The sequence below is a fragment of the Bradysia coprophila genome (assembly GCF_014529535.1).
Source record: "Bradysia coprophila strain Holo2 chromosome IV unlocalized genomic scaffold, BU_Bcop_v1 contig_81, whole genome shotgun sequence".
Taxonomy (NCBI): domain Eukaryota; kingdom Metazoa; phylum Arthropoda; class Insecta; order Diptera; family Sciaridae; genus Bradysia; species Bradysia coprophila.
The window spans coordinates 5,724,936-5,869,114 of NW_023503375.1; the positions used below are offsets into that span (position 1 = coordinate 5,724,936).

General features: G+C 37.0%; 11 protein-coding genes and 1 long non-coding RNA gene across 20 annotated transcripts in view; 4 read left to right on the forward strand and 8 right to left on the reverse strand.

Annotated features, from left to right (window-relative positions):
* Positions 1–1,178, reverse strand: part of LOC119072330 — a 2,845-nt gene extending 1,667 nt beyond the window's left edge. Inside the window, exons 1-2 of the mRNA XM_037177517.1 lie at positions 912–1,178; positions 1–179 (exon numbers count right to left, since the gene is read on the reverse strand). The exon at positions 1–179 is cut by the window's left edge and continues 848 nt beyond it. Of these exons, the coding sequence (XP_037033412.1) occupies positions 1–179; positions 912–1,140 (408 nt within the window). The 5' untranslated portion in view covers positions 1,141–1,178. The remainder of the gene's footprint in view (positions 180–911) is intronic.
* Positions 1,179–2,213: 1,035 nt separating this feature from the next.
* LOC119072331 (PRKR-interacting protein 1 homolog) lies at positions 2,214–3,372 on the forward strand. Its single transcript, XM_037177518.1, has 3 exons — positions 2,214–2,479; positions 2,544–2,726; positions 2,794–3,372. The coding sequence occupies exons 1-3, from the start codon at positions 2,363–2,365 to the stop codon at positions 3,208–3,210; spliced, it is 717 nt and encodes a 238-aa protein (XP_037033413.1). The 5' UTR covers positions 2,214–2,362; the 3' UTR covers positions 3,211–3,372.
* A 29,246-nt stretch (positions 3,373–32,618) lies between these two features.
* Positions 32,619–35,524, forward strand: LOC119072301 (vitellogenin-3-like). The gene is made up of 5 exons (XM_037177485.1): positions 32,619–32,997; positions 34,324–34,592; positions 34,669–34,805; positions 34,873–35,106; positions 35,170–35,524. The coding sequence occupies exons 1-5, from the start codon at positions 32,736–32,738 to the stop codon at positions 35,471–35,473; spliced, it is 1,206 nt and encodes a 401-aa protein (XP_037033380.1). The 5' UTR covers positions 32,619–32,735; the 3' UTR covers positions 35,474–35,524.
* Positions 35,525–42,139: 6,615 nt separating this feature from the next.
* Positions 42,140–53,456, reverse strand: LOC119072299 (lissencephaly-1 homolog). 7 transcript variants are annotated; one of them, XM_037177484.1, is made up of 10 exons: positions 53,406–53,451; positions 53,287–53,331; positions 47,448–47,583; positions 45,747–46,047; positions 45,512–45,668; positions 45,252–45,429; positions 45,053–45,188; positions 44,829–44,984; positions 44,568–44,763; positions 42,140–42,566 (listed from the first exon to the last, which is right to left on the reverse strand). In XM_037177484.1, exons 3-10 carry the CDS (start codon positions 47,483–47,485, stop codon positions 42,493–42,495), a joined length of 1,236 nt encoding a protein of 411 aa, XP_037033379.1. In that variant the 5' UTR covers positions 47,486–47,583; positions 53,287–53,331; positions 53,406–53,451; the 3' UTR covers positions 42,140–42,492. The 7 variants fall into 7 exon arrangements, with proteins under 7 accessions (XP_037033379.1, XP_037033378.1, XP_037033377.1 ...); XM_037177483.1 differs by having other exon boundaries at positions 53,287–53,456; XM_037177482.1 differs by lacking the exon at positions 53,287–53,331 and having other exon boundaries at positions 53,406–53,448.
* Positions 53,457–55,290: 1,834 nt separating this feature from the next.
* On the forward strand, positions 55,291–60,513 carry LOC119072303 (transmembrane protein 64). The gene is made up of 5 exons (XM_037177489.1): positions 55,291–55,572; positions 56,605–57,076; positions 57,139–57,262; positions 59,757–59,918; positions 59,999–60,513. The coding sequence occupies exons 2-5, from the start codon at positions 56,640–56,642 to the stop codon at positions 60,113–60,115; spliced, it is 840 nt and encodes a 279-aa protein (XP_037033384.1). The 5' UTR covers positions 55,291–55,572; positions 56,605–56,639; the 3' UTR covers positions 60,116–60,513.
* Positions 60,514–61,914: 1,401 nt separating this feature from the next.
* Positions 61,915–66,960, reverse strand: LOC119072302 (alanine--glyoxylate aminotransferase 2, mitochondrial). 2 transcript variants are annotated; one of them, XM_037177486.1, is made up of 11 exons: positions 66,852–66,960; positions 63,980–64,074; positions 63,594–63,778; positions 63,411–63,534; positions 63,244–63,353; positions 63,107–63,188; positions 62,873–63,035; positions 62,660–62,787; positions 62,381–62,602; positions 62,213–62,326; positions 61,915–62,149 (listed from the first exon to the last, which is right to left on the reverse strand). In XM_037177486.1, exons 1-11 carry the CDS (start codon positions 66,865–66,867, stop codon positions 61,922–61,924), a joined length of 1,467 nt encoding a protein of 488 aa, XP_037033381.1. In that variant the 5' UTR covers positions 66,868–66,960; the 3' UTR covers positions 61,915–61,921. The 2 variants fall into 2 exon arrangements, with proteins under 2 accessions (XP_037033381.1, XP_037033383.1); XM_037177488.1 differs by lacking the exon at positions 66,852–66,960 and adding an exon at positions 66,599–66,679.
* Positions 66,961–71,598: 4,638 nt separating this feature from the next.
* LOC119072306 lies at positions 71,599–73,207 on the reverse strand. Of its 2 annotated transcripts, none has more exons than XM_037177493.1 (4): positions 73,074–73,207; positions 72,347–72,502; positions 72,085–72,279; positions 71,599–71,821 (listed from the first exon to the last, which is right to left on the reverse strand). In XM_037177493.1, exons 1-4 carry the CDS (start codon positions 73,200–73,202, stop codon positions 71,672–71,674), a joined length of 630 nt encoding a protein of 209 aa, XP_037033388.1. In that variant the 5' UTR covers positions 73,203–73,207; the 3' UTR covers positions 71,599–71,671. The 2 variants fall into 2 exon arrangements, with proteins under 2 accessions (XP_037033388.1, XP_037033387.1); XM_037177492.1 differs by having other exon boundaries at positions 72,347–72,514; positions 73,074–73,184.
* Positions 73,208–75,579: 2,372 nt separating this feature from the next.
* On the forward strand, positions 75,580–78,701 carry LOC119072304 (SET domain-containing protein SmydA-8-like). The gene is made up of 7 exons (XM_037177490.1): positions 75,580–75,923; positions 76,825–77,201; positions 77,266–77,372; positions 77,428–77,625; positions 77,696–78,142; positions 78,265–78,449; positions 78,513–78,701. Exons 1-7 carry the CDS (start codon positions 75,786–75,788, stop codon positions 78,630–78,632), a joined length of 1,572 nt encoding a protein of 523 aa, XP_037033385.1. The 5' UTR covers positions 75,580–75,785; the 3' UTR covers positions 78,633–78,701.
* Positions 78,702–79,998: 1,297 nt separating this feature from the next.
* On the reverse strand, positions 79,999–80,880 carry LOC119072307 (transmembrane protein 138). The gene is made up of 3 exons (XM_037177494.1): positions 80,569–80,880; positions 80,257–80,504; positions 79,999–80,194 (listed from the first exon to the last, which is right to left on the reverse strand). The coding sequence occupies exons 1-3, from the start codon at positions 80,697–80,699 to the stop codon at positions 80,088–80,090; spliced, it is 486 nt and encodes a 161-aa protein (XP_037033389.1). The 5' UTR covers positions 80,700–80,880; the 3' UTR covers positions 79,999–80,087.
* Positions 80,881–82,737: 1,857 nt separating this feature from the next.
* Positions 82,738–84,474, reverse strand: LOC119072305 (L-dopachrome tautomerase yellow-f-like). The gene is made up of 5 exons (XM_037177491.1): positions 84,315–84,474; positions 84,006–84,217; positions 83,721–83,823; positions 83,437–83,647; positions 82,738–83,379 (listed from the first exon to the last, which is right to left on the reverse strand). The coding sequence occupies exons 1-5, from the start codon at positions 84,433–84,435 to the stop codon at positions 82,998–83,000; spliced, it is 1,029 nt and encodes a 342-aa protein (XP_037033386.1). The 5' UTR covers positions 84,436–84,474; the 3' UTR covers positions 82,738–82,997.
* Positions 84,475–86,355: 1,881 nt separating this feature from the next.
* LOC119072146 (putative gustatory receptor 28b) lies at positions 86,356–93,245 on the reverse strand. Its single transcript, XM_037177290.1, has 8 exons — positions 93,229–93,245; positions 92,932–93,156; positions 92,640–92,861; positions 89,910–90,521; positions 86,872–86,998; positions 86,722–86,790; positions 86,566–86,655; positions 86,356–86,503 (listed from the first exon to the last, which is right to left on the reverse strand). Exons 1-8 carry the CDS (start codon positions 93,243–93,245, stop codon positions 86,414–86,416), a joined length of 1,452 nt encoding a protein of 483 aa, XP_037033185.1. The 3' UTR covers positions 86,356–86,413.
* Positions 93,246–98,682: 5,437 nt separating this feature from the next.
* Positions 98,683–107,311, reverse strand: LOC119072309. The gene is made up of 3 exons (XR_005086836.1): positions 107,301–107,311; positions 101,235–101,241; positions 98,683–98,810 (listed from the first exon to the last, which is right to left on the reverse strand). It is a non-coding gene; the product is annotated as an uncharacterized LOC119072309 (long non-coding RNA).
* Positions 107,312–144,179: the final 36,868 nt, after the last annotated feature.

The following is a 144,179-nucleotide window of genomic DNA, read 5'->3' on the forward strand; positions in this document are numbered from 1 at the left end:
ATCGAACGATGAGAATCGCGGTGAACGTTTGATGCGGATTTTTTCACTGGCACTCGAGTTGGATGGGATTTTTGGCCGGACACCGGACATTTGATTATGTTGCTCGCTGGTTACGTCTTGCTTTAAGAAATGTTTTAACGAAAATAGGTTCTCTTCCCGTCGGGTTTGCTCTGTTGTGCCTGTAATTGCAGGAGAAATTATTCGCATTAGACTTTTGATTTTAATGTCAAAGGAACATTGTGGCAGAGAAGGCAAGTTACATTTCGGTAATGAATGTTGTAACCGAGGTTTATACCTATCTGTATTAGTCCCGGTCACCCTTACTTTCCGCAGCAGTTTCTTCAAAAGATTAAAGAAGTGATTGGGTCATGGTGGTTGTGCGGGTGTGGAGAGTCAATCGGACACTATGTGTTCTGAGTCTTCTGAACTTTAGGAGATGATTTTTTCAACTCATAACCGACTGACGGACTGACAATCACCCCGATCAATGTTTATTCAAATCAGTTGCCAGTGGACCGACGGTAGCAAGGACCATTGAAGATATGGTGGATGCTCAGGCACTAATTGTAATCCAACACCAAAGCACTGTGGCACCATCACTGAGCATTACGAAAGTTTTCAATTCGTTGTCTGTGGTGCTATGGCCGAAATGACGACAATATCATGGATCGAAGATCCTCTGGGAAAAAGTTAATCTTTTGACTTTACGACGTAAATAGAAAAGCTGGAGTGCAGTCAGACACGGATACAGCAAATTTTCGGCCTCTTTACAAATTCTTTAAAATCGAGTTGGTGTGTCGCACCAGACGTTAGCCAATCTACGCATTATGACTTAGAGTTACGTGCCACAATTTGTTTGGATTTTGTTGTCACACACACAAAAACCAGAAACATTTTCAGGGCAGACTAACCATCGTTATTGTTACTGCTGCTGCTGATTTCACCTGTAGAAGCACCACTTTCAGCCGACTCATTTGGTCGGCTATCACATTCAAATTCATCGTCTTTCATTGACGGATCGAAACTTTTGTTATTGTTGTGTTCGTTAGACATGACCGTCGTAAATGAACTTTCAATCCGAAAATTTTTTAATGCAAAAAACGATAAACTGGTGCGAGGAGTCGTACCAAAATTTTGCATCCATCAAAAAATACACTGTGCGATGGATACGAAAGTGACGTTTTCGTACTGTCAAAAATGGAAACGTCGGAAAATTTCAATTCAAGCGTTTCGTTGGTGTTGCGGGGCTGGGTGCCAAAAGCGAAAAAAAAACTGTTATGACGGGGAATATGTTTTGACGGAAACACACCACTGGCGGGAGCTGTCAAAACACATTAGTTATTTGTGTATCTGTTTTGGACGATTGTTTTTAGGCAATTTCGCTTGTTGTAGCCCGAACGAACCGTCAAGGCATAAAATATATTTATTCGTTCAACAAGGTAACAAAAGTTGGAACTTTCTCGAGTGTTGTTTGAGACCACAAGTTTCCTATCCTGAGAACTTTCAACTTGTTTTCCGAGGTAAACACAACGTTTTTATACAAGCGTTGTCTTATTTTCTCCCATCAATAGACAATGAGAAAATTTTGTTTTCTTGACAACTGATCGGATGACATTCCTAGTAAGAAAAGTGTAGTACTTTCTTTTATCTCACGTTGGGAGAATATAGAACTTTTCTCATTCGAATTGTCACTTTGTTTTCGAAAATGGTATGGTGAATGAAGTATTGTGTTTCGTGGAGAAAAACGGCCAACCACAACATGCACGCATGAGAAACGTTGTGCTCAACTCTGGGAGAAATAGGAACATCCAACTCAAAGTTCTGGCCGCAAACATCGTTGCTGTTTGCTGTTGGAATTTCCTATTTTCTCCTCTCGGCAGAGAAATGATAAGTTGGTACTCCACTGGCGAGATAGAAGTAAGGAACATTGGAATGACAGTTATCTTCTATGGGAGAGAATGTGAGAGAGTTACATACAAATTCTATCACCTTCTCTCCCATTGAAGCCAACTGTCATTCCAATGTTCCTTATATCTCGCCACAGACGTACCAACTTATTATTTCTCTGCCTCTCGGTAAACAAATAACTATTCTCCTTCATTTGACACTTCCAGCAATTTGAAATTCTTTTGTTTAAGTGTTTTGACAGCTTTCGCTAGTTCTTTGTTCAAATCAATTTCCCCTTCGAAAGATTTCCCCGTCACAAAAGTGCGAATAGTACACACAGACTGGCGAACATCAGCACCCCTTGTGTTTTGTTTTCTGTTGGTTGACATTTCTCGTTACAGTGTTTCAGAAGTTTATTTACCGTTCAGGTGGTTCCACTCGTTTTTCTTTCGTACTCAAAAGCAATCCCAGGAAGATGATAGACGAAGAGAAATTTGAATCGAAAAAAGGCGACAAAGTGAAGACGAAATTTGTCGCCCGAACGATCCAGGAGGCACACCGAATCAAACTCGAAAAGCTGATGAGTGATCCGGTTAGTATTGACTGCCGTCCAAGTATACCAGCGGAATTGGTGATAATTGTTAATTATTCCACAGACAAAACCTGTAATCATCCCAACAACCAAGCAAAAAAAGGACTTCTCCAATGCCATTCCATCATTCATCCGAAATGTTATGGGATCAAGTGCTGGGGCTGGAAGTGGGGAGTTTCATGTTTACCGACATTTGCGGCGTAAGGAATATGCGCGGCAGAAGCATATTCAACAGAAGAGCAAACAGGTAGAACTAATGTGGACATTGTGTCAGCATGAGATGTTATAACGATGAACTTCTTTCGGTGTTTTAGGAGACCCTTGACGAAGAATACGAACAGCGGTTGGCTAACAATCGACTGCAATCGGAAGAAAAAACTGCCAAAAAGAGAGCCAAGCGATTGAGAAAGAAGAAAAATGCCAAAAATAAAGCAAAAGTGCCGAGAATCGATGAGCCAGCTGAAAAGTCAGGAAGTGAATCGGATGATGACGAGGACGAGAATGATGAGGCTGAGGATGGAAAACAAACCGATGGAAATGAAGCCATCGAAACGAAACCCTCGACGGATGATATTCCATTGGATGATGTTGCATCGAATGAAGTTCCAACGGTTGATGTAGAGACAGAAAAGCAATCGGAATCCGAAGAAAAGAGCGCTCCACAAGAAACCAAGTCAGAGGAAAAGGTTGATGGTCTCAGCGGCGATAAGGAAGGCAGCGTTAACGAATGATGTTTGAAGCGAAACGTAATATTAGTTTGGAGTTAAATTAACGAAGCATAAAAACGTTGTATCACTCGCATTACAGGTCCAGTTACTGTACTTATGATGTAAGTAAATGAATAATGGTTCTTTATAACAATAAAGTTAGGAGGACACCTTGAAATGAATCAATTTTCGGTTGTTTAAATATCACGTAACGTCCGATAATCCGTCGAATTCCCTATTGTATTTGATGAGAAGGAACATAAGTTTTGGGTACAGTGCAGGTTTGCTTCATTGTTCATGGTAACACTTACGATGACAATCGAATATTTTAGAGTTTAAATCGAGGGGGGAAACAGCTCCGGAAAGTCGTGGCCAGGAAGTCACACCGTCAAGAAGTCAGGTAACCTCACTAAAGTCATGAAAGATCACAACAAGTAACGAATAAGTGACGTCACGCACAGTCACGGAAAAGTTACGAAGTCCTGAAAATTTGGCGATATCCGCAAAATCCCGGATCTATTTTTCGAATACTTTTCCAACAATAGTCTTCTTGAATTCACCGAAAACTTGGATTCCGTATTATTTGTGATACGCTGAAGATTACATACTTTGTGTATGGTCTACAGAGCATCGAAAGTTCATCGATTAATTGATTTTTAGCGATAATATCGTTTTCGAGAAAATAATGCTTTCCGGAAAGCGATGTCGTCTTCCAGCCAGTAATATCCAGAGAAATGTTAAGTTGGTACGCAAGTGGCGAGATAGATTGCGCATAAGGATGACAGCTGGGCGCTATGGGAGAGGCAGGCCCCAATGATGTATGAAATTCTCTTACATTCTCTCCCATACAATTCAGCGCATTCTATCTCGCCACAGGCGTACCAACTTATCATTTCTCTGGTTTCTTGAAGACGATAACTTCGTTTTGAACTACAAATTTTCGTCTTCTGAGCGATATTATTGTCCTTTGGGTCGTTACAAGGTCACAATGATATCGTCAAGTTTGGACAATCCAAGAGATTTGAAAAATTTGAAGTGGCCTTAAATGGACTATGCCCATCAGAGATACACCGCATCGAAATGATACCCAATTTGACCGGTTTGCATCCAGACTATTCCATTCTTTACGATAGGCAAAACATTACTCGACTGCCGCATATCGAGAAATTATGCTTACTAAACCGCTGTACGACTCTCCGAAAAGCTTCAGAGATTATGCGAAAAATCGATTATCTGTTTCCGAATTTGAGGGAACTACGCATCAACGGTCAAAATGCATGGCTTTTACAATTTAGATACAAAAGTTGTTTCAAGCAGTTCGTGGACTCCATTTTGTGCGGTTCGCAGACATTTAAAAATCTTCAACAATTTCACTACGAAACCGATGAATACGTCGAACTTTCTTGGGACGATGTCGTTGAGATAAATTTGATTCGTTCAAAATGAGCGAATCCATTCAAAATTACTTTCTACTTGGACCCCGAACACTTGCATAAATTCGACCAAAATGTCGTCGAACTTCCATTCATTGAGGTTAAGCCGTGGGTTCATGGAGGGTGTCAGATTTGCTCACAAGTAGATGAGTCAGAGTAGAATTTGATATCAGCGATCATAACGGTAGAAGAGGCAGCTCTTTCTGCCGTGGTTTTAAAGCGCGAAACACACTATAACACTACGTTTGCTCATCTATAACAATGGAAAGATAGAACAGCTTTCATGAGTATTTTGAAGACGGTGAGTGAGCGCAATAAATATACATACCAGGTATGGACGATTCTTCAAAATCTGTCGATTTAACTTAACAAAATATATGAAAATGGGTGCGTTAGAATCCGTTTTAAAAATCGTTGTTTCCTCCGAGGTGACATTAGACCATACCTGGGTGGTTTATATTCATTGAGTAAACGGAACGATTCACGCTTAATAAATGAGTGTTACTCAGGCGCGCCGAGTTCTGTACGGCGAGTGGGGCAAATGCCCCATACGACGAAATTCGTATAGGGCAATGCCCCATACGAAAAAAATGATATTTGATTATTATTACGTCATGAAGAAAATTTCATAATTATAGAAAGTTCGTTAAAAATATTCGCCTGCGGCGCATTAAAATTCGCGAATTACCATGTATTCAATATAAGTACACCTAACACTATTTATCTTGGTAGATGATTGTAGGGTTACAATTACCAGAATTTCATAAACCATCGACATATTCTTCTGAAAAGTCTAAAGGATTGTGTTTAAAAGCTATAACGGACATAACCATCTCGATCTCTGAACATCTTTCTACATTTAGAAAAGCTCACCACATCATTACAACGATGATGTCATCAGAGCAGATGAATTTTTTTAAATAATATACAGCTGACCTCCCTATATGGTACCTTTCAGAGCAAAGTCCTGACTTCTGACCCTGAGTTCAAAGAAATGAAAAATATGCTTCGTTTGCGACTATATCTGATAACTTTTTACTGAGAAGTTTTTGGGGTTACAATCTGACTACAGTCAAAGGCAGTCAATTTTCAGCATAAATTAGCTTCAGCTGTTTTTCAGCTGATCCATAAAAACAATCACAACCGTTTATACGTCTTTATACGGTTTTACCACTATCATGCGCGTGCGTGTAGCAGCTTCAACCGTATGAACAAGGAAAACCAGTTTTGATTGTATGTGTGGATCAGCTGAAAAACAGCTGAAGCAAATTTATGCTGAAAATTGACTGCCTTTGACTGTACCAAATTTCATTTTTTTCATTCTCTAACGACGATTAGAATTGAGTATTTATCAGCGGAAGCCTTTATTAGTCTCGGAAGTCCTTATAAGCTGGACTTATCGGGACCAAGAACTTACAGGGAAGAATTTATCGATAAGTCTTCATCAGTGGTATTTTTTTTGCGGGAAGAATTATCAGCGGTATTCAACTATCAACAGCGTCAACGCGTACATGTATTGGTGTAAAATCATATGAAATGTGTATCTTATCTTATACAAGTTGATGTTGGGACCACATTTCGTTATACAAATTTCCTCTCTCGGTATAATTACTCTTAGGATCCGATATAATTTTACTTTTCGACTTAAATTTTATCATATGGTAAATTACACTTTTTATGAAAAGATCCAAGTTTCTCTGGTTGGAAGGTTGACTTTCTGCATGACCACCTTTTCTTGGCTTCTGTGTATGTAATTCATTTACTCAATAAATATATATCAAATTAAAGACGTGATTATCCATAAACAAAATTAGTGAGACACTTCTTCGTAGCAATATGTTAAAAATTTGCGCATTTCTTACTTAAGTTAATTCTAAGGTCTCAGCAACAGAATTTATATTTTATAAGTTAGTTGATGTTTTAATTTGTAAGTTAACTTTGCCCCATACGACCAAAATGAAACTCGGCGCGTCTGGTGTTACTCTAAATAGATTACTGAAAGTAGACAGTGCATCAAACAACAATTGGGGCTTTAAAAAAACGTGTAAAAATTTTGCATGCAAAACCTGCCATTCGAAGCACATAAGTTTGATGTGCCTTGTTTTTTTTTTTATAATAGAAAAATCGACCAGATCTGTTGCTGTCTACGTGTGTATTTAAAAAATAAATTTTGTAACTCTTTTATAACCTATTTTATTCCTAAAATCGAAATTTCCAGACTAAAATTTTTCCAAGAGAGAAAGCCTGCAATTGGTAATGGTCATTTGCATAATGTAGTTACTAACATGGCTAAAAATAGAAACCAATACCGTATCTGATTGAAACGGTGAACTGCCCGACATATCTCACCAATACCGTCCGCTTCTACTAAAAAAAACCCTACAAGCGTCGAATGTAATTTTTCTTTCAAAAACATTTTCTGTACACGTTTTTTACGCCCTTTTGTGCCTCACGCGTCAAAAGCACTTTTTTCACAAACATTTTCACGCGTTACAAAAACAATTCCACGTTTTGGAAACGCATCCAAGACGCAAACAAGCAAAGAAAATTCGTGCGTCAAATGTAATTTGGCATAGCGAAGTATTGTGACATACAATGGCACAGCAGCATAGCTGCACAGCAATGCATAGCAATGCACAGCAATGCATAGCTGCATAGCAATGCATAGCGGCATGGGAACGTAGCAAGGCGCATCTGTACTACTTAATATGTTGTTAAAAATTAAAAGAAGCGTAAAGTCAATTTCGATGAATATTGATTATTTATGAACCGTAGCTCCGCACTGCATTGCACGGACATATTTTATATAGTACATGATAAATAACACGATGTGATCAGGATAGTCATTTTTGAGTATGTTATATATGTACCGAGAAGAATACAATATATATTTTGCACCTGTTGCCAACAGGCCTATTTTCGATAATTTATATTCTCGAAATTATCGAAAAATTATCAAATTCTTCAAAAGTAAATGTGAGAATTTCGATAATTTTTGGAGAATTTATAGAATTTTACTTTAATTTCGAGAATTTAAATGATCGAAAATAGGCCCTGGTTGCCAAGGTTGGTATTTTGACGTGGAGGACATTATTGCCCTAGCCGAACGAGTGATGTCTACACGTCAAAATAACAGTCTGGCCATAGGTGCATATCATATTTTGTCTGTCGAGAACAGATGTAGAGGGATAAGCTCGAGATTATCGTTGAGATTATCGCGGACTCGTGTGGTTGCATACTTCGCCTTCGGCTCAGCATACAAACTACACACTCTTCAAAACAACGATTTTCCGCAAAATTATGTAGTTTATTTTACCTCTTAAGTGCGGCGAAAGTGAATTTTTCTTTTGCGGGACCCCTGCGAAAAATGAATTTTCGTAGCACATAGGAGGTAAAGGAAATTTACCTAACATGTCCAAGTTAAATATAGAACATCTTCAAGTTACGGTACTTTCAAACGTAACCTCAGATAATTTTGGTTGTGTTTTATTTAACCCAAAATTTTATGTCAAAAAGAAGCTGCCATTTGAGTATACTAAATTTAAAATCCCGTGTAAAAAAGAGAACGAACAATAGGCGGCGGTTCAAAATCTTTCGTTCAAATGACATTATTTTTAACGTGGATAGCATTTCAAACGGCCTTGAAGATGATCTATAGCCTGAGATCGCATGCTTTTCATGCGAACTTGATTATCAAAGCTGCAGGTAGAAGACTGCAAAGTTTACAAATGTAGAAAAGGAAATGTATAATTTGAAGTTATTTATTGGCATAGCACGTTGTAGAATAAACAAAAACGAACCATTCTTGTTCAAAATTATTGATACCCGCTCATACAATACCTGATTACTGCATGATAAGTTCGTGAACAAAAATTATTGAATTTTGGAGCATTGCCCAAATTTTTAATAAAATCGGGATATTTTAGAGACATACAATTGCTAAATGTTTCTTATGTGCAGATTGAGCACCAGCTGAATATCACCAGCTGGTGTACAAACAAAAACACTTTGTATTGTATACAATTCAAAGACAACCTACACACAGTGCATTTCTACGTAAAAAATATCGTCCAGTCAGCTTATCAAAAACTACTTTTTTGAAAAGGTCAGTATTTTAAGTTCACGGATTATAATTTTTAAGTATAACCCTTTTATACACTTCCATAGGGTCAATGGTTATAAAACCTGATTTTCGCTTAAAAACAGTTTTATGCCTATTCGTTAATTACCTTCTTTGTAAGTATTTCTACTTTCTTTTAAACACCTGAAGGAACGCATTGGCGGCTGCCTGTCTGATCACTTTTATTTATTGTACCTTCTGACAAATGATGTATACTTCAATATTTGTGATTTGGGTTTTTAGTGGGGATGTTGACATTGGGTTAGTAAAACTTTTAGTTATCTTGAGACCTTCGCTGAAGTAACAAGTGTTTATTTTCGATCAAAGTTTAAATTTTTTAAAAAGACTTGAAAATGGACCTATTACAAGGGGAAGAACTATCAATTTCCAACTTTGACGAACTAATGGTGAGTTAAATTATAACACATTTTTATCAGAATGGCGCCCGTTCTTATTTTTAAAATTTTATGCTAAAAAAGTGTGAATAAAAGGGAAAAGTTACATTTTCGTGCGCTTATTGATATCAATTTCGGCTCGGACCAACAAAATTTACAAAAGAAACATGATTTTTCATTTTTGTTTCTTAAAACCGCAAACCGCGAAATTCATTCTTACGCAACGGAGTCATTTTCATACAAAGAAGTGTTCAAATTTATTTTTCCGGTTCATTCTTTGTCGACTTTATACTAGGCATGTTCACTGAAAAATATCATCAATCGATGATAAAATTTCCAAATAATCGATACTATGTGGGAACTGAGTAGTTGGCACAGGTCAATTAACTATTCGAATGCAGATATCCTTTTGTTAACTAGAACAGTTGTTGACATGAAAGAGTATGATTGTTAATCAGTTTCAGGCGAACCGTAGATGAAGAAAGATTTAAATAAAATTTGATTCGTTTACGTTGAGAAAAGTCGGATGTTTTATTAGGCTACGGCCTTGCCTGATCCTATATGGAGGCTCAACCGCTTTTGGACCTTTAAGGGATGTAAATTGTGAGAAAAATTAAAAGACAATTGAGAAAATCCATTTAAAGTTTGCAAAGTGAATTGTGTAAAGACGATTTTGAACAATAGAAAACCGAAAGTAAATGAAAAGAAGCACGTGGAGAAAAGAATCACAAAGAGTCCGGGTGAATGCTGAGTAGATTTATGCCGAACAAATCGCAAAGAGTCCGGGTGAATGCTGAGTGGATTTACGCCAAACTAATCGCGAAGAGCCTGGGTGAATGCTGAGTGGATTTACGCCGAACAAATCGCAAAGAGTCCGGGTGAATGCTGAGTGGATTTACGCCGAACAAATCGCAAAGAGTCCGGGTGAATGCTGAGTGAATTTACGCCGAACAAATCGCAAAGAGTCCGGGTGAATGCTGAGTGGATTTACGCCGAACAAATCGCAAAGAGTCCGGGTGAATGCTGAGTGAATTTACGCCGAACAAATCGAAATGAAGATAACAAACAACTGCTAAGAAGTAAAGAATGAGATGGGACGAAAAGAAGCTGGAAAGAAAACGAACACGCAACGCGACGAAAAAGTAATTTTAAAGTTGGCATACGAACTTTAAAAGTTCCAGAAACATCGAATCGACAGCAACGTGGTGTATACAATTCGAAACAATAAGCAGGTTGGCGAGACAACAACAAAAAACAGATCGAACAGTGACTTGCAGTACAATTGTCGCTTATATGTTGAACTTCGATTTGGTTGGTAAATCGGAATCGTGCGGCAAGGCTGGTTGTATAATTTTCGGATCATACGATGCGACGACTTGGATAATTTTGAGTTTCGAATATACGAGGAATGTGGACGATTTTGATGTGAACATGAAACGTTGCAATGGCGATGAATATGGCAAAAGTGTTAGGATTTATCATTCGTTACATTTGTGAATTTACCATTCGTTATATTTGTAAAGAGGGTTGTGTGGTTGAACACATTTGAGGTCAAATGTTTTGTTAAGAGGGGGTTGTGTGGGAACTGAGTAGTTGGCACAGGTCAATTAACTATTCGAATGCAGATATCCTTTTGTTAACTAGAACAGTTGTTGACATGAAAGAGTATGATTGTTAATCAGTTTCAGGCGAACCGTAGATGAAGAAAGATTTAAATAAAATTTGATTCGTTTACGTTGAGAAAAGTCGGATGTTTTATTAGGCTACGGCCTTGCCTGAATATCAATCGAATGTTTTATCGATAATCGATAAATATCGACTGATAATCAACAAATATCCACTGAATATCCAATCGAATTATCAGGATTATCAGTCTATATTTGCCGATTATCAGTCGATATTTATCGATTTTCAGTCGATATTTATCGATTATCGATAAAACATTCGATTGATATTGATTTTCTGAAAATATCGATAATCGATTCCAGGGAAATAATCGATATTTTATCAATCGAATGAATTATCGAACATGCCTACTTTATACTTGAAATTCAAATTTAAAGCACACGAACGACGTGAAATAAAATAATCTGAGAAAAGTTCTCTCGATCTATATCAAATTTTTCTAATTTTCGTGAATCGAAATCAAGAAAATTTGGTAAAACCCTAAGAGTAATTATACCTAGAGAGGAAATTTCGAACAAAATTACGTAAAATATGTGGTCCCAACATGAAATACGAAATGATTATTGGTATGTGTGTTTGCCCTCTTAATATAATTAAGAGGGCAAATTGAACTAACAAAAGCAAATAGCGTCAACGCATACATGAATTGGTGTAAAATTATACCAAATGTGTATATTATACAAACTGATATTGGGACCACATTTCGTCGTACAAATTTCATCTCTAGGTATAATTACTATAGGATAAAACCATCCACTTTTTCTGGATTTTCTCGGTTTCTTAGAATTTCCTTGAACTTTAGTTGATTTTCTGGAATTTCATCAATTTTTCTCGAAAAATTTTCTGGATAGACGCGTTTATGTGATCAAATCTAGCCACTTACAATGCTTTCAAAGTAATTCTTAAATTAGCTGTAATAGTAATTCACGTATCTGTTTTGGACACGGTAGATTTTAGGAAATTTCGCAAATTGTAGCCCGAACGGAGTGAGCAATGTGATTGATCAAATTTTAATAGTTATTGTTTTCAATGAAAATTGTATATTTTTTTGCTTTTGCCTATTTCAATTCTCGGTTGGCAGAAAATATCATGAGCAATTCGTTTTGAGATGTTGATTTTTTCAGTTTGGGCAGGTGCTGAAAAAAAAACAACATCCGAAATTCCCACAAGAGCGATTGTTTGTGCAATTTAGTTCAACTCGCTAAATTACACAAACAATTTTCTAGAGAAGAACACAGCGTTTTTCACATGTAATTTACCGTTTTTCTACACGAAACGGAACCTAACCATTTTTGAAACATAAACAAAGTGACCGTAAAGTTCTACTTTCTCGTCACATGACAGAAAGTGCTGCACACTTCTCACTAGAAACCCAGAAATTTTTAACGGAAACCCAGAAATAAAGGTATAGCCATTTTATACAGAACTTTACAACCTGCCCCATGCGAAAGTTGACCATTTGACCATGGCAATTTGTCCGCTGCTAAAATGATGAAACAATTTTCAGCTCATTTCTTAATTTTCCTATTTGGAAACCAACTTTCGCATGGAGTAGGTAGCAAACTAGTATCTTATATATCTTACTCGCTGCTCATGATCCAAACGCTGTGGTAAACTCAAAGGGAGATACATCCGAAGCAGCTAAAGCTGCTTAACCATCCTCCTAGGTTTTCTTTATGGGACAGATAAATTGCTTGTAAAAACTTTTATATAGACTACAGAACTGCAGTCTGTGTAATCTGTTGGAATCAAAGATTGCGTTTGAACATTAATTCAAAATTAATCCTCCAATATAATCTAATTTTTTATAGCAAAATAATTTGAATTAGAATGAACAATAATTGTTATTAGATGTGGTCAGATCTTTCTTCGCAAGAAGGTTTACACTAATAGTCTAAGCGCATCGGCACTACCTGAGATTAGCCTTTTATTTAAATTTACAATGAATTACGGTATTTGGTAATCATTTATTTAAGATCCGTTCGAAAGTCGCAAAAGATTCTTAAAGGCGTAAATTAAATAAAATCGGTGAAACCGTGTCACTGTAACAATTTGTAAAAGGATGAATTCACTTGAACCAAAGAAAATGTTTCACTGTAGCATTTCTTAAATGGAAAAACGATTGCGCAAACAAAATCGAATCAAATCATCGCAACAATCCCACGACATCGATGTTCAGCAAATTACCGAAAAAATTTGATATTTTTTACATATGAAAGTTACTTCAGTACAACAGTTGTTACTGCAACTTAAATTTATTGATTCAATGACAAAATAGAACCTTTGCATGTGAAGTTACGAACATGAACTTTTAAAAATTTTAGCGCTCATAAAAAGCGTACCATTTTTGACACCTTTTGATCTAGTACGTTTAGCACTACCATTTTGACGTACATCAATCAGAAACATTGTTGATGTTTACAAACCACAAAATGGTTCTTTGATGCAAATGGAGTTTTGTAAAAGTTGAATCGAAACTCAAATATTTTAATATGAAATGTTTAGTGTTTGATGACCAAATGTTGTATAGTCGATAGGCCTTATCTTTTCGCAGGTAATTTAATTCATAAACACGCACTGATCCAAATTTTTATTTTCGAAAAATTGTTTTAGGAAAATGATCCAGCATCAACCGCTTACATTAGATTAGATTATTGCCGGTCCGAGCTTAAGAAAACAGATTCTTTTTCTTCGACTCCGATGCGTTATATTGTCTACGTAAACACGAAATTCAAGCGATACAAAGACCTCAACTTTAAAATGACATTTTGAAACCGCACCTTGAGGCTCTTGGAACATCGAGTGACCAAAAATCTCAAATCGGTCCACTGACCTCGGACATAAAAATTTTGTTCTAGGACCCCCCTCAACTTTAATTTTTGAACATTTCTCCTGAAGAGACCAAAGCTCTACGACGCCATCTTGTGGCCGTACCAGCATCAAAGTTGGTACCCTGAATTGACACATTTTGCATCTTTTGTCGAAAACGCTTCCGCCGATTTTTTTAATATATACCTCAATCGATAGGTATTTTCAGCGGCTATCAACCATGGAAATTGCACAAAATTTCTATGTACTGTTTTTGAGAAAATTGAGAAAAACTACCCAAAAACCTACTTTTTTGCAATTTGCTGCGGCTCACAGGTGTGTGGCCGCTCTCAAATGTTTTTATTTGGAAGCGCCGACCTCGAAAACCCTTTAGACACATATTTCACGCCAATCCATTAATTTTACGCGAAATGGCAGCCATTTTTCGTTTCAAAAATTCCGACTTTGAAGCCACCTAGCGGCCAAGCGACGCATAAAAAAAATTTTGACCTACATTTCCTGAATCAGCATCAAAAACTCTACCGAAATCAACCGTAAAATCGTTAGGTCCGAGGGACGGCCTCAGTCCTAACCTAGGTCCGAACTCGACTTTTTCCCATCTCGCCACCCCAAAAAACACTCCTATCTACTTTTTAGATTTTTAGAAAGTACGATGCCCTGCGGGCATCGTGTAATAGATGCCGGGACAGTCCTGTATTAAGGCGCAGCGCTGCGCGCTGCGCTTGCAACCAGGTTACATTGGATGCTGCTAAGTAACTCCATTACTTCGAAAAAAAACTTTGTGATACTCGTAAACCGAGGGGTAACCGACTCGGGAAATTGACTACACACCCTCAAAGGAATTGCCGGAGTATCCGGTAAATAATTGGAATTGATGGAATTGACCGGAATTGATCGGAATTGATCGGAATTGGCAGGAATTGATCGGAATTGATCGGAATTGATAGGAATTGACTGGAAATATGTGGAATTGTAAGGAATTGAAAGTAAATGAGAGTAAATGCTGATAAGTGTGATTATCGGAAAGAAGGACCAGCGAATGCAAAACCACATTATTTCCTTTTTGTTTTAATTTTAAAAGCTCCCGCACAATAAATAACAGTGTACAGTGTTGATCAGTTCCATTTTAGAACAGGTCCAACGTCCTTTTATGTTCAAAATATGCACACTGAAGGATTCTTCTTCGGACGATTCTTGTTAGTCAGATACAGAAGAGTTTGAGCCGCAACAAACAAGTGAATATTCGTCGGGGGAATGTTAGGCTGGGGCATTGCCTTTGCGAAATGCTCCAGTTTCAAACCAAATTTACAAAAAAAAATGCATCAGCGACAATATCATCTATTCCATCAACTTTTCAAAAGCCTAAAATCTTACGATGTCGATCACTTGAGCGAAACAAAAAATTGAGTGCTTTTGCCTTTGCTGACGTGTGCTGAAGTGCTGAACAAATCCATTTCCTGTCGAGGTACGAACAACGTTTTGTGCATCGGACAACTAAAATAGACAAAACACAGCAACTTTCTTGAAAACATACACACTTCACATTCACCATAAACCATAAATCGTAAAGAAATGAAGTTTTTTTCATGTACTGGTCATAAATTACGGAATTTTTCTCGTAACTTAGGCCCTCAGCATGAAACGTTGTATAGGCATCTGTTGTGGACGGTTTATTTTAGGCACTTTCGCTTGTCGCCCTCACTTCGTTCGCGCTACAATCCGCGAAATTGCCTAAAATATACCGTCCACAACATATTTATACGTAAATAACTATTCCTGCACGATATATAGTTCGGGAAAAACTGACATTTCTTAATGAAAAATCATGGCAAAATATGTCGTATTTCAGTTGTCGGCACAAAAGTTTTTCGTCATTTCCTGACTTGGTACGAAAAATACTATTTATCTAAAATAAACAATGATCTGCGATGTGAAATCATTTTAAACAAAACTGCAGTCAATTGGACGGTTCAATCTAAATTGAAATTGAAAAATCTCTTCTAAAAGTACAGTGAACGACATCTCAAATGTCTCACTGTCAAATTTTTCTGAGAATTTTATTGTGTCATTGCAAATTCACAATGACATTCTCTGAAAAAAATGACAGTGAGACATTTGAGATGTCGTTCACTGTATGAGTGAAAATTAAAGATTCTAACAAAATGAGTCACAAATGTCGGACAACATAGTTGTTCCAAATTTTTTCTTGATATAGTCTGACGATTCTTTTTCCAAAATGCTTAAGGGTTTAACTTTGACTTTAAGTTTATATCTATTTGAAAATATCGAGCAATTATTTCGAAAATTCGTGGAATTGAAGGAATTGATTGGAATTATAGGAATCGAAGGGCGAATCCGGCAAGTAGTGGTGTTAATCCGTTAATTAAAGAAATGAAAGGAATTAAGAGCAATTAAAAGGAATTGACAGGAAGTACCTTTAGAAATTGAAAGGGTATTGAAAGGAAATTGAAAGGGAATTGAAAGGAATTGAACGGAATTGAACGGAATTGAACGGAATTGAAAGGAATTGAAGGAAATAGAGCGAATCCGGCAATTAGACGAGTTGGTCCGGTAATTGAGGTAATTAAACGGAATTGACAGGAATTAGAAATTGATTTGCCACCATTTTGGCCAGTCGGTTACCCCTCGTCGTAAACTCGCAACTGTTTTTTTTCAACAAGTGTAGAGTTTGTGTATTTGAGCCGAAGCTTGTTGCTCAAAAACACACTTGTGAGTTTGCCACTAAATTATCACCTCGCAGCATCCAATGTAACCTATCTTTGGTACCATCACGAACTCTGGATGGATATATCTTTACGAGATATTTTCAGTTCTAGATACATAATATTTTATAAACAAAAGGAAAACAGTCCATTAAAACGTTGTACATTTTCATTTAGATGGACCGAAGCGAGCACGGACGGCGTACTCAGTGGAACAAATTTCAGAACTGGAGAAGACTCCCAAACAGAGCGCGTACATCACAAGAATCGTCCGCCTGCAGCTTTCGGAGCAAATGGGCTTGCCGGAAGCGACAATAAAGATATGGTTTCAGAATCGGCACATGAAAGACAAATTGGAAAAGCGGACGCAACGCAGGCGAATTTCATCAACTTCATCCACACCATCAACATCAACTTCATCAACACCTTCAACATCGATTCCGAACACACCTGTCTATGGTAACAGCCTTTACGATGATAGCATGGACAGTTACTTAGGATTCGACCTCGGCAACACTAATGACAATGTGCTCTCAAATTTATGGCAATAAAAATAGAATACACCAAAGACGATACGGCTATTCATCGATAACAGATAATGACGACAAAAATAATGACAAGCTCTGGGTAATACGGTCCATTATATAGCAAAATGCATGTTAAAAATTTAAGTACAAGATTTGAAATCAACAAATTAAAATACTTTGATCGATGGAAGTAATAGACCCGATAATAATACTCGTCATATGATTAATTGATCTATTCATTAGAACTTTTGTTAGAAAACTAATCCTTTATCCATTTAACATCCTAACATCCATCCTAACATTTACATTTTTATAGATAAACAAAAGAAACAAAAGATCTAGTTTTATTCAAGAGTCAACTACGAAATCACGGCAGGCCTTATTTTACTCCCCAATTTTGCTCCCGAAAAGTGAGGTTCTCCAATTTTAATTCGTCGAGTTAATCTCGAAAAATTTTGTTACAATTAATTTATAATGGTTGGTCCGACGAATGTTGAATTTTTTTTATTCCAACGCAAAAATTGAAACGTCTTACCGTTTACATTTTTAATGAAACGTTTTACTGTTTACATTAAGAATAGACGAATACAAGGATAAACGATGCTGATTTCGGCGTATCACGCCTCATCAGTACACCTATGTCTTGCCATCAGGACAATATGTATATCAGCACGACACAAACTAGAGTGACATAGTCACGTCGGCATGCCACACAATTTTCGTCATCTGTTCAATACTTGTTTTTCGCTTTGCTGCTATATCTGCCGCATATAGCATTGTTGGATCTCTCATATCCAAACGATTGCGGAGTAATTCATGTGAATTTCGGTTTTTTGCTATGTCTATCACTCACAGACTTTGTTGTTGAGTCTCCACTCCCAAACAATGTGAAGTTTTGGTCAAAGTAAATAACAATATGTATACCAAAGTGTGGTTGATGGCATAGCAGTTGCTATTGTCATAGCAACTGCGGTGTTTTAGTAGATTATTCACCTCTGTTCACATGTTTATTTAGACACTTGGGGAGTTATTGCATGAGCCGAAGGCGAATGTTATAACCCCAATTGTCTGAATAAACATTTGGACAGAGGTGAATACGCTCTTTTATCTACCGACACTTTTTCACTGCTATTATTTCACCTAAACCGAAACAAGTAATTTCACATTGTTATGTTGCTGGTCTGGTAATATTAAATTACTAATATAAGCTATTGTATTGCTTTGTTCCGACCAATGTTGAATTTTTTTTATTTCAACGTAAAAAATGAAACGTTGTTAATGGTTTTGAGCACAGCACTGCTCCTAGCATGAACACTGAATTGACAAGTGTCAAATTTGGAGGCTTTAGTGATAAGAGCTACCGCTTACAATTGATTGTATTGTATGTTTTAGCTCACACATCGAAGTCATCTATCTATCCATACAAAAGAAACGCAGTGCCTACTGTGATTTCATCAGCCTCCGAATATTTTGTATGTTCATGCTAGTAGCAGGGCTGTGTTTTGAGTCAAAGCAACTAATTAAATCATTTATTTCCGAATTATTTTTAATTAACGCTTTTGGCCGAACATGAAAATCCAATTGTCGGACACTTTTTTCCGATGCTCGGACACCTCTTCTTCAATGCTCGGACGCTAACTGAATTAAATAATTTCACGGATTTTTTTCAATAAAATAAGAAAAGTCAATTGTTAATCATTCAAATACACTAAAAATGAAATGAAAACACTAACTTGAATAGATAAAACCGTTTAAATTACAATTTACAGAGCATTTTTGAGTCACACTATTTTGGTACCATTTTCGGTGTATTTAACATGGCATATGTTGAATTTGACACTTCATATGTTTTCCATATAGTCCGACTACTGAATCAAGACCAAATATCATGTTTGTATCAACCGGACACCCAAAAAATAGTAGAAATAATTGTTTATAATCGTGTTTGACTGAAAATAATATTATTTTGAACATTAATTAATCTCAAAAACAAAGCCACTGTACAATATAAGTAATTTTCAACTAGAAAAAAGATGTGTTTTGATCACCTCACAAACTATTTTTCAGGTAGAAAATTAAACTTTTCAGTATGTGGTGCCACTGTTTCAATGATTAAAATTACACAGTGTTCCTAGTGAATCCAATTTTACGACCAATCGATAGTGAAAACTACAAATTACAACTGAAGGATAGTCATCCACAATATTTTCGAGTTAGAAGTAAATTATTTTACTTTTAATGTCAAAGTGTCCGAGCATTGGGTCGTGTCCGAGGACTGGTACGCCTACCCTAATTTACCGTTTTTCTACACGAAATAAAAATTAACCATTTTTAAAACATAAACAAAGTGACCGTAAAGTTCTACTTTCTCGCCACATGACAGAAAGTGCTGCACACTTCTCACTAGAAATGTCATTCGACCAGTCGTCAACAAAACGCCATTTTATTTTCTCACGACCTATTGAGGGACCAAAAACTCTTGTAAGAATTTAATATTTTCTCGTCTCGGTTACCAAATAACTATTTATTGAAGAACTTATTATTTCTAAGCTCAGTACTTCAATCCAATCCCTATTTATGATCAATTAAGGTAAATTTTCAACGAGTACATAAATTTGAATTTCAAAGTTCAAAGTTCGAAACACTAACCAAATATGTTTTTCAGATCGCATTGATTCAATTTATTATAGATCATTTTCATGCAAAAACCAGTAAATTGAACGCAGTTACCGTCAATTTATTGAGGTTAAGGACTACTTGACGAAAAATTAAGTGGGGTTACGTTGACGAGTACCGTATAATGAAAATGATCTACATTCATAAAGTTCCGTTGATACTAGTTAGCAGCCAATAACATTGACAATTCGGACAACACAAATGTTACCGTAATAATAAATACAAAAAAAATAAAAAATGCAACGCAATTATAACGAACTTTTCTATTTTCAGCCGTCGCCGTCGTCGTCGCAGAACGGTGAGAAGCAGACACGGCAACCCAGAAATAAAGGTATAGCCATTTTATACAGAACTTTACTACCTGCCCCATGCGAAAGTTGACCATTTGACCATGGCAATTTGTCCCCTGCGAAAATGATGGACCATTTTCAGTTCATTTTTCCTATTTGGAAACCAACTTTCGCATGGAGTAGGTAGCAAATCATGTTACATTGGATGCTGCTAAGTAACTCCATTACTTCGAAAAAAAACTTTGTGATACTCGTAAACTCGCAACTGTTTTTTTTCAACAAGTGTAGAGTTTGTGTATTTGAGCCGAAGTCAGTTGCACCGAAGCTTGTTGCTCAAAAACACACTTGTGAGTTTGCCACTAAATTATCACCTCGCAGCATCCAATGTAACCTATCTTTGGTACCATCACGAACTCTGGATGGATATATCTTTACGAGATATTTTCAGTTCTAGATACATAATATTTTATAAACAAAAGGAAAACAGTCCATTAAAACGTTGTACATTTTCATTTAGATGGACCGATGCGAGCACGGACGGCGTACTCAGTGGAACAAATTTCAGAACTGGAGAAGACTCCCAAACAGAGCGCGTACATCACAAGAATCGTCCGCCTGCAGCTTTCGGAGCAAATGGGCTTGCCGGAAGCGACAATAAAGATATGGTTTCAGAATCGGCACATGAAAGACAAATTGGAAAAGCGGACGCAACGCAGGCGAATTTCATCAACTTCATCCACACCATCAACATCAACTTCATCAACACCTTCAACATCGATTCCGAACACACCTGTCTATGGTAACAGCTTTTACGATGATAGCATGGATAGTTACTTAGGATTCGACCTCGGCAACACTAATGACAATGTGCTCTCAAATTTATGGCAATAAAAATAGAATACATCTGTTATCGATAATGACGACAAAAATAATGACAAGCTCTGGGTAATACGGTCCATTATATAGCAAAATGCATGTTAAAAATTTAAGTACAAGATTTGAAATCAACAAATTAAAATACTTTGATCGATGGAAGTAATAGACCCGATAATAATACTCGTCATATGATTAATTGATCTATTCATTAGAACTTTTGTTAGAAAACTAATCCTTTATCCATTTAACATCCTAACATCCATCCTAACATTTACATTTTTATAGATAAACAAAAGAAAAAATTATTAACAAAAGAAACAAAAGATCTAGTTTTATTCAAGAGTCAACTACGAAATCACGGCAGGCCTTATTTTACTCCCCAATTTTGCTCCCGAAAAGTGAGGTTCTCCAATTTTAATTCGTCGAGTTAATCTCGAAAAATTTTGTTACAATTAATTTATAATGGTTGGTCCGACGAATGTTGAATTTTTTTTATTCCAACGCAAAAATTGAAACGTCTTACCGTTTACATTTTTAATGAAACGTTTTACTGTTTACATTAAGAATAGACGAATACAAGGATAAACGATGCTGATTTCGGCGTATCACGCCTCATCAGTACACCTATGTCTTGCCATCAGGACAATATGTATATCAGCACGACACAAACTAGAGTGACATAGTCACATCGGCATGCCACACAATTTTCGTCATCTGTTCAATACTTGTTTTTCGCTTTGCTGCTATATCTGCCACATATATCATTGTTGGATCTCTCATATCCAAACGATTGCGGAGTAATTCATGTGAATTTCGGTTTTTTGCTATGTCTATCACTCACAGACTTTCTTGTTGAGTCTCTCACTCCCAAACAATGTGAAGTTTTGGTCCAAGTAAATAACAATATGTATACCAAAGTGTGGTTGATGGCATAGCAGTTGCTATTGTCATAGCAACTGCTGTGTTTAATTTCGGCTTCGCCTCGGGTCGACAATCGATATCTAGTGCGAAAAAATACATTCATACCTACCTTGGTAGATAAATAACTATTACGTGTCTCTGTCTGTGTGTGAAAACGTACATTATATGCATCAGAGCGGAAAGGGAATTCAAGTTCATCTTTGCATCGACACATAAAATAATTATGAAACTCTGTCCAAACGCTCATTTTGACGAGTTGGATCGTGATTCGCACCTTCGGCTTAAGATTACAAACTGTCATTCGTCAAAATGAACAAATTTGGACATAGATTAATCTATATATTATTGGACAAAATTGTGATTTTGTTGGTTCCTTTTAGTTAGTTTCGGTTAAATACTTGAAAAAATTGATCGAAGCAAAGAATCGGATTATCGGCCTTAAATGGACCATGCCCGTCAGAGATACACCGCATCGAAATGATACCCAATTTGACCGGTTTGCATCCAGACTATGCTATTCTTTACGATAGGGACTACATGACTCGACTGCCTGGACGTACGTATCGAATTTCGAATTTGGTTTGTTCTAAATGTCATAAATATTTGAAATAGAACGAAAGAAATTCGATACGTACGCCGCTATTTGAAGCTATACGGCTACTTTACTCTTACGTGTTACAAAAACAATTCCACGCCTTGGAAACGCATCCACGACACAAACAGGCAAAGAAAATTCGCGCGTCAAATAACGCATAAAAGTGAAAAAAAATCGCGCGCTATTCCTAATTTTTCCTCATTAGTCGCTTTGGTGTGGAATTGATCAACTGTAATTTGGCATAGCGAAGCATTGCTTTGCATTGTGACATACAATGGCACAGCAGCATAGCTTCGGTGTGGCATAGTGGCATTGCATAGCACGGACATGACAATTTGCACAGCTGAGCGTAGCAATTGTTGGAGAGCAGCAATTCTAAATAGCCTCAATACAACGTACACACACTAGGGATGGGAGGCGTTCAAAATTATCGATAATATCAATCGAAAGAAATTATCGATAATCGATTAATCATATCGTTATCGATAATTTAATAATTATCGATAATTATCAAAATATCGAAATTCGATAATTATCAAAACATCGATATTTTGATATTTATCTGAAAATTCATGATAATATACCGATATATCGGAATATATCGATAAATATCGGATTTTCGGACCGAAATATCGATATATCGAATTATCGATATCTTGATAATTATCAAAATATCAATAATTATCAATTATCGATATTTTTTTGATAATTCTCGATAAAAAAGTCGATAATTATCGATTATCGATAATTGATAATTATCGATAATCATTTTCATTATCGCCCATGCCTAACACACACTCTTCATAACAATTGATGTAGCTGAGCGTGCATAGTCTTGCAATCTCGTAGCGTGATCAAGCATCGCATGAATCGATATGCAACGAAGGATTCATTGGATGTATAATAAATATTATGCACGTATGACAAAGCGGTCGAGGCTTGCCGAGACGGATTGTCATACGTGCATATTCTTTTTTATCGCATAAGCGAAAACGAGACAACAAGATATGCGAATGACACGTTGACAATTTACAGAAGTATAATGTTTGTTTATATATCCTTGGTAAATAATTTTTTCGGGGCGATAAATGCATAGACCCGAGAATTATTAATTCAAGTTGATTGAGGAGGAGTGTCGGAGAGATTGTTTTCACTTTTTTTTCTATATTTGTTTTGAACATACTTCTTGCTATATGAGACCTCATCAGTCAGAGCTTGTCGTTTATTCTTGCTGTCGCTGTCGATAACAGATGACAGCCGTCTGCAACATTTCAACTCTCATGCGCCGTAGAAGAATAATTAAATTTATCACAATAATAGCTTATTGCTTCGTCGTCAGTCCAATTGTTGTACTTTCCTCGTGTACTTCGTTGCGTCTATTCTCCACCCAGAATAGACGATACCAAATGTTGATTTGTTTCTCTGAGCTCAGCCGAGAACTCTTCGTAATTGAAGAACCCGTTCTCCTGAGCTCAGAGAACTAGTTAAAACAAGCTCGTTTTGATTCAACAATAACAAAAAGACTAGTTTTATTCCATTAATTCACCTGCTTTTATACAAGAATTCTTCCCTACTACTTCCATACATAAATTTCGGTTCATTAACTCTTCGACTAATAATTGTCAAATTGACAATAATAATTCATTTTAAATAATTCAACGCATTTCACTTATCATGCAGTTATTTTCTTCAATAAGTATACTTTCAAACAGAAACGCAACTTATGCATTTTTGTTTCAACTCAAAACATTCTAGATCAATATTTGTATTGGAACAGCGATCTTGCCAACCTTCAAATACTCTGTCCAATTCGGACATTCTCCCCTCTGTCGGCAGACCCTTGTAATGGCTGTCTGGTGTTAATCGGATACGTGTTAGATCGTTCTCTCCATGTTGCCAATTTCAAATGTTTTTAGATACTCATCAAAAGTGATTCCATTCAGTCTGACTTCCTTTAAAATCATCGTGAGATTTTTACTCATTCGTCTGTTGCTTGGCGAACTACGACGACATATTTCAATCCGCAGAGTTGATCCATTTTGCGGACAAAGACCCATTTTTACCAAAATTGTATTTCCATTTATTGTATCAAAGAAACTGTCGGCGTGTATTTTATCATGGATGTGTACCTACGTATTCGTTGTTGGTATCCATTGTTCGATGACAATATTGTATTACAATATTATTGTAATTAAATTATCGCGGTTCGGAATAAGCATGAGCAAACCTAGGCTGCGGGCTGCATTTCAAAATCGTCCTCAGATGCTCTGAGGAACACTCCACTATTTCGTATGCTATATCTTCGTTGGTTGTTTTTATGTTTTTTTAGTAAACATTTGTTCCATTTTGTTCCCACGAGTAAGGAGTAAATGTGCTCGGTTTAGGCAATGACTCCTGTACCTAAACAAGCCTGCACGAAATGGAGTGCGGCTGGCATCCAAGTTTCACCGTGTAGAACTAGTTAAATCCAACTAGCCATTCAGTTTTCAGCACGGTAAATACTTTACCTATGGGAAGCATTTAGCGTTACCCGGACCGCACTTGAGTTCATGGAACTCGGAAGCGCCCCCCTCTACGGTCCATCGTAATATCCGATGATGTATTTACTCTTATTGCTGCCTACCACACATTGTACATCAATTTCTAGAAACCCACTTTACATTGACGATCGTTTAGGTGATGTAGTCCGCCTGGCTCGAAATGAGCCATCACCGAAAATTTGCAAGTATTTGCTACGCGCTTAGAGCGATAGACCAAGGATAAACTCGCAACAAAACAGAATTTTTGTATCTAAACTCACGTAAGCTACTAGTATATTGTAGGCTACCAGTAATACACTTTGTGGACAATATGTTTTCATTGCGATTCCACGAAGAAGAGCGGACTTTTTATGGACTGGTCTGGCTATTGTTTTTCATCGACTTTTCTATATTTCGTCAACATTTGCCAAAAAAGACCCGGCCACCATCGCTAGCCTAGAAAAAGAGCCTAAGAACGGGTACTTACAGGTCTAGTATTGTCCTATAGATCCATAAAAGCATTCCTCTGCTGTTTTTGACAAGAACAAATCTAAGCCTCGTAACATCTCCACTCTGCGATCTGCCATCAATAATACACTCGTTGACCTCAGCTGTGCGTACTGTAGCGTAAAACACTTTTGCTCGCTGGATTAGTCTCGCAAACTAAGGGTTAACGAGCTCACGGTGAGCTTTAAAATTTTTTTATTCGACCTCTCGTGCACATGGGATATTTTTATGGGAATGTGCTCAGGGGCCTCCCAGGATGACGAAATGACCATTCCCAAAATATTTCGATGGGAAAATTTTTAATTAGATCGATTTTTCGTTTTTTTGGGACCTGCGGGAAGCTTCGAAGACTGTTTGGACCTTACTGGTGACTCGTTTGAACACAAAAATATAGTTGCTGTTTAGCCTGAGATGTAAGCTTTACAGCGATACCAATCATGACATTCATGACTACCAACAAACATCTTGTATGAGGCAATGCCTGCTCTGACTCCGGGCAATATTCTGATATAATCTTTGTTGTTAGACCTGAACAACCATCCCATTTTCTTCGTATAATGTCTCATTTTTTAGTGGAAACAACTAAAATGTTTCAGAATTAGCTTAGAATAGCTATTGGAGAAACTACATACGAAACAAAAGAAAATACAACCAAGGTTTGCTAATTTTTGACTCGAGATAGTGCAATTTGCTCATGGGTTTAAATTTAGAATTTTTTTTATTTCGAGTCAAAAACCTTCTTTCGACCTTTATTAACCCCTTAAATTATGTAAAATAAATAAACATTCTTTTTGAGACAAAATAGAAATCATCCACGTGTGATACAGCCTTTGAAATTCGCAGGCATCTAGTTGAATGACTATGCCTCATACAAGATGTGTGTTGGTAGTCATGAATGTCATGATTGGTATCGCTGTAAAGCTTACATCTCAGGCTAAACAGCAACTATATTTTTGTGTTCAAACGAGTCACCAGTAAGGTCCAAACAATCTTCGAAGCTGCCCGCAGGTCCCGAAAAACGAAAAATCGATCTAATTAAAAAATTTCCCATCGAAATATTTTGGGAATAGTCATTTTGTCATCCTGGGAGGCCCCTGAGCACATTCCCATAAAAATATCCCATGTGCACGAGAGGTCGAATAAAAAAAATTTAAAGCTCACCGTGAGCTATATCCAAGGCAAAAATGTCTGGACCACAAACCACTGGAGAGCAAACCGGCGGGCGACATGAGGCCTCAAAGTATCGAAATAATGACATAGCCGTCAAGTGGTAGTTACGACAACTAGGCAATTGCTTCTTTCATTATTAAACCATCCAGATTGGTACTTCGAAGCATCGCATCACATATCACTGCTTATTGTATATGCATGGCATGCATGCCACACATGCATTTGCTCGCACAATGTGCATCGACGCACCATACCTATGTTCCTACAAAGCAGTGTGTTTTCGCTGTAATAATCCGATTTTTTAAATGATTCCAGGGCATTGCGAAAGTACCATGAGACTAGACTGCAAACTCTTTTTTTTCTTGAAACTGAATTCAGGCGTGAACAACTGACAATCAATGATGCAATTGTTACAGTGTTGCTGCAAAGGAAAACGTTCGCCATGCATGCATTTCAAGGCAGTCCTAACATTTTACTTAAAACTTACGACAATAACATAAAATTAAGGCTGTGGTGATTCCACAATATGCATTCATCAAAGATTGCCATTGAATTGATTTACATCATGTTGCCTTTGCATTCCCTTTATATACAGAGTTCATTCGAAATACAATTCATTCCAATTCAGTTTCGGCACAGAACTGCTACAAAGGAATAGCCAATAGTTTTTGAACTCAAGTTACGGACGTAATCGTACACTTGACAACCAACAATCCTACCATCCGATTGTTCATTTAAATCAGAAATGATTTAACATTATACAAGTCTCACAAACTTGTACAAAAACCTTTGTCACCACTGAAGAAATTCTCTAAAGTGTTGCCAAACAACAAGAATCTGATATCACACAACCACCGGATCCAACATCACGATATCAGTCGAAATAAAATGTATTTTACTGCATGCCTTTTATTTCGCACATAGACGTGTCTTCTATGCAACTCAGAGCCTTGCTCAGAGCAGTACAACTTGGAAACATTTACATCTCTTTCCACAAACTAAAAAAATTCCAAAACCTACAGTGGATTCACCCTTTAAGTCAATTCACTCTAGTCAATCATCGAGGCTAAAACCTCGACGAAATTGCAGATCAGTCAAATTATATCAAAACTGTTAAACCATTTTAAACAACAACTCAAGAACAATTCGTAGACTGAACTACGCATCACTCTACACAAACTGTATTGCAAATTAATTTTCCAATAAAATCAAAATTTCAAACACCCTAAATTCTTGTCAACCTACTTTTCATCATACTGAAAACTAGATTACAAATCGACTAACATTCCAATATCTTAGTCCATTTACGTGAAGACTTTTAAATTACAGTCAACTCACTAATCAAGATTAAAATTATGTATTTTCCTAGTCTTGACAACACATCAACACTAGCTAAAAACTTAAAGGGAATATCTTTAAAATTCAAATATATTCTCTTTCAAACTTGAACTTGCTTAAAGCAACTTCTTGAGTCTGTGGGAATAAACAAATAAACATTCGTCACATGCATCGTTTTGGACCCATACGATTTGGAGCACTCAACAATCAAACCACCCTACTGCGGTGCCTGCCAGCATTAGACGTTAAGAATTCGAACTTCAAGAAAATGCTCAAATCATCCACACATTACTACGTATGGTCAGCCAATCCAAGATCAATCGTTGGAACAGTAAACGACAAAAAGCTGCTGCAACCCAATACCATGGAAAATCCTGCTCAACCCTCAAAACAAATGTTCCTGCTCACGAATGAATTGAACCAGACCATCAGAATCAAAACGGACCGTTCAAAGTTTTTCCAACGGGGGAAGTATTGTGGTGATTCCACAATATGCATTCATCAAAGATTGCCATTGAATTGATTTACATCATGTTGCCTTTGCATTCCCTTTATATACAGAGTTCATTCAAAATACAATTCATTCCATTCCCGGCTTCGGCCGAAGACACATCTAGTGTTTTATTGTAGATAGACATACAATCTCTCTCTACAAGGTTAATCATTCGCAGCAAGAGTAAGAGAGCTTAGCTCATGATTTTTGATGTAAGCTGAAATTGTTGCAAAAAAAATGTTTTTTGATAACAAAAAATTATATTTGCGATATTTAGCCTAATTAAGCATCAAATCTACATTTAGAAGGTTTAAAAGTCACATTTATTGAGACGTAGTCTATATGCATGTGGGGTATCATATTCGAAAGCTGTGGCCAGCAGCAAGTGGGAACCGTTGGGTCGGTGATATTGAATTGTTCCATTAAAGTCAGCATGAAATGCCCGATCTGGTGATACTCTGCTCATGTGCGACAATATCTGTGAGACTTGAACGGACAATAACTCCTCCGTTTGGTATGGGTCGGTGATATTGAATTGTTCCCTTAAAATCAGCATGAAATGCCCGACTTGGTGATACTCTGCTAATGTGCGACAGAGGTCGGTAACAGTTCCATTTTGCAGCTGGAAAATGTTGAAAAATATTTTTTTCTACCTTTTCCTACAAAAACTGTGACACTTGAACGGATAATAACTCCTCCGTTTGGTATGGGTCGGTGAAATTAAATTGTTCCATTAAAATCAGCATGAAATACCCGATCTGGTGATACTCTGCTCATGTGCGTCAGAGGTCGGTAACAGTTCCATTTTTCAGCTGGAAAATGTTGAAAAATATTTTTTTTTCTACTTTTTCCTACAATAACTGTGAGAATAGAACGGATAATAACTCTTCCGTTTTGTATGGGTCGGTAAATTGAATTGTCCATTAAAGTCAGCATGAAATGCCCGATCTGGTGATACTCTGCTCATGTGCGACAGAGGTCGGTAACATCTCCATTTTGCAGAAGGAAAATGTTGAAAAATATTTTTTTTTCTACTTTTTCCTACAATATCTGTGAGGCTTGAACGGACAATAACTCCTCCGTTTGGTATGGGTCGGTGATATTGAATTGTTCCCTTAAAATCAGCATGAAATGCCCGACTTGGTGATACTCTGCTAATGTGCGACAGAGGTCGGTAACAGTTCCATTTTGCAGCTGGAAAATGTTGAAAAATATTTTTTTTTCTACTTTTTCCTACAATAACTGTGAGAATAGAACGGATAATAACTCTTCCATTTTGTATGGGTCGGTAAATTGAATTGTCCATTAAAGTCAGCATGAAATGCCCGATCTGGTGATACTCTGCTCATGTGCGACAGAGGTCGGTAACAGTTCCATTTTGCAGAAGGAAAATATTGAAAAATATTTATTTTTTCAACTTTTTCCTACAATATCTGTGAGACTTGAACGGATAATAACTCCTCCGTTTGGTATGGGTCGGTGAAATTGAATTGTTCCATTAAAATCATTATGAAATGCCCAATCTGGTGATACTGTGCTCATGTGCGACAGAGGTCGGTAACAGTTCCATTTTGCAGAAGGAAAATATTGAAAAATATTTATTTTTTCAACTTTTTCCTACAATATCTGTGAGACTTGAACGGATAATAACTCCTCCGTTTGGTATGGGTCGGTGAAATTGAATTGTTCCATTAAAATCATTATGAAATGCCCAATCTGGTGATACTCTGCTCATGTGCGGCAGAGGTCGTTAACGGTTCCATTTCTTCTACAGGAGGCGGGTCCTAAATTTTGGACTTGGACTAAGTTCGGTGATATCGATCGAAGAGTTTTTTTTTCTCTGTTTTTCTATATAATTACACTAGTGGTGAAATGGATTTTCAAATATACAATGCTATGGAGGGAGCCTTGGTTCTTAGACCTAAATAAAAAAGGCTCCCGCCATAGCATGCCGAAGAAATGCTCTCAGCAGCAGGTATGTTCAAAACTAAGTTGTAAACGTTCGACAAATTGTGATCCTTAAATACTAGACTACCTTTCGTCCACTAGCGCTGAAATGGATCTACTTTTCACCACTTCTTCTGAACCATTAACCAATAAAAATTCAGACCTGACTATATTTCGAAACCCATAACACCAAAACCCAATGCTTATATCGAGCAACTCACCTCTAACCATTCGCCTTTTGATATATATGTATTATATATATAATCACAGTGAACCAATTTTTGAAGCGTATATAAATGCAGTCGACCTGATCGTTCATTAGTAATTTATGCAAATAGTTGCGAAAAGATGTAGTTTTTGTCAGTAGAAGTTATGGTATGAAGACTACATCGTGTGACAATGACTTCCACTTTCGCAACGTGTTGCATACAACACTTTCTGCAACTGCACTGCGAAAACTGAACTTTTTCATGCGTGGTTTGGGTGGCGATAGAAGGGTAGTTTTTCTCTGTTTTTGTTATTTCGATGATTTCGCTGAACCAAAATCTTTTTTTTTTTTAAGTAAAACCATTAAAGCAAGCAAAAATGTGTTGAGGGATTCTTTTGAAAAACACCCTGCCGAAATCGGACGCATTTTCTAGTGGATTTTTTGATATGTGCCTAGGTAGGTACTAGTCCCTGGATGCCAAAACCACTTTCAAAAAATTCGTCTAAGCTTGTGTGGCTAGTGACCAAAAACTGAAAACATGCACTTTTTTTATGGAAATTTCTCGTATAGGCCACGAAACCTACAAGGTCGTGTGGGGTGTCATTAGAAAGGTAATTGCATGTACTTTCGGGGCAAATTGGGTCTTGTTGGGTTTAAAATTCATCCACACTGGGTTATGAGCAGTTGAAACTATGGGGAAAAATGGATAATTTCGGCGAACTTCTAATGGTTCCCGTGCATCCGAAAAGCAACAGAAACTGGTGTACGTGAAATTTTCCATGAAAAGATATTTTTTGCAGCAATTTTAGCCGCTAGTTCACTTTTTCGAAGTTAGTGTATCTAAAAGAATGCGAAGCAACATATTTCTGCTTTAAATTATCCCTGGAATGTAAAGCTTACATCACTCGTTGGCATTTAAAACCTTAAGGTTACGTAAATTAAGTTTCAGGGCTTTTTCAAGCAGAAATACGTTGCTTTACATTCTTTGAGATACAAACACTTCGAAAAATTGAACTAGCAGCTAAAATTGCTGCAAAAAATATCTTTTCATGGAAAATTTCACGTACACGAAATTTTTTGAGTAGCAATACTGAGCATCAAATTTTCATTCCAAAACCACATTGTTCGAAACACTACCCGTGCATGTTTGGTATTATTGGAAAGCTAAGACCAGTATCAGTTGGGGAAACCAGTTTTTTTTCGTCTTTCTGTTGCTTTTCGGATGCGCGGGAACCATTAGAAGTTCGCCGAATTATCCATTTTTTACCCATAGATTCAATTACTCATAACTCAGTGTGGATGAATTTTAAACCCAACTAACCCAATCTGCCCCGAAAGGACATGCAATTACCTTTCTAATGACACCCCACACGACCTTGTAGGTTTCGTGGCCTACGAGAAATTTCCATAAAAAAAGTGCATGTTTTCAGTTTTTGGTCACCTCTCACTAGCCACACAAGCTTAGACGAATTTTTTTGAAAGTGGTTTTGGCATCCAGGGACCAGTACCTACCTAGGCACATATCAAAAAATCCACTAGAAAATGCGTCCGATTTAGGCAGGCTGTGTTTCAAAAGAATTCTTCGTTACTTTTAAAGGAAAAATTGGTTTGTGGGTGATAACTTATCCCACTTGGATAAACCTTTGCAGATTGTGTAAATCTATGTAGTCTGCACAGGTTTTTCCTAAAAAACGAATATATTTCCGCCTAAATGTAGGCTACAAATTTGAAAAGGGTCCATTGCTCTTAAGAGAGAAGTCAGCAGTAAACTGTTAACGTGTCAAAACAGTCGAGTCAAAAATGTTAATTACCTTTTCGTTTCCTTATTTTCCTGAGAAGAGGATCCAAGATCCAATAACCATTCATAATTACTTTAATCTTTATCATTTATCATTTATCCTAAAGAAATCAAAAATGGAAATGTATAGAACCTCATTGGGTATTCCATACATATCTCTGCTGTGTTTAACATGATGATTTTCATAGTTTCTACACCGAATATAAGCTACACGATGTCATGGCAATTTATTTTGGACAGCCCCGTCTGTTTCCCTCCAATTTTCTGTCCATGCAAACCATACACTCGCATTCACAGATAAAGACAATTTAACCCCACCACACATATCCAGTGTCCACTGGCTATATCCGAAAGTGCTACTAAAGAAACGATGGTCAGCGGTCCTGTTTCATCAGTCGTTCTCTGAGTGTCGTCCGATAAGGTTCATTTTATTTTTTGTGTGTTAATTAGTGCGGCCGAACTGTTCTTTTTAAACAAACTGTTCTGTTCTAAGAAAAAATGAAAAATATTTTTTTTTGTATTTGCTTCGGCTTCCTATTCCATGGAACATTGGGATATTTTGGACTAACGGGCAGCGGTACATCACCGCTGGAAAAGTTCAATCCAAATGACTTAATTGCGTCGACCAAGGATTCGTTGGGCGGAATAGTCAAACAGATTCCACAGTCAATACCGACGCCGCAAACTATTTTATCGTTTGGAAAGAATATGCTGGCTGGGGTGCCCGTTCAATTAGGATTTGAAGTTATAAATCAGGCGTGTAAGTGTTCCGTAAATTTTTCCAATAGATGGCCTTGGCTTATTACGCATATTGCTTGTGGATTTACCGTTATTTTCTTTGTGTCGAAAGTATTCACGAAAAAATAAAAGGGCATTCGGACATCGCTTCAAAGCCCATAGGGCAAGTCCGAGTGTGGCACCGTACTTTTCTAAATTTGTTCCAGAATTTAAGGTCGAAAACACAAGAGCAATTTTCCGGTGATGGCATCGACAATAAATTGTACTCCATTTTCCATTGTTTAGCACGTGGTAAATATCTGATTACGATGCAAATCGCAGCATAATTGTCGATGCAACGCAAAATTGCTCTTCAGTTTTCAGCCGTAGGACTCTTAGACAAATTTAGCCAGGCCGTATGGACATTCGAGCGATGCCCAAAGGGCCCTTTGATTTTTTGTATGAACAAAAAGCATTTTCTTTAGTCAATATCCGAAGGGACTTTGGGTTGCCAATTCGACCCTGTATCGTACCATTCATTCGAATTATTAACGGTTTCGTCATTTCCGATAAAAAATTGTCCGCTTTGACGGGCCCAAGGAAATAGGATCCAATCCACTATTAATTGCAGTGGTGTGCGGTAGAATCCTTAATTATTGTCGCTGAGGCCGGAATTGTTCTTGGATCAACATAGCGATTTCTGATGGAAACGGTTTATTTGACCCTGCGATGGATGGAAGTGTTATGCGAAAAATTCAACGTTTCAGAAACCATCCGTTAGGCCGTAACAATACGAGCAATTTTTCGGTGATGGCATCGACACTTGTGCTGCGTTTTCCATTGTTTAGCACGTGGTAAATATCGAATTGCAATCGAAAACGCAGCATAACTCTCGATCCCATCAACACAAAATTGCTCGTCTGTTTTAGGCCTAACGGATGGATAGATTGCTTTCTGAAACGTTGCGTTTTTGTAATCCAGAGTCAAATAAACCATTTTCATGAGAAACCGCTATGTTACAGCTATGCCACGAACAAGCGATAGGTCGGCCTTGGCGGTCCTCTTGCAGTAAAAGGATCCAATTTATGACGTAAACGATTTAGTTTAAGTTTACCGCAAAAATTTGTGTCTAAAGGAGCAATGGATTCGTTATTACCACTGGCGATACATGCACACACACATGCCGTCCTTGAGAGGTTATCCCGTTCCAACCGCGACATCGTGTCAATTTCTGAACCTTTGTTCATACCACTTTTTCGACCATTATTGTAGAACCGTTCGACAAGTGACCTTGCCCTAATTACCGCCCTTTGTCCGATGTATGACTAGCGAATTTAACAATGGATTTTCTTGATATCATAACCAACAGGCTCGGCTGCGATCACTCAAAAACAAGTGAAACCGAAATATTTGCCCGACGTAACCAAGATGAACTTCCAGCTGAGAACCTGCCGCGGTGAATACCTCATACCAATCCAAACACCGGAAAAATTGTTGACCCATCCGGAATTCGATTTGTCATTGAAAACCGCATTGCTAGTTACCGGTTGGTTTTCCAACATAAATTCGACAATGGAAAATGATGCGCTGGAAACCGTATGGGAAGCGTACAAGTGCAGAGGCGATACAAACTTTATTGTAAGTGTTAAACGTGAGAAATGTTCGGAATTTTGGGTCACCAGCGTTGAAAATCTTCTATTTTTGTCTTGAATAGGCATTGGACACTGCTGCCTACGTTGACTCGTTGTACACATGGTCTGCTTTCAATACGGACGAGATTGGTAAAATCGTTGCCAAAGGACTTGTTGAATTGTTGAACGCCTATCCGAAGGAACAACTCCATTTGATTGGGTAAGGTGACACTCATAGCTCTTCGCTGAAAAATCGACGATCAAAAACCTAACAATTCAAATCGCAGGCACAGTCTGGGAGCTCATATCGTCGGCGCAATTGGCCGTTATTACAATGAATTTACATCGACATTGTTGCCACGCATCACCGGTCTGGATCCAGCATCGCCGTGCTTTAACGAAGGCGAAAATTTGAACAGTTTGTCTCGTGGCGATGCTGCCGTTGTCGATATTATACACAGCAACAGTGGTGTGTTGGGAAAGAAGGAGCCTGTCGGCGACGCTGATTTCTATCCGAATGGGTAAGCTTACCGCGAAAACACCATCGGAACGAAAGGCATTCATTTCGATTGTTTCCGTTTCAGAGTCAATCCACTGCCACCGGGATGCTTGTCGATTATTTGCGCTCATGCTCGGGCCTGGGAATTTTATGCAGAATCTGTATATCCGGCCAATCAAAACGCATTTTTGGCTACGAAATGCAATTCGATCACGTCGCTGAACAGTGGAAAATGTGCGGGAAAACGGATCGCCATGGGTTATGCTTGTCCGATTGGTGCGAAAGGAAATTTCTTCTTAAATACGAGGTCGAGAAGTCCATTCGGAGAACAGGGATTAAGGGAATCGGAAATTGTTTGCTCGAAATGCACGCATGCAACGACGAAGTGATTATTTTCATGTAAAATGACCAATTGACAAAATACAATTTCGTATTCCTCCCATACAAGCGACTTGTTGTTCATTTCTAATTCACAAATCAGAGAAACACCGACCTGAAACGTTCCAGTATCCCCTGCTGATCTCTGCCTTGGATGCACACGGTGTTGGTCTGAGTTAGCAACGAAAAGGTCATTTCCTCCAAAAGGTTTTGTTTCAGTTGGTTTTGTTTGTCCCAAGCGAATCGAGTACGAAACAGTTGATAGGATGATGGTTTTGAGACTTTGAAATATTCGTCCTCAGTTCAGCTAACTACTTGCCTGCCTTTTTAATTGATTGAACGACGTAAAACTTTGACAAACGGTAAGTGCATTACCTCTCTTACTCAAGTGTTTTGGCCAACTCGAAGCCGTCGTCAGATTTGTTTTTTTTTTAATTTAATTTAGTTTTTGCTGTTAGTTATGAGGCTTTCTGACCGTTAAAAAAAATTGTTCTGGTGCCTGTTTATAGTGTGTTGGTCAAGCTCTAAGACGCGCTTAGCAATTAACGTCTGTAACAGGTTAATGTTGAGAAATATGTCAGGTTTCGGGATAACGTCAGTCGTACCGAATTGCGTGGTTTTTATTACATTATATGATTGACCCGTGATGAAATAGGTACCTAAATGAGCAATTAACTTTGATTGATAAAATTACATTAATAATTTATGGAAATTTGTGGCAGTGCTGTACTAAGTGATGACAATCTAAGCTCAGATTAATTTATTATTCAAAAAACCGTAACCACCATATTTCATTTCAATAATCACTTCACATTTAGTTTAAGATCCACCACAGGATGAAGTACGTGATAATTTTGACATTCTTCAAGTTACTACCATCGACAGTAGTTTGGAGCCAAAAAAGTCGTGAAGTGGATTTATTAATTCGATTGAATGCCTTTTTTTGCTTCGATCACAGCATATTCTTACTGGACGACTCTGTACGAGACCTCAATCAACATATTCCCGTTAGCGATATGAGTGATGGAATAACACCTCAAACAATTTTCATTTTCCATGACAAAAATATGAATATCAAGAAGGGTACAGGACGGGCACAACTCGAAGAATTGGCGAACGTAACCAGCAGAAATGCATTTCTGATTGTTGTGGCTGGTGAGCGCTTCAACTGTACAAATGAAACATCGATTTTGGATCAAGTGATAGCCATTCGACCACTTCTGAACTATGTGAAAATTGGAGTCTTTTTGGAAAAGAACATCGGATCAATGGAAGTCGTAACCGAATTATTTCAGTGGAGTTGGGGTCACGGGATTGTGAATATTTTCTGTGCATTTCACTTGAACATTGATGGCAATTCCTCGTCATTTAATGTCTTTCGATTTGATCCGTTTGGGGAAACTTTCTTGCTTAATTTAACAGGAAGTGACGCGATTCAGGATTATTTTCCTGACAAAATACCGAATTATCATCTGCATCCTCTTCGACATTGGGCATTATATGGCGTGCCAGTTTTCGATTTTGAAATGAAGTTCTGGCGTAATGTGGTTCACCTTTTTAATGCATCGATGTTGATAACGTTCACTAATGAAACGGAATACGCAGAAAACAGATTCACCACGGTAGATGCAGATGTAACTTTATTTCGAGCCGTTTTTATTACAGAAGGTGTAATGGTGTATCCACAGGAGAGGCAACAGTTTTGGTTGCTAGTCCCACATTCACGGCCATATGCAAACATTATTGCGAAGTTAAAGGATTCGGCGTGGGAAGTTGTGATTGTTTACACTTTCGTTGTGATTGCGGCTACGTCAATTGTATTAGCCATTTCTGGTTATTTACAGACCAACAAAACAAATTTATTCATTAAATGTGTAGTCGATGTCGTCAATCTTTTAGTTAATGACAACACAGCGATCCGATATGGACAGCTTCGTCGGGCAGACATTTTTATCATCGTACCGTTAACGTTCACCGGACTAATTGTGGCTAACGGTATTTTGTCCGCATTTAAGAGTTATCTTACTGTACCAACTTATGAGCATCAGATCAAAACAATCGACGATCTATACAAATCACAGCTACCGATCTTGTCCCGTGAGGTTTTATGGGCAAATGCGACAATTGAATTACTAGAGAATCTATCGGGACACAGTGGATGGCGCGAAAAAGTGCATCCGATAAACTATTTGCGTCATTTAGATGAACTGTACGCATTCAACAATTCTGTAGCATATGCTGTGTTTGAAGACTACGTGCGCTGGTGTTTAAGTGTACAGAAGCGTTTAAACTTCAATGCTTTTTATTTGATAACCGAAAACAATTTGCAACAGTATCTTGCAACGTTTGACGTAAATCCCAATTTTCCATTCTGCGATACAGTCAATGGGATATATCATCGATTGCAAAGTACTGGTATAACTCAAAAGTGGCTTCAAGAAGATGACGAAACTGGAATCAAGGAGTTAACGAAAGCCAACCTTGGTCGCCAATTTCCGAGTAACACAGTCGACTCAGATGTTTTTGGTAGTACGACTGTTATTTGGTGTGGATGGATTGTCGGTGTGGTGGTATTCATTTGCGAATTAATTTGGAACAGAATTCAGCCGCAAATTGATAAATTGAAGCAATCATTTTGGAGGTACTAAAAATTTGTCGAGATGTTGTCCATTTTGCTAATAGGTTGGGCTGAATAAACATACAGAATATGTAAAAGTAAACCGATTTTCTATTTAAAACATAAGCTACTGCCGACCCGTACGAAACACTAAAATAAGGATTTTTCCGCGCGGAGCCTATGCGTGATTGGGCACTATTTTAGGGGCACTAATTTTTGAAGTCATTATGATCATCGCTTCATTTGATTGAGTGACGCGAGCGTAGCAAGCGAGATTTTTTTTTGATTCGACGCTACTGTTGACAATACTAATACTAACTGGAACACCTTCAGTGAAGTCAAGGCATTTATTTTAAAACGCGAGCAGAGCGAGCGATATTTTTTTAATTCATTTAATGATTTTACTAAGAGAAATTGTGGCTTAGAATCCTAGCGAATGAGAAAACTTTCAAATGTAAGCAACTTTGAAGTGTTCAGTGTCCCAATGCCATAACTTTTAACTTTGTTTCTGTTGATATTACAAATATTTATTCTTTAACTTATTAATTACATTAATGTTCGAGCAGGCACTTAAGGTACGCTGGAAAGTAGTAAAGACGCCGGGGAATACCTCCAAATATTTTCTAAAATTCAAAAGTTAAACTTTAAATTTTAAGAAAATTATTTGGAGGTATTATTTGACTTGTTCAATGTGTTAAAGTTTATAAGTAATATGAGAGTGGTCCTATATGAACCGTGAGTTGTCCTATTTCATACAAGTTCAATGAACCGTTACTTCGTCAACTTTCCATTAGGACACTTCACGGTTACTTACCATATAAAGAAATTGTAAGGGAAGAAGAAGCGCCGCAGGCAGATTTTTGTAACAAATTAGTATACACCTGCAGAAATTTTACATTTCACTATGTGCGACAGTAATAATAAACGACAAGCTCCGATTATTTAGGTCTTATACGGGGGAACCGTCCATGTAGCTCAAAAGGTAGAGCGATGGACTCACGCCCTATATGTCACAGTTTCGACTCCTGTAGTTCATAGGGTTTTTCCTATTCGTAAATGATTAGTTTATGCTGTTAGTTACTACTGACTGTAATAGGTCTCTAAGAAAACAAAAAAAAATGCTGAACTCAGTTCTCATACGTGGCATGCGTAAGTCACAATCGTGATTCTAAAAATGTCTACCACTAGCGACACCTATGTTCTAATAGAAAATTATATGATTCACAATTGTAAAATCTATCGAAAATATGGGTAATTCAGAGCAGGCTCATTGGTGGCTTAGGTGCTTGGAAAGCATCAGCTTTCCTGCCCATCTTATCCTATCCTAGGTCTTATATAGCCAATAGCATGGTCAAAGCAAATGAAGTAAAAGATTTCTGAAATCAATCTATGAAAATCTTCAATCAAATGAAGTAATATAGATAAAATAATTGATCAAAGACATTTTAGTGATGTGTGCTCTGAGGAGAAGGAAAAGGGGGGATTAGGGCATGCCCAAAAATCTTGCCAAAGTCCTCCCGTTCAATGTTCTCATGGAAGTTCGTTGGAGAATGTTTTGGTTACTCAAGTAAAGCCAAGTCAATATTTTATAAGCATCATGAATCGAAGCGATATTGGAGGTTTGTGACGCTAGTTCGACTTCCCTAAAAAATAAAAAAGAACAACCAACGGGAGAACTAAGGAACCTATATATGGGCGAACATTTCAACTTTTCTATATTGAACGGTATCAAAAAAAATTATGTTCAAACGAAAGTACTCTTCAGTACTAGTTCAAGGAGCTATAGATCATTACAAACGGGGAAACTACATCCGGAGAAAACAGTACTTCAAATTGTGGCATCTTCACACATTTTCAATTATTTCACCATATTCGAGTTTATAGAAATGTTTCATGTGGGTTTGATGTGTGTTTAGGGTTAAGATGTCCAACAAAATGGCGGACAGCCACCATCTTGGAAATTATATTAACTTTTTGTATTTATTGTATTTAGGCCTATATGGCACGGCACATGCATAGTTAACGTAAATTGCTAATCATTGTAGTTTCCTTGGGGAAAAACTTTTTTTTCGATATTTCAAGAAAATGACGGCCATCTTGAAATTTCGTATTTCTAAGATACTTTCGGTTTTACGGCATGTAGAGAGTTGAGATAAAGTGTCACTTGCAGAGCTTGCTTAACTCTAAGCATTACCCAAAACTTTCATAACAACTGATATCCCACAAAAACCTCAAAAGAGGAAGAGGTGACGCTAATACTGTAAAAGTTAAACTTTCAATACAAATATTGATATCAGTAAACAAGACAATATGTCGACGAGAATTTTACCGATAATCTCATCAAACTACAACGAAACTTTTCCAAAAAAAATTGCATTATTTACAAGTGGCAGATAATTATTGTCTTATGAGGGATTTCCTGCCTCCTGTGCCACGCATTTTTTTTTTTTAAGTTTCGTTATTAAATCTCATCGGTAAAGTTCTCGTTGACATATTGTCTTGTTAACTGATATCAATATTTGTTTTGAAAGTTTAACTTTTACAGTATTAGCGTCACCTCTTCCTCTTTTGAGGTTTTCGTTTACAAATGAATTATCAATTTGGGCTTATCCATATCCTCATTCCTGGTCGTAAGTTTCTGAATGTCGGGATGCGTGCAGGAAGACTCAGGAATAGTCATATAGTTGCAGATCATTCAAAGACATGGTCTTGTGATTTTTAGAGCAAAAATAGTGGAAATCCTTTGAAGCTTAAGTCAATTCTGTCATTTTTCTGAAGAAAAAATGTTTGAGGAAAGTACAGATGTTTCCTAGAGCTGAGGCTTCTGACCGTTTTAAAAAGGCCAGAGATCGGCCAGCTATCGTTGATATTCATAGGGATTGAGATCAGCTTTCCAAAACGCCTCCAATCGTCCAATTTAATTAAGAATTAATTAAGAAATCAGTCTGAAAGTTATCGGATTTTTAGGACACTTTTTCGGGAAATGTACATAGCCTGGACTGTTTCAGATAAAAGCGTTGTTCTATGAGTTTGAGTTATTGAACCAGCTTTCGTCCGTTGCTATCATCAAAAAATATTCAAATTTGACAATGTCATCATGACATAGTAGCCGGAACTATCAGCGGCGCACACCTCTAGCTCTGAAATGAAAATGAAACACACGGCGTTCGATTTAATTTTATAAAGCAATTTATTTTTTAGTTTTTCTTTCTTTCTCTTTTGTTTTCTTTTTCTTTCTGGGTTTGTTTTATTTTAAATGTAATTTTTTGTAATAATTTAATTTACTTTTTCATTAAACAGTTTTCTTACGTGGTAATGTCTTATGCCATTAGATGTTCATAATTCATTTTAAAAATTTAATTTTTTTTCTCTCTCTTCTTCATCTTTCATTTGTTTCTCGTTTGTTTGTTTTCTTTTCTTTTTAATTAAATTTAAATTTAATTTTTTGTTTCTCTATTAATGAAGATTTTGGTTTGTTCGCAAGAACAATGTTAAGCTTCAAGTTCAATATTTTTGTTTTCTTTTAAAATGTATGTGTGGGTGTGTGTGTAGTGTGGGTGTGTTGTGTTAAACATTTGTCTATTCATTTGAGTTTAATAAATTACGCATATTACACCTTATAGGAATACGATATTTTTGTGTGAGTTTGACAAAGAAATTATTGCATTTGATGATGATAAAATGCCCGAAAAAATTTAATTAAAATTGCAACATTGAATGGGTTTTGCTTTTCGGACATCAAGGCGTACGTAGTTTAACCGTTAAAAAATTTAATCGTGCGTTCTCATCATCGTGTCCATTTCCATTCAGATCGTTTGACTTCAACTTTTAATTGAAAAAAAAAAATTAATCGAAAAATGGATCACAACGATCGACTGGATTGAAATTAATACAATTCGTCAACAACAATAATTCAGATGACAGCGGACAAAAGGCTGGAAAAATAATTTTTGTTTTTTTATTCTCAATTCCGGATCCACCCCACATTACAATATCTATATATAACAAGCGCGGACACACTGATTTGTCGGATAAATTTTATTTTTTTACTTTTTTCCACTTTCAATATTCTTCGGATCTAACCTCCGTTTCATTTCTTCATCCTCCTTTTTTTCTAGAATTTAATTTTTCTATAAAAACAATTACAAGAATATAATATAATAATCCGTTCCATCAATATTACGCCCGGTGTGTCCCGTTTTTGAGAGAAGCTCAATCACATCGCAATATAAATCAAACAAAAAAAAGAATATTCCGAAATTTGATTGGCAAGTTTTGTGTTTTGTTCCACAATTTTTAGCAAAGGAAAAATTGGATTAAAAAAAAGAAAAAAAAATCTTTGCAAACAATCTACGTCTCTAAAACTTGTGTTCTTGATGTTGTTTTTTTCCTTTTCCTCGGTTCTATTGCCCCTTAACGACACTCCCAAACTTTTACTGTTAGATCGACACTGCCAGATATCACATAAGGAAGATTCCGATGAAAATCTGTGGAAAATCGCTTTGGTTAGTTCGTTCGTACTCTCGTCAACAGCTAAACAAAAACTGATTTTATGCTTCTTCTAAGGAAAGAAAAGCTGACAGCAATGTGGGAAGGCTAAGAGTTTACATGTAGAGGCAGACAGCGGTTCGTTAGGCCACGATTTGAAATCTACGCTGCATTATTCTCAGAAGACAAATGGATGTTCTTCAGTTTTTGTTTTTGAGCATTAGTCGTGACGTCAGGTCGTATTTTCGTGAAATTCATTCTTAAAGGTCAAGATTCTTGAAAATTCTTGAAATCCTGAAAATTCCCAAAATTCTTGAAAATCTTGAACTCTTCAAAAATTCTTGAAAGTCTCGAAAATTTTTGAAATTCTTTGAATTGGAGCATAAATTTAAGCGTTAGGGTTAGGACATCGTGAAAGTGATTCTTGAATGCTTGGAAACTTTCGAAAATTTTCGTTTTGAGCATTGGTTGAGACTTGACGTTAGGACACATTTTCATGAAATCGATTCTTGATAGTCTCAAAATTCGTAAAAATTGTCGAAATTCGTTACAATTCTTTAAATTTGTTAAATGTCTCGAAATTCTTGCAAAATTCACAAAATCTTCAAAATTCTCGAAAATTCGAAATCAACGAAGATTCTTAAGAGTCAATTTGTCAAAACTTCGAACCAGTTGTATGAAACAGGACAACAATCCATCGGCGATCTTTGGAGGGCGCACAGTAATTGAATCAGGAGACCGACAATACGTAAATATGCAACAAAAACTATTTTGGTCACCCTAGTGCAGACCATTTTTTCATGATTTCTGACGTGAAAACATAATTATTTCGAGAATTTTCTTTTGTTGCAAATGACTCAGGAGGGTCCCCTGATTCAATTACTGTACACCCTCCAAAAATCGCCGATGTCTTGTTTTTAAGTTGTTCAAAATTTTGGCAAATTGACTCTTAAAATTCTCAATAACTCTCGACAATTTCAAAATTCATAAAAATTCTTCAAATTCTTGAATATCTCGAAATTATTAAAAATTCCAGAAATTCTTAAAAGTCTCAAAATCTTCGAAAATTCTTGAAAGTTTCAAAACTCTTGGATTTTATTAAAAGTGATATAAAGTGGGAAAAATGATGCTTAGAGAGTTTCTGTTAACATGGAAATAATGTGTTAAGTGTGAGGGGTTTCAGGGATTCCATTTTTGGACATCTATATATACCTATATACAGCTATATTGAGCTATATACAGGCATATAGAGCTATATAATAGCATATTCCTCTGTGAAATGTTTATTTCCAGTGAAATATAGGTAAATATAGCGGTATATAGCTGTTTAAATAGGAATTTATGAAATTTGACTTCGTACGGGGCTGTCTATATTGCCTCCGGCAATTTAATTGTATATGATAACAAGGCAAAGAGTGGATAATGTAAGTGATTTAAAAGGAAGAATAGTTTTTCAGCAGAGAAGAAAATGAAGTAAGAGAAATGAAGAGTTTCACATTAAAGGCTTTTGATAAGAATAGGTGTTTCGTACGGGTCGGCGTTAGCTATGTTTCTTCTAAGGAAGACTTGAAATCGACCTTATGAAGTGCTGCAGGTTGCTACGAATCTCGCGGCTGGGCGTATGACGAGTGATTATTCGATTTATATAGCAAAAAATGGAATTTCGCACCAGCGTTTTGACATTTTGTTCAAGGAAAATTTTACTTTGTGAATCACACCGACCGCGAAACCGTGCCTCACTCGACTGACAAACAAAAGAAGTAACAGATTTGATATCCGAGCGGTAACCGACCAAATCAATTGAAAATCTCTGAAGATCTGTAAATCCACTAACAACAAGAGATGGAACCTTCATTCATTCACCGAAGCTTGACAAAGGGTTTTTGTTACAGATTGGTGGCGTTGAAACTATACAGTACGCGATATTTTCCCTGCCCTTCCCACTTGTCCTTCCTTCGATAAAACGAAAAAATTTCAAAAAATCAATTTTCCCCACTCACCGATAGACGTGCAAAAGTGTTGATGAGCGTACAACGTCTTCATACATCGTTTGTTATGCAAGTCCCATACTCGAATTGTCTTATCATCACTGGCCGATATCATGTATTTACCACCTGGATGGAAGGCGATGCCTCGCACCCAATTGTCATGGCCCGTTAATGTGATTAAACACACGCCAACACTCACGTCCCATATCTGTGGGATGAATGAATTCCGTTGGTCATCCGCTGGATTATATTCGTGCATTGTCCGGTACTTACGCGAATGGTTTTATCCCTTGAGCCAGATGCCAAAAACGGTCCTTGATGTGCTCCCTTTTTGTTGTCGACACCAGCCGCTTCGTTGATCGACGCTGATGCTGAGTCTGGTGCCCAGGCTATACATTCGACCGTGTGATCGTGATCTCTTAGTTCGACCTGAACGGGAGATTGGTGAGAAAAATTGATTATTTTTTTGTCGATGGCTGTGGGTTCGCCGCACTCACCTTGCACTCCTTAGAATTAATATACCAAACTCTAATCGAATGGTCATTTGAGCCTGTTGCAAACATACTGCCATCCGGATGCACTCGTACCATTCGGACCCAATCCCTGTGACCGGTGTATGTTTTAACGCAGTAACTGTTACACAATGGAAAACGGTTAAATCGGCTGCCAGTGATTCGGATTTTAAGTGACACTCACCCAGTAGCAACTTCCCAAACTTTGATAGTTTTGTCTCGCGAAGCTGTTAGCAGGAAATCTCCAGCAGGTACGAATGCTAAAGATGATACGTTATGATCGTGGCCATGCATTGTTTTGAAACATTCAAAAGTCTGTTGAAAGTCCCACAACTTAATAGATAAGTCTGCACTGCATGATGCTACAGTCGATGTGGGGGAAACGGCAAGATTAGTTTTCGGGGTTGTGTGTGCGTGAAATTCAAGCAACTGGCCGATGTTTACCTAGCACTTTTCCTTGAGCATCGAAAGCTATATCTTGAACAGAATCTGTGTGTCCCTTTAGTGTTCGTTCGTATTCTCCTGTTTCAAAGTCCCACACCTTAATTGTACCATCCTCGGATGACGAAACCATTAAACTAAACACAGGATGAAAGACGACCTGTACGACGAGAGAGGGAGAGAAATGTTTACATGGACGCTCTCTAATCGACAAACAAAAGCATTGAATTCAACTAACTCGTGTAATAGTCGCTCGATGACCGCTTAACGAATACTTTTCGGGTGGACGAGGAATCCATTCAGCGGGGCTACGTTTTGTTTTTGTTGGAGCACCGTCAATCACCTCTTTCTCCACCTCCGACAATTTTGTCTCCAATTCCATCACTTTCTTCTGTAAACGAATGACCGACGTCCATTTCTTTTCCAGCAATCCACCGAACTTCTTTTCGATTTCCGTTGACAAATCAGCTTCTTTGCGAAACGCCTCCAATGCTTCTGAGTAATTATTTGTACTCAAATAATCAGCAATCGCTTGGTTGCTAAATGAGAGAAATTGATTTCAAATGACATTGTAATCGTTCGGTGGGCAGTCACTGGAGGGGTTCAAGAGACAAGTCTGATAATCTTAGTTTTTGGACGAAATTGAATGAAATTTCCACGAAAATTTTTCAAGTTATCGAAGGTCCACTAAGAGAATGAAAAACTAGAAAAGAGAGGCAGGGTTTCTGGAAAATATAACAAATAGATCGGGTAGCTCAAGTTATCGAAGGTCCACTAAGAGAATGAAAAACTAGAAAAGAGAGACAGGGTTTCTGGAAAATATAACAAATAGATCGGGTAGCTCGTCAGAAGCGTTCGTTTTATAAAAGTTGAAACAACTTTAGGCATAAGGCATTCAGTGCAAACAAATGGCTTGGTACAAAGGGTCACACTAGCCAATAGTTCAAGCTACCTTTGGCCTCTGACGTGGGACTCTGTTGTGCAACATATCGAACGCTTTTCGTCGTAGGTTGTTTGACGTCTAGACTCGAGAATCCAATTTTTTAGACATTTCTTCTGAATTTCAATGATTGGGATGGACTGTTTGTCTGGATGGATGGACTGGATGGACAAATGCAGTCGGTTCAACGTGGCTTCCCAACCACGCCTCAAAGTATGAGGGAAAGTTGTGTGCGAGTCGTTATCTCGCCTAAATGTAGGCTAGACATACGCACACAATATCATCGTATTTGGGTTAGGTCATACGAGTCATTCAGTGTACATCGTTGCAGCCACCAAACACACTGCAACTACACAAATTATAAAGCTTGAGTGAACTTCAGGAAACAAACCCACATAATTTTAGGACGTTGTCAAAGCGATTTAATCGCAAGAAAAATTCCATGCGGAATTGTCTGACACAGGATTCGAGCCCGAATCATTTTGGTGGACGGCTAGTACGTAACCACTAAGCTATCCCGTAGAGTAGGACAGATAAGGTATAAGAGCCGACAAGTCGTCGGAAAAGACTGACGAAATCTACATGGCTAAATCACTTATTTAAACAAAATTTAAATGGAATTAGCATTAACAAGAGTCATAAAAGAAAGATGATGACGCCGAGAATTACTCGTTCCTATAAGACACGGCACTTTGAGGCCACGGCTTGAAACCTATGACAAATTGCTTTATTACCAGACACGAAAAACATGTGTTCTACGACTTCTGTTATCTAGAGCTAGAAGGGCTAGAACGAGAGTAGGAAATCCAAATTGCGGTCAAAATGAAAGCACTCGAGCCGAATAAAATGAATGAAATTTTTAAAAATAGTCATTGGTGGATGTGGTGTGCCAAGCCAAGTTTTCGAATTTTCAACTTGTCATAGGTTTCGAGCCGTGGCCTTATAAAGTACTCAAAGTGTCGTGCGGCACTGGCCTATCAAATATTTTGTGATACTTACAGTTCCTCGCGTTGCCGCTGAGATAATACCATTTTCATGTTCTTTTATTAAAACAGTTGAATAGTAAATTGGTTGTTTTTCCCGAAGAAAATGCACAAATACTCTCGTCTCGCAGATGTCAATGTAGTATATTCATCTGAAAAAATAAAAGGAAAACAAAAATCGATTAATTGGGTGACAACAAAAACAATTAATTTAAAGAGTAAAAAAAATGAATTGCGCATTCAGCAAAACGTCCACACAAAAAGGACACTCATGTCACCTATACGTCCCATCCCATCCCAATAATAAAGTTCGCCTGTCAAAATTTGTTTGAAAAAATCGAAATCGAGAGACCAGATGAGGCAAAGACGTCACACAACGTTCAGAATTCCAGAAAAAACAAATCGGGCTGATGATCCATAAATGACATCCTCATTTCAGTGTTGCCATACTTGTGTTAAATCGTTGATAAGTCCATTTTGGGGTGTCGAATATATGACCGATCCTCCCAAATACTACATCTAAGTAGGGAACTTCCCAAAACACATACTTTTCGAGTTCTAACTATGTCTGTCAACACTGAATTGTGGACGTCCTTTATGCATGTAACAGAAGAAACTTTATTTCGACTCTGGTGTGCTTGTTGATTCACCAAACTGCAACACAAGCAACACAAAATTTAGTAGTTGCTTATGCCGACAACAACACAGACTACACATTTGTAACAATCCATCATCTAGCCGCGGTTTGAAGTCAATGCCATATTGTTACTAAGCAATAAGAAGACCTGAGGACTAGGTATACCTTAGTTTTCTATGTAGAATTGATGAGGAAGGAAGGTATGAGGAAGGTATTGATGCCAAATAAGAAATAAATTTTTTGTTGAGAAACGAAAGGCGTGACAGCTTGTCAGTCAATTAAAATGTTATTGTTTTGTACAAAAATTTAGGCCAACTGAGATATAGCATTGTAAGCCTTACAATCCTGCCCTACCAACGCATAAAGCTTACTACAAAAGAGACAAGATTTTGAGAGAAATTCTCCCACGAAATCGTGCATCTCTTTTGCACAAAGTTTGTGTATGTTGCATGGCCGTATCGTTAGGACCTGTCCAAAAGAAAATTTTCCAGTAGACCAAACTGGCAACCATATGTTTCGATCTGTATATGACGGACTGATGCATGCGAAATATTTTAAGCCAGGGTTGGACTGGCTCGAAAAAGCTCCTAGGAAACCACAGGCAACACATTTCGAAAACGGCTATAACATAAAGGCCCTTCGTCAATCGCCCGCATTCACCTGTTTTAAGTCTAAATTTATTATTTGTGAATGTCGCAATCACGCCTGATTGGATGTGGTGGGATGGGATGAATTAACACAAAACATTTTCCACATTCAACCTTAATGGCCCAGTAAGTGTCTCAACGGGAGATGGATGCCGAGACATTGCATTGTACGTCACGGCCACCATTGTCGCTTTATATTGTATTTTCAGTGGGAGTGCGGGGTGTAGACTGTCACGGACATATTTTCATTAATTTTTTTTCCACTCGGCTCTACGAATCGGAAAAGCAAAATGTGGATTCATTTAATATGCACCGCCCGTCCATTATAATTCAAGTGGAGATACGAATTTCGACTTAATTAAACTAACATTCTAATGTATATGCAACCGCGAACATCTAAATGTAACAGATGTTCCATTCGAAAGTTAATTAAATATCAACACGACCAACCAAACACAATCCATTCCATATACCACACAACAATCGATTAGAGCGTCGCTAATGGCAAAACGTTTACCGTATAAACATCATAAATAAAACGGAAAGATAAAAATTGAACGCCATTCGTTTAACGTCTATTTTTACTACCCTTCACAACCGTTCACCACCATTTTTCACGAACGTCACATCATCGACTTCATAAAACAGAAAATCAAAAACAGGTAAACTGTCTGCACGAAACACGAAACGCAATTTGGCACACAAATCGGAATAAAATTTTCGATCAAAAGCCAGCACGAGAATGTCAAGTCCTTCAGCCGAAATATATCTGTCCACCCAAAAGAAGAAAAGTTTGTTGTACACAGAAGACGAAGAAGAAAAAAAAATCGATACCGAAACGGCATGAGCACTGTAAAGACACCTACAACATACAATTCGTACGTAGGTCACGAACAGTGAATGCACACAGTAGACACACGACACACAATTCGTTTTTTCTCTTTGATGAAGTGACGACAAACCGCAATGAATTGAACAATAATGTTAGAAGAGCAATTAGATACGAAGCTCTGGCTACGAAGCTCAAGCAATGCTTTGAGAAAAACTTATAGAAAATGAAGAAGAAAAAAACCTTTGAAATCACACAACACACAACGTACTCAGTCACCACACTTACCGACGTAATACAACACCGAAAACAAGTTCTTTTTTGTCTTCGGATTAATCGGTCAGAGTTTCAATGATTTAATTCGATTTGAATGTGTAAATTCCGTTGAAATCTAATGAGATTTTCGGTGTATAAAACACTACGACGGGTCTTCGATTATTTTTCTTTCTTTCGGTAATTGAATCACTCGAAGTGCGAATACTTTTCGAATAGATAAACCCCGATGAAACAAGTGCGTTTGGCTAAGCTTTCACAAAAATTCGTTTTTTAGTTTGCTGCTGGCTCTGTTCGTTCAATAAATTGATATTTCTTCAAATGGTTGATTGCGAATGAAAAGCTCGCGACGACACGGTGAAAATGGCATTTATGAGCTCATCGAAACGAAATATTCCATTCCGGGCGCATGCCCGGTGAACATGTTTTATGATGAATTTATGGAGGAATTTGGTTGGAAAAATCAATACGATTAGAGCACAGGGGTAGCGATAGATGTATTAAAGGCGAACCGTTCTATTGAGGGTTTCATTTCATTTGAAATAATCGTGTGTACGTGCGTCGGACTAGAAATATGTTCTTTGCAGCTCGTTGCATTAACAATCAATTTGATTCTTAGTGAAGACATTGCTGCGAATCGGATTAGTCAGAATTAATGCAAATTTCGTTCGGAGAAGCGTTCCTTTAAGAAAAACAAATTTTTGATGACTAAAGTTCCGAGGTTTTTTATTTTAAACAGAAACCTGTGTTAATTGGCATAAATATATCAGTAGCGGCATTTAAGTGTTGCTACACGCCACCGAGGTGTTCTAATTGATAGCGACCGAATGTCTGTTCAATGTCGTATTCAAAGATAACAAAACGAAATATTCAATTAATTCTTCGAGTTTGAGGCTAAAATTAATGAGACGTCGGACTTATCGCAATAGAATGGAAATTAAGCTTTTCAACTTTCATTGTGTTCCATAAATGGTATTTAGGGCAATCAAATTTCAGTCTAAGTTTGCTTCAGCTGGTTCACTAGTCCAAACAATAATGAGAGTGCTTTTATACAGATTTAACAGTATACGAGTGGTAGTGGTAGAACCGTATAAACCTGAATATCCGCTGAAGCAAATTTCGGCTGATATTTGATTGCCCTTTCCAGTATTATAAATCGGATTGGAGTCCTCGAAAAGGTTGCACAAAATTTGTTGACTTTCCATCGCACCTCACACCATTTGGTGCAGTGGAATCCACTACACATACGGCGACAGATTGAGTAGTCGGGGAAATGATTTGGATTGCAATCGGTAGTGGTTCAAATACTGATAGCAATGGTACAAAAAAAAAATGATTCCATGGATGCAAGTGGACCTGGTGGAGACTCAGCGACGTTCAGAAATGACTATTTTGGAAAGTCGTCAACGTCGGGTGTCCTGCGAAATACATTTTCTAATTAGTCCAGGAGACTGAAGACCATGTCTGCGACGAATTACAAAAGTGGATTTTTTTAGAACGATGTTCAAAGAATGCATGCAATTCAACTGCACTTTATTATCATGACTCTCTATCTGTAAGACCAATAAGAATATATATTTCGCATGATTCCCGACGTAAAGATCTTCCGAAAATAAAAATCTCTGAACTTCAACGAGTCGCCACCAGCTTCCCTTGCATCCATGGAACCATTTGTTTTGTAATATTGTAATTAGAATTTCAACCACTGCCGATTGTAACCCGATTCACTTCTACATCACTCTCTGCAGCCGTAGGTGCCGCGGATTCCGCTGAATCAAATGGTGCGGTTGAAAATCTAAAAATTTTTGTGTAACCTTGTCCACCTGATTGATTTCAAACATTTCGAGAATGCATCCATATGTTTGATTAAGGTTCGTTGCGTGCACCTTGCGCAACCGTCATAGCTTGGTTTTATTGTGAGTCTGTAGTGGGCATTCTTACTTTCCTCTGTAAAAAGGGTTTTGTGGTCCGATAGGCTGAACAACACTTCTTGCGAAGCTAATGCCATTGGGCATTAAAGCATACTTTACATGTCTGTGAGACATCATCAACGAATTTGTGTGACAACGCAGACTTCGGATAAGCTGTGCGTTGTTGGAATTGACAATGATGCTGCGTTTGCCATTGTAATCCGATAATCACCACAGACTGAACAATGGAAAATCCAAAATATTGTCGTTCCCATCAACGCATAATTGCTCGTGTGTTTTCGGCCTAATGAACAGTTCATGGAAAATGACATGCATTCACCGATAAAATTTAGTTTCGAACTAGGCTAGGCAATTAGCATAGAATTTGACTGTTGAATGTACGTAATATATGATCGGAATTAAAGTCCCACTCAATGGTTCAAAGTTAGCTCGGGAATAAATCACTCAAAGGAATCTTTCATTCAAGCAACGTTGATTCAAGACAATGAATTTCGAATTACTTTGATACTGAATTCCGACCATAATTTCTCAGTCCTGCAATTGATCTTTGTTTTCATTTTCATTTAGCATTAAAGTTCAATCGTCTGAGATTATTTACCTCACATGTCGTGTTTAGGCTTTTAATAAAGTTCAAAGATTATCACAACACGAAATGAGAATTTTTTTTGTTTTGTTTTAATTGTTCAATGAGAATCTCTCACAGACTCATGCCACTCTATTATGCATTTATTGTGTGTCGACATACCAACGTACGTAAGCCAACAGTTTTGGTTCGTTTGCTTGCTGTAAAACTAAATCTCATTTACGGATTAGCTATGACTAATTCCAATCATTCGTAATCGCATACTTCGTAATATATGTGATCATACTGTCTAAACAAAACACACGAAATTTATGCAGTGAATTTCGAGTTTCGACTGTTTGACAGGTTACGAAGTGGTTTTTTTTTAATAGAATTTATGATTTTACAACAAAAATCTCAAGAGGATAATAACTTACAGATACACTCACGAAAATGTATGGTATACAACAGAGTAAATAAACTGATTTTGTAACCATCAGTGTCTATTCTTGGACTATTATTCAAATCACGGTAGACAAAAAAAAACGTACATCACAGACCAACCATCATATTGTATAACAACAATGAACCACAGACAAATCAATATTAGGTGAGAAAAAAAATGGAAAAGCGCGACAAATCCACTGATCTTTTAGCGACACTTCTAGGAAAAATGCGAATGCGAAAATTCGTAAATTCACAGTCATTTAGTTGGAATAGTTAGAATAGAACGCCAGACATGCATTGCACTTGAATTATAGATTTATAGATAACCCACAGCAATCAAAATATTCAAACCAAAAAAAGCTTTCTCTCCGAGTTAGATTTTTTTTTTGTTACGGCCATCTTTTCAATTTTTGATTGGCATTTCACACAGAATTTTTCTTTCGAAAAACATTTCTTTCCATTCGTACACAATTCACATGTAACAATAAACGAAATGTACAGCTGCTGGCTGCTCGTTGGTTGTACTTACAACAAAATTATTTCTTCTTTTTGATTTAATTCACAATTAAGTTGCCTTTTTTAATTGATTAGAAAAAAAAATATTAGCAAAATATACACTTCGATTCTTTTCGCTCACACACAACTCACAGGTCCGTTTCCAGTTGTTTCTTGTCGTGCAGAACTCTCGATCAACACTGTGTGTTACACAAAAAAAAAATTGAACGTTGGCAAATTTGAAATTTGTTTGTCCCAGCCGAAATTGTTTCGTTTTTAAAGAAAATCGTTTTATGAAAAAAGTTCAACTGAAACATATACAAAAAATTCACCACATCAACAAAAATGACGAGAATCATCAGAGTAGGTGAATTTTTGTATGAAATCGGCCATTTTATCATCAACTGTGGTGTGTAACCCGCGTATCTGTACTGCGTGACCTCCCCAAAGTATACAGCCTTGATCCATAGAACCATGACCACAAAAATATTCTTTGTTATTTTGACAATTAAGGTAACTTATCTGGGTCCGTGCTATCAAAAAATGATCTTGGTTCGCTTATGGGAATTTTCATGCAAAAAATTTGATAGCACGAAGTTTGATTCGATGTATCTAGTTTCGTGCTATGACTTTTGTATGGTAGCACGAAGTAAGATTCATACAAAAGCACGAACCGCGATCAGCATAGCACGAAGCTGCATCATCAATAGAATATAAGTTGCTCTTAATTATTAAATCTTTTTCATGAAATTATTGATTTAATCGTTAATTAATTAAACATACTTCAAGTTGACACTCAGTCTAAGCCAATTCCAACAACACTTTCCACGTTATCAATGCTCAAATAGCACGAACTACGATAAATTACCTTACATTGTTAATAGTGTTCAGGTTATGGCTATATGGATGACGGTTTGACATTTCATTTCACCCTGGAAGAAACCTAAAGATCGATTAAACGAGCGAGTTTTGAACATGTTCTTTCGCTGTTCAGATGCATTGTTATTCTTTTTCATTGTTTGTTTGTTTGAAAACCGTGTCTAAACGGAGTGAAGTGCGTTTCGTGTTTAAACTATGAGCAAGGACATTTGAAAGAACTGTTATTGGCAATTGGAAATTTTGACATATCAACCATCAAGATCAGTTAAATTAGCTGCTCTCTTACACTATTATGATGAAAGAGGAGGAAATATAATTATTTCAACTTGCCTTGATGGATGTGCCAAAAATTGTGAGTAAAAATGCAAGTATCCCAAGACAAGTTATAATTAACTGATCTTTGGTTCTCACGTTCTAATCATAACAGTCTATACAGTGTTTAAGCAGAGAGTTTTTTGACCAATTAAGTGTAAGTGATCTCGGTGTATAGCTGTCAAAACAGGAGGCAAAATTTGAATTTGTTTTGTATTTTGCAAACAAAATTAAATTAAAATTTGGGAAAGACAAATTCAACCGAATGAAAGATTATAGTTTACTATTTAATTGTTTTGAAGTCAAACACACTACATCTACATGCAATTAAAACGAAGAAAACTTAAAATTGTTTTGACATGAAAACATACTGCCATGCAAATTCAAATTTTCAGCTCACTTTATTGTGACAGCTATACCCCGAGATCAGTTATATTTCCTCTACTTAACCACCGTATAGTTTGTTGTGATCAGAGCGAGAAAACCAAAGACATTTGCCTTGAGGTACTTGTCATTGAATTTTTTAAAAGAGCGTAAAAACAGGGAAAAAACCAGTTAATTTAACTGATTTCGATGGGTGATATGTTAAAATTTGTATGTAAAAAGGGGAAAAAGCCAGTTGATTCAACTGATCTCGATGGGTAATATGTCAAAATTTCGACTCTCTTTTATCGCTGTATATATTTTGACATATTCCTCAAGACAAGTTAAAATCTCTCTACATAACACTGTTAAAAACCCCCCGCGCTTGTTTTTCATACCGTCAAATTGACAGCTGCCCACCCTGTACACCAGCTGAAAAATTGAATTTATCAGCTGGGTAACGTCAAAAGTATCTTTGTGTGACTGTGTGCGTGCGATGATGATGGAAATAACAAGATGATTATTTTGACACGGTTTTTTTGTAATAAATTCTAGTAGTAAGTAAATCAACAGTAGGTATACAGTGCAAAAAAGAATTATGTATTTCGAACGAAAATGTCCAAACAAAATGCAGTGAAGTTAATTGAATTAAATTGAAAACGTGTCGATATACCAACGTATCCGAAATGTTTTAATAAAAAATTAAGAGTCGAATGTAGGTTTTGGCTTTTTAATTTTTGCGAGGAAATTCAAAACCACTTGAAAGGTAATTGACTCTTCTTCTTTTTTGGATAACACGAAAATTATTTAAGAATTCCGCATTAGAATCTATGTACACACCAGTGTGTGCAGGTATTTCTCTCTTATTGAATACGAATTACCATTTAGCATGTTTGTGTGAATGGAGTTTTTCCGCATATCGGTAATTCTATATACATGAATGGACAATTCGTAAATTAGGCGAAAACATTTTCATGCTTCGGGGCCGAAAATGAGGGCAATTTTTCGAATTTTCTCGGGTTTCCGGCCCTCTGCATGAAAACTCACATGTGCACCTGTTTGGGACGGTTGATTTAAGGCACTTTCGCTTGTAAGCCTCACTTCGTTCGGCCTACAATCCGCGAAATTGCCTAAAATCAATCGTCCAAAACAGGTACACAAATGACTATTACGTATGAGACGAAAAGGGTAAACACGGAATTGTATTCGCTCAATTTTGATCGTCAATTTGTTATTGAGGCAATAAAGTGTTCCGCAAATCGATCGTTCAAACGTGACGTAAAATTGTAATTGAATCAACACCGAAATCAGCACACATCTGCTCCGAAGATGTGAAACATTTTTAACGTTAAATTACTTGACGACCGGAAAATTTAAAATTAAATTTCGTGCGAGATGTGCGAGAGGTTCCATTTTCAACCTATATTCAGCACAACATCGGTTGAGTCGACAACGAAGACTGCAAAAACAATGAATAAATGAAGTAGCAGACCTAATCTATGCGTCCCGATATTCTTGCCATCTCTCAGTAATTAACCAAAAATGTCTTTGCATGAAACTTTAGGTCCGGTTTCTATTTTTGAAGAAACGTGACCTGAACCTGAATTTCTGTCAGGTTTCAGGTCAGGTCTAACCTGATCACCATATTCAGGTTTCAGATCAATTCAGGTTCAGGTCATAACAGGCTTTAGGTAAATCCAGGTCACGTTCAGGTAAACCTGACCTGTTCCGAGCCCTAAAGGCAACTAATTACCCGATCCACTGACGACCGATTTTATTTTCTTTTTTTACTTTTCAGCTCTTCCAACACACTGCCCGCGCATATAATACACAATGACATCACTCGAAAGTGGTCCATTCATTTCAACACCGAAATCGCCGTGCATTTGTAGCTGCTTCCGTTTCACCAGCAAACTAACAACAAAATATCCGGTCATTCGCCAGCCACCGTGCCCCAAACTGCTCATACCAATAGTTGCGTTGACAATCATCCTCGGATTGTATTACCTGAGCAAGGGCTATTTACGGTCACTGCTGTCATGGATCGAAGTCCAAAATCCATGGCTGATATTCGTTTGCTTCATATTTCTGTTTACGATCGTCAGTTTCCCGCCACCGTTTCCGATCGGCTATTTGATATTGATCATAACCAGTGGCTACCTGTTCGGCTTTGCCAAAGGTTTGTTGACCGTTGTTTTGGGTGCGAATCTCGGCGCTGGTATAGCGCATGTGACAATTAAGAGTATGCAGAGTAAATTGCCGTTGCAGAAGTGAGTGAAATTCGGAGTTGTCCAATGATCGATTTTAATGTTCTTTTTGTTTCTTTTGGCAGACTACTTAAGAATGACACTGGCAAGGCAATTTTGAGAGTGATAGGCGGACCTAGAGCATTCAAAATTGTTCTGTTAGCGAGACTGACACCGATTCCATTTGGACTACAAAATACAATCTTTGGGGTAAGTGCAAGTGTTGATTCCAGGGAAGGCAATACTGGTACTAGTACCGCTAGTAGCCGGATCATCAGATTCGGTTGTTGCATAGTGGTTGTTTGGTTTTGGTAATTTTCTATGCTCTGGTATGGAACAACATTGCTGGTAGCAATTCTGAAAAGTCGTAAGACTCAGAAAAAAAGAAAAGTCAAAAAAAATCCTTTAGAATCCGTTAAAGCCCTTGGAAAGCAATCAGAAAACCCTTTCTGCACGTCTTGTAGAACGTCTATCTAAACTAATTCACATTGCGCCATGGCTGCAATATCTGAAAATTGACCTAATGCATCTCCAATTGAATTTTTGTTCCTTCTGCGGAGAGGCAAACTGGTTGTCTTACGCATGTATGAATGAACTAATCACTATGTGCAGCTCGTGCTCAACCAACTGTTGGATCAGTTGAGAGCAAAAAGCTGTAATTGGCTGGATGAGGAATCTCAAACACCTGATTCATTTTCATAGCTCTTGTTAGTTTTCGTTGCCGTAGACTTCTAAAACCGGGAGGTGCGGGAAAACAGGTGAAGTAGGAAAATTCGCTTTGTCGCCTATAACTACTTACCGACCAACTCGATTTTTCCAAATTTAGATATTCATCTCGTCAATACCTTTCATTTGACATATCACACACCATTTTTGAGCGAAAACAACCAGAGAAATGCTTGTTTTGCCTGCTGTTCACTAGTTTTTCATATCGGGGTGTTTTCGCTCAAAAATTGTGTGCGATATGTCAAATGAAAGATATTGACGAGACAAAGATTTCGTCAGTAAAAAACGTCTGAAGAAGCCCTTTTCTGGACCTCCTCTCCATAAACACTATCTGGTTAGTTGTACACCTGACATATGACCTTCCGTTCACATACAGTCAGATGTTACCTCATCCAACTAACCAGCCTTCGAAATCAATCGGAATTGTCGTGACGAAACAAAATATTTTGTTTAATCGAGTTTTTCCAGCGAAAAAGCAATCAAAACTGTATATTTTCGTACTTTTCCTGTTTTCCCGCATCTCACCATGGTTTTTCGTTCCGTTGTTTCATGAGTCATATTTGCATAAATTGTCAAGACATTGTTATAATAATTGATGAAACAGGTCTGGTTAGGCTTTCGATTTTCATGCTTACGTCACGTCATATCACATCAGGTCAAAATCTATCAGATCAGGGTCAGGTCCAATCAGGTTTCATGTCCTAAGCTCATGTTTCAGACTTGACCTGTTACGTGCCTTAGGGGAAATCGGCGTGGGGTAATTTAGCACACGGATTTTTCAACTACGTAAAAGGTGAACTCGCATAAGAGATTTTTCGCTGCCAAAATTTTGTAAAAGGAGTCATTAAGTCGATGACAAGCATTTACAGCAATAAACGTGCGTGTGAGAGTTCACATTTTACGTAGTTTAAAAGTGCATTCTTTTGGCACCGTGTTTTGATTCCCCGATACCTGGAAATAACACCAAAATTCACGACTAATCGCAACTGAGCCAAAGTTTTGCTCGATTCTATCGGGATGCTATCACTAAACATTCGACGATATGACATGAGTTTTAATGAATTTCTGTAAAGAAATGACGAGGAGTCGACGTTTCTACGGGAAGTCCGAGAGGGAACTTACTGTGAAATAATCCCAAAATCCAAATGAGCCCTGGAAGTCGATGGACCCTCGGGGAAGTCGTCGTTTCGTCTCTGCCATTCTTCAACTCTTTAATCTTTTTTCGGAAGTAGATTTCTTTCTAAAATGTTAACTTTCCTAAGAAACATTTCTCCAGAAACACATCACCGCTTACTTCAGTCAGAACCTATTTACAATTTGGAGAATTTTCGAGACTTCGCAATAATTTCATGAATTTAAATTCTCGAAAATTCTTTAAAATTCTTTAAAATTCTTTAATTTTACAATTTTGAGAATTTTCAAGAATTTGGAGAAAAGACACATGAGGTAATGCAAATCCTCAACGATTCAGAGAAATTACGGATCCCGACTTTTAGGTGAATTCAATTTTGTAATGTTACCATTGCCATATTTTCTGATGACTAAGGTTGTTGCACCTGTTAAGTTTGTATTGAATCAAATTCACCTCACAACTAGCTGCAACTTGACGCAAAAACGAATGCAATATGTGTGCAACATATCGAGACTAAATTCGCATTGACCGCACATTTGCATTAACTTCAGTGTTGGTTCCAAGTGGCTCCAAATGATAAGACCTAAATTACGACTTTTAACGCCCAGTGCCATAAGTATCGCCAAGAAGATGATAAAATTACCAAGAAGATGATAATATCGTCTACAAAATTGTGTCTGATAATTTATGGGCAATTCATTCGCCCAGATAGTGATACTATCGTTTTCTGGGCGATATTGAATTTCCCTGCTGACAATTGGGAATGCAGAAAATACCTGCACCAACTAAACACTGAATGACTCCCAACATTCATTAAATTAAATTTTTCCTTTCTCAATCAACCAGGTGAGTAATGTTCATCCGAAGGACTACTATTCGGCCACATTGATCGGTCTATTTCCTGCTCAAGCGATTAACGTTTACATTGGTTCGTCATTGCGATCCATGCACGATGTATTAAACAATCACAGTACAGCCATGACCAGTTATGCAATTTTTGCCGTTCAGGTAATGATTTGATTTCAATTTTAATAGAAACATTAATGTCTAACCCTTTGCGTCCTCATAATATACTTATACGTGGATAGGTTTGCATTGGTTTGATTTTGATGGTGTGGGTGGTACACAAGGCGAGAAAAGAGCTTTCCGATGCTCTGCTGGTGGAAATTGATAATAATTTTAAAGTTATTGTCGAGGTGCAATAAATTTAATAATTTTTTGTTTGGTTCAAAGTTTAAAACGAAGAAGAAGAAGAAGAAGAAAATTGGGAAAAACAAACGGGGTAAAATGTGTGCGTATCATTATAAATGTAAGGGGGAGGGGTTCAAATGAAATCTGATAGCAATTAAGTGTTAGATTGAGCAATGTATTTTGTAAATAATTTTTGATTTTTTTTGTTCTTGTTGCATTTAACAAACGAATTCTCGAATGAATACTTCCAAACAAACAACTGATATTTTGTCTACCGATATTTATTAAGATAAGCGTAAGAATTGGAATTATTTTACAAAAAAAAGAAAAAAAATTATTTATTTTAGGAGAAGAAATTAACAAAACTTTTAACAATTTTATTGTTGTTCAATAAAAGATTACAGCAAAAAAACAATTAATCATTTACTAACGTCGTCGGAGTTTTCTTTTCTGAGTTCATGACCGTCATAGACCATCAACTATTTTCGGGAAAATATTTTCCCAAATTTTATCATGTTTTTCCGAATTGTGCAAAAGGACAATGTTTTCCCATAAACATTCCCTGTCCACGGAGCTTTTGAATGTATTTGAATCAATCAACATTGTAGACGCAAACACACTTTCGATATCAGCTTTATTTTTAATTGGACCATTTGGTGCCGTGGAATCCACGGCACCTTGGGCTACCGAGAGAATGGTGTTAAAGAAACAGCGAATTCCTAAAGAAATTAAGAAATCACGAATAGTCCATATTTCTTCGGGAAGTCGCCGTTTCTTTTCCACGATTCTTCGCCTCTTAAAGCTTTTATAGAAGGAAATGTCTTGAAATGTAAAGAAACGATAACTCCCCGAAGAAACGTCAACTACTCGCCATTTCTCCAGAAACACACCGCTTCTTGAGATACTTCAGTCAGGACCAATTTTCAATTTGTGGATGATTCATAAATTACTTAACGGCTTTTCCAGTGCTGTCATCAAAATTAAATTCTAAACAACTCAAGAAAAACGCGGCCTGCTAATTTAAAACTATGTTCCATCAACCAATATATTACCCTAAATGGAGGGATAGAACATAGTGTTAGCTTCACAGAGGCCTTTGTCGAGTTATTTAGGATTTAATTTTGATGGCAGCACTGAAAAAGCGTCAATGATCCCTTGGAAAATTTCGGGAATTTTTGAATTTAGAAAATTTTCAAGAACCAATTTCACGAAAATAAACTTCAGGCGCACCTTCGGTACCTGTGGAACCAATTAGAAAATGTATTTTGCATGATTCCAGACGTGGAATACCTTCAAAAAATCGTAATTTCTGCACTTCAGCGAGTCTCGACTAGCTTCCCTTATAAGTATAGCACCAATTTCTTTTAAGTCATTGCTGTCAGAATTGGAACCCCAACTGATTGCAATCCGAATCAGTTCTCCTACACTCTCTCTGTAGTGGAAGGTGCCTTGGATTACATCAAATGGTGCGGTTGAAAATCCAAAAATTTAAAATTTTGTGGAAGCTTGTTCAGGGCTCCACACTGATTGATAATTTGTTTAATATGTCCATTCAACCGCACCGTGTGTCGTAGACAGAAAACCTATGCGCCTCATTATCAGATCCAAGCTAGATATAGTTGGGGATGATACTAATGACACTATACTACCCAGCCCAAAAAGCATTTGTTTCACGACATTTCACGACAGACTCGATAATTAGATACTGATGATATGCTTGCCTTCTATGAAAATCAAACAGCAAAGGAACTAAGTCACTTATCTTCACCGAATGTCTCTCACTTCCATCAATGTATGTAAAACACGATCGCAATGACGGTTTAAATGTGCGCTTTAATTGATCTTTCCAGCACATCCAGAGCTAAGTCAACATCACTCTTATTGATGCACATAGGTGGCTTAATTCTTAACACATTCCCATAAAATCCACCTTGGCCGAACAATACACCCAAATCTTTACACTCTTCCCAGATCTTGCCGAAATGTTCTTTGCTTAATGGCTGGCGTGTATCCTTGTTCGACACGAATTCAACTCCAATCATCAGACCCTAACGGACGAAAATATTCTTTTAGCAAACGACAAAGATAAATTTTGTTTTTTCGTTTCTAACCTGTCCTCTAACGTCTCCAATGATGTTAAACTTTGATCGGAGTTCGGCGAGACCTTTGAGGAAATAGTTGCCAACTTTTAATGAATTTTCTTGGAGTTTCTCTTCCTCGATTACCTGGAGAACCAAATGGATGATTCAAGAAGCTGTGAACGTAAATACCATTTCTACCTCTAAAACTGCCAGTCCAACAGCAGAGGCCATAGGATTACCACCGAAAGTGTTAAAATGCAATGCTTGCGTAAGACTCTCAGCGATTTGCGAAGTTGTCACAACTGCTGCCAATGGAAATCCGTTTCCGATTCCTTTTGCCATAGTTACAATGTCGGGTATAATGTCGTGCGATTCGAAACCCCAGAAGTGGGAGCCTGTCCTACCGAAACCGGTCTGCACCTACGGAAGTATTTCAAATTTTCATCCTTTGTCTTCACGTGTGAAATGTTACAGCACCTCGTCGGAAACGAAAACGCCACCATTCTTGCGTACTAGCTCGGCAGCCTGCTTTAGGTAACCTTTCGTAAACTGCACCGTACCACCCACTCCTTGAATGGATTCAGCAAACATTCCGGCACATTTGCCTAAAATCATTTTTGGGAAAAGTTTGATTCGTTCAATGATTGCGTTGAGTGTCACTGGAGAATGTGTATTCCTCGGAGGACTCACCAACTGGTATCGAATATCGGAACAGTTCTTCCAAGTCTTGAAAGTAATTTTGTGTTGCCTCACAATTGTTTGGCGAACAAGCACAATCCCTTGTCGTTTGTACCGATGATTCTCGACAGTTTTTACCACCCCAACGTCCACGGTATGGATCTGGATTGAGCACCTGTTTCCGATGTAAAACCGAAATTGTATTCATTCGAGTCTGTTTGGGGTGTTTTAATCATTAGAAATTACGTGCTGAATGCCACTATTGACACCGGGTAGGCTATACCGCCAACTCGACTGAGCTGTAAGTCCCATGGTATATGGTGACGTTCTAATTAAATGGAAATCGTTCAGTCCAAGACATACGAAAACAATTTTAAATTTACCCGTGGTAGGCATTGCGGAAGGTCAGTATATCGAAATTCTTAGTATGAAGTCGTGCCAGTAACATTGCCAAATCGTTTGCTTCACTTCCCGAGTTGACAAAATACACCGTCTGTGATGCAGTGGATATAAACTGATGTCCTAATGTAATTTAAAGAATCAGTCAAACCTTTAGATCCCCAGGCATTTTTGACGCCAATTTCTCCGCAAATTCGTGAATCTTCGGATGCAAGTAGATATTGGTGGTGTGCCACAAAGTCTCAACTTGGTTTTTGAGAGCAGCGTTGACTTTCCTACAAAACACAAACTCTAGTGGGTGCACATTCCCCATTCTCTTACATTTACTACCTACGGATGACAATGCCCAACCGAAACCGTCACAATGCCACCGAACATATCCAAATATTTTTTGCCATTGCTGTCGAACAGCCATTGCATTTTGCCATTGTGTATCAGCACGGGAGTCTTAAAGTGACACTTCAACGTCGGCCCTAAATTTTTCTGCCGTATGGCAACAACGTCTTCAAACGACGGACCCTGGTAATGCATTAACAAATTTATTTTCATAATCGGCACTGTGAAGCAGGGACTGTTATTGATAAGACGCTTTCCCATACTTTCTCAAGTTTATTTTCCCCAAATTTTAATTTTTGGAAAAACTTGGTGAAATGTCGAGGAAAATTTGCGAAACAGTTCTATCAGTAACAGTTCTTGCTGGGAAGCCGGCGAATTTATTACATTGTAGTCTGGAGTGATTGATGATGTTGCTGCTGTTGCCAGGCGGCGATTTAATGTGACTCTTGATAGCGTTGATTGCCATATTGGTCTTAAGCCTAAAACAGACACTTTTTACCATCTGAACGTTCAATGAGAATTGTCATATTGAAGTGGGCTTATGAAACGAACCAAACCACTGAGCCTCGAGTTTTCTTAACATAAATAACCGAGCCCCTAAACGAGACCTTTTTTCCGTAGCCCGAACCCGAACCAAAGGATTTTTCCGTCGAAAAGCCGAAGAGGGATTCTTTTAAAAAAAAACCTGGCAGTCGGATGCATTTTACAGTGGACTTTTTCAATGTGCCTAGATAGTGCGGGTCCATAGCATAAAAATAGTGCAAATTATATAGAATGGTGTGCTTTGGACCAGTGATTAATGTTGAAACGTAGATTTTAAAAACAGTTACTAGCCCTTAAAAAACCCACCCTTAACGCCTCCACCCATTTTCAAAGTTTTCTGTGCAGAGGCAAATTTAATGAATTATTGTGAACTGATTTCTTCACCTATCGTAGTGATATATAGCTCAAATGAAAGATGAAAGTCCAAGCTTTTTTTCAGGATTCTAAAATTTTCCAAAATTTTCCGATTTTACACAGATTTTCCAATTTTTCTTCAGAGGTAGTTTTTAATTATAAGGTTAAATTAAAATATCTTCAAAATTTGGTTCTGAAAATGAAAATTTCTTTTTGGAGTATTGTTTAGTATTTAATTCGCCACCACTTTCCCAAAGAAACCACTCTTAGATTTTTCCAAACGTACGGGCCAGCAGGCCAGCTGCCCTTTTCGTGTCAAATTTTGAGCCATTTTGAATTAAATTTTTTTGGTCAAAAAACTTTTTTTATATTTTGTTAAGCAGATTATTTGTTAAAACTGCTACAAATAACTAAAACGTAGGAAAAAAGATGGTTTTTCAATTTTGGAACAGGTTTATGGTAGCACATTTGTGTTTATTATGCAAATTTGTCACCCTTTGTGAACTTTTACCAACCCTGTAACTCTAACAATCGGCATTAACAGAAAATAGTTTACATCATCAAAAAGCTGCAGATCCCAGCTTTACAAAGATACCAAACACTCCTTATTGAAATGAAAATGTGATTAACTTTCGACGCGTTAGGTGTTACGGGTCACTTCTACTCGCTAAAATTAATGGCATGAAACTCTTCTGAAAATTTACATATAGAACCCACCACAGTAGCCATACAAGACATTTTCGTTCAAATTTTGAAACGGATACACAATATTGAACAGAAATTCGTTCTTATTCCCTTGACTCTTACACCGCGAAAAATGTGGGTAACAAAAGAAGTTCACTGTGATTGAAAATATATGAAAAACGTTAATGTGGGTAACAATTTTTCGTCGAGGACACGATAACTTGAGTAATTTTCAACCAATTGGTTTCTTTGGGAAAGTGGTGGCGAATTAAATACTAAACAATACTACAAGAAGAAATTTTCATTTTCAGAACAAAATTTTGAAGATATTTAAATTTAACCTTCAAATTAAAAACTACAACTGAAGAAAAATTGGAAAATCTGTGTAAAATCGGAAAATTTTGGAAAATTTTAGTATCCTAAAAAAAAGCTTTGACTTTCCTTTTTCATTTGAGCTGTATATCACTACGATAGGCGAAGAAATCAGTTCACAATAATTCATTAAAGTTGCCTCTGCACTGAAAACTTTGAAAAGGTAGGGGTTAAGGGTGGGTTTTTTAAGGGCTAGTAATTGTTTTTAAAATCTACGTTTCAACATTAATCACTGGTCCAAAGCACACCATTCTACTATAATTTGCACTATTTTTATGTCTTTACAAAGACATGGACCCGCGCTACACTAACACTGGAAAATTCGTCCGATTAGGCTGTTCTGGAAAAGAATCCCTCGAACCAACCATTTTTAAAAGCAGATATTTCCGAATGATTTTTACAAAAAGATTTGAGAACCTTTTTTTACTAAAGACAACTCGTACCAACGCACTTCAAGTATGAGTGGTTCTCTAAATAGGGTACTGAACTTGACAACTGAAAAACCATTTTATACAAAACAGTATGGCAGCTGTACTGATAAATAAAAGATCGTCAACATACGTCCAGTATGTATGAAATGGCTGGCAGACAGCTTCATTTCTGCCTCACTTCGGATATGTATATTCCAACGTCTGACATGTATATCGTACATGTCCGACATATAATCATACGTACTGTTCGTGTATATAGTCACTCGTACTATATACATGTCAGACGTTGGAATATACATATCCGAAGTGAGGCAGAAATGAAGCTGTCTGCCAGCCATTTCATACATACTGGACGTATGTTGACGACTTTTTTTATAAGTGATGTCGATTATGATCACTTTTCCTTGAAGTGCGCTGCTCGTATGTACTCATAATCCGCAAACATTAAATTTCTGTTAAATGAAATTGTGTTTAAATTGAAGACATGCACATTCAGCTGTTGGTCTTAATTCAACTTCATTTATGCACAAAAACGAATCACACACAAGTAAACAAAACACCACACAATTGTGAGCATAAATTGATAACAACCGGAATTGTGGACGATCTAATTACGCACTTTCGACTTTCATTGCGATTCACTTAAAGGTGTACAGATAATGGTGAAGCATTTCGAGCATACAATTGCAATCTATGACCCAACCCACACACGTTTAACGATAACAACATTCAAGGTTGCTAAACGCAAAAATAAACCATAAAACGCCAATCAAACTCCTTATTGTTGATATTAAATAAAAACTCATTAGATAAAGACGAGATGATTACAGCCACCAGTTTGAACACTCAAGATAACCAAACGAATGTTATACCTGACGAGAATTTCATGTTGTTGTTAGCGGACTGACTACAATTTACGTGGTTCTCGAACCGAAGCTAAATTTGTACTGTTAGCAATGGATTTTGAATTTTATCGTTTGAATGAAAACTTGAAGAGTCGGCTGACTCTACATTTAAATGGAAAGTGCTATTCACTCGCAAGTATTGTATGAGATATTAGCCCTCACTTAGTAGATGGAAAGCGAAGAGTTTGTTGCCATTAGAACATGTTCGTAATTATGTTGCGCAGAGATATGTTTCTTAACCGAATGATAACGAACCGTGAACTATGAACAACTATGAAGACTATGAGCTGGGCGACGACATATACCAGAAGTTGGGCACCAATGGTTTTTTTATTCTTTAAAAAGTTTATCAATGAAAGAACAATAGGTGTCCGACTACTGGCGCATGTCCGGAGTCTGGTGCGACTTGTGCACAACCCTACATTACTACAGATCGCCGTTGTCTTCAAGTGTTACCAAAGTCGTTTTGCTGCATTTCCTACAGGCGAATACTAAATTCTGTTTTGAAGAACACTAGAGGCGAATATAGTCTCCATGTCTACTTAACGCATGCACATATCCGGGGTATTTTAAAAACTGTGCAGCATTTGTAAGTTGATGTTGTTAACTCGATGCCAGTGTAATTTGTATACGAATTTGGCGTACGTGTAACTACTTGACTTCACCCGTATAAAGACGTGTAAGCACTTGTATGAACGGACCAGCTGAAAAACAGCTGAAGCAAATTTATGTCTAAAATTCACTGACGTCGACGGTATTATCAAACTAATAAAATTGATCGAGACATCGTGAGCAATTGGTTGAGATTTATCATTGGATCATTTCAGGCAAGAGAAATTCATAAAATAGTGGTAAAACGAAGAAGTGCAATTCGACACTTAAATCCATCGGTCAGTGGAATATATTGAACTCAAATGGTTGTGGCGGCAACTACTAAATTCACACAGAAAACTCATGCCAGTTATACAATAGGGGTAAACCATAATCCTTTGCAAAATTCGTAAGTATCGGTCAATTTCACAAATTTTTGACATAAAATATATCGGCGAAATGTCAAAGATTTAAGAAATTGACTTACTTACTAACTTTACGAAGCATAATGGTTTAACCCCAACGTATGTATACAACATGTCGCTTTTACTTATGAAATATATACGACCGAACGACAGCACGTGGACATGTAAATTTTATCAATTTAAAGTTTTTTTTTTGTATGCGATAAGAGGTCACTATCGATGGTTGAACCTGAATAAAAAAAAAATATTTCTTTTTAATGTGTATGCGTCTACGACTTCTTCCCTAACTGGCTGCAAGTTAGACAATGATGGAAGATGATTAGTAACGAAATGATATGAAAAATAATCTCATTTAACCTTTCACAGATGTATTGGCGTATCACAAACAAGAGTAAATATCAAATCTATTTCTTATGATGATCGTAAGCATTTTGAAGATATTGAGCCAAAATTCTTTTACTTCATCAGTAGTAACGTGCAATCTCTACAATATAAAACACAAAGACGGTGCACCTCATCTCACCTCGGTGCACCACGCTTCACCTCGGTGCACCACGCTTCAACTCGGTGCACTACGGCTCACCTCGGTGCACCAAGGACTACCCGATGAATCAGTGAATCAGTGTCTTTCTAAAACGACGGGTCAGCGAAAAAGTTCTTCTAATGCGCCCCAAGATACGGTGTGGCAGACTTCACAGTGGTACCTCGGCCTCCGATTGGTCAGTGGGCCACACCTCCGAGAATGTCTTTCAAAAACAACACAGCCGTCGAACAGTAAGGAGCCGTCCACGCCAAAGACAAAAAATTGTTTACTCACAAGTCTTGCTTCATCTAAGTAAAACGAAGCTTAACTTACGTATTTGAAACTTCACAGTGGAGTAATAGATATTCCAAGCGATTTTCTGATATTGTATCAATCGAATTGTACAGTTAAAGTCACTCATACCTCTTCAATTTGCTTGAGTTGTTTTTTGGGTACTCGTACCAATATCATACGTGTCCACAAAAAACTAACCACGGGTTAATAAATATCGGACTTACCTTAGCTTATCTATCATGTAGCCGACCCAAACTTCTCAGACGTAAATTTGCACAGATGACATTGCATTAGAAAAATCAAAGTATGTTGTTAAATATTATTAGTTTTAAGATTTACTTTAGTGAATTCAAAAAGTATTCCTTAGAAATCTGACTCCCGATGTTTATTATGTTTAAATCACGATTGTTATATTCAATGCAATGGGATGTAATATCGAAGAACATATCAAACCTAACGTCACCTTGCGAGTTCAAACTTATATAAAATCATATCTTTGGTAAAAGCTACAAGATACATATGAAAAGTCCTTATTTAGATTGAGAATATTTTTCACATACTACCTATGATAATGCCTTTTTTATTGATAGACTAGACAATCAGGCAGTAGAGGTCAAAAGAAGGATTGGTCTTGGATGGGCAACGTTCGGAAAACTTAAGATGATTTTTAAAAGCAAAATGAACAATAGTGGTGAACACGAAAATTGTTGATTCGTGTGTCCTACCGACGCTGACGTATAGAGCAGAAACGTTAACACTAACGAAAGCATCCGAAAAGCACAAAGCGCAATGGAATATAGTATGCTTGGGATTTCCCTTAGAGATAAAATCGCGAATCAGTCGATTCGGCAACAAATGAAAGTCGTAGATGTGATGGAATGGACAGCATCACTGAAGTGGAATTGGGCAGGACACATTGCGAGAATGACAGCTGACCGTTGGACCAAAACCATAATGAATTGGAGACCACCAATGACACAACCAATATGCAGGCCACGAGAAAGATGGACGAACTCCGATCAAGCTAATGGTGGGGACAAACTGGCAGTAAATGGTAATGGATCGTTCAGAATGGAAAACAAAAAAGGGAGCCAACATTCAGCAGTGAATATCAACGTGATGATTAAGAAGAAAACGAAAACGAACTTATTCGCAAATCATGTCAGAGGCCTTAGAAGGAAAATCTATCAAATTCTATCTATATAAAAAGGCATTATCATAGTTAGTATGTGAAAAATATTCTAAATGAGGACTTTTAATATGTATTTTGTAGCTCTTACCAAAGAGATTATTTTATATAAGTTTGAACTCGCAAGGTGACGTAAGGTGTGAGTTAGTTGTGACCGTTATTAAATAAAATTAAAATTAATATTATCAGTACAGCCCGGCCGAAGGCCGGGAATCAGTGCTAGTACTATCATAAAACTACATTAAGACAACGTTTAGGAGGTGACGATTCCAATTCGAAGTTATTGCTTAAGTAATCTACTAGTTGCAAGTAACTGCATTTATTAGGCTGGTAAAGCAAAACTATTATGTAGTAAAACAAAAGAAGTACAAGATTTTGATCGAAAGAAGTTGTGGAGTTGTGGAATTGTGTTCCATTTACATGCAACATAATTCCTAAAAAGTCGTTGGATCGGAGGTCTTCTTTAGTTTCGAAAAATCATTTTTAACAGTTTCAGGGTTCAGCAACCACTATATCCTAGTGGAATGAAAAAGAAGAGAATTGATTCCCAAAGTGCTGTGGCATCACTCACAGACTTATTATATCATATGTTTCCGACATTTTATATTTGACACTTCGTCAACCATTTTGTGCTTATATCATTTTGTATTCATATATAAGAGATTGTTATACGTCAAATAAAACAGAATATTTTCTGCTCTCAACGAGAACACATCTTTCTCTTCAGCAGCATTCTGACTTGTGGAACAGTGAAACATCATTATGTTTCACTTAAATCCCCACAGGGCAGTTTGGATTTTTACATGAACATTTTTGATATTTGGGCGTTTTACAAATGAATTGTATGTGTATGTAGCCCTAAAGCCAGTTCGGTACTGCTCATGCCACCTGAAATTGAAGTTAATAGCTAAAGAGTCTAGTTTCGAAATAGCAATAGCCGTCTTCACATACGACGTCGTCACTCGGGCAAGGTAGCTCCGTGTCATGACTTTTCCATGCCATGACTTCTTTTCCATACCATGACTGTTCGATCACAAATTTAAACTTTTTCTACATGTGACACTGGACAGGTGCAGAATTCAGAGGACATTTCTTAGGGCTCTACATGAAATTCGTAATCGAACAAGCAGAGATTGACATCCAACGGAAAGACGCTTTAACGGAAAGAGTTACTAACACTCATATTTTGTGAATATACTGACTTGCCAGTAGCGCTGTACCAAAATGCGGCCAAGTATTGAACAAATTCCACAATCTGTTGATATAACGAGATTTCACTAATCCAAACTTATAGAACGAATTCTGAAAATGATTTGTCGGAAGCTCTTGCACCCATTGCCGTCTAGAAGTCATTGGATTCGGATTCACCAAGTTAAGAAAATAGGGAATTCCAACAAGAGCGTTGTTTGGACATTGATTTGTTTCACCATTTTTCAAAACCAACACAAAGAAGCAGTTGCAAATAGAAATAACTCTTTGTCACCCCATAAGATAAACAAGAGTTGAGAAAATAAAAAAATTCTCACCTGAACCTGTCATCACGAAGACTGTTAACGAAACGCAATTTTATTACCTCATTTGAGTGGAGAAAATAGAGTTATTCACCCCGCACGGATGAAAACATTTTAAATTTCACTAAAAACCAAAATTTTCTGTATTTTAGTTGATAACAATCAATTGCTAACATCGTTGTCTTAAACAGTTTTACATCTTTGCCTGAAACATGATTTTATTTTGCACAGATACAAACGAAAGTAATATGAATTTACGTTACAAGTTGGGTGCTAAAAATACCACTGACAATTTCATCTTTATTTTTCTCATAAAGGTAGAGCTCCTCACGATACCTACCTTCTTTCATTTTAGTAGGAAAAATTGACGGACTGATTGAATAGTTTCTAAAGTAGTAATGTCCCTGCAAATGGATTTGAAACAAAAATTTAATTTTATGTTAGCTTAAGTTTACTGGTTAGCCTTTTGCAGACGGCAAGCAAATCAGCAGTTCAACTACTTCATTTGATCTAAGTATTTTCAAGAGATTCTTTTACTTCATTTCTTTGAACATTCTCTATGATAGCGCATTAGTCACAGCTTGTGTCGTTTATTTCTAAAGTGGTTATCGATGAGAGATGATTGCCGTCCATAACAGATTAACAGTCCCAACCAAGTCAACTATACCTTTGGCATTAGATTGCATAAATCGACATTTTTGTCCTTCGAATACGGTGCATTGGAATACTGTTTAGCATCTTCCATTAATGAATGCCTGTAAACGTTGTTAAGTACATCACATATGGGTTGCCTGTAAATCCTATACGGTAGCAAGCGATACAAATCATTGCCCGCAGAACTGTACGAAATTCGAAATTCCATCTGTGTTGTAAAGCAAAATTGAAATTTTAAATGAAAATTATGATGAGTGCGGTCGTTGCAATGTTACTTCGTATTTGTCTATATCGTCGACCAGGTCTCCCTCCCAAAACACTTTCGGATCCGTAGTTCTTGTGCGCTTCAATTGAATGGTTTGATTGCAGAACGGAGCCACGGATGTTTCGTTCAACAGTTTGAGTGACTCGATGGAGTAGTCTGTGAAACACTTTACTTCAAACTATTAGCGGTGAAACTCTGAATGTATTGAATCTTAGATTTAGGTTTTTCCATTCGAATAGAGAACAGATTACGAACTTCGCTTGAAGCTTTTATTAATTGGGGTGGCACAGCAAATTTATCTGGGTGTTCAGTTCCAAAGAGCTTTCAGATTTTTTTTATATGAAGGAAGAGCGTTTTACAAAGCTGAAGAAAATTGCCTGCTCGAGACCGTCCAACTTAGACTATTCGTCTTAGGTTTTTAACAATTCGGAAGAAGCACAAAATTTTATGAAGTATTTTTTGTACTACATTCGAGCAGAAGCAACAGGCGCCCATTCAAATTGTACCACCAAAAATAAGAATGACGTGGACGTGGCGTTAAATTTATGGTGCAATTTGAATTGGTTAAAAAAATATTAAGAAACTGGACGTATCGACATATTCCCAATTCTCCGTTTTTTTAAAATACAAATTTGAACTTACGTACGTACTGTGCTTTACGTGATTAGGCAATGTAAATGCATATTTCATATGAGCGAAACGCTATTTACATTGCCGTAACACGTAAATATAGTTACCGTTGTCCTTCGAAACGTAGCGCACAGCCACAGAATAAATGGTAACAATCGGATATTGGTAATCATAGCCATGAGTATGCTGTCTTCTCTAACCAGCAGCAATAATAACTGAATTGTAAAAATGTTCATATTCATTGCAACACGGACAATTTCATGTGCGCTTTCGCATGCAGTAAATGTGAAATGATTACAATCAAAGTTGTTGTTTGTTTTTATTTGATTATCTTATCAAATTTTAATTAGAGATGGGTGGTCCCATCCGCCCGGTGTAGAGATGCAACTAAGTTTTAGAGCTTCTATGTAAAAGTAAGGTAAAACGAGAATGGAGATTGGAGCAGACACTGGAACGTTACCAGCAAGGAATGCACCAGGAAAAGAATTACACTCACGGAATTTTGAAAACCGACAAATGTTTTGTTTTGTGGTTTACTGGTTTTTTGTGAATTTTGCATGTATTTTTATATGTCAAAACCAATCGAAAATGTGTCGGTTTTCAAAATTCCGTGAGTGTAATTCTTTTTCAATTTCAAAATTGACATTTCTTCACTTTCAGCTCTCATATGAAGCATGAAATAGTGATTTGTGTACCTGATTTGCACGATTGATTTTAGGCAATTTTGCGAGTTGTAGGCCGAACGGAGTGAGGCTTACAAGTGAAAGTGCCTAAAATCAATAATAAGTTTTCATGCAAAGGGCCGAAAACTCGAGAAAAAAATCAAAAAATTGCCCTCATTTTCGGCCCGAAGGATGAAAAACTTACGTCAAGCGAAAATGAAATGTCCTTGTGACGAAATAGCATTTTATTTAACTAGGGATAAGAAGATGAAAAGTAGAGCTTTCGAGTGAATTTTGTCGATCCGAGGCGAAGCCGAGGTCAATAAACACACGAAAACAAGACTTTTCATTTTTATCCCGAGTTACGTAATGGATTTTACATGCTGAGAGCGTCGAAAAAAGTGCTTGAAAAACATGAAAAGTATGGTTTTCGACGCATGTAACATGTAAATAACTTATTCAGCTTTGAAATTAATTTTTCGCAATGTTCGACTGTAAAATGAAACTAAATATAAACATAGCCAAACTAACCGCGGTCCAGGTATGCAGAAGCTTCGTTTTTGTGATTTTGAATTAGCTACCGAACGTTTACTTATAGATCATCTTCAATACCCGTCTGAAATGCCATCCACGTTAAAATGTCAAACAAATGAATGAATGAACGAAACATTTAACGAAACTCAAACGAGGTTACGTCTGAAAGTACCGTATCTTGATGATGATCTATAGCCACTGAACGTCTACTCCCAATGCTAGAAAGAACATTGCTACCCCACTTCGCTGTTTTGAAAAATCACGAAATTAACTCCGACGTGGTACCTTTTTGTAACGCTTTTCACCCACGAATGGAGTACCCTGCATATAAGCTATTTTGCTTACTAGATGTGAGTTTGACGATACGATACGAGCGAAGCTACTGCTAGTGAAAATATTCATAATTTTCATCAAAATTACATCAACCCGTAACTAACACAGAATCCTACTTCACATGATTGTGGTAGGATTCTGTCAATTGCGTGCAGAAATAAACTTTGAGAAATTTCAATAATTTTCTCATATAAATTTTTTCATATAAAATAGTACTCTATTTGACAGCTGTCATTAATAGCACTTTTGCTTGAAGTGCGTTGGCTAATTTCAACAAAAGATGCAACAGATTTAACGAGAGAGAAAGAAATTTTTTCTCGTATTAAGTATGGTTTCCACCAGGGTTTCCACTCAACAGAAAGTATTCCGTGAGAGAGCCGTCAGAGGGCGAGCTGTCAACTTGACTTGACTTGAAAAAAATCAACGTGTGTTTCACACGGAGTACTTTTTTAAGTGAAAATCAAGCCTTATTCGTTCGCCAAGTGAGTCATCACCGGTCAGCAATGGTTTTTGATTTTTAGAAGTTGGCATACATGCATTGAATCATCTTGCCCCTCTGAAAACGCGTGCTTCCACCTACGTAATAAACGCACATACAAAGCTAGCTAACCTTAATCTATTGCGGGCGTAATCAACATCAACACACTCCAAGAACAGGCAGAGGAACCGATTGTATTAATTTGGACTTTTATTTAGTATGGAACGTCTGTAACACGTCTGTACCAACATAAAAAACTGAATTTATATAAAATTTTGGAATACCGCGTCCCAAACCCTTATTTAAATTTTATTTTTTTTTGCCTGTTCTTGGATAGTGGGTGTTGACGGAATCAATTGAAAACAATTAAATGAGACGGAAAATTCCCATCTTACTGAAAAATCCCAAAGAAAAACTGTGAATCAAAGCCGAAACTAAAAAAATCTCTTAGATCCACAACTCTAGTTCAATTCACACATTAAAATTCAATATACGAAAATCTATAGCAAATTCTAAATATAAAACATTTTCCACGGTACGGCTATAACACAGCCGCGCATCCGATTCCGAACGAAGAAAACCAATTTATTATAAAACTGACTTGCATACACGCAGCATAAAATACACATAATTCGGTTTACAACACAGCATAACCATTAAATAATCTGTTGCGAAAATAAATTTTCATTCAGCAAATCGCCAAAACCGTTTAGTCAATCAAGACCAACCGAACAATTAATATGAATTTTGCATTAACACCGACATTGAATTTAAAATTAAAAACGAAATTTTCATTGTAAAATTTAACTGAAATGAGTCAGATTTGTGTAGTATGTGGTGTATCGGCCGCTCTGAAATGTGGTGGTTGTAAAATGGTCGTTTACTGTGGCAAAGAACATCAGAAATCTGATTGGAAAAGTGGTCATAAAAATCGGTGCAAGTGCTTTGAGGTAATTAATGGATACAACAGATTACGATGGTTACAAAAGGACAGAATAATTTGTCATTTGTCTCACTTTACAAGTGTAATTGTCATTGTCACTAAATAACATTTTAACAGAAAATAAATCGTAAATTCACTTGACACGGTAAAAGCCAAGCCGACAGTTCGATCTGTGATTTATTGCTATTGGAAAGTGCGACCGAATTTAAAATAGATTTCAAGTGGAGAAAAAATCCATTGAATGATGTTTAGAGAACAACAATATCACTGTAACTATCACGTATAATATTTTGAATTGTCATGGACGGCAGTCACCACCAATATTTGCATCGAATCTGTTACTTATCGCGTTCGAATTCGAAATATACTTTCGAACGAATCTTTTACTTCATTTGTTTTAACGAACAATTTGTTAGATAAGCTGACGCTGGCCGCGGCTCATCTTATATTTTTTTAGTGACTGTCGATAACAGACTGATGACATAGGTGTCTGCTATCTGCAGATATTTTAGAAAATTTCCTCCTATCACCAGTTTCTGAGTTCGGTTCTCGTGTCAGACAATATAGATCCTAATGCTATAACGTCCTAAAACTCACTCTTCATAGTTTGGGTAGTTGCCATGTGTTTAGTGGTTGTAGCCCAAATACGATTAATTTGTGTGTCGAGCCTACATTTAGGCGAAATATACTTTTAAACGAATCTTTTACTTCATCTGTTTTGACGAACAATTTTTTTAAATAAGGTGACGCTGGCCAAGGCTTATTTCTCATTTCTTCAGTGACTGTCGATAACAGATGACATAGGTGTCTGCTATCTTCGCTTTCAAAAAATTTCCTACGCTTCCGATCCCCCATTTCTTAGTACACCGCACTACTCTAGACAGATCCCCGATTAATTTCTCCTACAGATCGCCACCAATAACCAAATCGGTCGTCACTGTATCGCTGCTCGTGACATAAAACAAAATGAGATAATTCTTCGAGAGCAGCCGCTTGTGCTCGGTCCCAAACTGGCCAGTCCTGCCATATGTCTCGGCTGTAACCAAAACTTGGAGCTGAAGAGAAACGCAACGAATTTTTACAAATGCTCAAAATGCAAGTGGCCGCTGTGTGGTCAATCCTGTGAAAAATCGAAGCTACACACCGCTGAATGCAGCCGACTGCAGACAACGAGCTTTAAATGTCCGATAGATTATGTTGCGGCGGATCGGAATAAAAAGGAGTCGGCCTATTGCACGATTGTGCCTTTACGCTGTTTGTTGCTGAAAAAGGAGAATCCGTCCGGGTAAATTTTGAGTTTCAGTTTTATTGACATCAGTTCGTCATTTATGTGATGAGGAACCTTGCAGATTCAAGGCTTTGATGAACTTAGAGGACCACTTGGACGAGCGAATGAAAACCCCCGTTTACAATGTTCTACGGGCGAATTTGGTTCCATTCATTAGGAATGTGTTAGGTACGTCCGATGCTTTTATAAAAGGCAATCAATGTTTGTTGAACTACCCTTTAAGGACTCACGGAATTCGACGAGAAAACTATAATGAAAACAGCTGCAATTTTTGACACAAACAGCTTCGAAATACGCCCGTTTAAGCAACAGAGCAAAATCAGAGCCGTCTACCCACAATCATCAATGTTTTCGCATGACTGTGTTCCAAATACCAGACATGTGTTCACAGAGAACAATGAAATTTTAATGATTGCAACAGGTAGCATTCCCCACTATCCCTTCCCGTTTGCAAAATGAGAAAAATTAAAATTATTTTTCACCTTCGTCAGTGGACATTCCGAAAGGATCTGTAATCAATGTGACGTACACACAAGCGCTGAAGAACACCATGGACCGTCGAGAACATTTGCAGCAAGCCAAATGTTTCGACTGCAGATGCATGCGGTGTTCCGATCCGACCGAATTGCAGACGTATTTCGGTGCGGTGAATTGTTCTCAATGTAAAATCGGAAAAGTAACGTCCACCGATACGTTGGATGTATCATCCGTTTGGCGATGCGACCATTGTGGTCATGAGATTTCTGCCAAGCAAATCAAATGTGGGAATGCTGCGCTTCAAAATGAAATCGCCAAACTGAGTAGGAATGATCCGAGGGAATTTGAACAGTTTTTGATAAAATATGCCGAGACACTTCATCCGCTCAACAGTCATGTGATGCAAATTAAATACGCATTGACCCAGCTGTATGGAAATGTTCCTGGGTTTACGTTGGGTGGTAAGTCGTACGATTCTTTGAGTGTTATTCATTTTACCGCTAGTGCTTTTCAGTACATTATTTGGGGTCCTAGCGAGCAATGTCCGAGTCTCTTCTTTTAATTTCTTTTTTAATTTTCAAAGAAATGACGGATGCTGCCATTCAACGTAAAATCGATCTCTGTGAGGAATTGTTAAAAATTGCTGCTGTACTTGAACCGGGAGCTGGTCGATTCCGTGGTTTACTGTTACTCGATCTACAAGAGTGTTTGACGGTACAAGCCCAGCGAAGATTCAATGAGAATTCACTGACGAAGGAAGGTGTAGAAGTAAGAATAGAATTTTTTGTTGCCTTTTGAATTTCACATTATCGAGATGAATTGTCCCTACAGGAACGGCTTATGGAATCGATGAATTATCTCCAGGAAGCTGTATCAATACTGAAAATAGAACCAGGAATGGAAAAGATGCTGGAAGAACGAGTTAAAACGTTAGCGATTGAATTAGAATGAAAAACATTTGTAGCTGCAAAATGACTGAACTTTTGAATAATCCCACTGCTCACATGGTGGTTCCTAGATTCTGAGACACAATGTGATTTCTCTGACAGTTCTCTACTTCTATGAGGTTTTTTGATGGATTCGAGTTAATTCCGAAAAAAACAACCTGCTCCCAAGGTGGTTCCTAGACTCTGGGATTCGAGGTGATTTCTCTGGCCATCAGGTTTTTCAATGGATTCGAGTTAATTCCGAAAAAAACAACCTGCTCCCAAGGTGATTCCTACGTTCTGGGATTCAAGGTGATTTCTCTGGCACTACTCAACTTCCATCAGGTTTTTTGATGAATTGAAATTGTTTCCAACATGGTGGTTCAGATTTTCGAAATCGAGGAGATAAAAAGACGCATTCGAGTGGAGGTTCCTCAAATCTGGGATTCAGTAATAACCAACAATTCAATACTTTCGGAATGTACAGAAGTCGTAGGATACTGAGATTCTCGGTGGCCTCAGTCACGGCAGAGTAAAATAGACCAGGCAGGAGCGGTTCATTTTCGAAACGTCAAATAAGGGACCTAATACACTGTATTAAAATGAACTCAAATGAACACTGACATAAATTGGAAAATTTTGTTCGCAAAAAATGTAGGCCTACTAGATCAATCAGGTCCCTTGTCAAATCAGCGCTCCTGCCTGGTTAACTTTACTCTGTCGTGCCTTAGTACGAAACACGAATCCGCTAGTCAATATCTAAGTTTCTGTAGTCGCTTCTAAAAAAAATGTATTAAGTAATGGGAAAGAGACAGTTATTAGTGCAGCAGGTATCTAGAATGCCGCGAGACATTGTACTAAAAAATTCTTTGCACCCCCGATACCTGCCCCTTTCCCATAACTTTTTGATATTTCTTGTGAAGCGACGACCACTAGAGATGCAGCGACAGCAAGTTCAGTTCGTCTACTGCTACTAAGTGTAGACTAAGTTATGAAGGGATTTTTTAGTCGCTTAAGTAAGTGTTGTCAATCTTTTACAGACTGTGGCCAATAGCATAGGTAGGTAGGAATCGAGTCTATTAATTCATTTGTTAAAAATGTCTTCGCATCTTTAACCATTACTTCTATTAGCGTTACCATAATTTTGCTATACAAAAAACTTACTACTTATTCGTGTGGTAACCATAGCAGCTCTGCAGCACCGAAACAACACCAATAATATGTTATGTCTGATGCCTCTCTTTCTCATATTTTATGTTGTATCGATGTCCGACGGACATTGTCCTTACTAGATACCTGCAACGATGCAAATTAGAGGTATATGCTGCGTAATTTAACGAAAGCTCAATGCACTCGTTCGACCGATTTGGTATAAAGACAATCATTTTTGCTCTAAACATCACTTTATGTTCAACATGTTTCTACTTTAATGATGATATTTACACAGTTAGGTTCGTCGAAAAAACCAAAAAAAAAAAAATTATTTTATCGACAGACGTTCGTTGATCCATTCCATGTTCTCGTAAAATCTGGGATCACTCAGCCTCAGCGCCGATCTCTTGTAGAGGTAATAGTAAACCGGTGAGACTGAAACAATTTTCCTTTCGTACATTCAGTCCATTCAAATTCTCGCCAATAAATAAACTTACACAACCGTTGTATGATGAACAATGCAGTCAATGGGGTCGGCCATTGAAATGAGTACGGCATCCGTTCATAATTGAACACAATCCAAACGTGATGCGACACCGACAATAGGAAATAAATGGTCAATGCCCAGAAGGGTCCGCGAAATTTCGAGTAGAGCAAATTGGCCAGACCCGTTTGGTACACATACGTTGAATACAATCCGAATACTAGCGTTGCAAATGATAGTATCAGACATATATCCTGAGCACTGTAATTTTGATGGTGTTTAGTAATTGGTGAATTTCATGTATGGTCAAGCGGCCAACACTTACAGAAACACAAAAACGAGCGACAATTTATTGCCACGGGCAATATACGAAAAACTATTTATTGCCAAATCGATTAACAGGAATGCAAATTGAAAGAACAACATTGTCGAGTATCGTTTTATTGATAATTTCATATTGATTGATTTATTGTACACGTTTCTATCACTGACTGCACGGTGCTGTGGTTTAAATTCGATTTGCCCGATTCTATTCACACAATTTTACAATTTCATTCAAATGATTTTGTCAGACAAATTTTCGACCCACACAAACTGTAGTCAGGATACGATTTTTTTCTCTGTGATATATCAATGATTTCAACCCTCGTCATATACAGCGGTGTGAAAGGCATGCGCGAAATCGACAGGGGAAAACGATGACGTATACGATTTTATCAACAACAACGAAATTACAAATGAGATCCATGTGACTTTATTGCTATATACATTGGTAAAAGCACGCATAAACTAGTGAAGAAAATGAGAGTTAGAGTCAGACAATATGAAAGCGATGCGAGTCATATAAAACCTTGTATAAAAGGATGTGAGGCTCATTGTAGAGATCCGCACGAAGTAGGTTTTCAAGTGCTTGAAAAGAAAAGATTTTTTCATTCTAGCGATGCGAAAATCCCTATTTTGCCCACTATGAAGCGTTGGTGAAAATGGCGTTTTGTTGTCTGGCACCAATCGCAAGCATGAAAAACGTTGTGTTCACCTCAGGGAGAAAACAGGAAATTCCATCTTGTGTGAATTAGGGCCCTCGCTTCGCTCTGGCCGCAAAATTTCGCTCTTAATGAAATGTTTTATTTTCTCCCCTAGGTGAACAAATAACTATTTCATGCGTGCGTTGTAATTTGACTGATTTTCTGTAGCGGAGAGCGCGTCCGTATCTTTGATACACGTGCACCCTGGGTAACGCCAAATGCTCTCCAACCGCAAAATGGGAACTACTGGTGTCAGTATTACTGACGGAAAAGTCGGTTCTGCTTCTAAACCGAGCAGTCCCGGCCCATTCCACGAAGTTCCCTCGGGGCGTTGCAACCCCGCGGAATTTGATGCAAGTCGATCGGAGCTGGGAGTTCATGATTCCATCCGAAGTGGTCATACCAACCACGTACCCTACCCGAGGGTTTGTATCGGTACCACGGGAGCTGGAAGCCCCCCGAGAACCAGAGAAACTCTCGGTATCGGGCCCAGCGATGGTTGAGGAGCCTATCCTTGGCTGAAACGTGGTGGCTGTCGGTTCAATTGCGCGATATGCGCTGGGGTACTGCTCCCGGGGAAAGTGCAGTAAGGGTTGAGATGGGCTCTGGCCTCACCTTTGGTAATGTTGGTGCATGAACACCGGCATAAAAAGGTAGTTCTACCCGCTGATTGAGCGGTAATCTCGATCAAATCCTTTTTGGAAAGGAAGAGCTGTTAAGCTTATGGCAGGTAAGCTCTCTAATCTAAAGATATGTTTTCTGATTTTCTCCCCTCAATAGGTCATGAGAAAATTACGTTTTCTTGACGAGTGTCAAAGCACTGTCAACTTTGATCGGTTCAGTCCTCTATTTGAGTGACGTCAAAGTCAGCTTCGGTGCTAGACAGTGCGTTGCGAGTGTCCAAATGACATTTTTTTGATACCAACATTGAAAAATGATACTTTCGCCCCGCATATGAGGGGCGAAAGTAAAAAAATGCATCCCACGGGGAGAAAGTACTTAACGAAGAGCGAACGCAACTGAACGAACAGCGAAAGTGACTGACGTCACAGAAAATGAGAGAAATGAGTCGAGTTGTCAACAAAATCCGCTCATATTATGCAGAATACTTTGATCAAAATTGTAAAACACTGTGCGCCAGTGTTCTTATTGAAATTAGCATACAAAGTTGATACTTTTTGTTACTGAATGATTTGTTAGTTATATCTTAATTTTTGTGTGTGTTATTGTTGTGATGGCTAAATTATTAAATTTTTCATATACCAGGGGGCTGCCGCCCCCTGGACCCCCGCATTTTCTGGCTAAATGCCTTTTTATTTCAACATTTTGTTGCGATGTTTGCGATACGTATCAATTTTCAATGTTGTTATCAAAAAAAATAGTATGAACGACTCGGGCCAAAAGTAAAAAAATTCAACCTGTGCGATTAGAGCCCTTGCCTTCGGCGCGGGCTCCAACTCTCGCACACGGTTGAATTTTTTTACTTTCGCCCCTTGTCATTCAATGTACTATTCTAGTGAGAAAATTGCAGCACTTTCTCTCCTGTGTGGAAAAAATAGAACTTTTCTCGTAACCATCGCTCTTGTCGGAATTTGCTATTTTCACCCTTCGGTAAACAAATAACCTACCGTATGCTTGGAAAGAAAAGTGAGCAAAGGTTTTTTCTGTCGCTTTTTCTTTTTGAGACTGTAAAACGCTCTACGGCAGACTAGGTGACGGTGACGGTTGATTAACTAGAAATAAAGACTCCAAAAACAGTTGGCAATGTATGAAGTCCTACTTGACTTGCAACCAGTCGTAAAGTGGTTACGTAAAATATGTGGCGCCCATATGGTGGACGGTTCCTTACCACAAAATCTGATAGATGAAAATCGATGTTTGTGGACGCAGTTTCATTTTGGAGCACTTTAGTGCTGACGGCAAATTCAGAATTGGATGCCATGGGATGGAAATATGCCTGACGGTATCCATCAGCGCCTCTTCTTCCCAATGTGATACTAAACACAGCATCTTTCCACTGGAACTGGAAACCAGTGACATTGTATTTCGTCAATTCCAGCTCATAGTCCAGATAAGGGTGAGTGAAAGTCCACATACGGTTGGACTCGAGGCTGCAATCGATTCCGTCATTATTGCCCTCTTTTCAACATATACATTTTTCTCGTTACCTGTAAACATACAACCTTTGTTGGAAAAGGTCTGGAATGTACGCGAACGCTCTGTCGCAATTGCTCTTGTCAACGTCAACCTTCAAACTGATCTTTCCGCGTCCAATCTCGCTTACAGAAGTCGGAATTTCAAAACGACGAACCACTTTGTCTGTATTTAAATCGATCACCCACACTGATGGCTGTTGGATCTGTTTCATTGGTTGTCCGGCTGAAATATGGAGATAACAAAATGATTTTGGCCTGTTAAGCCAGCCAGAGAACACTTTCGTTTCCATTCTTACTTTCCTGTATATGACCAGTATCGACGAACCACAATCGGCCGCAATCATCGACTCGAGTTCGGAAAACCGAAACAATTCGATTTTCGTCCGCTCTGTGTTCTAACTGTTGAAAGTAACAATTTTGTGTCTGGATCAATGGTTCAATATCTTTGGATCAAAGAGTTTGCTCAGTTGAGTGGCCCGTCTTACGTCAGACTGGCTACGAAAAGGCTTTTCGGACTATGTAAGCAAAAAATTTGTTCGAACGGCCCTTCGAGCATCACTGGTCTGACACGACCGACTTACATGTAATTCATTAGTTTTAAGATCCGGATATGGACGTAGGGCGGGACTACTTCCTATAGGCAAATCATCCGGAACATAATTTAGAGTTGACGGGATTCCAGGGGCAGTTCTTGGAACAGTTATGAAAAGTCTTCCGTTGTAGTGTGTCACACCTCTGGGTACAATGTTGTAAACATTTAAAAATGAGTTGGAAGAATTTCCATCGACTTTATCTGGAATAGAGTCGGATGTTACTGCCAGATGCTCTTCAAGAGTTCTAAGTTGATTTATGGATTTGTATGAATGGCGTAAATCTAAAAATTAACTGACCTGACGGCAGACCTTCGTAAGTGACCTGTTTCCAACGGTAAAACTCAACCAAATTGCACTCGGAACAGACAAAGTAAATTACAATTAACTGGAGAGTAGCGTACCATCTTGAGATTTTCATTCTCAAATTCTCTGCCTAATTTACTTCTTCTAGTGCTGATGATAGTAGAATTGTAAATGAACGAACGCACAGCGTCCACTAAAATTGTTATTTATTTCATAAATTTATCTCGCATAACTTGAACTTGTTTGTGAACAATTATTATTCGATTATTTGCTAATGAATTTACTACCAAAATTCTATTTTCGAATTCTTGTAATTCATAATAAAAATGCCGGTTTTGTCATCGCCAACACCGTCAAGAAATAGCAGCTCATCTAGTCAGATACTCTGGAAAACCGAGGAGGAACAGATAACTGTGGTTCCTCGGAAATTTAGTCGGTATGCCAGTTTACGTACAGTTTGTTCGACAAAAATCGTAAAATTCACAGAACACTTGAAAATGAACTTTGAACAGGAGCTGACGGAAAATAAACAAATTCAACAAATTCACTAAGCACCTTGGGAAACCTAACATAATAGTGGAATGCTGCTTATGTGTCAAATAGAGTAATAAATTACGAGAGTGTTTCATGTAACTTAACATTATTACACTGTTTCAAGGTCAGGGATTATTTTAGAGAATTTTAATTCCGAAAAATTCTACAATTTTCTTTCGAAATTTTTCAGAAATAATTTTTATTGAAATAAGTCTTGTTTAAGGTACAGCATGATAGCGTAACTTTACACAAGTGCAGAGTTATTTGTTCACCGAGGGGAAAAAATGGAAAATGTATTAAGAGAAAATGGAATGTTTACTTTTTTCCCGATGTCAACACAACGATTTTCATTACAAAGGCTCCCGAAGTTTCAGTTTTGTTACGAGTGATGAAAAGTTGAATTTTTCGGTACACTCTACAGCCATTTCAACAGCATGCACCGGCCGAGAATAGTAGATTACTATAACTGGGAAGAAACGAGTTATCTCGTACCGCGCTCGGATACTTTTACTCACCGTGATACGAGATAACTAGTTACTTCCCGGTTATAGTATGCTATTTTACCTTACGAGGTTGGTAAAGGCTTTGCCCTAGGGCAGTAATGGCCGTATTACTTTCCTAGTAAGGTAAAGTACTTTATTGGCCGCAAATACCTCTCTCTGAGATATACAGAAAAATCAAACTTTTCGATAATAGTTTGCGTGTTGAAATCCACCGAACTTCAGTGTCTAACCGCAAAAAGCATTTTTCTTATGACGGAATGTGCCTTTTCCTTCGCTAGGGAAAAGCCTTTCCCTCGCTCGTAAAGTAAAATGCCATACTATTCATACACAAATAATTTTCCATGCTAGCGATGCTAAAATCATTACTTTGTCTAATAAAAAGCGTTGTGCAAATGGCGTTTTAGGTGAGAGAATAATCATTTTCCCCCAAAAAATGGCGGGTTGGGTGGACATGGACAAAAATGCGGATTCTCACAAAACCCAAGCATGAAACACGTTGTATTTACCTCTAGCAGATAATAGGAAATTCCTACAAGAGCGATATTTGCCAGTAGAGCGAAGCGAGAGTACAAATATCTACCTATTGCTCATTTCGTCGGTTGAGTTGTATGAATCCAGAGACTATCCAACTAGACTACATAGTACGTTTAGTACAAATCGTATAGTTAACAAATTAACCACGTGCAGCCAATGGAAGGAAAAATGTGAACAACTCAAACCAATGAATTTTAACATTATGAATTCCTGGAATCTAAAAAAGAAACTATAACCTACATATCTAACGAACAGTAGCAAAACCCTACACCTATGTGTTGTCAAATCTATTCCTTCTTTTGATCGAAATATTTTTGAAAGTTTAACACAAAGTCTTGTACTTCTTTTTCATCACACGTGTCACTCATACGTGTATCAACATTTGAAGGCGTTTTGGCGTCGACGTATGAGTGTTAATGCTTGGAGAAGTGCTATGATGCAATTGAAAACACACATCCACCCATTCATAGTTCATTTTTAATCATTCAACGTGCGTTTATCAATAAACAGAACTCTGTGTTTCTAAAGCTTCTGGCTTGTGGCTGTCACTATATGCTGTGCCATATCGAACTGGATTAGTATTATTAGATAGGCTGATATCGCTCCAAATAGCTGAAATTGTCATAATCAGTGGGTGGAAAATATACACTCGTGGAATGCTCGGCTGAACTTACGTTGTACAGAAATTCAAGATTTAACTTGTACAGTCCCAATGGTCTAAACTCTATACGATTATGTAACAGTTCAAATGAAAATGCTTTCACCTGTGAGATCAATAATTGATTTCCGTTTTTCTCAAAGAATTTTCATGTGCTCCAGATCACATTTACCTGCAATTTGCACTCGTGATATATGATTTCTCTGCCAAAGTGATGAATATTACATCCTATCTGTCTTGCCTGTTATCGTCGAATTTGTATGAGTTAACATAACCCTATGTAAAGCTTACGTTTATATTGTTTGGGGAAACATTTAATTACCTCAGTTTCCATACTGTGACATACATAACATAACGAAAACATCTCCAGCAACATAAGGCTAATCCACATTGATGAGCTAATTAATTGTTCACGATCATCATCAGTTAGTATTTGTGTAGACACAGATCTGAAATAAATGAACCGTCTTTGATGCACCATGTCCGTAAACAGCAACCAACAAAACACACGATAAATACAGAACTGTTCCAACCAACCGAGTTGCTATTTCTTAAAGTAATTCCGACCAATATTTAATATTCCCTTTCCTAGAACACCATTCCTTTCAAGAACTTCTTTCAACACACTCAACCTGTGAATTCTTTAAGAATGACAAGTCACGTTTTCCTTGCATTCAATTGACCTCATATGAATTTATGTAGTGCATACGAGAAATCGATGTTTCACCTTATTATCCCTTGGTATCTAAATTCATGTCATATATTCAAATACGATGACAAAAGCGCCAACGGGAGCATTTCAAAATGGAAATATTAATGCTGAAACATCTCAATAACTGTTTGATCTGGCACAAGGATATTCCTTGGAATTCTTAGTTGCATAGAGAATGCAATTTGTAGAAAAATACTTCTCAAAACAAAAGAATTTTAAGTTATGACATCAAGGCAATTTCAATTGCAATTACATTTTAGCTGTTAAAGGCACATAATGTACACCAGATATTATGCTCTCACCACAGATTATGGTGACTGAAATGTCCAATATATCCATTGCATTAAGTCAGGAAAGACACATTTTAAGTTGTACTCCATCATTGAGATGCGAATAAGACTGCTGTGTATGAAAGACCATTCAGCAGTCTGGAGATGAAAGTAACATGGGCCAGAACGAAAACTTCAGCTTTCCCGTAAAACAATTGAAATGAAGCGGAGCAAATCGTCTCCGCCTCGCATCAACAAAATACACACGAAAAAACTTTTCATGTGTAATATGTAATAGATTTTATATGCTACATGCGTCGAAAGCCGTACTTTTCGTGTTTGAAGCACGTCTTTCGACGACCTCAACACATACAATCCATTACATAACTCGGGATAAAAATGAAATTTCTCGTTTTCATGTGTAACTTGACCTCGGCTTCGCCTCGGATCAACGAAATTCTACTCTACTTTTCATTTTTATCCCGAGTTATGTTATGGATTTTATATTTATAGGGCGTCGACGATTCGTACTCATCGTGATACGAGATATCAAATTATTTTTCGTGTGCAGAATGCTATTTTACTTTACGAGCGAGGTAAAGAGTTTTTTATCCGGAAAGGCCCTATTACCTCCCTAGTATAGTAAACAGCCTCTATACAAACAAACACCTCTTGCATCGGGTAACAGTGGCCGAGTCGTTTGTCGGTGCGACCTATTGCGAAAAAATGGTTCAGAAGAAGAAGAAGAAAAAAAAGAAGAAGAAGAAAATTAGACGAAGATGTGTATTGTTCGTTTTTGTTATGTTAAAACCAATTGTAAAGCGAAAAAATGTAAATAAAATCATAAATTATCTAAATATAGAAACAAATTCAAAACTAATTCAAAACTTTCGCGCGACAAAATCCAAAAATCTTGTCGCTGAACCAATTTGTCGGATTTTGAGTGTCGCAAAAAACCGACTCGGCCACTGTTACCCGAGGAGAGAGGTGTTTGTTTGTATAGAGGCTGGTTAAGTAATAAATATTATGCACGTATGAAAAAGCGGTCGAGGCTTGCCGAGACGGCTTGTCATACGTGCATATTCTTTTTTATCGCATAAGCGAAAACGAGACAACAAGATATGCGAATGACACTTTGACAATTTACAGAAGTATAATGTTTGTTTATATATCCTAGGTGAATAATTTTTTCGGGGAATCACACCGCGTATGCGATAAAATAAGATTACATGCTTTTGAGCTTGAAGTCAATTTACTTTTCATTTACCGTTGACGATAACGCATCGATTTATTGATTCTAGAATGCTGAGTTCAGACCCTTTCAAAAATACACTTTTTCAACAGCTCGACTATCGTATTTTAGGAAGTCTAACTACTACATCGAGTCAGTCACTCGTAAGGGCACGGTCTATTATCTTGTAATCATGAGCGCGGCGTAACACGACACCCGTGACGCAAGTCCTATTAAAGCAAAAAAAAATATAAAGAACCCTTGACACTGTCGTCACTGATTACTCTTTGAGTCTGTCGTTTCCACACAAAAATTCATGGGAATGATATAGAAGTGAACTAATGATTTGAGATCAGCGGAACAAAACGGTGGTTCTAGGTACTCTATGGAACCATTTGACTGAACAAATTTTCTTTTTTATTTTCGTTGGCGATTGTGTGTTTAAAACGGACGAATACGAAAGATCTGGTGCTGGTTTTTTTTTCCTAATAGGCTATGTTTGAGACGATTAATCCGTGCAGTGACAGCACGAATGTTTCATAATTCCACAGCACTGCTTCTAGCATGCATACTGAATTGATAAGTGTCAAATTTGGAGGCTTTAGTGGTAAGAGCGACCGGTTAAGTTTGATGTTTAACTCATACAATGAACTAAACGCAGTGTATCAGCATCCTAATATTTTCTATGTTCATGCTAGGAGCAGTGCTATGACGAATGGCAATTTTAAGCATTTGCTCTCTACTTCTTACGACTATGCTAATCTACAACTTTAAAGATGTCGCGCTGCAGCGCTGAGAATCAATTCACTGGCGTTTGCGTTAAGAGTGCATGTACCCTGAATATGGTGACCATTGCCACAGCTCTGCTCCTAGCATGAACACTGAATTAACAAGTGTCAAATTTAGAGGCTTTAGTGATAAGAGCTACCGCTTAGGATTGTTTGTGTTCTATAATCTGAGCAAAATAAACGCAGTGCTGTGGTTTTGCAGTAGAGTTAGAACAATTTCCAATGCTCAAATATGAAACTCTATCGGAGTGTGGTGTGGGAAACTAAAGTTCTCGACTTCGTGTCAGGCTAATGGAGTACGATTTTTTACAGTTCTAGTAGGACATGTGTAGTTACTAAGCAATGAATTTTTCTACTTACTTGATCAGAATCATACAGCAAGCATACAGCATCGATGTTATAATGCTAAATTTAACCGTAAATACGGTAATAATTTGAATGGAATAACCGGATCGTATTTGCACTAGAAACTTTTCCATTTTGTTGTAGATTATCTGAAGTTTCATTATTTTTTCGGTGAATAATTTCCTGTTCAGCTGAAGATTGTCTGTCCATTGTTTACCAACTGTTTTACCACAATTTTCCATTATAATTACATTCGTACCAAGTCCATTGAACCCATTCTTTTGTGATGATAAAATTTTTAATTTGTCCCCAACCTTGTTGACCGTAAATATTTTAGTAGTTAATGGGGATGGGTCCGGTGATTTTCTGATATTTGTTTTCGCAGATTTTCCAGCATCGCCACGAAATTGTCCGAAAAAATTGTTAATTAATTCGAGACGATTTTTGAGCAGCTGCATGTAGGCGATAAATTGAATTTCTGTAATACATGTGACGACGAATGGAACCAAACAGATTGTCAGACAGTATTCATTGAATGGCGCATAAGATTGAATGAACATCAAGCAATTGAAGTATTCTAATACCGAAATTGCAGCGATTATCGACACCAAGCCAATCTTAATGTTTCTAGGGAAGGTAAAATTTGTTATTAAAATCGAAATTAGGATGTGGAGGATCGGTCATTTTTGGGAATGTGCTAGCTAATTATTAAAACGCTTCACAGGCGACAATTATATCACCCAGTGTTATTAGTAGAGTCTGTCACTTCTTTCGATCCAAGTAATGTCAACAAGTTGTAGTGAAATCTTTTACTTCATTTGTTTAATCTTACAAATTTGCTCTATCTCAGGCTCAGGCAATGTTTTATCTTGTTCGACTCAAATCCGAACCTGGAAACATTTTTCTCAGATTTTGAATTTCGGACGAATTTTTGGAAAATTCAGTTTTGTCGGATTTGGATGAGATAGATAGTGATTCGGTTTTCCATTTGCAGTTAAAAGTATAAATTTTTACAATTAAAGTCAATCTATGTGTCTAGGTATGCTTCAGCTGTACCTAGACCTGTTCAGATCAGAGATAAAACCGTATAAAGACATGGATCAGCTGAAGAAAACTTAGACACAAATTTGGTTGACTTCAAATTTAAATGATTTAAATTGTCTCAGAACGTATTGTGGTCAAACTTTACCCTGTCACATACGGCTGTTCATCTGTTAGCGATAACGACGACAAAAATAATGACAAGCTCTGGGTAATATGGTCCGTTATATAGTGAAGTGAATATTAAAAAAATTGAAGTACAAGATTTGAAATCAAACATTTTTCGTTTTCTAAGTTTTCCCAAAATATTTTGGGAAAATTGAAGAATTTCCTGTAAAATAGGGGAAAATTCGGGAAGATTTACGAAAAATCTGGAAAATGTACGAAAATCTGTGAAAATTGATGAAAATCTGGGAAATTTAGGAATATCTGTAAAAATTTAGGAAATTGTGTCAAATTGCAGTGTGCAGTTGAAGTTTTCAACCGAAAAAGACTGAAACCTTACACTTTTCTTACAGAGATTTCTCGATGTCCACGAAACGTACATGATCGTGTGGGGTGCCATTATGTTGTTTCAGGGCAAATAGGGTCTTATGAGGGATTGGAAGCATCTACGATGAAATATGAGAAGTTTAAATGTTTAAGTGCTTATATTTCATCGTAGATGCTGTGAAACCCTATTTGCCCTGGAACAACATAAAATTACCTTTCTTTTTCAGTTGAAAGTTTCAACAGCACATATCCTCAGTGTGGTTGAATTTTAAACCCAATAAGACCCTATTTGCCCGGAAGTACATGCAATTACCTTTCTAATGACACCCCACACGAGCCTGTACGGCTCGTGAATAAATTTTTAAAGCCAATAAGTCCCCATTCGGCTTAATAGTGCATGTGATTACCTTTATAATGACATCCCACACAACCCTGTACTGCTCGTGTAACTGGAGAAAGTTTTGTACGAAAAGTGCAAGTTTTCGGTTTTTGATCCACCCTTTCACCAGCTACAAAAGCTTTGAAGAATTTTTTTAAAAATCGTTTTGGCTTCTACAGTCGAAGTCCTTTCTAGGTACATATAAAAGAGTCCACTGGAAAATGCGTCCGATTTCGGTAGGCTGTTTTTCAAAAGAATCCCTCAAAATTCCATTGATAAACCCAAAAATTCCGTCGCTGGAATATATTTTCCCAATTGCAATCCACTCAATATTTCCGTTCGTTTTACGAACTTTCTTATTGTGAAGGTGAGAACATTCTTCTCGAAAATGTAAATTCTTACACCAAATTTGGATGGCTTAAATATGTTGGTGATGGTGTGAGTTCATCAATCTATTAATCTTTATTCTTCCTTACCACTTACAACTAATATGATGTTTGACAAAAGACGAAGAAGGTTTCCAAACAACCACTGACAAATATTTCGTTCAGTTTTCAGTGGGCTTTCGTTTCTAGTTAAACGCTTTGGGTATAAATAAATAATAAAATGGAAATTACATTCAGACGAACCCTTTTTTGTGTTACTTTGAACGCAAGGTTATTTGCACAAGGTTGAGGTCGCCATTTTCTACAAAATAGAAATTAGCTCAAAACACACACATCCACAAAAAACCCCTTCAAGACGATAAAACATTCCCCATTGAACCCGGATATTTAAGATAATCGACTAAATTGTGCGTATAAAAAAACAAATAGCAAGCAGAAGAACCATACCTTGAATATATCGAATCATCAATTTCAATGTTCACTTCCTTTCGAAATATACCATCGATGGAGTGCATGATTTGAAGAGCATTTAATATCTCCTTCTGATGGACGATACCCATGACCGCTATTACGAAAAGACTTACGATTCCGGAATATCGATTGAACGAATTAATGGCCATAGTTACGAAATTCGTTTCGCTGCTGTTGTCGGTTAATTCGTCTGACGCACTTGGGTAATAAATAATTTTTGTTTTCATTTAGATAAAATCCGCTGCTAAATACACTGAATGACAAGCACCTGATAAAATGAAACGAACAATAGGAAGCCAGCATAACGATGGACACAATCGTTCCCAAATAGCTAACCCGTTCATGGCGAATAGAAAATGGACAAATGCCGAATAGTTTCGACACAATGAACAGCGGCCACAGGGCACGCTTCAGGCTTGTGCCACCTTTGACCATTTCGGTCGAATTGAATGTGCAACACACGATTGGTGTGATGACGGTTTTTGTTATAACACTGTTGGGGGAAATTGATTCAATCAAATTTAATAGCACATTTTATGGTAATTTGTGGTTTACGCTCGGTTACCTATCATAATCCCACATCATTTATGTCAACATTGGACATTGATTGATTCAATTGCACTAATTGTATAGCGAAATGAAAGCTCGCCGATCCGCTTTACGTAAATCAACAATTCAACGGCTATGTTTACTTGGATTTAATTGAATTTGCTGGCTTACATCCTGGTCGAATGTTGGGGCAAACAGGGTTTTCATGTACTCGATTAAAAATCTGGAAAAGTTGGAAGTCTTATACCTTTACAGTGCTTTTGCTCTAAAGGAATAATCTTAAACTTGACCTGTGAGCGACTCTCCAAATCATTTTTTTTACGAACGGTATGTGTACCACAGTATTCAATTACTTCGTTTGTTCAATGTACTCTGCGGTCAATAGTGTATGGTTTACTCAAAATACATTTTGATAGTTAACAGTTGACAATAGCTGTGCTTGTTGTGTCTTCTGGCCTCTTTGTTAAGTCCAACCAGAAATGATTAGCTTCAGGCTTCCGCTTCAGTCCACTTCAATACTCATACAGTACATCTGCGTTAGCTTACTGATTACGAGGAAATGTAACCTTTCACAGACATATCATAATCTCTTCTGTCAGATCTTTTAGATCATTATTCATCTAAGTGTATTCAATAGATTGGTTTCAAATCTTTTACTTCATTTTTGTGAACATTCTTTTTTTTATATGCGAGTCCTTTAGTCAGAGCCTGTCGTTTATTCGAGAGTCGCTATTCATTGTTTTCCCAAAAAATGTGGTTTAACAAATGAGAATCTAGATTATTATTTTCTACTAAGGCTAGGTCAGGTATCACTTGATATACAATTGAAATTCAAGTCGACCTGAAAATATCTGAGCCTGAACTAAACTGACCCGATGGTGGCCACCGTGCATGTCCTACTAGGGAGGTCAGGACAGCTATTTTTAATTAAAAAAAAAACTGACCCAAATTTCAAAATCAAAATCAAAGGAAATTCAGATAAATCAAGTCAGTTTTCATGTAAAAAACGTTGCGTTTACGGTAAACTTTACCTCAGGAAAAAATAGATTCAAATAGATAGAAAATTTCATTTGCTGGAGTGCGGTAACTGATTATCTCCCCTCAATAGGCCATGAGAAAATTGCATTGTATTGACGATTTGTCGAATGACATTTCTAGTGAGAAAAGTGTTTCTGCCGTGAAAAGAAAATAGAACTTTTCTCACCTGAACTGTCACTTTGTTCATGTTCATGTCATATGAACAACGCTGTGTTCATCTCTCTAAGAAATTGGAAACTCTAACTCGTGCGAAATTGTGGCCCTCGCTTCGCTCTGGCCACAAACATCGCTTTAGCTGGGATTTACTGTTTTCTCCCCAAGGTAAACAAATAACTATAGTAAAATGTTTCATTCACGGCTATGCTCTACTTTCGTATACCTCACAAGTTTTGTTGAGTGTTTTTGCCTAACATTTTTTTTGTGCATAAGAATGATGAGAAAATAACATTATTCTTGATGGTGATAAGGAGTGATTTGATCACCATATATATTCTCTAATGGCATATTGAATGAGCTAGCACCTTTTCTGAATTATTATACCCGTTCGTCAAAAGCATTCAAGACACAATCCGATGTAATGCTATTACAACACTGCTAAATCATTCTGAATAACAAACAGAATTTCCACATGACACACTGACTCTCTCACCGTGATCTTCGTTTCGACTCTCATTTCCACGATTATTATTATGCTCAGACTCACCGACGAAAAAAAAGCTTTCATTCTACAGATGGTTTCTGTAGCCGAAATTCTTTCACCTTAGTGAAATAACAACATTCGCACCGAACGGTCGAATGTGCGCTCTCAGTAATTTGTCGGTGAAGTTAGTACCGGTAAATATTTAAAAATTCGATTTTTTTTTTGATTCGAAGGTGTGAAAACATTGCTTGAATGTAAAGATAAAATACTCTCCCATTAGCTGTACCAATTTGTAAATAATTATCATGTGCGGATTGGACTGTATTTATTGATTATGAAAATAAACAAAAGCGCAATGTATACCCGGAGCTATGGTGTGGTGTTTTAAAATAATTATATTGCGATGTTAAAACTCATTTTATGTGAAAAATTTATGGTCGGTTTCTTTTAATGATGCGTTTCCTCACATCAATTCGATGAAGCCAATAAATGATAGCCGAAAACGAATAGATTCAAGTAAATCATAAGGACAAGAAGGTCATTTACGAAACAATTGATTTCGATATCAAAAATATCGCCGTGGGAACAATCGAATCCGATTTATTATTGTGTCGAAGAGCCCCCTGTAACGATACATTTCATACAATAAATTCTGTTGGTAAACATAAACGGATTCGACAACTTATTTCAACAAAAGGATATTTTTAACTGAAAAGGTGTCTACACTACACACGTCTAGCATTTGGTATGTTATGAAAGAAAATATTTGATTCCCAGATAACGGGGCAGAGATGAATAACAAATTTATTCGGGACCGTTATAGTATCCCGAGCTTAAATGTTTCTTTTCCTTTTTTGTTCGATTATTTTTGGAGTATTGTTCGAGTGTTAAGGTATCGAAAAGAGACGAACTTAAAGATTTATCATTTCCATTCCAATAACAATACCTTGTAAATTGTAACCACTGGTGGGTGGGTTGATGGGTTTCGATTGACTGAAATAGAGAATGTGGAAAATGGGATTCGAGCTTAGTTGTAAGTTGTTGTAAATGAGATGTTTTCAGGATTGATCGGTTGTGCACATTACATTGATTACATAGTGGTCCACGTTAGGCGAACGGATTCGGAAATAATGTCCAACTCTCTGGGAAAGTTCACAGGGACCAGCTCATGGGTCAACTTCTCTCAGTTAACACTCTAGGGCCCATTTTTATGATATTAAATTCTCTAAATTTCCTTGATTTTCACTAAGGACAATACACCGAAGCCGTAGCCGCTCCGTCGTTTTTGCGAGTTTTTTGAGCTAAGCCGTTCCCTTTGGGATGGCATTTCATACGATTTAAGAGAAAACAGAATTTACACTTCGCCCGAACTAAATTTGTGACGCAGTTTGTCAGCACCTCATTGGAAATCTGAAACGATCTAGTGACAGATTTCAATCAATATCTCAGATTGGCCAAACCAAGAAGAAGAGTGAAAAACAATGAGTACACTCTTGATATTTGTAAATTAAAATTCGTTAATCACAGAAACATAACACTGCTCAGAAGTCGTTCCTTGATGGGAGGGCCTATATTCGAGAAAATATTGTCTCACATTTTCATGAATTTTTGCGAAAAAATTTTCACAAAAAGAGAAAATCGCGAAAATTTCAGAAAATTCGGGATTTTTTTTTTGCTTGTATAGGCCCTGCTTGATAGAGATAAATTACAAATACTTCGACTGCATTCGTAACATAAAGAGACACCAAATTTCACTAATTGGTTATACAACCGAGGTTGAGAAGGATACCAAAAATAATTTCGTGCAACGAATTACCACTCTAACCGTTAAGGATATCAATTTATTATACGTACATATTCGGCTAGAAACTGTTTCACAACCAAAATGGTTTCAATTGTGCATGTTGACGTTGACATTTTGAGTTACGTAAATTGTTTTGAAAATTTTCATGATTTAAACGATGCATGAAAAACCGTTTTCACCGACCTGGACATTACTCAAGAAATTAAGAATTTTTAACTTGTTGACAGTTTGTCGTCTTAAAAGTTACGAAAAGAATAAACTTTTAAAAGCTTCTTTGGTGGCATTCATAAATGACTAATTTTTGACGACTTTTGACACCATCTCCTCCCTCTCCATCGTCCTGCGTTGTCTTATTTCGCTTAAAATGCTTAAAAATTACGTCAATAACTTTCGACGATATTCTATTTCTAATTTCAAAAATTTTCTGTTTTGTGAGTTATTGTAGTTAGTAATTGATTCTATAGGAGTATTTTGTTGAACAAATGAACATCTAGATTTTTTATGAATTTTGGTTGGGTCGCGCTAGCAACATGAATTAATATTAAAATAAGAAATCTAGTTCTTCATTTGTTAAAATTTTGTGTGGAATCGTTTAAAAACCACAACAAAAATCCCACAATGATGGACAGACCTTTATATACTGTCTGTCCTGTGGCCGCCATCGAGCTCTGAGGCTCCGTTTCGATAGAAAATTCTGTCAAAAATGACTTAAAGTTATTATTAATGAGGGCAAGGGCAGGGCGCGAAAAAGCTCTGTTAAAGACCCGGTAATATGCTCATTACGGTTCAACCCTTGTTTATCTTTTCGAAGATAACAGGTTATGAACAACATAAGTGCACGTTCCCCTAATATGGCGACTATTCATTTGTAATGTTACGGACATTTAATAGAGCTCTGTTAAGTCAAGGATCTTACGTCAGAAAACACATCCTGAAATTCACTATGACCGATTATGTGCAATGTGTGAAGTCTCTATCGACCGAATGATCTGGGAGTTATTCCCGACGAGGAATTAATGGTAAATATCGGACTAATTTTTTGAAAGATATTTCTGAAAATGTCAAATAACATGAAAAACTTTGTGAGTGTGATTGCGACCAGAGCGGAGCGGGCCAAATACTAAAATTCGCCATCTCTTTAGCTGTGCATCTGCTTTAGAACTCATATAATTGAACTGTAGTTAGACTCGATAGATAGCATGATATCGTCATGTTACTTCTGAGTTATGACTATCACCACCGCAGAACCTCTCGAGTATAACTCTAATGACCTCAGCATCACATGCATGAACCTTTATGTTATGATTCTGTTTAATTAAAGCCTTAATTCAGAGCTTTTGTGTTAAAATGAAGGAAGGTTTCAATATCTTTTCATAACTTCGACAGTCAAGGGACCTGACCCACCCATATAATGTGGGACGTAGTTGTTAAACTAGATAGCTGTGAGCTGTTTTTAATTTGCTAGAATCATAACTCCCAATGTTAATGTTTTCAATGCATTCTATAGCACAAATTATCAGCAGGAAAATCCGTGGATTGAGCTAAAACAAACATCTGCGAGCATTTATTTATTTACCTTTATTATATCCTCGATGCTCAGTGCACACTCATTCGCATTCCATCCTAATTGCACCACCGATATGAAAGTCATTAACCAAAGCGAATAGATTTTTTTCTGTAACAAGAGCAAACTGCACGACAGGCTTCATTCGCATTTGCAATGAGTATTGGTTATTTGTTCACCAAGGGGAGAAAATAGGAAATTCCAACAAGAGCGAAAGTTCACTCGAGTTGGGATCTCTTATTTTCTCCCCGATATGTTTTACCTTATTTTGTCCCCTCAATAGGCCATGAGAAATTTCTATTTTCTTGACGACTCGTCGAATGACATTTCTAGTAAGAAAAATGCAGCACTTTCTCTACAGTGTGGAGAAAATAGAACTTTTCTCATTCGAACTGTCATTTTGTTTATGTTTTCGAAAATGGTGTGGCGAATGGATGTTTTTGTTTCGTGGAGAAAAACGGAAAAACACAACGTGCACGCATGAAAAACTTTGTGTTCATCTCTAAGAGAAATGGGAAATTCCAATTCGAGCGAAATCGAGGCGCTCGCTTCCTATTTGTTTCATCCTTTTCGAAACCAAAATAAAGTGACAAAAGTTGCAAAGAGAAAAACTCTTGGTCATCCCATGACGCAAACAAGAGGTGAGAAATTACAATTGAATGGAGAAAATAAGGTTTTTCACGCCTCACGGATAAACAACGATTTCAAAAAAGGGATGAGAATGTAATAATATAGACAAATTGATGACAAAGCAAGACGCCAATGTAAATAGCAACCTGGACCGCGAATACATTGGCACACGAATTATGACTGGTCTACTCACTCCCCGGAACCTATCTTCTCAAAAGGAAAATAATAACTTTTGAAAAATTCTTCACAATCAGCTTAAATTTTCGTCTCAGAATAAAGGAAATCGCAAATATCACCGGGAGCTCAGCCGGAAAAAAAATTATTTGAATGAAAGAGTGAAATGGTGCCAAAGGCGCCTCTGAAAATTATTGTCTATCCGATTTGAAATTACATTATCGTCATACATTAAGTAAATCTGTGGGAATTACACAAATTTTGTGAAAGGATGTAACGTAGGAAACGCGTTTTGAGTGCTTTCAATTATTTTTCCTTCGAATTGAACGCAAATTTGTGTGATCAAATAGCTATAATTTTACATACGCGTTGCTCAATCTCGAATGTATGAATATATGACTGGTTGATATTATTTTTGGCGTTGTTTCATAACATCACAATTAGTGACTAAAGGAACCCCATTTCGCAACTTGTTGCATAAATTACTATTTCAATTTTCCCTTAGTGGTCACCGTGGTCACATTATACCATATCCATGGTAATTTTAATGGCATACATTCCACCGTATATTGTTTAATACGTTATTTTGTTGTGCGAAATAAATAACTAAAAAACACAACATTTTTGATTTCAATAATTAAATTCCATGGCTCTAAACGAATAGTAAAAGAAAAAACTTTTCCAGACATCAAACATTTGCTTTGCAATAAAAACGGCGAGCATTTTAACGAATTTATTGCACGACAAAATACAGTGGGATTCAAATGAGCAAACAAAAATCAAACATTGTGTGCAAAACCAAACGTTTGGAATAATTGAATATATATGAAAGAAAAATTTGCGTGAGTTTGACAATGGTCATTTACACAGGCACGCCACATTTCAGTTTGTTAGTTTGGTTGGCTTCGGAAAAACATTTTTCCATTTTTAGCCCCGTACGAAGTACTGGGGGCTTATAAGATTAATATGCCGTTTGTAACACGTCGAATTGGAAGCAGACAGTAAGGGCAAAGCATTTGGTTATGTTCATAGATGACGAATCCGCAATAAAAAAAATGTCCGTCCGTCCGTCCGTCTGTGACCCCTCTAGCTTGAGCAAATCACAACCTTTTTTCAAAATTCTTTTTTTCCCCGATTGGTATCGACAAAAGTAAGGTCAAATTCGAAAATGGGCATTGTAGGGTTGGCCCTTCCAGAGCTAGGGCCATATAGGTGTTTTTCAGACTTTCGACGATATCTACCGAAATACGCACGCAATGGCTGCTTGTGATATATCAAATGAAAGGTATTGACGAGTAGAACAAAGTTGCTGAACATTGTTTTTGGGTAAGATGCAACGTGGGCTTGTTGGGAGGGCTCAAAGGTCGTTACTCGGCCCTAAGTATTTTTTGCACATAAATCGAGTAAATCTCATCCCGATTTTGCTAGATTTAGTTTTTTATGGAAGGTAATTGAATACCGAAAATAACGTGGCGAAAAAAGTTTCAAATTTGGGCCCTTGGACTAAGGCCGCTACTCGGCCCTAAGTGTTTTTTGCACATAAATCGAGTAAATCTCATCCGATTTTGCTAGTTTTTGTTTCATTTGAGAGATAATTGAATGCCGAATAGAATGGTGGCAAAAAAAGTTTCAAATTTGGGCCCTTGGACTAAGGCCACTACTCGGCCCTATGTGTTTTTTGCACATAAATCGAGTAAATCTCATCCGATTTTGCTAGTTTTAGTTTTTTATGGAAGGTAATTGAATACCGAAAATAACGTGGCGAAAAAAGTTTCAAATTTGGGCCCTCGGACTAAGGCCGCTACTCGGCCCTAAGTGTTTTTTGCACATAAATCGAGTAAATCTCATCCGATTTTGCTAGTTTTTGTTTCATTTGAGAGATAATTGAATGCCAAATAGAATGATGGCAAAAAATTTTGGGTTTCTAAAATAATATCGTAAATTGTTGGTTTTATTTGAGAGGTACTTCGTACGGGCTTTCGTAATTGCGCTGTGCGCAATTTTAAAAATGAACACTTTCAGTAAATTTGACCATGCCCAACTTGACATACATTTTGGTAACATTAGAGGGTTGTAGACGTATTAGGGTTCCGGGCGTATTACGGCTACGGACGTATTATGATTACGGACGAAATAGGATTACGGGTCGTACGGGGCTAAGTCGCAGCAAACGCTCAGACTGTTCTGATGCCTTGTTTTTTTTTCAATTTTCACTAAATTGCACTATTTTTTATGTTTTTTATGTTTTTCATGTTTTTCCTGCTTCTCCGAAAATTATTTTTAGGAAAATTGGGAAAATGGCCGGATTGTTTTTAAACAAGGCATCAGAACAGTCGGAGCGTTTGCTGCGACTTAGCCCCGTACGACCCGTAATCCTATTTCGTCCGTAACCATAATACGTCCGTAGCCGAAATACGCCCGGAACCCCAATACGTCTACAACCCTCTAATGCGTCTGTTACCAAAATGCAAGTCAAGTTGGGCATGGTCAAATTTACTGAAAGTGTTCATTTTTAAAATTGCGCATAGCGCAATTACGAAAGCCCGTACGAAGTACCTCTCAAATAAAACCAACAATTTACGACATTATTTTAGAAACCCAAAATTTTTTGCCAACTTTCCATTGGGTATTCAATTACCTCTCAAATGAAACAAAAACTAGCAAAATCGGTTGAGATTTACTCGATTTATGTGCAAAAAGCACTTAGGGCCGAGTAGCGGCCTTAGTCCAAGGGCCCAAATTTGAAACTTTTTTGCCATCATTCTATTCGGCATTCAATTATCTCTCAAATGAAACAAACTCTAGCAAAATCGGATGAGATTTATTCGATTTATGTGCAAAAAACACTTAGGGCCGAGTAGCGGCCTTAGTCCAAGGGCCCAAATTTGAAACTTTTTTTGCCATCATTCTATTCGGCATTCAATTATCTCTCAAATGAAACAAAATCTAGCAAAATCGGATGAGATTTATTCGATTTATGTGCAAAAAACACTTAGGGCCGAGTAGCGGCCTTAGTCCAAGGGCCCAAATTTAAAACTTTTTTTGCCATCATTCTATTCGGCATTCAATTATCTCTCAAATGAAACAAAAGCTAGCAAAATCGGATGAGATTTATTCGATTTATGTGCAAAAAACACTTAGGGCCGAGTAGCGGCCTTAGTCCAAGGGCCCAAATTTGAAACTTTTTTTGCCATCATTCTATTCGACATTCAATTATCTCTCTAATGAAACAAAAACTAGCAAAATCGGATGAGATTTACTCGATTTATGTGACAAAAACCCTTAGGGCCGAGTAACGGACTTAGTCCAATGGACCAAATTTGAAACTTTTTTTGCCATCATTCCATTCGGCATTTAATTACCTTCCATAAAAAACTAAATCTAGCAAAATCGGATGAGATTTACTCGATTTATGTGCAAAAAACACTTAGGGCCGAGTAGCGGCCATAGTCCAAGGGCCCAAATTTGAAACTTTTTTCGCCATCATTCTATTCGGCATTCAATTATCTCTCAAATGAAACAAAAACTAGCAAAATCGGATGAGATTTACTCGATTTATGTGCAAAAAACACTTAGGGCCGAGTAGCGGCCTTAGTCCAAGGGCCCTAATTTGAAACTTTTTTCGTCACGTTCTTTTCGGTATTCAATTACCTTCCATAAAAAACTAAAACTAGCAAAATCGGATGAGATTTACTCGATTTATGTGCAAAAAACACTTAGGGCCGAGTAACGACCTTTGAGCCCTCCCAACAAGCCCACGTTGCATCTTACCCAAAAACAATGTTCAGCAACTTTGTTCTACTCGTCAATACCTTTCATTTGATATATCACAAGCAGCTTCTGCGTGCGTATTTCGGTAGATATCGTCGAAAGACTGAAAAACACCTATAGGGCCCTAGCTCTGGAAGGGCCGACCCTACCATAACCATTTTCGAACTTGACCTTACTTTTGTCGATACCGATCGGGGGAAAAAAGAATTTTGAAAAAAAGGTTGTGATTTACTCAAGCTAGAGGGGTCACAGACGGACGGACTGACATTTTTTTTATTGCGGATTCGTCATCTATGAACATAACCAAATGCTTCGCCCTTACTGTCTGCTTCCAATTCGACGTGTTACAAACGGCATATTAATCTTATAAGCCCCCAGTACTTCGTACGGGGCTAAAAAAGTCCTAAGAGTAATATCGCCAAGACTTCAGGCGATTGGGGAACAAGCGGTCTCCGATTTTAATGAGTGATAGCTCGTTGGATTCGTCTTTCAATTCTAGGAAACACGTATCTTTCACTTTTTCTAAAAAAAAATATTTTCTGTCAAAAGCTCTCAACAGTAAAGACATGTCAGAGGGTACCGAAAACAGTTTTTCAGCAATAATTCAAAAAAAAATTATTTTAAATTGTTGTGATGTTGTACGAATGTCGGCCTTGGAAAGACCTACAGGTAGAGTATACGCACTGCTTGGTGCGAGTACATCCACGAGAGTTATGACTAAAAATATACTGAATGTTCGGAGAGTCCAGATTCTCTGCAGCTTCGTTGTTCCACGGAACTGAGTATGGGGTATTGTAGCTGGCCTCACCCACTATCGTTGCACTTATAAATGAACCCAGTACTTTTGTGCTGCAAGCCCACAGATGTCTTGGAAAAAAGTTGGTGCCAAAATGCAGATTTTTTCCTTCGTTCTGAGGGCTCAACAGCTGGAACAGCATCTATAACGGTACTACGGCAGTAATTCTTTATCGTCTACTATTCTTTCACCTTATCAATAGAAAAAAGCTTCGATATGTCGCGAATATATGTCGTTGAAACAGATCCAATGTTAGTAATATCAAGAGGAAAATTATTACATTTTTCTCGGAGGATTTTAGTCAAATATTAAAAAGTAATTAAAAATTAAAGTAATCTTGCATCATACGCCTTTAAAATTCACATCGACCTAGTTGAATGTCTTTCCTTCATAAAAGATGTTTGTTAGTAGTCATGAATTGATATCGCTGTAAAGCTTAGACCTCAGGCTAAACAGTAACTATATTTTGGTGATCAAACAAGTCACCAGTAAGGTCCAAACAGTCTTCGAAGCTTCCCTCGAAAACAGTTAGATAATAGTAGGTTACGGTGCAATGATTCATTACATGAAGGAACAATTTTGAAATAAGAGCAACCTCACAGGTGCGTTGTTGAGCAACAAGATTCGGTAAGTAAATGTTAGTTGAGATAAGTGTAGATGTAGAGTCTACATATCCGAGCCGAATGCGAGGTATGATGCTCAACAACACACTAGTGAGTATGCGAGTCTCTCAAAATTGTTTCCGAATTAAGGAATTATTTCGCAGCATGTCCTGTATTCTATTTTATTGCCTGTCCATGTGAAAGTTGATCGTTACATATCAATTAATGTAAGGCCAGATTATGGCATAGTCTAGCCTTAAATAAAATTAAACTAAACCAACAAAATTCGAAACGACAAAACCCGCTCACACGTCTACAATAGTATTTTTACTTTTAGTAATAGTATTTAGAGCGAAGCGAGTAAGGAAAATTAGCACGAGTGCTGAAAAAATCCATTTCCTGTCAAGGTACGAACAACGTTTTGCGCACCGTTAACAACTGAAATATGCAAAACACATCAATTTTCTTGAAACATATACACTACACATTCACCATATTAAATTTGTTCAATTTAATAGTCATGGAAAAATTCATTCAAAACCATTCTCATACGGTAAATCGTAAAGAAATGACATATTTTCCCGCACGGGAAAACCTGACATTTCATAACAAAAAATCACGGCAAAATATGTCGTATTTCAGTTGTACGGTGCACAAAAAAATATTTTGATCCCGAAAACACCACAGATGTCACAATCGCAATGTTACACTACTATTACTGTTACAATACTAATACTATTACAATACATTACCATTATTGTGTTAGTGACATGTTGACATTGAATTGTTTTCCGCAGAACACGAGGACGCATAACTTGTTGATTTTTGACTATAAATTTTGCAATGACGTGAAGAAAATTGTGTAATGTAAGTAAAAGTATGTATTGTTGTAGGAAATAAGTGAAAAATCAACAAAGTTGATTGAACAGAAGTCTCATTGAAAATATCGAAATTTTATGCTACAATAAATATGGCTGACACTTTCAATTCGGTTTTTTTTTTTTCAAATTTTAAAACTTTGCATGCATTTGCTTATGTTTGTGTACATTCAGTTGAATACACAGCCATTTCAAAATTTAGAAAAACATTGATCGTTTCCACGAGGACATTTTACTTTTTGGCACAGACCAGGTTCAACTTTCGCAGGTCGTAGGAATATCAGAAATTTCCCAACATATAATCGATCATTTTCGCGGGGGGCCAATTGATATGTAATGTTCAACTTTCGCTTGGGGTAGACAATAAAAGCTGTTTTCTATTTCCTTTTCTCTTTTTTCAACGATTCTCATTTTAAGAAAGAAAATTGTTCTATGAAAAGCTTTGGCATAATTAGATTTTTATATTGTCAACATCTATTTATGTGATACATGTTTTGTCTATGGAAGATTGATAGGACGATGATGGAAAGACTCATCAGAAATAATTGAAATAGCGAAAAAAAAGAAGTTTAAAAGAAATTTCGATTCAAGGTGGTATTATCAATACCGTGCAGTCAATAACGTGCTGTCTATTGAGAAACGGTGGATGTTCAAAAATACCAATCAGAATAGTTTGAAGTGTGCTGTGAGAAGTAGTACCTTGTTCACCGATGGGAGGGAATAGGAAGTACTAACAATCTGTAGAGTTGGAATTTTCCTCCGAGATTAACATAATGTTTTTCCGTTTCCGTTTGTCTCTACGAAACAAAAACAATTTTATACAAGATTTTCCAAACCACACCAAAGGTGACAGTTCGGGCGAGAAAATTTGTCCTCCGAACACTACCAAATAAGAGCCCCAGCAGTATTACGAATTAGGAATTCGTCTGTAATATGAGCCCTCTATTGTCTGTTCTTCTGTTCGAACGAAGTGAATATAGAGAATATACTCGTATTAAAGCTGAAGCTAGTATTTGTTAGTTTTACCCTACATATATACGTAACATTTAACCTAGGCCGACGCACTTCTTAGACTAGATCGTATGTGAATTAAATGGACTAGACTAAGAATCACCTCTCACTGTGAGAATGTTTTGTGAATAATTCTCTTTTTCACAGAGGCGCCGACTACGGTATTGCCGCGAGGCTCGAGCAACACTATGACCAAATTCGACGAGGCTGAGCAACACTCGACGACACAATAAAAATCATTTTTAAATCAAAAATGGTTTAAACTGTAGAAGAAAACGAAGCAAGTCAAAAATTCTCGCTGCGCGGCATTTCACTTTATATGACTAATTTCAGCGTTACCTTCACTACATTCTCGGAATTACGTTACCTCCATTTTCAATTTTATTTTTAATCGGTGCGGAACTTTATTCTGATAAAAATTTGGAGATTTTGAGGATCCACAGCAACAATGCAATTTCCATTTCTTAAAAAATGTTTCACTGAAACGAAGCGAAATGAATGAGATTTATCAAACTGAATCAAATTTGTTTTACGGGACAATAATCAAAAATCTCATTCCAGTTTTGTAATAGTATGTTAATTACATGACGAATGTGTGCGTGCGTATATATATCCAAGTGTGAATGTTTATGTACGAGAGCGTTAGCGAAGTTTTTAAGGGTCCGTCTAGGAACGAACTTTATCTTCAATCGAATTTACGACAACATTTGATCTTTTTAGCAGCATAATTATAAAAAAAGATCGCTACGCTCGCAATTATCTTTTATTTTTTGTACAGTCGTTGTCATTTCATTTTACTTGCTATCAAAATTCAGCTGTTTTGCCAATTCAAAATGCATTGAAAAAACAGCTGAAATTTGACAGTAAGTAAAATGAAATAACAACGACTGTATATCATGGGTCCTATAAAGCAGTCTTACCCAATGTTCAAGTGTCCAGTACACGGCTGTTATCGATAAGTAAATTTTACAAAAATATCAATTTCGGATTATACGAAAAAGGGACTTTTTTGGGCAACACTATTCGAAAAATGAAGTCGGCGCCTCTGCTTTTTCAGTATACAAAAGTCTTTAAGAGTTGTCGGAGGTAGTGTGTAACAGATGAAAGCAAATGAGGGTGTTTAAAGAGGCTTCTGCTTTCGTTGACAGCGACAACGGTAGCAAAAAAGATAGGTATGGACCCGTAAAAATCTTACTAAAATCCAAAATGGCGTCACGCGGCCATTTTGTTAGGGCACTGAAAACCGCTCGAAAAATGCGTAGTTTTGAGATTGTTATTTTGCCACGAGGGATTCCGCACAGGGTACATTGCTCCATCTCGGAAAAATAAAAATATTCAAATAAGGACGTAATGTACTATTCCTCACTAAGCATCCGGATAATGAGTCATCACGTAATTGGCATGAGTGATAAGACTCATTTCCCGGGGGCTTAACGAGTAAAATGACTTACTTTCGGAACAGAAATTACTATTACTCATGCCAGATCAGTTATCTACACAACAAGTATTAAATGGTACTGTGTTTTTTCCCCCGGCAGTTTAACCTAATGTGCACTAGAGAAGAGTGACACTGAAGTATGCAGCCAGTACTTCTTGACACACTAAATGGAATGTTATGTGGAATTTGATTAATTTCAAATTCCTAATTGTGTGCTGTTGAAATATGCAGCTTTCCGTGTCATTATATACAGTGAGACTTGGTAGACAAGACGATAAGAGTATTTATTGACAAGCGTATTCGATGAGTTTCTATACAAGACTGATATGTCGATCCGACGATCGAACATATCCCAATCAACAAAGACCCTTACATTTGTTTATTGACTTTACCATTTACGTTAACAGAGTATTGTGATGTTGATAAAACACAAATCTCAACAAGTGCTTCTTAGGTGATAGAAGAAACTGTAGAAGTTTCACCTTCTACAGATTAGAATTATAGAAATTCTGGCAAAAGGTGTTTCGTTAAATAATTCGAAAACTCAAGTTGTAATTAACTACAGACCACACCGAAAACATAATAGCATAAGGAAAATCAGAAAATTGTCATGTTATACGCTCTGATGTTCTGATGTTCAGTCACCCAAACTCTTACCTATTGTGGCTATAAGCAACGACATATATTAAATTTCCATTTTGACAAAATTTAAATGAATAAATTTTCGTTGAAATATAACTTATCTCTAATGCTTCTTACGTCGCGTCGTCGTGTTAATGATATTCTCGTGCAAATCGTTTTCAAAATGAAAAATTTTGACGAACATATCTCAAATTGTTGTAGTGCTATGTCAAATCGTTTGAGTCTTCATTCTGAGTTCCTTTTCCTGTATTTCTATACTGAGAAAAAAGAAATTTTAATATTGAAATTAAAACTGAGTACTTCAAAGATGGACAACATCCTGTTAATATTAGAACGAAACTACCGAAGACCAGTTAATTATAACGTAGCTTCAGATACTTGTCATTCAAATATATACCGTTATGATGAGAAAGACGGAAATATAATTTGAGCCTGTTGCCTTGAGGAATGTGTCGAAATTTATCTGAAAATATTCAATGACAAGTACCTGAAGGTAAATTGTAATCAACGGATCTTCGGTATTAACTCAAATCATAACAGTCTATAAACTTTGGTACATCCTTCAATTTAAATTAAAATAAGTGGTCCGAATTCCCTTCTCTTTCATTATAGAAGTCTAACAGTCTAACAGTGTTAACGGTGAGCGATTTCCGATCCGTTATCAGTTCAACCTTGCTTGCCTCGACCTCGACGACAAAGTCAAAATGAGAGAAGCTACACATATACAAAGACCAGTTAATTTTAACTTGACTTGAGGTAGTTGTCATTGTAAATGTATATTTTGACATATTCATACCTCAAGGCAAATTGAAATAATTGGTACGAATTATATTTCTTTCTCTCTCATCACAGACTGTTTCAGATCGAGAAGTCCGAAGACCAGTTAATTATAACTTGTCTTGATGGACTTATCATTAGATTTTTCCATATGTTATTTTAACACATCCAGCAAGATAAGTTAAAATAAGTTTCTAACTGGTCTCAGAGAGATAACAAGGCTGCTGGGTTTTTTTGGGCTATTGTCCAGTCGCCATGCAATATTATCTCTCTGTAGGCTGCATCCGCAACTAAGACTTGTTGTCTTTAAGCAACTTTGCATAACTCTAGTGTAACCTTAGATGTGCAAAGCCTGAAATGAATTTGAATAGAAATAAATTTGAAGTGATACGAACAAAAGAACTAATTACTGTTGCGGTATAGTTACGTGTCATACTTACCTACCATGACAACAAATCTCCATAACAAATTCTAATCGAACTGACACGTATAAAATGCAGTGTACGTATAAGATATTTCGCTCAGTGTATTTATAGTCCCCTCTAAATATTCAAATATGGGTGTCATTTCATCCCGTATTCCATTGATTTTCAACAATTAACTCCTACTTTATCGCAATTTTCTGAGACAAATAGCGTTTCTGGTGTATAAAGATGAATATAGAACAAGTTTTGGGGATCGGTACCTTTCCCCCATCAATATTGCGCTGGTTGGCGTAATTTGCAATCTATTCGAAGCATGAAATATTTCATCCACCTAATTATGACTAGGTCCCACCTGATGGGCGGGTCAGGTTCCTTGACTATTTTTTTAAATAGGGAGGGGAAACCTATTGTGGTTGTCTAGAGATGCCAAATCAGTGAAAAAAAATGTCCGTCTGTCCGTCTGTCTGCACGATAACTTGAGTAAAACGCATCCGATTCTGAAAATTCTTTTTTTTCACTTTAAACGTTTAGATGTAGAAATCGCTAGAAAAATTGTATCTAAAGATAGAATAAAGTGGGCGATTGAATCGTTCGTCCCCCTCAAGTCACCTGGAATCGACAACATTATACCATTGAGCTTCAAAAAAGCCTCCATCTTACCATAGACTTAATCTACGAAATGTTTATTGCAAGCATTAGCTTCATTCACATTCCCCAGTCCTGGAGAGGAGTTAGAGTAGTATTTCTCCCAAAGCTCGGTCAACTTATCTACACATTAGCAAAATCTTTTAGACCAATTAGCTTAACATCCTTTATGTTAAAAACTCTTGAAAAACTGGTTGATAGATATCTGAGGGATGGAGCCTTACAGCAATTTCCCATACACCCCAACCAACACGCATATCAACCACGTAAATCAGCAGAGAGTGCATTACACCATATAGTTAATCAAGTCGAAAAAGCTCTGGAACAAAAACAATTTGCACTGGGAGGTCTCGTTGATTTATCGAACGCCTTCAGTAACATGACATTTTGCTCCATAACAAACTCATGCATAGAGCATAGTGTAGATAACACAACCACCAGCTGGATCTACGCTATGCTAAACAGTAGAATCGTCTCAGCGAAGCTGGGCTCTACTAGTTTCACTGTTATTACTCATAAAGGCTGCCCCCAAGGTGGCGTTCTACCTCCACTGTTATACATTATGGTCAAAGACAGCCTCTTAAAACTTTTAAATGAAACAAAATATTTCTCAATCAGCTTCGCGGACGACCTCACAATTATACTAATTGGCTTTTATGTCAGTACGCTCTGTGAATTAATGCAATCAGCGTTTCGCATAATTGAAAGATGGTGCGCACAGTATCACCAAGAAATTAATGCAGACAAAACCCAACTCATTCTATTCACAAGGAAAACCAAAATAGTTGGATTTAAAGCTCCAACCATCTGTGGGAAAGTAATCAATCTCTCACCCTACGTTAAAATACTAGAAATAATTCTAGACCCAAAATTAAATTGGATTCTCCACATAAACTTCAGAATAAGTAAGGCACTAGCCACACTATGGATGTGCCGCAGTGCATGCGGAAAAAACTGGGGTTTAAGCCCTAAAGTCCTAATGTGGATCTACACAGCCATAGTAAGACCGATGCTGTCGTACGCGGCGTTCATATGGTGGCCCCGCTGCCACGTTGAAACTGCACAAAGACAGCTTGCAAAAATCCAAAGATTAGCGCTTATAAGTATTACAGGAGCCGTGAAAACGACACCTACTGCAGCACTAGAAGCGCTGCTAAATATAGAACCTCTACATATCCATATAGAAGCCGTCGCTAGATCCACCTGCCCTCAGATTACAGCAATCATCACTGCTCCGTAACGCCACCTATGGTCATGCCAACCTATGGAACAGAATGAAATCAGAATCGCCACACTTTGAACTTCCACACGATGCTATCACTCCAGTACATTGCTTTGAAAACAAGTTCAAAATAATGGTTCCATCCCGTGAAAACTGGACCAACAACGAGGTCATTGACAACAACATAAATATCACCTGGTACTCTGACGGATCGAGATATAACAACCTAGCGGGCGCTGGAATCTACTGCCCACAACTTCAGATAGAAAAATCATTCCATCTTGGTTCCTTCGGATCCATTTTCCAAGCAGAAACTTTTGGTATTACCCAATGCTGCAAAGAACTGATAGGCCAGAACGTGTCAGACAAACGGATATTAATATGTTCCGACAGTCGGAGTTCCTTAAAATCAATTGGAGCTTACAAAGTGTACTCATCGTCTGTCCTTAACTGCAGAAGACTCACCCAAAAACGGGCATCTAACAACAATGTCACTCTGACCTGGGTACCAGGACATAGTAACATAGAAGGTAACGACATAGCGGACAGCCTCGCAAAGGCAGGAGTCAATAAACCACTCATAAGCCCAGAACCAATCATAAAAGCCCCACAATCATTTTTCATTGGTTTAATTGACAAATGGAAAAAGAAAACGTTCACTAAATACTGGTCATCCATCAACTTCGCCAGCCACTCAAAAAAATGTATCAAAATCTCTCCCAAAAATTCAAAATTCCTACTATCGCTAAGTAGAAGGAACATTAGAAGACTTACCGCCAGTCTAACTGGCCACTGCTACCTCAACAAACACCTTCACACAATGGGCATCACCAATGACCCCCGCTGTCCTAACTGTGGGGACATTGAATCGGCAGAACACTTCCTATGCACTTGCCCGGCATACGTATCAGCCAGATCAAAAGCTCTAGGAGCCTATATACTGCCGCACAACATCATCTGGAGCCTACCTCTCCGTAGCATATTGGACTACCTCAATCGTACATGTAGAATGTAGGTAGCTATTTGTGGGTATGCACAACAGGCCCATTGGAGGCTTAGGTGCCAGAGTTTTACTCTACCCACTCAAACTAACTAACTAACTAAGTGATACGTCAAATAAAAGGTATTTACAATACCGATCGACAAAAAAAAAGTTTATGGAAATCGGATGACCGACTCGTGAGTTAGACCCCTTGGTGTGAAACAGGCACAGGGCGGCAAGCAGTTTTTGCTTGTAGGTCGGTTTTAGGTATTGACCGTACCAATCAGGGAAAAAAAAGTTTTTGAAATTATGTTCTCCGGAGCGTGAGCTAGGTCTCTTGGAGTGAACTCTTATCTGGCTACTCGGCCGTACAGTGAACGTGGAGTATTTTGTCAATATCTCGAGTAAATTTTGACCGAATTTCATGAATTTTTTTTTGTTTGAAAGGTATTAACGAATGTAAAGCGTCGGTAAAATTTCCGGTCTCCTAACAAAATGGCTGCCGGTGGCCATATTGGATTTTAATAAAAGTGATATATCTTGGGAAAAATGGTACTTAGAGAGTTTCTGTTAACATGGAAATAATTTGTTATGTGTGTGGGGTGTTTCAGGCATTCCATATATGGACATCTATATATATCTATATTTACCTATATTGAGATATATACAGGCATATAGAGCTATATAATAGCATATTCATCTGTGAAATGTTGATTTATAGGAAAATATAGGTAAATATAGCGGTATATAGCTGTTTAAATAGGAATTTATGAAAGTTGACTTCGTACGGGGCTGTCTATATTGCCTCCGGCAATTTATTTGTATATGATAACAAGGCAAAGAGTGGATAATGCAAGTGATTTTAAAGAGCGAATAGCTTTTCAGTAGAGAATGAAGTAAAAGAAATGAAGAGTTTCACAGTAAAGTCTTTTGATACAAATAGGTGTTTCGTACGGGTCGGCGTTAGCTATGTTTTATATTTGCCTAGAAAGGACTTCGACCCTAGAAGCCAAAACCACTTTCAAAAAAATTCTTCGAAGCTTGAATGGCTGGTGAAAGGTGATCAAGAACCGAAAACTTGCACTTTTCTTACCAAAATTTCTCCAGTTACGCGACCCGACAGGGTCGTGTGGGGTGTCATTAGAAAGGTAATTGGATACACTTTCGGGCCAAATAGTGTCTTATTGGGTTTAAAATTCGTCGACACTGAAATATGTGCAGTTGAAGTTTTTAACCAAAGACTGACACTGTTCTTACTGAAATTTCTCGAGTTACACAAAATGTACATGGTCGTGTGGGGTATCATTTTTAAGGTAATTTTATGTGCTATTGGGCCAAATAGGGTCTCATGTGCTTTGGATGCATATGCGATGAAATATGGGCACTTAGACAGTTCAACTTTTATCACCACTTGCGTTCTTAGTTTGTACTCAGACATATTCTCATCACTAATATATGACTGTCAATGTCGTAAAAATAACAGTATAAGATCCTGTTTTGCTGGAAAAACTTCCAAATAATTGATAAATCGTTGTGTTGCTTGTCGCTTATGATCCAAATTGATTATTGGTTGTTTCACTTGGAAACTCCAAGAATTGATTGTTTTGCCGTGTAATTATTATACCGAGCTTTCGAACAACCAATAATCAATTCCAAATAATGGTTTTCTTAAAGTCATATTATTCATTATTCATACATTATTGCATTTCATTCATGGACATTTTTCGGTATTTTCTGGCGTAAGACCCTGACTTTCAGTCGAAGGAATAAATTTTCAACTGATGGAATAATTGCAAGTCGTATAATTTTGGACTTAATTTAATTTGGGTAGTTGGTTTGGGGCACATATTTGTAATGTTATCAAATTGTTTGTAGCTTCGCGTGTTTTACATTTTCGGACGTTATACAAACATTACAGATGTATTTTATTTCATATTTCAATGCCTGGCTACACTCATTTAAGTTTCATTTATTCAAGTACAAAACTTCAGTGCAGCAATAAAGTTCTTCGCTTATGTATTGGAAAACCGAATCCGAATAGTTTCCATAATTATTGTGCTGATTGTTGTACCACTTTAAAAGTTTGTTGAAAGTTATACAAAGCGCAGCCAGGCCAGAGTAACGTGACACACAGCAAAGAGATTTGTTTCCACGGGAGCGTATAAGTATTCGCATATATTTATACCTCCATATCCTGAGGTGCTAACACTTAGATTATAGTCCAAAAGTTTTCTTCCGCAATTATTTTTCATTAACGTGATGGCATTGTCGCCCGTTAAATTATGAATAATTGTTACTTATGATGGGAATGATTGAATTAACAATCAATTATGAAACGGTTACTACTGCTACGACCACCACATTTGAGTCACGTCGAATTCGATTCGAATCTATGAGTAAGGGGGAAACCTTTTGTGGTTGTCTAGAGATAGTAATTTCGATAATTCTTTCTTTATCTGTTTCGTATACCAATGGTAGTCAAAACAGTATCGAACCTTCATTAATCACAATCACTCACATCTCAAAGGAACCTCAAAGGAACCTGATTCGCTGGAGGGAGTGCATTGAGAGAGGAAATTTTCATCTAGATATTGGTCGAAATTTCGTATACTGACACAATAGAAATACAATGAAAACGGCTCTCAGTTCTTGTTGTCGAGGCGCCCGAAAAAACCATGTAGAGTCTGTAGACTAGCGTTCAAAATGAATATAAATTTTTTTTGAAAAGTGCCCAAAAGGTAAAAGAAGGCCCCGAGGGGGGAAAATCCTTAAAAAATTATTTGCAAATTTTTGATGAGAAAATCTTCAAAATCGAAGAAGATTATCAGAAAACTTAAAATCCATGGATATAATCAAAGAAAAAACCGGTTAAGAAAACCCTCTTAAAATCATAAAAAGTTCTCAGGAAATCATTGAAAGTCGTTAGAGGATTTTTACTTGGAAAATCCTTTCTCAACGAAATTTACAAATATCTGGGACTCGCTTGTCTGATAAGCCGGTTGTTTCACATTGTTGATACAAAATGAGCGTACTCTTTACATACACATAGACACACTGCGTACGTAGAAAGGAATTTCATAATTGGATTTCATCTATTTATTGCGGACCTCGTGATTTTATACCTCGTCCGTAATTAAATTTATTACACAAAAATTACACAAATCAATTAAGAAATATCTTTCTCTCAGTGAGTTTCGTATAATAACTAGTCTAATATTAGGATTCTGCGTTGAGTGAAACAGGGAAATCTCACGACACGATTTTCAATTATAAAAATTGGATATAATGTTTACTTACGTAATGAAAGAAAATGTGGACGATGAAGTTGTCCAAAGTATACGTTACATTGTACACATACTGCACTGTGTGTACGTATTCGCCGTTGAACGTAAAAGAAAAACAATAGCCGCAAAGAGGATGTCTATAACGAAATAATTATTATAGATTGCGTCTCATGCTGGGAAATTAAATTTTCATTAGCGGAAATAGCTACTTGTGCTCGGACGATTGTTTATAGTCGTTTGTTATAATAATTCCTTTTGTATACATGGATATGGAGCGTAATAAAGATAAATGATTGATGGTTTAAACTGTTTACGTTGAACGGCACAGACCATTGTAGCATGTAACGGTTTAATAAAATAAATTTATTTGACAAAAATTCTTATTCTCAATTTAATATAACCAAAAGGTATAATGATATGATGCGTCGTCATACTTATATCAACTGTCTTTTGTGACGTCATTGATGTGTGACGTTTATCTTTTACACATATCCTAGCTTGATAATAATTGATGTTCACTTATGTTTTCCGGAGGTGTGAAGTCAGAAAAGTTAATTTGAATGATAGAAGGGAAGCTGCGGCTAATTTTTGGCTAATACTTAAAACATATAGTAGCTCTTTTGAATTGTTAGTGCAAACTAGAGTTACGCAGGTCATGTAAACATAATTTTTTTAAGATGAAATAAATGAAATGAAATGAAATATAATTCCAGTCATTGAAAGTGTATTTAAAATTGCACGAATCAATGCTAACTTTTTGCATTGTTGTTTTTTGAAGAACGAATTAAGTACAATGATGCTGTTAACGATAACTCGAAAAATTAGAACGAAGTTCTGTGAGATATGAAATCTCAATATTCCCATCTGCGTAACAAGCGCTTTTTGCAATTTAACCAAAAAATCCTTTTTAATATACGAGCCTATCACGCAATTTTTTTCGTTTTAATAATTTAAAATTAAACCTACCAGCTACCAGTCTAAATAAAAAAGACAAAATTTCGATTCTGTGAACAATAATCATTCAAAATCAAAATTATACACAAAAATGCGCGCCAACAATGCGAATTGAATGATTAAAGTGTGCGCATTCCATATGTTTCAGATGTATACATTACACAGTGCTTTTTACGGCATTTTTACGGCCGTGCCTTTTTGCCCACAAATATTCTCAGTGATATTTTGACCAAAATATCCGATCAATCTTCACAAAACTTTAGAGAATGAAAGTTCCCCACGACTTTTAACGATATTCCCAAAAAGCAAATGAAAAAGTTAATATTTACTATGAAAACGAACTCTCTCAAAAGGGCAATTATATAGCACCCCAATTGCCCTTTTGAGAGAGTCCGTACGGGATCAAAAACAAAACTTTTTGATCTTTTTTTGGGGAATACCGCTAAAAGTCGTGGGGAACTTTCATTCTCTAAAGTTTTGTGAAGATTGATCGGATATTTTGGTCAAAATATCACTGAGAACAAAAATGCGATATCAACACCTCGAGCGATAGAATATAGATCGTGTGGTCGCCATTTCCATTTTGTGAACAGTGCTCTTTTTTACAGACGTTTCAACTGTTCCTATTGGTCATGAACGACCTATTTTCTTAACAATTTCTTAAGAGCAATGTACTCTTTGCAAATTTGTAGCCTACATTTAGGCGTAAAAATATTCGTTTTTTGATGATTGCTCTGAATCAAATTTTTTTTTTGAAAAATTAAAACCATTAAAAATTGGTTTGTGGGTATCTTGGATATTTTAACTTACTCGGAGAAACCTGTGCAGATTACATAAATTTACACAATCTGGAAAGGTTTCTCCAAGTGCTTCAATGATTTTATTTTAAAAAATTCAGACAAATCATCAAGAAACGAATATTTTTGCTCCTAAATGTAGGCTACAAATTTGCAAAGGGTTAACGCACTGGGCACAGGGGTCCGATGCTCTCAACTATTTAATGAAGCTGAGGTTTCCCTTCGGCAATAGAAACGCAACGATCTATTCGTTATAACAAGTTGTTTATTGAAGAGCAAAAGTGTAACTGATTGTAAATCACATATTAATGCATAAGGCACTCCAATAACAAAGACATGGCTTTGCCATCCGCATTAATGTAAGCATGGTAATGCGTGGATAAATCTAAACTTCATATATTTTATGAGCCATGTTTGGAAATGACGGCATTTGACTGAAATATTCTCAAAACTTGTGAGGATTAATTTGCTGCGACCGTATGACCCCGTTAATGTAGCAAACACATATGATTGAACCTTAGGAACCAACCTATTACCACATTACAAAAAAAAACTCGCAAATCCTTTAAATCATTCCGAATTCTAGAGATGTAAAAGTGGTACTCCATGGAATTTTTGAAACCAACACGTTTTTACCTCAATAATCCCAAAATTCTAGAGGAAAACCGAAAGAGAACCTAACAAATCCTTCAAATTTCTTGAATTCTACAAATGATGGATTATCTCGGGCTGAGAAAATTTGGGAACCAACACGCTGCCACCTCAATAATTCCAAAAGTCCAAAAGATAACCAAAAAAAATCTTATAAATCCTTCAAATTCCCTGAATTCTAAAACTGGGAAGATGATGGACCATGTGGGGGGCTAGAATTTTGGGAACCAACATGATACCACCTCAGTAATACAAAAATTACAGCAGATAATATTAAAAAACAGAAATCCTTCAAAATCCTAGAGGTCTAGAAGTGGGAAGATGGTGGACCAAAAGGAGTAGTGCAACTTTAGGGACCAACATACAACCTTAATAGTTCCAAAAACTGAAAAAAATTGATGAAAATCTGGCTTATCCTAAGCTATACATGCAAAAACTATCACCTATCATTCTACGGCCGAATATCATGATTTACGCTCATTCGTAAGGCTTTTGCTCATGACCCAGTCAACCGATTTCCATCAACTTTTTTCATCTGGGATCTCAGATCTCACAATTGTCAATACCAACCACGGAAAAAGAATTTTCTCAGTCGGTTGGAATTTACTCAACTTATCGGGTACACAGAGAGACAGACAGACAAACAATTCTTTTCTTTCGCGGATTGATCATCTATAACCATAGACAAATACTTTGTCCTTACCGTCTGCTTCGGTCGAACTCAACGTGTTACAACAGGTATGGCTTTATTATTGATATAATATAGGACGTTTGCATTTGCCTGTCTATGTCTATATTATATCAATGTTAAAATCATCGGAGCAGTCTTCTTTATCCATCTAAGTTCCTTTCATTTTTTTCAATTTCTTCAAAACCTATTAAGAGTGATATCGCCAAAACTTGAACCAATTTCAAAACAACGGCTCAGCGATCCGGGCAAGCTATAGCTCGTTTGAATCGTCTTTCAATTCTGAGAAATAGGGATCTTTTACTTTTTCTGTTAGTTTCCCATTTTCGGAGTGAACTCGTGAAAGTAATAGCATGTCAATGGGTCGTGAAAACAGTTTTTCGGTGATAGCTCGAGATAGAAATCTTTCTAAAATGTGAAATGTTGTAGGAATATAGGCCTCTGGCAGACCTTCAAAACGAGTATAATCATCGGTAAGGATAGCCACCCGTTCTGGACTTATGACTCAAAAAATGGTGAATGTTTGGACAGTGCTGCTGGCTTGCAACAGAACTTTTCCGCTGAACTGACTATAGGGTGTTGTAGCTGGACTTACCCTCTTTCGTTCCACGTATAATACACCCCAGAAAAATTGTGTTGCAAGCCACAAAGTTAGTCGAAGTAAAATGTCGCTCCAGTAGACCCATATTTTTCAGTGTTTTCAACTTGTTTTTGGTCTTCAAACAGACTGGAGCGATGGGAATGAAATAAACTAAATCAAAATTACATGTTCAGCTCGAAATTGTCCTGAACCGAGTGATCATTGGCCTTGAAAATGTTGCTTTCCTCCTACTTCGTAGTAGGTGGAAAACCTCATTTCTTTGACTTCACAAAATGAACAGAAACTCAATTGTTTGCACCGAATATGGGCTTATTGTAAAGCAGAGATGCGCATCGTTCATTTACAGTCAATAAATGGTCACCCAAGATGTAATTTGTACTTCACAAGAGGTCACGACCGTTCCCAGCTATGGAAAATGTGTCAAAAATCCAGTTTTTTTACAAAAATATTTTTTCTGTGGAGATTTTAACTGCTTTTAGTTAAGGTCTTAAGCTATGTATTCTTAAAACAACTTTTTTTGTAAAAAAAAACTGGATTTTTGACACATTTGCTGGGAACGGTCGTGACCTCTTGTGAAGTACAAATTACATCTTGGGTGACCATTTATTGACTGTAAATGAACGATGCGCATCTCTGCTTTACAATAAGCCCATATTCGGTGCAAACAATTGAGTTTCTGTTCATTTTGTGAAGTCAAAGAAATGAGGTTTTCCACCTACTACGAAGTAGGAGGAAAGCAACATTTTCAAGGCCAATGATCACTCGGTTCAGGACAATTTCGAGCTGAACATGTAATTTTGATTTAGTTTATTTCATTCCCATCGCTCCAGTCTGTTTGAAGACCAAAAACAAGTTGAAAACACTGAAAAATATGGGTCTACTGGAGCGACATTTTACTTCGACTAACTTTGTGGCTTGCAACACAATTTTTCTGGGGTGTATTATACGTGGAACGAAAGAGGGTAAGTCCAGCTACAACACCCTATAGTCAGTTCAGCGGAAAAGTTCTGTTGCAAGCCAGCAGCACTGTCCAAACATTCACCATTTTTTGAGTCATAAGTCCAGAACGGGTGGCTATCCTTACCGATGATTATACTCGTTTTGAAGGTCTGCCAGAGGCCTATATTCCTACAACATTTCACATTTTAGAAAGATTTCTATCTCGAGCTATCACCGAAAAACTGTTTTCACGACCCATTGACATGCTATTACTTTCACGAGTTCACTCCGAAAATGGGAAACTAACAGAAAAAGTAAAAGATCCCTATTTCTCAGAATTGAAAGACGATTCAAACGAGCTAAAGCTTGCCCGGATCGCCGAACCATGGTATTCATTTTCACCAAAATTGGTTCAAGTTTTGGCGATATCACTCTTAAGACGCAACCAGGGCCTATTTTTGAAACTTAGTTCTTAAAGTTCCGAAAAGTTCCTAAAGTTCTTAAAGTTCCAAAAAGTTCTTAAAGTTCTTAAAATTCTTAAAAGTTCCTAAAAGTTCTCAAATTTTTGGATCGAAATCGTAAACCCATGCCACAAACCTACAAATTCGTACAAATTATATATTGCCTATATTTCGTACAAATCGTATGAAAAACTTTTAAGAGACTTATTCGCGAAATCTTCGACTGGTTTATATGGAGTCAATCCTGATTCCATATAAACCGGTCGAAAATTTCGCGAATTGACTCTTAAGATTAATTTATTATATTTTCTTAATCTGATTTACATAACTCTTAAGATGGTATGTACATTACTCATATTGTGTGGCACAGGCACAAGGATTCAATTATCGATTTGAATTTCAGTTCAGCGTTAGAATTTGTAAAGAGGCGCAAATCTCTTCTAAGAAAAAGTAAAATGATAACATCATTGCATAGGGAACTTATAATTGACAATATTTTCTTACTTTAACTCGTAACCGCCAGTATGTCTCGCAAGAAGTACAAACGCGTCTCGAATTCTACCACTAGTTTGAGAACTTTATAGAACTTTAAGAACTTTAAGAACTTCAGGAACTTTTCGGAACTTTAAGAACTTTTCCGAACTTTAAAAACTTTTAGGAACTTTAAGAACTAATTTCTCCAAAATTGGTACTGATGACCCAATACTCAAAAAGTTCTTAAAAAGTTCTTAAAAGTTCATAAAGTTCCTTAAGTTTCTAAAGTTCTTAAAAGTTCCTTAAAAAGTTCGCAAAAATAGGCCCTGGACGCAACCGTAAAAATCAGGCATGCATCATTGCCAATCAAAAACACTCACAGCATTAAATATATCAAAGAAAGAAATTGAATTTGAAACTAGTAGGAAATTCTCTCTTTTATTTGGAAAGCTTTGTGAAAGAATATGTTATTTCTTGCAATTACTCATCCAACAATTTCCTCTTTTCAAATAATATTTACACAGAAAATATTTCCTTAACATACACAGTCCGTCAGAAGTATACTTGAAAATTTGGTAACAGATGTGGTGGAAGTTTGTGTAAGGTGGTGGAAAATGTACTGGCTGTGGCGAAATTTTTGCTATAACGAGTCATCCATAAAGGACGCCCACACGATTGTTGTTAGTTTGTGTCACCACACCATCCTTCCTCATACGCATATTTTCAACAATACCTACCACAACTCGTCTTAAATGCAGCGATTCTTCATCCCACACAGAAGAACATAAATCATGGATGGCAGAATGGCACTTAACAAAGGTTGATGGCTCAGTCAGGTGCGAAGAAATAGTTTGTGCCACCGAGAATTGAAATACGACTCTTTTCAGTTCTCATTTTAGTGTTGTAAAGTGACTTATTTCAGCACCCGTTTGATGTGATATTACAATACTCAAAGCAGTGTTTTTATAGAATTTGTATGAGTTGTTACATCATTCGTTTGAGAAAATGCAAAGCAATGTGATCGATCAAATTTGAAGAGTGATTGTTTACAATGAAAATTATGATTTTTTGTGCTCTTGTCTATTTCAATTCTCGGTTGGCACAAAGCATGATGTGTTACACGTATTGTAATGAGATTTTTTCAGCACACGACCAATTTTTCCTTTCTCGCTCCGCTCCGCTCAAGGAAAACTTGGGTCGTGTGCTGAAAAAATCAACATTACAATACTTGTAACACAACATACTATTTGTGAACAAAAATGGTATGAAGGTATTTTATAGCACTAGTGCCCTAGTGCACTAGTGCCGAAAAATTCAACTTTTCATCACTCATGACAACATATACGATTTTGACAACGAGTACCGTTTTACACAACACTGGTAAAATAGGACAGATAGTACCCCTGTTTGAACATTTTTTTTACTAGTGGGAAGGAGAACTATAATCGAATTTATTCGAAATACGAGTTACCCAGAAATTACGTGTGTTGTTTACTTGAGGAGTACTGTGAAATGAATCATATTCGATGAAGTACCCTGCATAAAAGTTCTCAGCAATCATTCTCTGGTAAAAATCGGACATTGCAGAATTGAGCGAGGTGTCGAAGTATAGTATCGACACTGTTCAAAATAGTAGAGGTTCGTGGTTACCGAGAAAACAACCGTACACGAGTAATGCCTTAGAAACTATGATTTATTCAAGTAACATTACTGACCCTTTACATGCATCCAAAAGGGACTGGTACTTCCTACCAAATGATGATCACGTTAATCCAATACAAAACAGTTATGTTAATTCACAACGACAACAGACACGTTGGTAATTACAACCCAATTTTAGTAATTATATTTTCATCTGACAACAATTTCCAACTTACCAATAGCAAAAAAGAAAGTTTTATGGCATTCTTCAACAATGTACAGATAATTATCCAGATATTAATTTACATTGTCCCTGGGAGGTAATATAACAGAGCAGCAGGTCCGCATTGATCCTATGGGTGTGGGTAACGCCCGAAGGGATGCGCTTTTTCAAATTTTGCATGAAGGGCTCTTTCGAGCCAGTGCGGTCCGGAAAAGTTGCATACTTTTGATACTTCTATTGGAATATCTGGAGCAGAATAACGGTAAAAAAAATTGAAAAATATTTTTCCAACATTTTTGCATGACTAACCTTTACGATGGAAACTCGTACAGGAAGGAATGCAGTGAATTTTCTTGCCAAATACGACAATAATTTGAAGAAGTTATTCAGCTGAAGATTATCAAGAATTTTTATCAATTAAACCCAACTAAACCTTGTAAGAATTCTGCGAAAAATTATTCGGAATCGTTTGATGATGATGATTCGTTTTAAATACGAAATTAGTATTTTTTGCAACGAGTGATGAAAAGTGGAATTTTTCAGGACGAGACGAAGCCTAGTATGACAAGCTTACGACGTGTTCTATAGGACAATAGTAAACCTTAGTCAAGTGACTGAGCAGTGATAAGATAAAAGGGCTGTCTTTATTCGGATACATTAGGAAGCACCTGTTGTGTGAGTAATGATTTCACAAATTCGAATGTGTGCATGAGTACATGTCGGTGTGACATTTTTTGTGGAACAAGTGGAAGCAAAACCAGAATGAGTGGAACGACTTTCACTTTTATACATGGTAAGAGTATCAATCCTCGTACAACAATGAGTTACTTGACACCTATTGCTATTTTTTTAAAGAATGAGAGAAAAATAAGTCCGACGACTCATTTGTGTCCGAGGATTGGTACGCTTACCCTACGAGTGCACACATCTACCAACGTTACTGATTGGTAAGTGCTTTACATTCACAGTCATTATTAATGATAAAGTACTATTGAAAGGTGCAGGCAAAATGGTGATGTAACGTGCTTACTCAAAGTTTACATTACTAACACTTAAGACCTGTTGCTTCTAAAACAAGAAAGTAATTCGTAGAAATCACAAGCTGATTTATCAACGTTCCTGGAACTAATCAGTTTGTAATATTTGTCTCCGGTACAAAATACTCCATTTCGTATACTCTTTGACTGATAAATTAAACGAGTCATTGTCACCGACAATCTAATCAAAGCTACTTATAATCCGCTAGTTTATTTACCAGTATAAATATTGTATGAAATCATTTTGTCGAAATGGTAGCAATCAAATCTTGATTATGTCGTGCGCTAGCGCTTAGGATATTTCTATTGACAGATACTAATGCAACGACACAATGCCGAATACTGAGAAAGTTTTCCGAAATTATTACTAAAATCTTCGACAAAGATCTGGGCGCCGTTACCTGTGAATTTAAGAATTCGTTACTTGACAGTTGTCAAGTTAAAAGTTACGAATCGTATGGAGTATGAACCACTCTTAGCTTTAAGGTGACAACTGTCAAGGTACAAATTCTTAAATTCACGAGAAACGACGCCCAGGTCCAAAATTGTGATGCGTGCGTAACTTTTAGAATTCATAACTTAACAGTTCATATTGTACTTTCTACCAGCAACTGTCGAAAATACGAGAATCTGCACCCAAGGCCTCGATTCTAATACGTTTGTAACTTTAAGAGTTCGTAACTTGACAGTTCTTATGGGATTTTATACACACAACTGTCAAGTTATGAATATTTTGAGTTACGAAAATACGAGAATCGTCCCTCAGTGTCGTTGTATAATTGGTCCTGGTTAAGCCAAAATGAATTTCCTGGTCACCTCCGTGTTTTCAAAGTGTTTTCTAGCATCTATCTCAAAAACGCTTAACTCTATCATAGCGTTACAGCTTTTGTTCTCCAAACTTTTAATTGTTAACGAATCACAAAAGACGTGCAGGTATTCGATACAAACACATTGAAGACCTGACACGATTCTTGGACGATAAATATAATTGATAACCATGCACATCGCGACTATTATACTTTACTGTGCATCTTATCTTTTATTATAAAGAAAAAAAAAACTTTTTTTTTGATATGAAACCACCGTACCGATAAATTGCCAAACGTAAATAATCAAACAACTTGCTACGAACAGAGATAAGAAAATAAACCGAAAGTTTTTCTTAGATTTTCAGTCTATAACTGACGTTAATGAACACTGAAACATTGGGCGACAATCGTTAATAATAGAAGAGGAATTTTCAATAGTTCGAAGAAATCGCGGTAGTAATTGAACATTTTTGTGGTTAGTTCGGTTGGTTAGTGTAAACAGTGTTGTGTGACTATAAATAAAAAAAATATCTGTGGACGCAGTGGCATATACGATGGTGTGATGATGTTATTCAGTTATAGCCATACCAAAGTTTCCATCCAAACGTAATTGCTGAGTTGAGTATCAGATCAAAACATTCTCCCTTCTTGCAATTTCTGTGCGGCATAAATAGAGCAACGATGAACGCTTTGACTGTTTGCAAATAATAGACAAGTAGGTACAGTAAACATAGAAGAAAAACTAAGTTCAAGCAAACAGGAATTCAATTTTATTTGAAGTTTCTGTTTATATTTATGCTCCTCTTATAATACCGTACAAATAGCAACTTCGAAGGCAGTCATTCTTCAACAGTTTAAGTTTCAATATATAATAGCTTATGCACTCAAAATCTTTAGAGTATGAAAATAGTAATTTATGCAAGTAGTTGCTCCGCTCTTTTGATAACATCGCATCTAGTGACAAAAACACTTTTCGTGTTGCATACAACGTTTTCTGCAACCAGCTGCGAAAAATGAACTTTTGAAGTGCAAAACATAACTCTACCTTTAACATACGTCCTACTGTATAAAGGATGAATTAGACTACATTTATCTACGCTTCAAAAATTGGTTAACTGCGATTATGTATCTCAATCATCGATATAGTATAGGGTAGATAAGCAAACACAAAGAACGTTTGTGTTTGTGCGTTTGTGTAACGTAGCCTACGTTTTAAGAAAGCGCGCGGAATAAAGCCACACAAATATTTGAAAAACTAATGTCCCTTTCCTTTTTGAATTTACTTTTTAATGTCCTTTCGCTTTTATTTTGTGTTAAGTTTAAAGTTTTGTGTCGTTGTGTGTGTGATATATTTCCGAATTTTCGTTCTTCATGTGTGCCAATCTACCCTTTATTATATCGATGATCTCAATAGCCGAATGGTTCGATGTATTACTGGACAAGCATTGAGTTTTGGTGTCGGGGGGTTCGAAATTTGTTGCCCTGACAGTTCAAGTGAGAAAAAACTCTTTACTTTACTAGGGAGGTAATAGCGCCATTACACTTTACCTCGCTCGTAAAGTAAAATAGCATCCTTAACTTGTATAGCAATCTACTATGTTCTGTTCACCCCATGGGATAAACAAGAGTTGAGAAAATTACAATTTTCTCACCTGAACTGCCATCAAAGCGAGCGTCAACATAAAGCCATCAAGAAAATAAGGTTATTCACGACGCACGGATGAAAAATCGTTCAACTTTAACAGAAGTCTAAAAATTCTCTAATAATCGCAAATAATTTTAGACAACTTTAACCATGTCAAATTCAAGGAAATATTACACCGAACTTGTTTGTAAGACTTCTTCTATTTCCTCATTTTATGTTCGCACATTTTACAAGCCTCAGTTAAAAAGTTTGCGTCTGAATTCGTAATTACGGTTAACTCATTTTCAACTTTAACTTTTATGTGCTAAACAACAGCACCCCATATGCCAGGGAGGAGTCGCAGGCGGTCATATGGGTTTTTATTTTGTACATTGTTTTGTGTGAAGTCATTGCCGCACAGTCGTTTGGTTTTTACTTGTACGTTGATGTATCGCTGCAGTTGACATCATTATTTTCCCTTGGTAGAAATCAATGACAAATTTATTAATGTTGAAAGCGTTCAATATCAAACCACAAATATTAATTAGATTCCCGACTATTTGGTTCAATTTATTTTTGGGTGTGAATTCGGTATACAACCAATTGCCACACATCATAAAAATCGAATCATTCGATGAATTTTTTTCTGGGAATTTTTATTAACACACGAGCCGGTTAATTGGAGGAAAAAATTTGTTTCGCTTTTAACAACATTACTACGTTACTATTAATAGAAGTCGTGCAGTTTGCGAATTTGCTACCTTTTGTGGTTTGAATCGAGTTGCCCAGCTGCCATGCTAAAAGCAACAAAAAATGTAACACAGAAGAACAACATCGATAAATGTTCAATGTTAAGTGTTAAATCACTTTGAATTGAAATGAAAATCCTTAGCGTAGATTATCCCTCAATCTTTATGTGTTGTTTGCGTATACGAATACCTATACGAAGAATAACTTTTCACGTTTTTCGTCTGCATTGCTCATCTGGAATTTCAACGGATTGGACATCTTTTACTTCAAGAGTTTCATATGCTACTGGTGTAGTACCCGGCTTTGATCGGGATTATTTTAATGACAAAATATTTAAATATTTTTACACGTCAAAAATATTTTCCCGCACAAAAAATATTTTCACGCGTTAAAAATTTTCACGCGTTACAAAAATGTTACCACGTTAGAAAAACGCATCCACGACGTAAGTAAACCGAAAAATCGTGCGTCAAATAACGCATGAAAGTGAAAACATTTTCGCTCGTTCTTCCTAACATTTCCTCATGCCAAGTTTCAAATCTGTAGGACTTTTCATCTGCTTTTTATAGAGAGACAAACACAGACCTACAAACAAACATTAAACTTTATATTGCAGATTTCAAGCCCACATCACAGTTGTCATCGTTTATTTTTGTTTTCATTGTCGGATGACAGGTGACATAGCTGTCTGCAAAACGTACGGATCGTTGGTTGCACCAATCATCAGTGTTGAGACTAATTCTTTAGCAAAACAACTCAAGAAACGATATGCAATCGAGTAAATAGTTGAATTGATGTGTCTGCCGTCTGGCATGTTAATACAAAAACATTGCAATGATAAGGGACAGTTAGAATAGAGAGCTCGTAATGAACGAACATCAAAAGAAGAAGCATAGAAAATCAATACAAACAGCATCTATTAAGGCCAGGTTAAGGCGCTTTACGTGGCAATGTAAACATTTAGCCATGTATGTATAACGCCTTTACCTGGCCTTAAGTTTAATTTGTGTCCGGCTCTCTATGGTAGACCAGATGAGATGTCTTAAGTGTCCACTCCACTCAACAAAAAGTACTCCGTGAGAGAGCCGTGAGAGAGCGAGCTGTCAAATAAACAAAGAAAAAATTGAAAAAATTCAAACGATGAGGAAAAGTTCTCGTTTTCATGCGTCATTTGACGCGTGATTTTTTTTGTCTGTTTCTGTTGTGAGTGCATTCTCTAAAACGAGGAAACCTTACCAATTAAATGTCAGTTTTTGGCCTACACATTCTTAAAATTGATTTTTAACCGTGAAGCCATGGTGGTACATTTTTGGCCAAGTAGGGAAAAATGTAGAAGACAGCATGATCTACGTTTTCTCCAATTGGCCAAAAATGTTCCATCATGGCGTCTCGGTTAAAGATCGATTTTAAGAATCGAAAACTGACATATTGGTGAGACATTTGTTTTCGACACGTAAAAATTTGGCTTTGACGGGTGAAAATATTTGTGAAAGTCGTTCTGTCGTAAAATTTTAGAGGATTTTCTTTTGACTGACAATTTGTCAGTGACAAAGGATTTTCTGTGAATATCTGCCCCTCGTATAAAGTTTAATCTTTGTTTGGTTGTCTGTCTATTGGAGCTCCCAAACAAATAGTCCTAGAGACTTGAAACTACTGAGGAAAACTTAGGACAAACTTACGAAAATTATTTCCCTTCTATGCGTTATTTGACGCGCACAAAAATTTTTATGCGTGAAAATGTTTTTGAAAGCAAAACTTAGTTGCGACGATGGACAATATTGAAATATTTGGTCATTACAGTAATACCGAAAGAAAAGCCAGTACCAGTTACATAAATATTTCTCTTTGAGGTTGCTTTATAATAATCTTTCGTTTTATCCAATCCATGTTAAATAAACCTTTTTCTGTTTTTAAATGACATAGAACGAGTTTCAATTTTATATCAGCTTATGCTTTGCTGATACTTGGAACGACATTATTGTGCTATCATTCCATTGACATGCACCAACGAAACGAATCGCGTATACTTACATTCATACATCAACGACCGAATCACAATGCTAAAGATTAGAAGCGCTTCACAAAATTAGATGAATGTGTTGTTATTGACACAGTAAAGAAGTGTAAACGATGCTCTTCGACAATAAAGCGCAATAAAGTTGATCTTAAAGGTTTAGCTTCTGTCTGTTCGCATATCGACCGAAAATAAATGGGGTCTTGTAAAACATGTTCCCTTATGAAAGCGGATTATTTTGTTCGGCTTGTGACATTTAAAAGAATTTCCAAATTTCTGTGTAAAGAATCATGTTACTGCTTTAATGAAATTCTTTCTGCTCAAATTCCCACGTGTATTTTTACGTTTTTTTTTACTGGCGGGAACATGCCACATGCGTGACAGGCCCGGACTGGCCTTTTAAAGGGTACATCAGGGAACACGCTGAAATCAATGTAGACAAGAGTGCGTCAATAGCTATTTTGCTAACAAATTAATAAATATGAGGTGGTTTTGTGCACTCGATACGAGCGAAAGCGAAGCGAGCGCAACATCCCCATCCGTGGGTCAATTGACTGTAAATAAATACCATGCTCAAAAGTACCGTATTTAGATATAAAAACTTGGTAACTTATTATCAATATTTTGACATTTTCACATTTTGACTCTAAATAAAAATTCGTGGGAACGACGCCTCGGGCATGGCTCTGTCACCCAGTATGGCCTGGTCGGGCCTCAATTTGTCTGATGAATATGTTGATTAAAATGTACTCGATGAGAGTTGATGTTTCTTGTTCAGTTGATAATAGTCACAACATTTGATGTACGTGGGTTGAAATATCGAAATTGCGTTGGAATTTTCTCACAGTTCAGTCGAAGAATATCAACTATTTGTAAAGACAATTTTATGGAAAACGTCTTCCCGTATTTTTGTTGGAAGTTCCAGTCTATCTAGGGAATAAAAGAACTTTTACGAAATTGGTTCTTTATCCAATGACTGACTTTGAACGAATGAACAGAGAAATTACTTTTTCACCAGAGTTTACGTGATATCACAATATCACAATATTGTATTGAATTGATGCGAATGCTACGATTATGCATTCATCACTTCTTCTCAGTCTCATGAATTCCACCAAATAATTTACAGCGTCTTCACTCAAAAAAAATCGATCAAATCTGTTCCAAGTATTCTTCTATGTCGTGGTCTTATCCTTTTTCTTAATTATTCTTCTTTCTTTTGTTTGCTTAAAGTCTGTTGCCTTCTATATTTCGTCTTTTACTGTTTATCATCTCCTATCGTCATCTTCTTCTTCTTCACTTTCATTATTTTCATTTCTTCTCTTTTGTTCTGCTCTCTACTTTTCTATTTTGTTCTTTTTTGTTCTGTTCGTTCTGTCGTTGCCGTAAATAACATTTGACGGTTTCTCCAAAGATCATTCCTTGCACTGTAGTCGCAATTCAATCATGGTACCGTTTTTAATTCCTGCCGTCAAAGTGATCTCTTTCTTTTGCTTCGCATTCCAAATAATAATCCGTTTTCAGTTCGTGTCAGTACGCTTCGTTTGTCGATTGTTTTTTCATAACAATTTCAGATACAGCTCTGCAATAATTTATTCAATTCACAAGCTTCAGTACTCCACTGGCCTATATCCGATCTGAGCCCATAACCTGTTAGACGTTCCAATCTATCTAGGGAATAAAAGGCCTTTTGGGTCTATATGACTGACTTTAACCAAATGAACAGGGAAACTTGTCCTCCTAAATCTCCCGATTTTTTCCCAAATTTTCCGTTTTCTGTGTAGTCGACTGGCTTTTACTATGAACTCAATTTTGTGATTTAATAATTTCTTCACAATTAATTCACATCCAAAACTTTGTGTCGCATACAAACAAGTCTGGAGCTATTCAAAAATATCCACAATAATTTTCTATTATTTTACATTTCAACATTTCAACAGATAAATAGCGTTCGATTCAATAGCATAACTGAACTTTGAAAGTAATATAAAGCCCCATTCGACATATTTTTTCCTTTGCATTCAATTCGTACTCCCATTTTAATTAAATTTCGATGAAAATCCACATTCAAATTCCCACATTCACTGTAACAAATTCACATCAACATATTGAACTAACTAGCTAATTAAGGTTCCCAACGGACGTTTACCTCAACCAAAAATCTGAATATGAAAATGAGTTTTAAATGATTTGAAATTAATTAGTCCTGCTGTGGAATTAATTAAACATAGCAAACCAATAGTGGTGTGGTGACATTTTCTTTGTTGTCGTTACTGGTGTAAAACTTATATAAGCTTGAGGCCCAACTTCGAAAATACTCGAGATCAAAATCAATACATTGAGGGTAGACTCGGGCTCACGAAATGCATTATAGTTATTTACATGCTACATGCGTCGAAAACCGTACTTTTCCTGTTTCAAGCACTACTTTTGACGCCCTCAGCATGCCCTCGGCTTAGCCTCTGATCAACACAATTTTTATCCCTAGTTATGAAACGGATTTTACATGCTTCTGTTTTCCCTAGAGTCGAAAGTGGTCTACTACACACCTAGGGAAACAAGAGAATTAGTTTAGAATAAGCTTATAAGCTTCAAAAGCATATAAAATTCATTACAAAGCTCGGGATATGAATGGAAAAGTAATTGTTTACATTGGCTTCGACTCTGGCTCGGATCAACTTCACACGAAAGCCCGACTTTTCAACATTTTTTAGTAGTAAATGTTGTAGTTATTTATACAATCGATAGATAAGTTGTTTTTCTTTAGACCGAGGTGACAATACACATCAATTTTGTTTGATTAGCCGAGATGTCCGAGGAGTTCGGCAACGAGGTGACGTTATTTCATTAAGCAAAGCTTATTAGATGGGCTACTTGTGGCTAACATATCCATCGTAAAAAAAAGACACCTTCCGTTGAATTTTTTGGACGGTCAAATGGTGTTTTCCGTGTTTTTGAGGTTATGTTCGTCCGTTCCGATTGCGATAGCGAAAAATCCAATAAAATTATGCACCACCCGACGAAACTTTAGATGTATGGACAACATACTACGTTCACGAGTATTTTATGATAGAAAAATACACAAAATAAAAGATACTTTTGTATCAATTTTATGTCAAGACAAAAAAACCACGACCATCGTAATCAGATGTAAACTGTCTTGTCTAAGTGAAGTAGTGAAGTAGACTCTTCGCCTATCTTTCATACAGAGTTTTAATGCTTGGAGCTGTGGTTGGAACGATGTTTATATCAGAAGGTTATACGATTTGAAAGCTTAGATCATTTAAGACGAAGAGTGTTTGTTGGGCTACTAGCCTAGGAATTGAACTTCGATTTTTGAGCGTTGAGAAGAGAACGTTTTGTGTACTAACTATTTTATCCGCCTTCGTAAGTTTCTTAACTTGTCAGACTCAGACTTCACATCTTGAGCTGGGGACCAGGCCCTGATCCCAGTCAGGCTCTCTTAGAACAGCAAGGGAAAAGCACGTCGTGTTTTCCTGTTACTCTTCGGCCATTCAAGCTGTCCAGAGACTGTCCTGGTTGTCTCTCGAGAATTCCCCAGGCCAGTCTAAGGTCTGCAGCGCTGGGCCGCCACTCAAGTTGCTAGAACTTATATACCTTATATATAATTTCGCAACTATTGGAACTAAAAACCAGCATACCCACAACCTTAAACACACTTCCGAGTCTATCAGATCACAAAACAACAGAAACCGAACAAAAAAAAAAAAACAATAAAAACACACAAAAATACTGAAAAATTCGACGAGCAATAGTTATTTGGATCACAAGGGACGAAAGTAAAGAAATTCAACCGTGTGCGAGAGTTGCTGCCCGTTTGGGAACCGAAAATTACAATTTTCGTAGTTCGTGTGATGAAAAATTTTTCACGACTACAGCCATTTTCACACCGCCTACTCCGTCGTTTGAATATCAAAGAGATAAAATTTTAATTTTTCCAGTTTTAAAGGAATAAATATGTTTTAAAAATTTGGATTATTTTTGGATGTTTGCTACATTCCCGTGACATTATCTCACAATCCTTCGTGAGTTTCTTAACTTGTTCACTCCAAACCTTGGCTAATTTTCGTTGACAACTGAGTTTCGGTTGACCCCTAATGTTTTCCAGTAACATCATATTAAAAGTGCGGTTGGCGCAAAATTTCGTTTTTTGATTGTGATTTTCAAAAAGGTAATAAAGGCAATTATTGATAGTAGGACATAGGCACTCGAAGCTGATTATTTTTTTTATTTTCGAAATTTCTTATCTTTGTTATTACTCAGGTATAAAATAACCTCAGATGTGTATTTATATCATGGCTTTAATGAAATCATTCAAATAGATAGGCCATATCTTCGACTGAAGTATGAGATATTGAAAATCATAGCAAACAAAATAAGAGAGCTTTTTGTAAAGAGACAGGGCGTACTTTGCTTTTAATTTATCAGTTGGAAATTGAACGAGACAATATAGTTGTTGTTTGACCAACGCGATAAAATAGTGAATTACAACAAGAGTGAAGTTTATGATCTTAGCGAAACCTGCGGACATAAGCGAAGTACGGGTCAGAAATCAAGTTTTAATTAGCTGAGAAAATTTGTCATTAAAAAAATTAAACTTCATAATAGGAAAAATCGGAAAATCGGAGATATGATGTTATATTAGTGTGCTGGTCAAGGTTTTTCGCTTATATTATTGGAAGTATGAAACAAATGAGAGGTATTGACCACCCGAATCGGGGGAAAAGTTTCTGAAAATCGGTTCATTGGATCATGAGCACTCAGAGTGGGCATTAATTGTGCTACTCAAACGTAGACAGGTGATGGTTTTGGCATGTAAATGAAGAAAAAACCAATTTTCATAATTTTTTTCGACTTTTGGAAATATTTAGATGGTATGTTGGTTCTTCGAGTCCACATGATCCACATGGTCCACCATCTCCCCAAGTTCTAGAATTCGAGGATTTTTAAGGTTTTCTGATGATATTTTTGGATTCTTTTCTGGATTTTCGGAATTGTTGACGTGGTGGAATGTCCTCATGCAACCTTCACAGATTAATATTGAAGGAAGTTGGAGGTTTGCTGTGTTTTTTTTTGGGTTCTCTTTTGGACTCTCAGGATAATTTAGGTGGACGCATGTTCCCAAAATTCTGTCAGAAATTTAGGGCCATAAGTGTTCGTTTGCGCAATTTCATTTTTTGCACTAAAATTGCGGACGCACTAGAACGGGAGTAACGGGTTTGTACGGTACTAATCGCAGCAGTTCTCTTCGATGTGCCCTGTTTCTTCTTCATTTTCTCAAAAACAATGGGAAATAAAAAAACCTAAAATTTCCGCTTTCGTTTTCGGTTGACTGTCTTATCCAACACTAATTCAACGCAACATGTAATACAAAATCAGTTTTACAGATCCATAGTCCATTATGCGCATCACTCATAAAAACGCTCATTTTCACCCATCCCAACAGCCATGTATCGAGCACGATTTTTGCTGTTGAAAACGTTTTGTGATAAGCAAGCACTTCGTTTTGTCGAATTATTATTTTTTATTTCGATTAAAATGTGAAACGATTTATCAAACGCTGTGCTTTATTCGGTTGTTCATGTTCAAATTCAACATTATGTTTATCTTTTTACTGCCGCAAGGTAATGTTTCGTATTTGGTTTTCAACTTTAAGCAAACTTTGACAAAGTTTAAATAACAAAACCTCACGGCTCAGCAGTGGTTCTAAAAAAAATTATTTACTTTGCCGCGCGCGATACATCTATAATATAAAATTGAATGTTTGCTTGTTGGTTTGTTTGTTTGTTTGTCTATCTATAGGAGTCCAGACTAGAAGTCCTATTATACTTAAGGAGGTGGAGAAGCGGCGAATCTTTATCAATTTCATGCGTTATTTGACGCGTGAATTTCTTTTGGCACAGCATCGTATATTTTTCAAGTTATTGATTATTTAAATGTACTGGCAGCACTAAAGAAAGTGAACGCGCGAAAATTTTTGATGCGTGAAAATGTTTTTGACAGAAAATGTAGTTTTGACGCGCGAAAACATTTAAATATTTTATGATTATCCCGAGCACCGAGCAAAGCCGGGAGTACTCAACTAGTTATTTAGAAAATACACATCTTAGATTTGACAGTGCTGTGTGAAATATTCATGTTAATATATAGTCAGTGCGTTCCATTGTTTTGATGGAATCAACAACAACAACAACAACAAATGTAAATAAAATTTGAAATTAAAATTGAAAATTAAAAAGATTTCGTTTGCGAATATTTGATTTTAATTACGTGGTTTTGATAGAATTTTTTTTTAATCTTAAATAATTAACTTTCATCGTAAAACAACCTTTAGCCATTAAAGCGATCCATAACCGGCAGCTACATATTATACCTTTCTGTAGAAAAGGGTTGCCCTACTAATGTTTTTCCTTTCTTTTCCTTTTATACTCTTAATCAAATTACATTTAGATTCTTGTCTGAAGCTGTACGACATTCTCAATGTGTAACATTTTCGCTATGGTACAGACAATTCAATGCGAAATATCTGAGGAATGGCAATGCTATTTCGTGCATATTTTTTAAAGGCACACAAGCCTTAAGACTCTTTTTGAATGGAAAAATTTTGTATGTTTTATTCACAGTAGGTATTGTTAACGAAATAAAAAAACTGGCGAAAATGAATTTTATGACCAATGAACGCACACGAATAAAAGAGATATTAGGGTGAAACGAATCGTGCGATTTTTCACGTCAAAACACTTTACAGACCTTTTAAGTTGATAAAAAGACTAGATGGTCTGGAGGTATGAATTGACAGCTGACAGCTGCAATCGGTTCGCTTTTCATTGATTGTGTTCAATTTCGTTGAATAAATGTGAAAAGTGAACGATAGTGACCAAAAGCGAACCGATCACAGCTGTCAACTGTCAATTCATCCCTTCAGACCATCTAGTCTTTTTTTCAACTTAAAAGGTCTATTGCGTCATTTCATCATATTTAAGGCTTTAGTTAAGCTAGTGATCCTGTGATCAACCGCTTGAGATTGTTTGTGTTCAACGCAATTCAAGCAAAAGTGATCATAGTCGACAGTTGCCAAATGAAATACTAGTTTGATACACTGTCCAGTTTCAGTACCCTATTTAGAGTACCACTCATGCTTGCAGTGCGGTGGGTTGTTGCTATTTCAACTCATACAGTCACAACAAGCTATCAATGGCTGCAAACAGTGCCGAACAATTTTGAAAATTCTGAACAATTCTGAAATAGCTCCGAATTTTTTAGAGTTCTTTCGGAGTTTTTCTTGATTAAAATTTGACAAAGTAGGTCCTCATTGCAAAAGAAGCGGAGAGCGTATTATGATTTCTTCAGACTACTCTAAAAAGCAATTGACGCCATAAGTCCGCTGAAAATTCAAAATTAGAAGTGACAAACCTAGTGACTATTTTTGAGAGATTGTTTTCACATTTTCCTAAATTGATGTGACTCTCAGTGCTAGAGCCATAGATCATAGATTGAGTATGTAGCACTTTTTTACACATCGCGAATCACAATGCAAGAACCTATTCATCAGAACAATCCTTCGAGCCACGCTAAAAAGTAATTAGAATGTTCGTGAAAATTGAACTTGTTGTGGGTGGTTTGAACTATTTACTTTTCGTAATTAATTTCGCATTTCATCTTCACTTCTACTTGCAATTTGATACACGGATTCTCTTTTTTTAATCCATTCCATTCTCATAAACTCGGTTGCGAAACTTTGCGTTAAAGTTTTGGTTGTGTTCAGAGTGAATTACTTTTCATTTGCTTACTGTCTGAAACATTAATGTCTGAAAAAGGGCTTACCGGACGCTAGCATGTAATAGTATGTTACGTACCTTCGGGAAAATTCGCTTACTCACTCTGGGGATCTTATCCATCGCCTTCGGCTCTGGATACAAATTTCCCCCTCGTGAGTAAGCAAGTTTTCCCGCAGGTACGTAACATACTATCAATCGACAATAGCATTGAACTTTTTTCTATTCTTTACACAGTAAAGAAGGGAATCTCGGTTATTATTGCTGACTTGATACTTTTCGTATTATATAGAGGCAGTGCGTACTGTAAAAATAATCATTTCAATCATCTCTCGTAAACTGCAACAAAGTGACACCTTTGTGATCGTGGTAAATATTTGGTTTGACTTCGTGGTAAATATTTGTTGCACGTGACTACCGTTACGAGAAAAAACAACTTTTTGTTCAATAACAGATTCGATGTCTATTCCTGAAAAGGTTTTATGACTTAAAGATTACATATGTGATGGCATCACTAATTAAAGGCTGAACAATGTTGAATAAAGAGTTCGTGCCTTGTTGTTGCCTTTTCTTGTACACGTTCGATGGTAGCTTAAACTTACCATTGAGTTGATAATTTCTTTCGCACGTGACGCAAGGCCTATACTAACAAAGTCTTACAATTTTTTTAGGGACCATACAACAATTTTCTTACTTCATCCCTTGACCTCAACGACCCACAAAATCGTAACAACAAAAAGTTGACACCAAAAATGTAAATAGAAAATCTTATTTAAAAAGAATACGTCACAAGTATCAGATGATTCGGGTTTCTTCCTTTTGAATGTCTTTCTTTCAAAACATTCCTTTCCTCTTTCAACTATTTTCTTAACAATAGTTTTCTAATGTGGGCGCAATTTTTTTATACAATTTTGTAAGTGACGATTCAAAGACTTGCGCCACATTAACCTTTCACGGGTTTTTTGACGGATTAGGTATAATTAATACTAAGCGAATACTGTACCATAGCATGGTAATTTGGCTATGTAGTCTGGCGTGAAGATGAAAAAGTAAATATTTGTCTTACACAATTACAATTACACGTCTCGCCATCGAATCAAACAGCAAATTTTTTTGGAACAAACATTCAATTTATATATAGGATTGATGAGATGTTGTCGAGTGATTTTTTTGATCGATTTGTATTTTTGCTTTCACAATTTTTCCATTCTAAATCACATCCAAATCATCCGATTGAAATCCTATCTCACTTTGATTGTAACTTTTATCCCTGGGGCCAAAAGAGGAAAATGTAACAGCGATACACAGACAAAATACGTACAATACAAAACCATAAATGAACGGAATACGAGAGAACAATAACGGTTCGATTGACTATGATAAACAGAACCAACGAACTGTTCGATTGGCAAAATTGCAGTTTTTAGTGGAACAACCCCGATTTGGACGAAAGTGGGTGGGATCGACAGGTGGAGGTTCACTGTTGACGAAACAACAAGATTTGAGGCGCGGAAGCCCCTCCCTGAGGCACCAGGGCCCTCCAAAATTTTCATACTTTTTCGAATTTTTGCGTGTTTTTTTAACGGCATCGACAGGAGAAGTTTAACTGATGACAAAACAACAAGAATTTGGACGCGGAAGCCGCTCCCCGGGCCGCCAAAGCTCCAAAGTTTTCAAAATTTTTCGAATTTTTCCGTTTTTTTCGGAATTGTCATTTTTTTGTGTTTTATATGTATTTGCCCTTGTTGCAATGAAATTAAGTATGTATCTAGTTGCAGTCATTATATTCTTCTTCCGTTTCTGAGTCGGTGGCAGCAGAGGGTTCTTCGTCTTGCGTTGTTGTTTTCGTGGCGTCGTAAACTTTAGTCGTCAGCATTTCGTACAAGAAAAATGAAGTTATTTTGTTGGGCACAATATAGCCGTCGGCATTTCGTGCAAGGAAAATGGAGTTATTTTGTAGAGTATAACGTAGTCGTCGGCATTTCGTATAAGGAAAATTTCTTCTGAGGGGTGAGCACCTTCTTGCGCGTCAATTCTTGTTGTTTTGTAATCAGTGGACCTCATACTGTCGATGCCGTAAAAAAACGCAAAAATTCGAAAAAGTGTGAAAACTTTGGAGGGCCCGGGTAGAGGCTATTGCTCCCCAATTCTTGTTGTTTTGTCATCAGTGGACTTTCTACTGTCGATTCCGTCAAAAAATCAAACGAAAATTTGAAAAACGTGTGAAAACTTTGGAGCGTCCTGGCGGCCCGGGGAGGGGCTTCCGCGCCCCAAATATTCTTGTTTCGTCATCAGGGGAACTCCACCTGTCGATACCACACACTTTCTTCCAAATCGGGGTTGTTCCACTAAACAGCAATTTAACCGTTCGATTTTATCAGATCAAACAAACGATTGCAAATGCAAGTGGTTTCGCTCATGATTCTAATAATTCCAAAATATTTAAATATTTTCTTCCAAAAGTAATTTCCACTTTAAAAAAAATTCTTAAAATGTTGTCCCATTTTACAGTGACGCATTAACCTATGGGAAATTCGGCACCATACGAATTTCTAATAATGTTCTCGAAAATTAGAGCAACAAAATGCAGAAAACAAAATTGGCGTTGAATTTTCAAAATTTGGTTTTGAACTTTTATTTGCCAGTGGCGCAAATGTATTCACAACGCAAGCATGCAAGAAAAATATCACGCGTCAAATAACGCATGAAAGTGAATATTTTTCGCGCGCTCATCCTAATTTTTTCTCAACATTGTATGCCAAGTTCCAAGTCTCTAGGACGTTTCGTGCTACAGACAAACATACAAACTTTATATTATTTATAGCTAAAACGCAAAAATTCACTTCCCATAAATCCTTTAAAAGTAGGAAGAAGCCCATCGATTAATTCGTATCCAAGAAAATAAATCAATTTTTCTAAACATCGCATCGCATGAACACACTGAAAAAAGGTATAAAAATCATACTAGAAAACAGACTTGCCGACAGAGTCGTCGATCAGTAACAATGCTGAGAAATGATGCAACCCACGTAGCAAAACGATTAAATTAGAAGATTCGCTCAGTTCCGCTGTATATTTTACTTATGTAGATCGATAAATCGATAAAAACAGATCTATTTTTGTAAATATGTATGCTTGTCGGCCGATGGTCGTCAAAGAGAATATGTGTGTGTTTCATTCTTTTTCGTTGCGTTAAATGGAAATATAAACAATACCGTACAGCGACAAAAATAAAATATACAGCGGAACTGAGTAAATCATCTCTACTAAGAGCAATGGACCCTCCCTTTGCAAATTTGTAGCCTACATTTAGGCAGAAAAATATTCATTTTTTTATTTATTTATCGTATGCGCAAATTATAAAGTCATACAAAAAATATCACAGATTGATAATCACGTTCGTCAAATTTTTATCGCAAATCACATTTTCTTGATTACACTAGGCAACACAGGTCATGTACACGGATGGTGGCATAGTGCGTTGGATTGGTCTTGGTGCCCTGAATATGGAACACACCTCCGTTCGTCCCAGTGACGTCTGTGTGTAGACGTAACCCACTCGAATATTTGACAACGAAAGTGCACCGATCCGGTCGATGTTTGGTGTGGTAAGGTATTCGGACCTCCTGAGTTCAAATAACAACTCCATTGCTCTCGATGTGGTTCCATGTGGTTCAGACCGGAAAATGTTTTACCCACACAGCCAAAAAAATTTCTGGTCTGAACCACAGATAGGTAATCGAGACGAATGGAGTTGTTAATTGAACTCAGGAGGTCCGAATACCTCACCACACTAACGGCCGACCAGATCGGTGCACTTTCGTTGTCATATATTCGAGTGGGTTACGTCTACACACAGACGTCACTGGGACGAACGGAGGTGTGTTCCATATTCAGGGCACCAAGACCAATCCAACGCACTATGCCACCATCCGTGTACATGACCTGTGTTGCCTAGTGTTATTTTTCTGAACGAAAATACTTTTTTCAAAAAGTAAAACCATTAAGACGAATCGACACAACGCTAAATTTTAGCCCAAATTTGTGTGAAAAAATGATACATTCGTAATCGCATCCTTTCTGGACTAGTTATCGAAAATATATCATGTTTTTCGCACAAATTTAGGCTAAAATTTAACGTTGTAAATAATTAAGTTTGCCTGCCTCAAAACTGGGATTTTTAGTCTGTTGAAGAAGCTGAAGACTTTTTCGAGTTCCATGTTTTTTAGTAGTTCTGCGGTGAGAGTGAGGTCCAAAAATAGCTATTCTTGTGTTCGTGGTAGCTGGACAATGTGAGTCATAACTGTGAAGATTACATAAATTTACAACAATTTGCAAGGGTTTCGCCAAGTTGGATAACTTAAACTTAATTTATATTTAAAAGTAACACATCCTTGCGTGCTTTAAGAGCTATCTTCACTTGGCAAATTTGTAGCCTACATTTGGGCACAAAAATGTTATATTTTTGACGATAATTTTGTCCTCGCGTCCTTTTTGGAAAAAGCAAAAGCATCGTTTGGTGTTGGCATGCGTTAGGTTTTAATAAAAAATTGAAAGGTTTGTGATGATGTACCCTAAGTAAGAGAAAAGAGAAAACTCAATAGTTCACGAAAATTGACACAAATGTTGAGTTTCTTTGGACTTACGTTACATCACCACAAACATTTCTATTTTTTATTCAAAGCTAACACATTTCAACACCAAACATGTTTTTACTTTTTCCAAAAAGAATGCGAGGGAAAATTATCGTCAAAAATGTGACATTTACTTCTTTTTTCTTAATTTCGTTCAGAGAAATCATCAAAAAGCGAATAATTTTCCGCCTAAATATAGGCTACAAATTTGCAGAGGGTACATTGCTCTTAATTGATCTTCTGCAAAAGAGAATATTTACAGTTGAAAGATTTATATTTTTTTGTTGTTTGACGACGATTTTCTATTGTTAAATTCGATTCGATTTTAGTTTAAGAAATGTCTTAAGAGCGTGCAAGGGTTTAGTTTCGGACAAAAACCAAATACTATAGCGTCATAACAACAGAAAATCGAACATCGAAGACACCCATCATAGAAATATAGTGAAAACAAAATGGTCGCTGTGATAGAAACAAAATTGTTTTGGTTAATTTATTAAAAATAAAAACTTATTTCAAAAAGTTGAAAACATAGTTTCGTGGTTTGTGACGTAAGAAACAGTTTTGAAATAGCAACTTATGTGATTATTCTCGATGTACTGCCGAAAAATGTACCTAAAGTGGGAAAAAATTTTGCCTTGCAGACGTGTTTTAATTGTGAAAAATATTCGTGAAAATGAAACAATATTATGAATGTGAAAACACAGTTTTGTTAAGTAAGATTCAAATAAACCGTTCGTCCATTTTTTGTTGTATCCCATCTCTTGCATCCTGAGAATTATGTTCCTAAACATGCCCTATTTTTCGCGCAATTTTGGTTCTTGTCCGAAGCTAAACCCTTGTACGCTCTTAAGTTTTAGATGGATACACTGTGTATAATGTGCAACCCTTATTACAAGGGCAGTACCTTTATTGTTTTAATAAATGTTTTCTTCTACGTAATTTGTGACATGCAAACAAAAGTATATAGAGCGCAAGCTTTCTGCACTCAATTTCACTTGAACCGGATAGTAGACATATCGTGAAAAATGGGCCCATGCAAAATATGACATAAAATGTATAAGTTATCTGTCAAATATATTGCAAGCTAGGTGTAATGTTTACACTGTGCTTACAAAATATACAAAGTGGCGAGATAGAAGGAACATAAAAAATTGGTTAGATTCAATCTCATAGTTGCCAGCTGTCGTTTACATGTTCCTTCAGCAACTATAATTTCGTAGTCATAAGCAGACGTTGCAGACTGCAAAACGTTGAAACAAAATATAAAAATGTCTAAATTTTCACAAAAGCGAAACTATTTGATATTTTTAAATATTAGGACTTAAGCTTTCCAAAACGCCATCTTTCATATGAAAATCCGATACCATTCCGTCTGAAATTTTGGCAATTTACACTGAAAAAACACAATGATCGAATACTTTTGAGTAGTAGTGTAAATACTGTACATCATTTCCGAGTCTTTACTATCCATGTAGTACGTCTTTTGGATGTATGCCTCACATATCTGCAGTAGAGGGCAATTTTTCTTTTGGTGTATATTGAAAAACGTTTCCTTTCTCTTTACAGATCAACAACATTCGAAAGGATCAATCATACTGATATGCTATAAATATGCTGTGCAATGCCGATTTTGAAAGTGGAAACAATCGGAATTTACATTTTCGCAATATGGATCATATCAATGACTATATTGGTTGATGCAAGATACGTGAAGGTAATGTGAAAAACAATCTTACAACTACGCAGCAAAACAATTTCGATTTGTGTGAGGGGGGGATATCAAAATAAGATAACAAAAATCCAAAGACATAATGGTGTAGCATTTTTAGACTGTCTCGCTTGCTAACCACTCAAACAAAATAATAATAACAAAGCAACAACACAAGGATGTAGGGTACGGACCCCAGTATTCGGCATAGTTTAGAATATCGGCCACAACAATGGGTTTCATTGTTCTAAACAATAGATGGCCGATATTCTAAACTATGCCGAATACTGGGGTCCCGTACCCTATACGTATAGCCTGTAATTTGCAACGCAATGTAAGTTCACTTTGTATTTTCGAAACGTTTCCATTGAAAACAAAACGGAAAATATGGATCCGAAAACCGACTCATGAATACTAATGAGCCCATTGGCGTATATCCAATTATTATAAAAAGGATTATGCGATATAGCTACAGGAAACACGATGTGAGCATGTGTGTAGTTACAATGAGCGAATCAATCGTAATTTCGTTTTCATATTTTCCAATTTTAAATAAAATTTAGTCAATTCGAGGACACGTGTTAGTGATGCAGTTACAGCTGATCTACACAACAATCAAAACGGCTTTTACGTCTTTATACGGTTTTACCACTACCGTGCGCGTGCGTGCAGCAGCTTCAACCGTATAGACAAGTATAAACAATTTGGATTGTATGTGTGGATCAGCTGAAAAACAACTTAGTTAAATTAATACGGTAAATTAATTCAGCGTTAATACAATAAATTTAATGAGTATGAAGCAGAGGGCAGATAAAAATTTTAGTTATTTTCGCAATTCTGTGC

Bases quoted from the DNA above. Each gene is read 5' to 3' on its own strand.
- LOC119072331 (XM_037177518.1), top strand. From the start codon at position 2,363: ATGATAGACGAAGAGAAATTTGAATCGAAAAAAGGCGACAAAGTGAAG. The intron at 2,480-2,543 runs GTTAGTATTGAC...ATTATTCCACAG, and splicing joins AAAAGCTGATGAGTGATCCG to ACAAAACCTGTAATCATCCC. The intron at 2,727-2,793 runs GTAGAACTAATG...TCGGTGTTTTAG, and splicing joins TTCAACAGAAGAGCAAACAG to GAGACCCTTGACGAAGAATA.
- LOC119072301 (XM_037177485.1), top strand. From the start codon at position 32,736: ATGAAAAATATTTTTTTTTGTATTTGCTTCGGCTTCCTATTCCATGGA. The intron at 32,998-34,323 runs GTAAGTGTTCCG...CATAACCAACAG, and splicing joins TGAAGTTATAAATCAGGCGT to GCTCGGCTGCGATCACTCAA. The intron at 34,806-34,872 runs GTAAGGTGACAC...TTCAAATCGCAG, and splicing joins GAACAACTCCATTTGATTGG to GCACAGTCTGGGAGCTCATA.
- LOC119072299 (XM_037177483.1), bottom strand. From the start codon at position 47,485: ATGAAAATGGTATTATCTCAGCGGCAACGCGAGGAACT. The intron at 46,048-47,447 runs GTAAGTATCACA...TCTCTCATTTAG, and splicing joins CAGCGGCAACGCGAGGAACT to CAACCAAGCGATTGCTGATT. The intron at 44,985-45,052 runs GTGAGTGCGGCG...TCTCCCGTTCAG, and splicing joins TTAATTCTAAGGAGTGCAAG to GTCGAACTAAGAGATCACGA.
- LOC119072303 (XM_037177489.1), top strand. From the start codon at position 56,640: ATGACATCACTCGAAAGTGGTCCATTCATTTCAACACCGAAATCGCCG. The intron at 57,263-59,756 runs GTAAGTGCAAGT...TCAATCAACCAG, and splicing joins TACAAAATACAATCTTTGGG to GTGAGTAATGTTCATCCGAA. The intron at 59,919-59,998 runs GTAATGATTTGA...ATACGTGGATAG, and splicing joins ATGCAATTTTTGCCGTTCAG to GTTTGCATTGGTTTGATTTT.
- LOC119072302 (XM_037177486.1), bottom strand. The intron at 62,788-62,872 runs GTGAGTCCTCCG...AAATGATTTTAG, and splicing joins CCGATATTCGATACCAGTTG to GCAAATGTGCCGGAATGTTT. The intron at 62,327-62,380 runs GTAGAAATGGTA...TTGGTTCTCCAG, and splicing joins TTGGACTGGCAGTTTTAGAG to GTAATCGAGGAAGAGAAACT.
- LOC119072306 (XM_037177493.1), bottom strand. From the start codon at position 73,202: ATGAACATTTTTACAATTCAGTTATTATTGCTGCTGGTTAGAGAAGAC. The intron at 72,280-72,346 runs GTAACATTGCAA...TTTACAACACAG, and splicing joins ACGATATAGACAAATACGAA to ATGGAATTTCGAATTTCGTA. The intron at 71,822-72,084 runs GTATAGTTGACT...ATCCATTTGCAG, and splicing joins TATGCAATCTAATGCCAAAG to GGACATTACTACTTTAGAAA.
- LOC119072304 (XM_037177490.1), top strand. From the start codon at position 75,786: ATGAGTCAGATTTGTGTAGTATGTGGTGTATCGGCCGCTCTGAAATGT. The intron at 75,924-76,824 runs GTAATTAATGGA...TTTCTCCTACAG, and splicing joins ATCGGTGCAAGTGCTTTGAG to ATCGCCACCAATAACCAAAT. The intron at 77,202-77,265 runs GTAAATTTTGAG...GGAACCTTGCAG, and splicing joins AAAAAGGAGAATCCGTCCGG to ATTCAAGGCTTTGATGAACT.
- LOC119072307 (XM_037177494.1), bottom strand. From the start codon at position 80,699: ATGAAATTATCAATAAAACGATACTCGACAATGTTGTTCTTTCAATTT. The intron at 80,505-80,568 runs GTAAGTGTTGGC...TCAAAATTACAG, and splicing joins TCGCTCGTTTTTGTGTTTCT to TGCTCAGGATATATGTCTGA. The intron at 80,195-80,256 runs GTAAGTTTATTT...AAATTGTTTCAG, and splicing joins GTTCATCATACAACGGTTGT to TCTCACCGGTTTACTATTAC.
- LOC119072305 (XM_037177491.1), bottom strand. From the start codon at position 84,435: ATGAAAATCTCAAGATGGTACGCTACTCTCCAGTTAATTGTAATTTAC. The intron at 84,218-84,314 runs GTCAGTTAATTT...ACTCTATTCCAG, and splicing joins TTACGAAGGTCTGCCGTCAG to ATAAAGTCGATGGAAATTCT. The intron at 83,648-83,720 runs GTAAGAATGGAA...TCCATATTTCAG, and splicing joins TACTGGTCATATACAGGAAA to CCGGACAACCAATGAAACAG.
- LOC119072146 (XM_037177290.1), bottom strand. The intron at 86,791-86,871 runs GTAATTAAATGT...CGACGATAACAG, and splicing joins GTCACAGTATGGAAACTGAG to GCAAGACAGATAGGATGTAA. The intron at 86,504-86,565 runs GTAAGTTCAGCC...TGACAATTTCAG, and splicing joins ATCTTGAATTTCTGTACAAC to CTATTTGGAGCGATATCAGC.